A 140,904-nucleotide genomic window follows, 5' to 3' on the forward strand; every position below is an offset into this window, starting at 1 on the left:
GCAAGGATCAGCCAGGGAAGAGGGCATCTTGGGGAAGAAATAACCCCACGCAGGGAAAGGGCTCACTGCACTTGCTGGACTGTGCAAGAGGGAGGAGTGGCAGAAGGTCACAAGCACTGGGTCTCTGCTCTGCCAGCCATGTTCAGCTTTGCCCCTGTTCCTTCTGGGCTGGAAGGAGCAGGAGTCACAGTAGCTTGAACCCTTTGGAGCTCCCTGAGTGCTGGGCCAGCCATGCTCCCTGCAGTGGGACCACTGAGGACCATCTTCTTGGCTGGAGGGAGCCCGTTGTCCAGAACAGTCCCCAAGCTGAGCACCATAGTCACCTCCCTGGCAAGCTGCCCCAGCAGAGCACGCAGGGGCAGGGATGGAGGAAGGAAGTTCAGTGCTACTTGCTATTCAAAGGAAAAATCTGGCTTCCTCATGCCCCAGGATCTGTGTTTCTATAAGCCACCGTGCTCCCCGGGAAACCAACCCCCTGCTACACGGTGGAGCCGGACAGGCACTCCAGGTCACGGGGAGGTGACCAGGACCAGGGCTGCATCAAGGACAGCCATGGCCAGGCTGAGTCACAGCCGGCCGGGTCCCAGACAGCCGCTCCTGTGGGCTGGGGTGTGACTCAGCTCATGGAGCAGCTGCCCCTGCCCACAGCCCGGCCCAGTGACGCGTGAGGTTAGTGAGGGTGAGGAGTTCAGGTCTTTTTTGTGAGCTGGGAGACACCTCCTCATCCTGCAGACGCACCGCGACATGACTCTACAGAGGTTCAAGGCTTGATGTGCTCCTGGGGACAGAGTGACGAGCGGTTGTGGTGAAGACATGCACGGGAAGGGAACCAGCCCCAGGTGTGCCCTGGCCAGGGCTCAGAGAAGAGCAACCATCCTGCAGCAGAGACCCAATGCTCCCAACATTCCCACTACTCCTCACCAGCTGCCACTGACACACCAAGTACTGGGTGATGAGCACAGCCAAGAGCTGAAGTTGCACCAGACCAGGGCATGACCTAGGGACTGCTGCCAGCTGGTGGAGAGGAGAACTTGGGAGTCATCTCAAGGAGCCCAGGGCAGCCCCTCAGCCCCACTGTTCCCAGCACAAGATGTCCAACAGCCTCTGGCAGATCACATGAAGGAGGGATGGCTGGACTCACTCACAGGTGGCTCAGCCAGCGGGTGCCTCCCGTGGCGCAAACCAAGGTCTCCCTACATGTTGGAGGCCATTCCTGGGTCTGGCACAGCTGCGACACGCATCAGAACTTGGGATCAAGCTTGGGAACCCACAGGATGAAGGTAGCTCTGCGTGGCTGGAAAACAGCATCCCTGTCGGATGTTTCTCCACAGCCACACTGAGAGAGGGCTTCACTCCCATGACAGGTGATTACGGATCGCACAGATGAAAGGCAGGGTGACAGTCGGTTTTAGGGACCCAAGTGCAGACTACTCACACAGCCAGAGTTGCCCTGCCAGCGTCCTGGAATCACTTCACTAGCTCAGCAAGACTCAGGAGAAAGCAAATTAATCTGCCATGCTCCCATTCCTCTCCTCTGCAAACTGGTGTTGGTATGGAGGCAGTGCTGATGGCAACCCTCCTCTCATCCAAGAAAAGGTACTACTGGTACCTACAAACGCTGTCCTGCCTATACCTTGCAATGACGATACCGCCCCTGATTTCTCTACGCCAGCCCAACGCTCCGTCCCAGGGCATTTACCAACAAAGCCAGTTCGACCCAAGCAGCGTGGATCAGATGGTTTTTGCAGTCCATTACAGACTGCACTTACCAGGAAGGGCTGAGTCCACCTGGGAGGCAGGACGGGATGGGTTCATCATGGGGCACTGGACAACAAGAGGCTGCCAGCTGGTGCAAAACCGGGGAACAAAACTCCCTGGGTGCAAAACTTCCCACAGACCCAGGAGCTCCACTGGGCTCACTGCCTGCCCCCAGGAACCTCAAGCCTTCCCTGGCAGCCTCGGAGCCAGCCAGCTCCACCCTGCCGGTACCTGCAGCAGAGGCATGTGCCTTGGTGCCGGAGCTGGCAGGGGTATGCTGGAAAAAGCCATCACACATGCTTAGCTCTAGGAAAAAAAGAAAGCTATGGGGCAACACGGCTCATAGCTCCAACCAGAGTGTTAGCAAAAGTACTCTCTACCCAGCATAAGTCATATTTTCCATACGTGACAGCGATGGGGGGACCCACTTGCACAAGGTCTGTAAGGAAAACGTCCCAGGACAGACGAGCCAGAAAGCAGAAGGAAGGAGGAGGGAGTCTCCATACTCGTGCTAGGGCCTTCCTCGAGTTAGGTGAAGGGTCGGGTCCAGGCCTGTGTGACTCACCGCGCTTTTCTGAGATGTGCTGTGGACTGACGCAACCCTTGCTCCAGTGGAAACAAAGCACAATGGGCCATCACCGGTACCGGGGAGAAACACGGGAGTTCCAAGAACTGCTATAAAAAAACATCCCTTTGCAACCTGCGAACCCAAGGCACCACCCATGAACTGCTGGTAAAGGAGAACCCCCTTCCACCCACTGCTTTGGGTGCTTTGTGTGTAGCAGAAAATATCTGCTGGTACCACCAGATGGACAGGATACCCAAGCTTCTGCTTTCAGACACGGTTCTGTGAACAGCCTTCAAGGGCAAAATCACCAACAAGAAAGAAAACAGCTGCAAAAAGTAGCCCCAGATTTTTCCAGCTCTGAGTTTGCAGTGCATTTGCCACTTACTCACTTCTTGCAAAGTCTGGAGCTGCTGGGTTGGGCCCCTGCCCTCCCCTCCGGCACAACTACTCCTTACAGCGTGGAAGCTATTTTTTCCCACCATGCTATCTAAAAAAAAAAAATTAAAAAATTGGCGTGAAAGCTTTTATCATCCTGAAAACATGCCAACTGCGAAGGCGACTCTGTGTCTCAGACGTCTGTTTCCTGGCAGATTTTAAGTCCTTTGCTCAACTGCTAGGATGGCGGGGGCAGAGATGCCTGCAACAGCAGGCTGTGAACTGTAGTTTCAAACACTCACATGTTTAACTGCTGCTAAACACCCAGAAGACCAACATTTTCAAACAGCGGGCTAAGAGCTAGACACAGCCAAGTGACGGCATCGGCCCATCTGAGGTAAAGAAAAGGTGTGAACGTGCCGCACGGTGATGCTATGTGTGGGGATGGAGGGCCATCAGCATGGGTACAGCCACCAGGCAGCACTCAGTGGGGTCACCTGGCTCAACACCTCCGCCTGGTCAGTCACCCCTTCGCTTCCCGGGTGATGAGGCTTCAGCTCTGTTGGCTCCCAGTAGTTTGAAGGGGAAGGATGGGACCCAGCAACCGGGCTGAGCAGGGTAGAAGTGCTGGATGACTGTGCTGTTGGTGTCAAGCTTCCAGTGACCAGCTCTGGCCATAGTCCAGTCTGGAGCAGGACTTTTTACAAGCGCTTGTAGTGACAGGACGAGAGGGAACGGTTTTAAACTGAAAGAGAGGAGGTTTAGATTAGATATTAGGAAGAAATTCTTTACTATGAGGGTGGTGAGACACTGGCCCAGGTTGCCTAGAGAAGCTGTGGATGCCCCCTCCCTGGTAGTGTTCAAGGGCAGGTTGGATGGGGCTGTGAGCAACCTGGTCTAGTGGGAGATGTCCCTGCCCGTGGCAGGGGAGTTGGAACTAGATGATCTTTAAGGTCCCTTCCAACCCAAACCATTCTGTGATTCTATGATTCTATGATAACCACCGCAGCTGGCAACCTAAAGGCACTGGGAAGTCCACACGCAGGCTGAGACACAGCAACAGCCCCTGCCTTGATGCCACCCTGGAAGTGCTACACAAACCACAGATCCCTTCACCCTGGTGATGCTTTTTGGGGCTCCAAAGTGCTCAGAGCTGGTTTTGCATGCAGAAATCCCTTTTGCACTCCAGCCCCAAACTGCAGGGCCTCTTAGATAAAATCGCACAGGATGAGAAAAGGACACAGTCCAGCCAGGCTTTACTCTTTTAGAGATAGAAAGTGGCGATCTCTTGTCACATGACCCACAGCAACATCTACCCGGGTACCTACCCATAACTAGCCCTTCTGCCAGCTGAGGATTTCCCCTATCATTGCAATTGAAGCCATTCAAGCATTGATTCAACTCGAAGTTACTTGGAACCACCGGTGAAAAGAAAACTAAGTAGTCTGAGAAGACAGGGGTTGATAGCCTTTCAGATTTATTTTCACCCCAAGGAAAAGCTACTGAGAAGAAAGTGGTCTGGAACGGAGGTACCTGGGACAATCCAACTAACTCTCCAGAGGCTTTAAAGGATGGTTTCGCTCCATGCAACATAGATGGTGCCCAGGAAATTGGTGCTTGTCAAATGAAATCACTACTCCTGCTGGATCTCTGCAAAGCACAGTCATGATGCACCGCATCCATCTCCAAGGGGAGGGCTATGACTCCACCCAGGACGGCATTTTATAAACTTGCCTGTGGCTCCTCTCCACCTACGGCACCGAGTTGTGATGGTGTGGAGCAATGCATCACCACTGCTGCAAAGGGACACACGAGGGCACAGCTCAGCTACTGCATGACCCAGCCGTACAAGGAGGCCAGGGCTCTCCTCACGTGTCATGTATTATCTAAAAACCACAAGACAAAAGGGAAGCCACAAATCTCCTGCAAAGTACAAGACAATAGAAGTCCTCCAACATGCCATGCAAGCTGCCTTCTGTCCCTCCCGCCCTCCAGATACACTTTTCCTTCCCCCTGAGCATCCTGTTCACTAACAAGAGAAGCAACCTTCATCCTCCTTTGTACTTGGATGTCTTCACCTTCTTCATCTCTTGCCTTCCCTCCATTTAAGCACAAGGATGGTGCCCTTCTCAGGAGGCAGCTAGCTACGAGACAGAGTAAAGGGGTAAACAGTAGGCTTACGGAGAAAACCACCCCAAAAACCTTAGCTTGGCCCAAGTCTTAGTCACATCTTCAGCTGTTGGGAGCCATGAGCAGCAAGAGCAGGTACCTTAGGTGCACAGCCTCCACGTCCAAGGCCCAGCTCTCCAATGCAGTGCCCAGCCTGGATAACAAGAGCAATGGAAGCACGGCTGCAGCCAGGGCTGGCATTCAGAGCTCAAAATCCAACGTGGCCTAAAAGAAACACAATCAGATACCAGTAAGAGAGCCAGCAGGAACCAACCAGGAGGTAGGGAGATATTTCGAGCTGTTTGACCCCACTAGAGCTCCCTGCTTTCCAGAGCCTGGGTCCCACAGGGCATTCCAGCACGCCGATGAACAGCCCAGCAGCATTCACCTCCCAGCACTGGTGCAGGAGCCATGAGGGGAGAGGAGAGCCCTGCCAGTCCTCTGCCAGCCTGAGAGCAATGGGATGGAAGATGGGACATAGCCAGCATCTCTCTGTGGCCTCTGCCACCAGGACGCTCCTGCCAGGCCTTGGGGGAGGAGGGGTGGCACGGTGACATTCCTCTAACAACAAGCAGCATCGGCAACAGTGTCTGCACTGCCAGGGCTAAGAGCTAAGAGGCAGGCATTAGAAAAAACGACTTTGTTCAACAGCACCAGCCCAGAGGGAGAAAAAAAGCAGCATTGCTAGCGACGCAAGAGACAGGTATGATCAAGGTCCCTGCCACTCCCATCGCAGCTGGTTTTAGGCACTCACTTGGGTAAGAGTCAGCTGCAGCTTCCATGCGCTGTCCGGGCATCAGAGTGAATTTCTTTCTTAGAGGTTTCAGACTCTCCTCAGAATTGATCTGACATAGGCTGCTTTTCCAAGGTTAAGAAGCATCAGAAAACTTTTTGCACGGTTCAAAAGACAGCTCTGACATTTTGCGGTGTCAAATCGGGATTGTCTCAAACAGGGAACGGCCCTGCCTTCAGTTGTCACCAGGAAAATTCACTGGAGCTCTGTGAAAATTGGTGTTTGGTAAAGGAAAGGCCTCCCCCCGCTGCAGCGGTTCCCAAACCTAAACATGTAAATGACCAGCTGAAGTTCACAGCCTGCAGCCAGGACATGTCTTGGGATGCTTCCTATCGGGCAGGCCAAGCAGGGAACACACCATAGGCCAAAAGGGATCAGCATTGCCCACGGAAAGCGCACACTTCCAGGGTAGGAGGAAAGCAAGTCTATGAGTTAGACATGATCTGGCAATGATTTCCCGTGGCTTCTGTCACACCGCAGCAGCAGTCTAGTGGTTCACTGTACACTTCGAAAAAAACACATTCTTTTAAGTCATTTTTCCAGTGACGGGAATAAAGCCATATTCCAATTAGTATTTACCAAAACAAGAGCCAGACAAACTCAGCACTGTGTGAAAGTATGTTTATTCCAAAGCTAAATTTCTCACATAAAACAATGTCTCTGAGCAGCAGCATCGGTCCTTACACAGATCTACAACAGCCTTCTGGGCTCCAGGGCTTGGGGTCCTGAACCATCTCAAAAGAGCAGTGGGGATTCTCTTTTCAGAGTTGTCAGAAAGGGGAGGGAAACGACAAAAACCAGATACGTTGCCACTGGCACAATTTAAGAACTTGTGCCTGCTCACAAGAAGAGAAAAGGTGTCAAGACACTTTGCAGGGAGCTTAATGTCCAAGCAAAGATCTCACAGAACACCCTGCTCTCTGCAGGCTGCTTGCCAAGGAGCAGCCGCCACTGTCAGGAGAGAACTGCATTATTCCTGCAGACAGAAAACAGGACTGTTGGGTTGAAAAATCTGCTGAACTGCTTCCAAGGACTGAAGTGGCTGAGAGGTCACATTAGTGATGTGCTCCTTTACAGCCTGGAGCCCTCACACCAGCTCCAGGGTGCACGTTTGGTCCCAGCTGACACCCTAGAGGGGTTTACCTTCTTCCTCCTGCCTCAGCCTCTTGGCAAGATGCTCGCTGATGGCCATGAGGGGGTTGGCTCTGTACCTGGGATCGGCGATGACCTCATGAAACCGAGCCACTTCCTCCTCTCTGAGGAAAGAAAAATAACATGCAAATGCTAAGTGCCTCATGTAAAAGGAACTGAGCAGGTAAGAACAGAACTCATAAAGCAGTGGGTTTCTGTACAGACAGAATAATCCTAAAGTGGAAACCTCAGAAAGAAACAGTGCAAGAAATAAACCTAATTTAGCCAAGGGCAAAGCTCAAATTGCTGCCAGCTTCATGGGAGCCAGAGACTTGGTTTCATGCCACAGAGACAGAAACAATCACGTTAGTGTCCAGCATCACTTGAAAATGGATTTTTTTTTACAGCTTTGCCCTAGTAAATCAGGAACAAGAGACTGTGGGTATCTGGTAAATCACTAAGAATGAAAGCTACTTCAGATTGCACTAGCACAAAAGCAGATTCTGCTTTCAAGAGCTCATTTACTGACTCTCTTTAGCGCTCAATGTAGAGGCTTGGTAATCCTATGTGCAACACTAGTTAGACACCATGGGAGGAGCATGACAGAATTACCTCTGCATGCTTGGTCACAGCCGGTTGCTGTGGAAATGGTCTTAAAAAGCAAGCAAGGAGGGAGGAACAAGAACAGAGCAGGAGTGTAAAAAAAAAACAGTGAGTTTCCACATCAGTCACATCCATTGTGGCCTCCCCATCTCTCTCAGACTGTCAGGCTTTCCACAGCCCAGTCAGACACATCTCCATGTTCTCTGTAGTTGCTGTGGATCAGCAGAGCGCTCTTCAGCTTGCAGCGTGCAGCTCGTTCCCTCCCTAGTATGGCCCTTCCCTTCAATGCCAGCCCTGCCCCTGCCAGAGGAACAGAGAGAGAAGCCAAACCTGAAGCTTGGGTTGTGGCAGTTGGGGCAATAAGGTGAGGCTTAGGAAACCTCCAGTTCTAACAAACCTCCTGGAAAATAAACCTCAAGACCTTCCTCTAAACTTTTTCCCTCACAAGAAGCACAGACTTCCCAGACCACTACGGCAGGATACGTGCCGCTACTTGGTGCATCTGTCTGGTTTTGTGCAGAGAAGAGGGGAGCACTCAGGGGATTGCTGATACAGAAGATTGTGGTGGAGTTGCCTGTTCGGATTTAGATCTGTATTCAAGTCCCTCCTCAAGCAGTGTTCCTCACCCATGAGTTCCAGCACAATGAGACACTCACTGGTGGCACTCAAAGCCATGACCCTTGGGCTTCTGCACTGAGCCAAGGAGGGACTCATCCAGAAAGGCAGAACTGAGCAAGAAAGGCATCCCGGCACCAACACCGGCCAGTTTAAGCCAGAGAAGGGTATTGACAGAGTGTGCTGGAGAGCAGTGCTGGGACCTGTAGCCTGACTGTTCTCCTCAGCCTCAGTTTGAAGTCGAATGGCTCAGAACTGACAGAAATCCTGGGAACAGGGATCACAGACAGCAAACGCTGCCAGATCACAATGCCTAGCCCCAGGAGAGCTGTGCTGAGGGGAAATGAAGTTCTTGATGCCTGGTGGTGGTATAAAATATCCAACAGATTATACAGAGGAATAAGGAGCTGCCAGACCCTTAACCAAGTCCAGGAATTATTCAAAAGCATTTAGTGCTTCATTTTACAAGAAAAGGTTTGGCAGATGCCAAGGGACAGCTGTCCTCGTAAGGGACGTACAGCATGTAAGTTAGCACCCCAGAGGTGTTCCAACAGAGCAGCTGTAGCTCCTGACGCTACACAGAGTTCCAGGAGCTGCTCACCTACACAGCCACAGGAGGCTTTCCTGAAGGGTATCAGCTAGAGCTACGTGGGCCTGGTGTCATAAGAGACTGAGCTACAGCTGGATGTTGCAGCTCCAACTCAGCAAAGCCAAGACAAGGGACACACCACCTGGTTGATAACCACGTCGTCCATGCCACACAGAGGGACACAGTACAGACATACTCACTTGGTACAGCCAGAAATGACAACTGTGGCCAGGAGGAACAAGATGACAGTGTGGGTTTGTCCTGAAACCCCACAGACCATACACAGGAGGACTAAGCCATCCCTTTCTTTTCAATGAGACAGGGAAAGTGAACTCTTAAAGGAGCAGTCTCCTGTGCTCTCTTGGCTTACATTTTACATGAGACAGAAGCGGAAGCAGACTGAATCCATTTAGAATTGATCTAGTCTGATAGGGACTAAGACAGAAGGACACCCACGAACATCCTGCACTATGTAAAGGGGAAAATCAAAGCTGCCACCTCTTCTAGGGCCTTCAGGTATGCAAGACTGAAACACTGGAACTGGTTGCCTAGAGAGGTTGTGCGATCTGAATCCTTGGAGATATTCAGAAGCTGTGTGGATGTGGTTCTGGGCAACCAGTTCTAGGTGACCCTGCCTGAGCAGGGGCGTTGGACCAGCTGGCCTCCAGAGGTCCCTTCCAGTCTGAACCATTCTGTAATGCTCAGCAGGGACTGGACACCGATAACTGGGTACTTACAAGAGCTGGCGTTTCTGAGCTTGTTTCATCAGACAGAAGTCTGCTGGTTCTGCCTTTGCTTTTACATGGCTGTGGAGAGAAGAAACAAAACAAGGGAGTGAGTGTTACAGAGGAGCGGTAATTTAGCAATTGCTGTGGAGATGGAAAGAGTCCAGGGATTCTGCATCTGCCTTCCCAGAAAGTTCAGGTAGTTGTCCTGTATGGAAATTGTCCTGAAAGGCAATTATTTCCATAGCCAGACAGTAATGGAGATGCAAACTCCTTCTGTCACACACTGACAACAGCTCAGGAGTCACGACTAAATGGGCAGGAGGTAAATGCACTAAAGAAAAATTGGACCACTTAGTTCTAGACCTGGTCACGAGCTGTCCATGCCCAGATCACTTTCTGCTTATCACTGACCTCCAGGTCAAATGGATACTGTTGCTTAGAGAAAAGATCCCATTGAACTTCCCCTCACCACCAGGCACACATCACCTCTGCACATCTCGTGTCCCTTGCTAATGCTGCAGAGCTCCAGCATCAGCAGACATCAGTTATAGACAATGCCATGGTTGCTCAGCAAGAAGAGGGAACTGCCAGCCCTGCTTTGGATCCTGCAGTGGGACCACTGGGGTATAAGGTGTCACTTATGTTTCAAGATAAAGAATGGCAATATTCCTTTCTCCCTGTGAACACATATCCTCCTTGCCAAAGGCTTGCCAGTTTAAGTCAGCTGCAAACAGATTAGCTAAAGAGAAACCACAACAACAGAGCTTCAGCTTTTGCTGCCAAACAGGTTTTGAGAACCCCATGAAGCTGCAAGAATATGGACTCATGGGAACGCAGGATGGTGCACCATGTGCAGCTGAGGCACAGGGGCAAGAATAGATCTGCACTCTCTGCACCCATTTCTTATTTCTGGGCAAAGTCCAAGGAGACCAGAGGCGTAATCCCATCCTGCACAGGATGCTGGAAGCACATGGTGCCCAATGCCAAGCGGCAGCAGAGATTTACCACAAAGCCAAAGCGCTGAGCCCAAGCAAGGGACATGCAGGAAGGGCAGCGACTGCTTTTGGGACTTGAAGCGCACAAGGGGAGTTGCTGGTAGAACTGGACATTAAGGAAAGGAGAAGAAACTTCCATTCTTCAGGATTACATCGACACAGAAGTAAAGAGAAGCATGTGGGGAAGAGGGTCTGCCTCTGCAGAGCAGCTCCCCTCTGATCCGTCCCAGGGCTGAGCCCCAGCACACAGCCCAGGGCGGGAAGAGGGTCTGCCTCCCAACCCCTCTGCTGGGGCAGGGCTCAAGGAGGAATCTTCCCTTACTGGTTTGTGCTGGGGGACAGGGCGTCCCTGACCTGATCTGTCCCAGAGCCTTTTAGCTTTCTCAAGGTTAGGAAACATGACAGTCCCTCACCTTCTCTTCAAGACAGCAGGATCTGGTCTCTTGTGGGCAGTGTTACAGTGACCTCCTCTTCCCATTTCCCTCTCTGACCTGCTACCCTCTATCCTTTTATTCTGCATTTTTCCCCCATTCTTCCTTTCTTCTTCCTCCTTTGCCCCATATTCCTTCACCCCACTCACTTTTATCACCCCTCTCTACCTGATCAGCTCCTGCTCCTTTCCCTCATCTCTCCCTCTCTGCAACCTGGCCCATTTTATTTCCCCTCAAGGGGGATCCTGGTGGACCCAAGCTGCTGGGGGCTACTCTCACCACTGCCCTGATGACATGTGAATTACCCTCAGCCCAGCACAGTGTGCTCCAGCATCAAAGCTCCCTGCCAACCCAGACAAACGCAAACAGGGTGGTGTATGTCAGCCAACCTCTGCAGCACAGAGCCTGTGCAGCAAGCGGCAGACAGGCGGATCAACACCCGCACGCTGCTCCTGTGCCCTTCAGTCCCTCTCGAGGTCACGCCGGCACTGCCGGCATTACACAACAGGCCTGAGAGCTCCCGAGGAACAGCCAGCAGCAAGAGCAGACAAACAGCTACAGGGATTTGAGCAGCTCCTGTCACACTGCTGTGTCCACTGGTACTGCAAGACACAGAAAGAGCAGGAAGCATCTCTGCTCTCCTCATGTCCATTAACTGCTCAGCACAGGAACAATTTCATGTCACGGTTTGCCTGGATTGCTCCCAGAAGCACAGAGAAACCCCTTCTCAAGTTGGATGGCAACCCACAGTCACCAGAGCAGGGGCTTGCCAAATCCGTGTGTGCCACCAGGTCACCATGGCAGTCCCTTTAAAGAGGAGCAGCTCTGCAGAGGGTGACGACGCTTAAAGGAAAGCCTTTCTAGAGTACATCCCGGGCCGTATGAGACCACGTGCCCCAGAGGCTGTGCCTCTCGGGACAGCTTCCTCTGCAACGCAACACGAGGGCGCAGCGCTGCTTCAGGCTGTGCAAGCCCACTACTGCCTTCAGCCACCCCACTATTTTACAGGGCTCAGTGCTTCTGAGGGCTTCTCCGTTCCACTCACCAGCTCTGCCCCGCTGCTCTGGCAGGTTCGAAAGGCTGCTGCCTGAATCTCCCCCACCAAACCACCAGCACGCTGCCTGCTCACTTGGACCGCTTTAGTAGCCCTGTTTCATTACACTTCATTGCCTTCATTCATTATAAAACAGAATAAAAACCTCACTGTAATGCTCTCTTACCCAGCAGGAGATCAAATTCCTGGAGAATCTAATCTTTTATTAATAACGCTGACAAATCACCAGAGTATTACCCCTTCATTTATGTAATGATTCAAATCCTATAAAAGTCTCCTCTGATTATCTCAAACACTTACGCACACACATCCTCATGCAGTCCAGGAAGCCACAAGCCAGCAAGGGGAAGAAGAGCACTGTAGCTCCTCCATGCCAGTGCCAAAGGGGACTGCTTTTTGGTTGGCATGTCACAGGCAATCTGGGTGACATCAGTCACTGCCAAGCTCCCACCTCCGCTGTGCTCACTGCAGATGGTGCTGGCCAATCCCGAAATTCTCAGCCAGGGCTGGGCTTCTCCACCCTGCTGTGCCACAGCCCCACTGGGCTTTCTAGACACCAGAGCCTTGCAGCCGAAGTGAAAACAGAGCCAAGACTATGAGCTCAGGCTTCCAGAAGGAGAGAAGGGCTGCCACACTCTCACAGGAGGTCTGGGTTTGGAGAGAGAAGCAGCTGACAGTGCTTCTCTGTTGATGTCAGGCTAGAGATTCGTGCAAGGCCACTGAACGCTTCCACATGTGCCACACATCCTCTGCCATGAAGTGTACTACACAAGAGAAGAGCGAGTGCAGTAGCTGGAAGGACCATTTTGGCCAGTGTTCTGCCTTGAAGCAGCCTGCAGCAGATGGCCAGAGAAGGATAAGACCAAGGCAAGTGTATAGCCATGTCCTCTCCAGTATTTGCAGCTCAGAGACCTCGTGCCAGCTGCAGTTTATGTACATGCAGTAACCCTCCAAGGAGCTCTCCTCATTGGATTTGTCAGGTCCCACCTAAACGCACCCGCTTCCCTCAGCCCTGACATCCTGCAGCAAGGAGCTGTGCAGAGCAGTCAGCCTCCTGCTTGCACTGAACCGGCCACTCGCTAGCTACATTTGATGCCCTTTATTTCTCATACTGGAAAAGAAGATGAACTACTTCCTAACCACATCACGCTTGATTTTACAGACTATTACATTCCCAAGCCTCTTTGCCTCTATCTCCTGTCCCGGCTGAGGACTCCCCAGCTCACTTAGTCACCCCTTGGCGCAGAAGCTGTGCCAGACCCTTCACCATCACCTTTGTCTGCTATCTCTGAGCCTTTTCCAGTTGTACTCAGTCTTCTGAGCTGGTCCAGAACTGCAGGCTGTAGTGACACCATGTATTTGTACTAGATTATGCAGCCACCCGGGAAAGCAACCCCCAAAGGAAGCACCCTACCTGTCCCCCCTCCCCTATACGTACTTTCTGCAAGCCACTCTCCTGGATAGCAGGGGCTCAGCCACCAAGGGGGCTGGGGGAAAACGATGAGGGGGGGTTGACTCCTGAATGCAACCTGGAGTCAGATGCCACACGTGGTTGTGGCACATCATCACAGAAACAGGGCAATGCCATCTATTCAGGCTCAAGCTAAGCCTTGGTCCAGAACTACATCCAAGCAACCCTCAGTGCTCTGCAAGACTTGAAACTCTGCATGTACTTTTGCTGTTCATTCCCGCTGAAGGAGAGGGCAGGCTGACTGAATGGCTGTACAAATAAAAAAAAAGAAAAAAAATGCTATTCAATGAATTAGAAGCCAAATTAAGAAAGGCAATATTTTCCCATGCTTAGATGCAAGATTCATAGCTGTTGTTGGTCTGAGGAGCAGCTTCCCAGAAGCACAGGGAACTGTCAACTCAAGCATGCTCTGTAGGTGGGTGTCCCACCTGGGTCAGAGTTTATTTTTGGGGCATCCAGCAAATCACAAGAGGGTTCATGGTATCTCCATCCTTGATCTGCAACCAAAGAAGAGGGTGCTTTGCCAGACAGCCGCCTTCTTGTCTGTTTTCTAATCCAAATGCTTTCTTAGAATGGTCAAAACAAGTTTCTAGTTCCAGCCCCTAGTGAGCCACTGGAGAGGAGAGACAAGTGTTTGTGCAGCACGCAGAGCACTTTTATTCTACACTGGGGGATGCAAAAGCAGGTGCAACACTGACTGGATGATGAGGCAGAGCACTGCATTAAAAAGGAGAAAAAATGAGGGCAACCAGAACCCACCTTACGGCTGGCTGGGATGGCTGACATGTGGGTGTCAGAGGATCAGAAATAGCCCTTCTCTTTCAGTACAATAAAGGGAATGGAAACACCATCTTTCTGCTCTTGTCCAAAGTCACATTCCAAGCCAACAGAGCGAACAGAAAGTCTGGCCAGAGCGTAAAGCTCTGCTCAAAGGGCTTGAACTGCCTCAGGAGAAAGCCTGGAGGTCTGGAAGGACAGAACAGCAGGCTGCAACATGGCCAGAGGCCCATGTGGGAAGGGAGTCAAAAATCCTAGCAGGCAGTACTGTACTCTGGAGCCTGGCTCTCCAGATCCACTCCTCTCTGTCACACCAGAGCTGTGTGAATTTGGGCAAGCCACCATCCTGATCTTCACCACTTGCAATACAAGAATTTGAATGCTGCAGATATAACCTGCTAGAACAGAATGGATTTCTCTTACTGAGTCAAACATCATTTCCTGATCGTTATGTTGAGGACAATTTTCATCATAAAAAAACACCTCAAGCCCAGATTCTTAGGTGAGCTCAGCAGCTCAGCACTCTGGACACTTGTGTCACTCCTGCAACTGCCAGGGCATCTGGTTGCTCCCAGCCTGTCTCATGCCAAGCCTCATCTGAGCAATACAGTTCCTCTCTTAGCTGTGGATTCAGAAGACACATTTAAGCTTTTTTCTTGTGGCGAGTGAAACATGGAAAGGGATGAAATGGAGTTGAGAATGAGGCCCTGTTCTCCTGACTACTGGCACCAAGCTTGCACTGCCTGTAGCTACAAGCTGAGTTGAAGGGCACTTCAACCTGCAGCAAGAAGGGAAATACACAGCCCATCCCTAAATGGCACATACCTCTTGGGTGGCTTCCTGCCCCTGTCACCTGTGGTCAGGTCAGAGAGCTCAGGTAGGGCTTCCATCAACGGCTGCATGTCTCCCACCACAGGTGTTGCTTTCCGCTTCGCTTCAGCTTTTTGCTTCTGCTTCGCTAGCTTCACGCTTTCTATTTCTGAATCAGAAACAAGACATTACTGAAGGAAGGGAAAGGGTTTGCAAGAGATAACCCATGAGCTAAGAAATTCATAGGCTGCTTCACCATCTACAGGAACAACAGGCCAGAAGTGATTTAAACCAGGGACAGACTGAAAATAATGCAGCTGGGTAGATCCCTCCATTGCTGGGTTTGCTTATAACTATATACATCTCTACTGACATTTGCAGTGGGAAGTGAAATCCTCAGACTGCTTCCATCCCTTGCACCGTGGCGCGTGAGACCATTCATTGCTCACAGCAACACGGCACAGGAGTCCCAGGGTGGAAAAAAACACGCTGACCTTGCAGGGAATTGGGAGAGAGAAACAAGAGGGGAAGGGACAAACCAAATACAGTCAACTCCACATGTGGCATTAAACAGCCACAGCCCCATCTCTGCTTTGCCACTGGGACAAAACAATGGTCTCCTAGCACAGGCAAAAAAGATGGACTTAATTTCAGTTGTTTACTTAGTTTGGAGCAAGTCAAGGTCTCACCTTCACGACTCATGGCAGAGCTCAAGTAGTCAGATGCTGGATAAACTGGGCCCTTAGAAAAGCACCGCACCATCTGGCAGACACGAAGGCAGCTGGCTTTTCCTTGAGAACATGGTTACCAGTCTCCCTGCAGCAGCTTTGAGCAAGGCTGTGGGCACACAAGGCTCTACAAATGTTACGGCGGTCTCTCTTCTCTGCCATGGGAGGTGGGCATTGAAAGCTGCAGGCTTCTGCCTCAGTCCTCAAGGGTCCCTGGTGTAGAAAGTAGATCCCACAGCAGCTCAAGCCTTACTGAGCCAGCAGCCCCCAGGGCAAGCCCCAGCAAACATGTTCTCCTCCAGGACAGCCCACAAAAGCCCAGCACTGCTACAAGCCTTCAGCTGAGCTCCAAGATGCCCTGACCTGTGCCAGAAGTCCCTTGATGATGCCTCCAGAAACAGCTAGAGCTCAGTGGGATCCAGGAGCAAATTTTCCTTCTGCCAGGTGATCACTGGGCCTGGAAACCCACTGCATTGCCTTGACACCCACGAGGGGTACCAGTGCTGCGGGGTACACAATGGAGGACTCCACCTCCTCCACATGCATCCAGCGGAGGCCGCAGCAGAAGAGCAGGCTTCTGCCTATCGCCTTGGACAATAAGTGTATTGCAAGGACAAGCCTCAGCACTGAACTAGAAACCTGCGAACCGCATGAAGTTCAACAAGGACAAGTGCAAGGTCCTGCACGTGGGTCAGGGCAATCCCAAGCACAAATACAGGCTGGGCAGAGAATGGATTGAGAGCAGTCCTGAGGAGAAGGACTTGGGGGTGATGGTTGACAAGAAGCTCACCATGAGCCGGCAATGTGCGCTTGCAGCCCAGAAGGCCAACCGTATCCTGGGCTGCATCACAAGCAGCGTGGCCAGCAGCTCGAGGGAGAGGATTCTGCCCCTCTACTCCGCTCTGCTGCATCCAGCTCTGGTGGCCCCAACATAAGAAGGACATGGAGTTGTTGGAGCGGGTCCAGAGGAGGCCACAAAGATGCTGAGAGGGCTGGAGCACCTCTCCTATGAGAACAGGCTGAGAGAGGTGGGGCTGTTCAGCCTGAAGAAGAGAAGGCTCCAGAGAGACCTTCTAGCAGCCTTCCAGAACCTGAAGGGACTACAGGAAAGCTGGAGAGGGACTTTTGACAAGGGCATGTAGGGATAGGACAAGGGGGTAACAGTTTTAAACTGAAAGAGGGGAGATTTAGATGAGACATTAGGAAGAAATTTTTTCCTATGAGGGTGGTGAGATACTGGCGCAGGCTGCCCAGAGAAGCTGTGGATGCCCCCTCCCTGGCAGTGTTCAAGGGCAGGTTGGATGGGGCTCTGAGCAACCTGGTCTAGTGGAAGGTGTCCCTCCCTGTGGCAGGAGGGTTGGAACTAGATGATCTTTACGGTCCCTTCCAACCCAAACCATTCTGTGATTCTATGATTCTAAACTCCTTGTCTGGATATGATGGAACACAGAGCCAGCAGCCATGGGGCCAAGCTGGCGACACAGGGAGGCCAACAGCTTCCAATGCAGCATGGCCACAAAGAATCTAAACTAAATCAGCACAAGTATTTTTGGTGGGAACGCGAAAGCAGCCATTCCCACTCTACAGACCGCAGGCAAGACGCCACCTGCAATTCTGTGTCTAATCCTGCTGCCCACACTCAAGAAAGCAGAACTCAAATTCACTGGTTAGCCGCTGGCTCCTTTAATTTCTTTGTCTCGTTCGCTCCCCAACTCAGCTGAGTCGAAGAGCAATAGTTTTTCATGAACTGCAATTTTGCTGTACATGGATGTTTGTGACAAATCTGGATTGTAAATGCTTCTCCTCACAGCAGTCCCTGCCAAGAACACAGCTTTCTGTTCTGCATCACTTCTTTTTTTGGTCTGGCTTTATGAAGCTGACTACTTCAGTGCTTTCATAAACAGTATGTGCTCAAAATTTTCAGACACCTGATTCTGCGCAAACATCCCAAATTCTTTTCCTATGAAGTCTTGTTCGTCTGAGGAGCCATGCGATATATGTATTTTTAAATGTGCATACTTCTAATGTCTGAAGCATTGCATAATTTTTTTTCCCTCTCTAGTCTCTCCTGAGATGATTTATTGGAATGGAAGAAATCTCCAAGTTTTGTATTTGCACTACTGGGCTGATCTTTATTTCCCAGGGTCTTGGCATCCAGTGTCACAAAAGCAGCCCTGGGACAAGAAGAAACAACAAACTCTCGGGAAGACTTAGGAAAACAGAGATGTGCTGATAACAACTCCAGCAGTCCAAGTTGGGTTCTTTTTGGGGGTGAGGGGAGCAGGAAAAGACTGCAAAACCCACAAAGAACTGGCAGAGTTATCTGCATCAGATAAAAATCAATGTGTTTCAGTTGACTGCAGCTCTTTAAGGTCACAATGTCAGAATGCCAAGTTTCATTTAAAAATCACCATCTCTGGAAATACCAGTTCATTTCACTCCATCAGATAATAATAATAATAATAATAATAATAATAATAATAATAATAATAATATCAGTTTCTTCATTGATGTTTATAAAGGCAGGATTAAGAGAGTGCAGGCATCTTGCTCCTGGGCTTTTCCAAAGTGGCTGACCTTGACTATGGGAACAGTGCTGTCACCTAACCACTGTCACCTAACCTTCTTTTCCTTGCAGAAGACACGAGTCCCAGGTACCCCTTTTACCGTGAATTCTGTCATAAAATGCTGCTGAGGACATGCCTTCCTCCATGGCACCCAGTACCAGTCCTGGTATCAGGGGAGGGAAAGCTCAGCTTTGCTCCAGCCGTCCCCTCCTCTGTTCCCACAACAGTATCAGACAAGGAGACCTTTAGGAGCACCAAAATTGAGGCCAGATGTTAGGACGAGCACAGTCGTCTATGCTTTGTGCCTAACAGGGACACTGAGGGTTGCAGATGTCAAAGGCACTTGAAAGTTGTGGGTTGGTGATGGGGAGGAGGTTTCCTTCACACTTACGAATTTAAATTATCAGGATACAGAGACACCTGCACTGCGACTGGTGAAATCAGAGGTTGGTGGACTTGAGCTCAGAGCTCAGGAGCAGAGAGCGTATGGTGCGGCAGAAAGCCACATCCCTCAGCCCCAAACACAGTCTGCCAACAATCCCATTGGGCAAGGAAGGTGTTAAGGGAAAAGCCTGTCCCAAGAACAGGCTCCAGGTGGCAAGAAGAATCCCTCTGCTACACTGGGTAGCACAGCATCATCTCTTACTGTGCTGAGATACTCAAAGCAAAAATACAGACACTTCCCACAGGAAACAGAAGCGTTTCTGCCACGGGCTGGTTTTGTTTAGCTCGTATTTCACAGCCTCAAGAAAGGCCAGACTGTCTGGTAAGTGGGTTCACTGACCTGTGGCACATGGGAAAGAGCAGTAACACAACCAGCAGTGTCCAGAGACCTCCCTTACTGAAAGGCAGGAGGGCCCAGTGCAGGCTTCACCATAGGGGCTTGGGATTAGCTGGTGGCTGCGTGGGGCTCAGCTCCAGGCTGTCCTACCGTCCCCACAGCCCCTCAGGAAGGAGGAGCTCCGCTACACAACTAGTCATATCTGTACCAGAGCTTTAAAAGATAGAGAAACTTGCTAAACCTACATGGGCACAGTGTCCTATTTGGATAAATAAAGGTTTTATGTAGTCACTTATATTACATCTGGAGGAAGATCAAAGGTAGGTTTGGGGCAATGACTCAATCTCTGTGCAAAACACTGAGAAACAATACCTGGAGCTTTTGCCCCGTGTGCTGGGGAGCAGGTGTGAAGGTTTCTGAGAAGCATTCAGCCTCCTGCGACACTACCCAACCTCCCACTCACACCCCATGTACAGACAGATCCAACAGAGCCACGCTCTGTGATGCCCGCGGTACCACCATGCTTCAGAGGAGTACTTACTCTGTAGCCATCTCTGTTTCCTCAGCTTCATTTTCTCTTTTTTGGACAGAACCGTTTTTTCTTCTAAACCTAGAGGAGAAGAGAGATGTGAGATGGAGCCTGGCTCCTGCACACAGATTCAGTGCTGGACACTTCCCAAAGATAGCAAAGTCCCTAATACCCTTGATGCTTTTGAACTTGCTGGCAGGTCGGGCAGGCTGCAGGCAGACCAGGGGGCTACACCGCACCTCAACTTTTAAGAAGTAAGAAATGGGCAAGTAGATCAGATCACCAGCACCACAGGTCCTATTTTCTCAGGCCAGGTAGCTGTTTGAGAAAAGCTTTTTGAGAGACCCTTGCCCCGTGTCCTGCATTCCTGCAGGAACCTGGCCTGGGAGCTGGCATCTTCTTCTGAAGACTAGCCTCAAGCGATGGGAGGACCTAGAGGTTCCAGAACTGGGAGCAAAAAGCAAGGTTTAATCTGAAAACACACAGGCTAATAGAGCTAAGAAGAAGGAAAACATGGGCTGCAGACATGTGTGAGGGTAGGAGGGGGAATGGCAACCTGCCATGGCTATTGGCATCCACCTGCCCAACAGCCTCAACGCCTGCCCGGACAGCATGTGGCAGGCAGGGGAAGGACTGAAAAGGATCTGAAATACCCAGATCCTGGGCAGCCCTAAGGAGCAGCCAATTACTAACAGCTTGTAAAAAAAGCCAGTACCTACTATATACCAAATTCAGTATTTGATCACTGATATCCAACACCAAGTAAAATAACGTCACAAATATTTTTTACTGGAGATCCGTTGCAGACACTATAAAATTTTATCTTATCCGGTGTTTAAAACAAAATTGACTTTAGTCAACTTTTCTCCTGATATGTGCTGGGAATACTGCTACAGGAATGCCAATGGAGGCACAAGCTCCACAGCCTCTCACCTTAGGTTATTCTTAAGCCTGGAAAATTAAAAATACCCTTTTTCTCCCCAGAAGAAACAGGAGAAAGGAATTCAACGCAACTCTAAAAACAACTCCCTGAGGACGACTTCTCTGAATCTCCAAATCTTTCAGGATGATTTAAACAAAAGCAGGACCATAATTTGGTCATTTCAATGCCTTAAGAGCAGAACAAGCCTGCTGGGGCTGGGGGGCTTTTCTATAAAGCCAACCACCACCATCATGATTTGAGTTTCTAGAGGACATGGAGAATGAAGCTGCAGCTTTCACTGTTTCACGTCCCAGAAAAATACATTACTGCGGTCAATGCACCCAAGAAGCAAGAAATAAAACCACGCCTAGAAGCCATCACTTATGTACAAAGCTCGGGGATGTCTTGAAGGGTTTGTACATGACTGATGCTGCTATCCGTTTTTCCGTCTCCTGCATAAAGCACCAACGCACAGGCCAGGCAATAACAGAGACAAACATCTAACCATGTTAAGGGCAAATTTCCTCAAGCTGTTTGCTGGGGTATCAAAGCAGATGCCAAAACAACTCATCACATGTTCCACTAACCAACTCCCAGCTCCCCCCAGCCCCGATCACCCCATGTTTCTGCAGTTTCGATGGCAAGCTGAATATAAGCCAGCAGTGTGCCCAGGCCACCTGCATCCTGGCTTGTATCAGCAATAGTGTGGCCAGCAGGACTAGGGCAGGGATCGCCCCCCTGTACTCGGCACTGGTGAGGCTGCACCTTGAATCCTGTGTTCAGTTTTGGGCCCCTCACTACAAAAAAAGACATCGAGGTGCTGGAGAGAGTCCAGAGAAGGGCAACGAAGCTGGTGAAGGGTCTGGAGCACAAGTGTGATGAGGAGCGGCTGAGGGAACTGGGGGTGTTTAGTCTGGAGAAAAGGAGGCTGAGGGGAGACCTTATCGCTGTCTACAACTACCTGAAACGAGGTTGTAGTGAGGTGGGGGTTGGTCTCTTCTCCCAGGTAACAAGTGATAGGACAAGAGGAAACGGCCTCAAGTTGTGCCAGTGGAGGTTTAGATTGGATATCAGGAACAATTTCTTCACCGAAAGGGTTGTCAGGCGTTGGAACAGGCTGCCCAGGGAAGTGGTGGAGTCACCATCCCTGGAGGGATTTAAAAGACGAGCAGATGTGGTGCTTAGGGACATGGTTTAGTGGTGGGCTTGGCAGTGCTGGGTTAATGGTTGGACTCAATGATCTTAAAGGTCCTTTCCAAGCAAAACGATTCTGTGATTCTACGATTCAGGGAAAAAAAGATGAATCATGAGAGGCCAAAACACACACCACCCCGATGATCTTGGGAGGGCTGCCTGCACCACACACCTTTGCCCTGCCCTTGTGGCTCTCCGACCTGCCCAGATTTCAGTGGTGGCATTACCGGGGAGATGTGTCCCCTCATCCGAAAACACACTCATTACTTCATTGGGAAAACAGCGCCCGGCAGGATTTGTTAATGAAAATAAAAATTAAAAAAAAAAAATTTCAGCCAGCTGGCCAATTCTAGTAATAACATCAATTCAGATTTTTATTTTTTTTCCCCAAACGGCAGCAGCATATTTAAGGAAACACAAAAGCTGTTTTCTTGGCAGGAGCCCAACCTCGCTGCAGGCTGGGGACGAGGGCCGGCACCCGGGGCCGGCAGCCACAGGTCACTGGAGGGGTGCAGGGAGGGGAGCCCGATCCCTCCTCCGCCCGCCACCAGCAGCCGGTTTCTGCCCTTCTTTCACCGCCTGCTCCCCGGACACCTCCATTTTCCGTATGCCTCCCCACCCCTCGGCAGGTTGTTTCACCACTGGAAGGTGCCAAGTTGCGTTTGGCAACTTGCAGTTGCGACGCCGAGTGCCAAAGCTGCTGGAAACCCACTGGAGAACAGCGGAGGCAGAATTTAGCTCGTTAATTAATGGCACAGACCGGCCCCAAGGCAGTCTTTTTATTTTTATTTAGCTTGCAAGCATCTCTGAGATCAAAGCCAGATCGCAGCTCCAGTTTAATTATTTTTCTGTGAAATCAGAAGGGTTTGGGTCCCGCCCCTCCAGCCCATTCCACATGTAATTTAACAACACTTGCCTTTGAAACCTTGTGCACAGAAGAAAGGTGAGCAAAACTCACTTAAATTAGCCGAGGGTAATTTACATACTGTAAACTTGACAATTATTCCTTTTAGTGAGGATGTGTTTTTCTTCTTCCCTCTGATCTGCGCAGTACAAAACATCTCAAATATAAACAGATTAAAAAAAAAACAGTAGCTCTTTGCCTCCTACATCAGGCGTTTCATACTACTCCTGGCAATTCTCAGGATCCTGCTTTCACAGCAGAAAAGCAGATTTTTTTGGAATATGGCTTCCTTCATTTCAAAAAGGTTAAGTTTTTTGGTAAAGGAGTCCTTGGACTAAAAAAATATATACATACATATGACTCTTTTTCATAAAGGACTCCTTAGACTAAAAATATATATATATCCTACCTTAGAGGTCCCCATTTTATCCTTTCTAGGCATTCAGGAAGAAGCTGGACTGGGTAACAGCCCACTACGGGCTTCCCCAAGCCCCGAGATCCCACTATTTAACTTTGACTCCACAATCGAGAAGGTGAAAACAATGCAGGCTTCACAGTTCTGGGAAACTACATTACTTCAAGGACTTGGCCATGAGCAGAAATATAAAATACGAGCAGAAATATCAAATATGAGCAGAAATATCAAATAAACCTGTGCCTGTGCAATGCCACACGAACAGAGGAGGGTCCTTCAGCACCGGGCATCTGCTCCCACCCGTGCAAAGCTGCCGTGAAGCACCACGTCCCCCCACTTTGGTATGAGCTATTAAGAAATAGCACGTAGTATTAAGTATTATTCCCAGAACTCTGATGATACATAACAGTAAAGTTGTTGCTGCTTGAAACATAATATTTTGGCAAAACAGGGTACCGTATAAATTAAAGTTAAATAACAACAGATGGGTTAATTTTAGCCTCAGTTGTATAACAGCAGCAAAAATGAGCATATGCCTACAGCTGCGGGATGAGTTCACCAAAGAAATTCAAAGAGTACATCCAAGAGCAGAAGATACGGTGCGGTTTGGGGTGTTTTTAATTACATAGTGTCACTTGTAAATTGCCTGATACCCTTTTCCACTGAAAGGGCTTGCGAAATGGTAACCACAGTCCCCTGGGGCAAACGCACCAGTGGCGTGATCTGACCAATGGCAGCACAGAACCACCGAAGGTATTCTTTTCTCTCTAGGAAGAAAGTTGAGGGACAACACAAGCCAGGCAGAAAGTCAACCAAGACGTCCTCCAGCAGAGACGGTGCTCCACGGGAGCCAGCCTGGCAGCTTGCTGCCCTCACCCCACCCAACAGCTCAGCTCCCAACCAGGCCACCTCTAGCTCTGCTTCTCCTCCAGAAAGCACTGACGCAGAAGCGTCCAGGGAGCCTCGGTCACTCGTGGGACCAAGGCTTGGAGGTGGCAAGGACAGAAGCAGGGGGCTGATATCCAGGTTCTTTGCCCCCTTGCTCTTAGAGGAGCCCCCAGAAACAGCTTGGTAACCTGCACATGGTGCAGAGAGACCATAGCGGGGGAGTGTTTGGGTTTTACCCAGTCCAAGCCCTGCCACCCTGAGCAGGCTTGGGAACCAGGGTTGGACGAGAAGATGACAGCCCCTGCTGGGACAGGGCAGGTTTCACCATGGATACAGCATTTGCTTTCTATGTTTCAAAACAAGCTACATTATTTTTGTTCACACTTAATCGTTATACCAGCATGCAAGCCTTCCTCCTGCCCCCGATGAGGGAGGCATCCTATTTGAAGTGGGATCTGCATTCTTAACCCTTCCAGATCCCCTGGTTATTTAAAGCTGAGCCTACTTCCAAGCCCAGCTTGCCATCCGAGACCCGCAGCAGCAGTGCGACTCGTGTCCTCACACCAAGGTCATGCCTCCGTCAGGCCTGGTAAACATCCCCGGGCTCTGACCAGCTACAGCAAGGGCACAAAACCTCCCTCTGCAGAAGAGCCGAGACTCATCTCTAGTTAGCCACGTAAGTGCACAAGTGACATGACATCTCAAGCGGGAGCAGTTCCCCTTAGGAGGTGACAGAAAAGTCACACAATCTGCATAGTAGTCTGCAAAAGGCAACTCCGGAGACAAAGTTTGTCCTCCCAAGCAATGTCTTAAGGGCTGCAGGCACGCTCAGCCCCTACCACAAGGCAGAAGTACCTCCTCCTCCTCCTCCCGAGGTATTTTTCACTCTTCAGAGTCCTCCGTCTTCCCACCTGCAGTCTCTCAGCAGCCCTCCCCAGCACAGAGGTTGACATTTCAGGGGTCCGTCTCACCCAGAGGATGCTCAAGGTGGCCCAGGGTGTCACTGTCCTTAAAGCCACTTTTGCAGCTGGAAGGTTATTTTCATAACCAAGGCAAAAAGAGGTAACATGTCTTGGGGAACCTAGATTTCTGAAGCAAGTGTGCCATGAGGACTGCAAAGCGCCTTGTTCTGAGCCAGGTGTTTGGCATTGCCAGTTCATGGCACAGAGAGATCCCAGAAACCACCGTGAGCCTCCCAGTGCAGAAGCTATGGCTGCCCCAAGGAGCTCATCTCATCTGCCAGGTTGCAGGCTTCTCCCTGGGAAAAGTTATCTTTTGCTCTTGGAAAAATTTCAGGAGTTATCCTCCCTGTAAAGGGAGTTATCCAGCTTATTTCAGGAGTTATCCGCCCCGTAAAACACGTACAGGGTACAAACACGGTGGGGTCAGAGGGAGAAATAGTCTGCCATGATTTCTGTAGCATGCAGCCTTCTTAGGGTAGAAACATCCACGGAAGTAGCACTTGGGGACAGCAGGACAACCATGGGGCCTCTGCTTTCTTTTGTTCATGAATTTCCATTAGTGCCTTTCCTGTATTACCTCCATCCTGCTGTGAACACCCTGGAGGGCAGCAAATTAGGTCAGACCCATCACTAGGTCCAGGGCACCGAAATGCTTTTTTTTTCCACATACACTTTGCTGGTTTTGGACAGTTTCTCATAAAAAATTGAAAGAAACATTCTATTTACTATCAGCACGTCCTGCTGAGTCACTGGGTAGGCGGTGAGACTGAAGAGGGAGAGTGAAACACAGGATACCAGACAGACAGTGCCACTGTCAGCTATCAGACGGGCCATGCTGCTTCTCCCCTTCCTGACCAGGAAAGCACGATGAGATGCAGCCAGGACCCACTGAAGATAAAGCAGCTGTAGAAGTGTTTGCTGGCACCTCCAGGAAGAGGAGGACTTGCCTACAGCAGGCAAAGTGAACCAAGTATTGAACTCATCTTTCAGAAAGCCTGGCTTTAAGCAAACCCAAGGGGATGAATCGTAACCATTTGACATCCACTAGAGCTCTTGAAACTCTACAGGCAGAACGTACCCCTTTTTAAATAGTTTTTTCTTTAAACTAATTTGCCCTTATTACATTGCAGACGCACAGTTTTGCCTGAAGAACGTGGGTTCTACCACTCAGCATCCTTTTTTCCTGCTGCTTACACATTTGGCTGTCCTTTCTCTGGGAGTCTTGGATGACTTCAGTGAGGAACAGCCAAACCATCCTCTGTGCTCAGCAGCCTTGGAGGTACCCTCTTGCTGTTCTTCCACGGAGCCTGGAAGCAGTGAATGAGACAGCTCCTCACCTCTTTCTCAAATGCTTCCCTGGTCAGAGACAAACAGCAGTGCAGGAGCTCCACATCATTTGCTAGAAAAAGCATCCCCAGTTGTGTATCCTCCCCAACCAGACAGGTCAGCTTGCTGCCTGGATTCAACACCTCTTTGCGAGAAAAGAGGCTGGATTACCTTCTACTTATTTCCCTTCATGTCTCTTCTGTACCCCCCCAAAAAACCCCAACAGTTCTCAGTACTCCCTGAGCTGTAATACTTCAAAAACCACAAAACAAATGCAGAAGGGCTCACCCACAGACAGGTGCCCTGGGAAACACACGCCATGTCAGAGACATTGCAAGATCAGGTGTGATTTCATTCAAGAAACAAAGTTTTCCAGCTTTGGGAGAATGAGTTTTCTTTCAAGAAAAGACATTTGAATCCCCTGCTGCCCTTTTTCACGTCCACAGAAAAAAAAAAAAGGGGGTGATGTACGTGCAACAAGCATTTGTACATTTCTTCCAATAAAAAAGCGAGAAGTTCTCCAAAAGTATCCCGAAATTCCACAGCACAAATAAGATATTCTTATTTGTCAAGGAATGGCATGTCTGAAAAAAATGACTTTTTTTTTGCTTCCTCTGGCATGTACTTGCTTTATGTGCAGTGCCATAAACAGCTTAAATACCTGTGATCACAGCGAATTTTATGCCCAGCAGCTCTCAGCAAGTGCTGCTGCAGCATCTAGCCTTACAAAAGGTCACCCAGCCCAAGGTGAAGCGAAGCAAGGGGCTAGGGCATCAGTGCATGTTTGAGACACTTCCAGCAGCTCAGTTCATGAGATTTCTTTCAGGTTTCATGACAAGCCATCTTGTCCTTCCTGTACCCCCTTCTCTGATCACAGCAAATTACATAGGGAACAGCCACAGAAGATCAGAATTTGCTATGTCTGCATGTGAGGCAGAAGGAATGGCAAAGCCTTCTTGCAATCAGGCTGATCCAAGGAGTTGTAGGTCTGCAGCAGAGCCTCGGTTTTTCCACACTCAGCCAAGAAACCTGACCATCTCCAACCTCCTGCCTCTCTACTGCTAGCAGAGAAACTTCACAAGCCACCTTGTGAGGGTGACTTCATGGCTCCAGCCACCTCAGAGAGGAGAACCAACCAGGCTTTCTTTGCTTTCATCATCCATGTAGAAGCCTAAGAGTCAAGTCTCCAAGAAGCGCAAGACAATGGAGCTGAAGCCAAATGCTGCTTCAGGCGGTGCCAGGGGAGCCTGGACCCACAGTGCCACAGTGCATTTCCCTCCCTCACCTAAGGGAAACAAGTCTAATCTGCTCAAGATATTCCTTCAGAAACGTGAACAAGTGCATCTCTGCCAGTTCTCAGGCTAGAAAGCTGGTGAGCTTGTACATTGGCATTAAGCACTACCATACAGGTAAGGCAGCTTCCTCTGTTGTAATTCAGATACAGGGGACAACGGTGCTATGCAAAGCCCTCAAGGCATGAGCCCTCAAGACCTCAAGCAAAGCCCTCAAGACCTCAGGCCCTCAAGGCATGAGGAAGGCTCCCCTGGGAGCATGGGCAGCCCTCACTTCCCAAAGGCGTCAGCCTTCCCCAAGTTGTGGCACCCAGCCCTAGCAAGAGTTTTACAAATAACCCCCTTGGGAGTACACCCACTATACCTGCTTCCCTGCTCCTGCCGCAAACCAGACCTGGTCTGACAGGATCTGGGTTTGTACGTGGCTGATGCAGCTATCCAATTTTCCGTCTCCTGCATAACGCACGGGCCAGGCAATAACAGAGACAAACATCTAACCACGTTAAGGGCAAATTTCCTCAAGCTGTTTGCTGGGGTATCAAAGCAGATGCCAAAACAACTCATCACAGGTTCCACTAACCAACTCCCAGCTCCCCCCAGCCCCGATCACCCCACGTTCCTTTGTGAGAAAAGACCTGCCCTTGCAAAATCAGTATTTGAAAAGTCACCTTGGCAACAGAGTCCCTTCCAGCCCGCATCTGTAAGGCAGTGACTCATAGGTTTGCCATCGCAACCTGAAAACAAGGTACCGAGGGCACGCGGAGGTGTAGTTCTGAGCTGTCTGTACCTCCTGCAGCAAGCATTTTTAAGGTTCGTACAAAACCATGGACATCACCAAGGTGGATCACTGAAGCAGACTCCAGGGAGTCCACAGCACAATCCGGACAGTAAGCAAGTCCCCTTCCACAGAGGATAAAAATTTATATTTTAATAACAAAGATAGATACATGCAGAAGAGAGATTTGCAAGGGTATTGCAGTTCTGGTAGGCAGCAGTGGGAAGAATAGAATACAATTTCTAGAAAAGCTTAAACAGCAACAAATATGTGGAATGAGATTTATTCTGAGACCTAAAGTAATTCATGTTTACCAATGTGTAAATTCTCTCCTTAGGGCTTACTAAGGGAGACAGAATACTGCAACATCCCTATGCTTTCTGACAATGCCTTGCAGGCTTGTATTTTAAAGAGATTTTCCCCAAAATGTCCTTTTCATTCCTGCCTATAAGATTACCTTTGACTACACTGTCCTCTGAAAAGTTTGAAAAATCAGTAGTTCAGTACCTTCTGCGGTATTACATATTGAAATATCTAGATCTGAAAATGTTACACTATTTCATTTTACCTGATGCTTCCAATTTACACAAAACGCAAGAAAACATTAATTTACCTTAATTTCCTTGTCTTTTAACTGTGTGTTAGCTAGCAGACAATGAAGTGGGCATTCTCGAGGGAAGTTTTCCATCTCCAGCCACTGGTTCCTATAACCCCTCTTGCACTTGTTTTGGTACGTGGCATTTCTTTTACAAGTGTTTCTTACCTATCACTTCAGATACGCTCTTTCAGCTCCTTAGAGGAGCTAGCTCCGCTCAGCTGTACTTGTTCTTACATTCTCCATGCATGGATTTAGCAGTGACCCTGCAAACCAGTCTTCAATCTTCTTCCCTAGGTTTGACAACAGGCAGATTTCTTCCCACCTGAATTTCTCCACTTCAGTCCTTAGTTGCTGAAGAGCTCCTTTAATGGGACTGTAGACAAACGACTTCTGTTTTATCCAAAGTACTGATTTTACTGTTTAAGTTTTATACAGTTGAAGCCACCCTACACCTCAGACTATTTTGTAGCTCCTGCAAGTCATGCACAAGAGAGGTTTAGACATAACCAATGTTTATTCATATTCATGAACACACTCATATGTTCACCATAGCTGTGTTTTAACCACAGGTATTTTTCCTCAAAATACCCAGCAGAAAACCTCATTTTATGCTGCATTTCCCTCAATGCCAAAGCAGTGGCCTGATAGGGTGCTGGGGGAAGGAGAGGGCAGACAACAACAGGGAAGAGAGGGGAAAAATAAGAATTTAAAGATGCTCAGAGGAACTGCAAAAGCACAGAGCGCGGGACTTCCGAGGCAGACAGGCAAATATGTCACTGTCAGGTGTCACTGCAACACTGGCAGCAGAACAGCCGTGCACAGAAGGATGTGCGAGATCATACCTAGAACGAGCTGTGGAGTTGTTTTCTGTTCCTCAGGGATTACAGTAGACACTACAATGTGTTACGTGCGTAGCCTCACCTTCCCCTCTACTTCTCCAAATAATACAGTTCATGGATTCATTGGTTTGTTGTTAGAAGCACTGAGTTTTCCTCATTCCCTTAATCCAGGTTTAGCATCTAGAGCCATTTTCCCTCCCTCCACTGGGGAAAACAGGACATGGAAGAGATGCAGACAGACAGTATCATCTGAAGTTATTTTGCTCAGCTGAAATGGGGAAGGACGGGCAACCGGACCGCATACACCGTGCAACTCAGTGAAACAAGCGCCTGCAGGAACCTCTGCCTTAACCAGCTGACAAGGCAGGGGTGCAGCCAGCAGGAAGAGCTACAGCTGGACCTTTCCTCAGATGGAGATGGAAGAAAAGAAGCAGGAAGAATCCCAGGGTTCAGCCCTTGTGGTACTGCTGAGTGAAGGCGGTGTACGCTTTACACAGAATCACAGACTGGTTAGGGTTGGAAGGGACCGCTGGAGATCATCCAGTCCAACCCCCTGCCAAAGCAGGTTCCCCTAGAGCACGTCGCACAGGGTCGTGTCCAGGCGGGTTTTGAATATCTCCAGAGAAGGAGACTCCCACCCTCCATGGGCAGCCTATCACCCACAAAGGAAAGAAGTTTTTCCTCACATTCAGAAGAAACTTCCCACGTTTCAGTTTGTGCCCATTGCCCCTTGTCCTGTCACTGGGCACCACTGAGAAGAGTCTGGCCCCATCCTCTTGACACCCACCCCTAAGGTATTTGTAAGCATTGATAAGATCCCCCCTCAGTCTTCTCTTCTCCAGGCTGAACAGACCCAGCTCCCTCAGCCTCTCCTTGTAAGAGAGATGCTCCAGTCTTCTGATCATCTTTGTAGCCCTGCGCTCGACTCTCCCCGGTAGTTCTTTGTCTTTCTTGAACTGGGGGGCCCAGAACTGCACACAGTTACTCCAGGTGTGGCCTCACTAGGGCAGCGTAGAGGGGGAGAACAACTTCCCTCAACCTGCTGGCCACACTCTTCCTAATGCACCCCAGGACACCATTGGCCTTCTTGGCCCCAAGGGCACACTGCTGGCTCATGGGGAACTTTTCCACAGAACTCCCAGGTCCTTCTCCGCAGAGCTGCTTTCCAGCAGGTCAACCCCCAACCTGGACTGCTGCATAGGGTCATTCCTCCCTAGGTGCAGGGCCCTACGCTTGCCTTTGTTGAACTTCATGAGGTTCCCACCTGACAGTAAGAGCTGGGGAAAGAAGAGACGCTAATACAACAGTTGCGCAGCTAAATATTATCTTGAACCTCAAGACAAGGCTGCACTTTCAACCCTCCCTTTGCATCTCTTTCAATACAAATACACATGAACGTGCAGAAAGAGATGTTGTTTCTCTAGTAACATGCACCTTAAGATCCTCGTGCAGGTCAAAAGCGCTGCTCTGTCCCTTCTCTACTGTCCCTTCTCCTTTTTGGAGGAGTGCACAGTAAACCCAGGCTGTTAGGACAAGCTTTGCAGGGAAACGCGGCACAAAGTAACCTGTGCTGGCATCCCTGGGCTGCGTGGATTTGCAGCTGGTCTGTAGAGTTTTCCGTAAAGCTGGCTGCCCTTTGGCTGGCCTCTGAGCGCCGTCCTCCCGAAACACACCACACCTCACTGTGAGTTTTGCTACAACACTAATGATCGGTGGCAAATGCTTCCTCCATCCTGGGAAAGCCTGTGGACTCCAAGTTCAGAGTACTTCAGAATTTAAGGATATGTTAACAGAGATTACGAAACCACCTCCACCAAAATCCTTTTATTTTAATTTTTTTACTTTTTTCTGAAAAAACACAGCATTGCAAAATGAAACATATTTCAAAGGGTTTTTTCCCAATTTTCTTTGGCTCTTCCTCACAAACAATTCAGGGATACAAATGGATTTTCAGGTAGTTTTCATTAGACAATGCAAATTAGGAACCACTCTATAAAGAATGAACAGCCCTATGACTGTCCCACAGTAACCAGACGTCCTGCAAGACCGCTCCATCAGATGCCTTAAAACATGGAGAGGGGTTGTTATATCTACACTACCAGGGTAAAAAAATTCATACAAAGCCGCGTGCTTTCGCAAGAGTGCAGGCTGTAACTAGAACACATGCACAGAGCCAGCATTATGCAGGCAAAACTCTGACATCCCCTAAGTCAGCAACAGCAAGCCTTTTTCTCAAAAAAAAGCCCTTTTTCTCCAAACGGGGAAAATTACACAGCAAACCAATTTATAAATGATATTTCTAATGACAGACCCTCTCACCCTTCTCCAGGCAGCATACAAGCGTGGTTTTCATTCATGGCTATTTCCAAGCTTTGAATCTAAATGCCCTCCCAACACTCAAGTCCCACAAGTCAAGTCACAGCTCCGGCCACTCCATACGGAGCCGGGTGCACCACAAGTACCACGGTCTTCAACTCTACAGTCCATCCACTCTATTTTAGGACAAACTGGCTTGAGTATTTGGAAATACTTCTTGCAGGTTTCCTCAGACCCTCTAGTCTGGCTGAGGCTGGGTACTGAGTATCCAAATCAAGATCAGTATGAGTGGCATCCCTCAGGGTTTCCTTTTGGGACTTCAAGCAACCTGGTCTAGTGGAAGGTGTCCCTGCCCGTGGCAGGAGGGTTGGAACTAGATGATCTTTAAGGTCGCTTCCAACCCAAACCATTCTATGACTCTATGACACAGTTCCAGGTTAAACACACAGCTTGTATTAAAGGCCGCCTCTGACCAGAGGTTTTCAAAGATTTTTGATGGACAGAATCCAATGTGAACTGGTAGCAAAACTTCACAGCAGAGAAACATTTTTTCCTCATCTGTGCTTCTTAAGCCACATCCACAATGTCTCTCTGTAGGTCTAAGGGAGGCATGGGAGCCAGAGCAGTGGAGACTACCAGGGAGCAAAGAGGACAAGTTGCATTTATTTGCAGGCTCTGTGATGTGGAGACCTGGCAGAGGAAGGCACCTTCCAACAAGCAGCTACTCAGCTCCTGAATCAGGTCAAACGCTGACAGATACTCTGAGTGAGGGAGATGCTGGCATTTTCCAGGAAGCCCCCAGAAGGCGAGATGTTAACTGGAAGTACTCCAGCCTGGCTTCCAACAGACAAGAGGATTTAGCAGTAACCACTGATGTGGCGTAGGGCTTCTCCTGGAAATTTATGACCAGCAGAGAATAACAAGCAGGAACAGGCAAGAAACAACAGTACCAGCAAACTAGCAATGCCCAGACCCCCACTGGCCAAGGGACTCGCAACTATTAAAAGGCAAAAATGAAAGCAAACACAGCATGCTGCTCCAAGGTCCCTCTATGCCCTTCCTCTCAACACACGCACACAACACTACTTAAGCTGGTAGGTAACATTACTGGAATGAAATACTGTTACACATAATTAATATATTAACTAATTTGACTGCTGAGTGCATTGTGATCAATACTTAATTACATTTTCAGGCAATACAGCAATGTCAGCCAGGAATTGAATTGAGTAGACAATGCAGATACATAACTTCAGGGTAAAAACAGAACCATCGCAAGAACAGCAATAAGTTGAACTTGTACAGGAGTTTCAGCAGCGTGCACAGAGTGGAGAGAACAGATCCCATCACAGATGTCTTCACAGTGAAGGAGGAAGAAGAACTGAGCTGTGAAGGTCAAGAGAATAATGTCAAAACTAGTTGAAATGTTAGGTTCAAATGACGAGAAGATAAGGATGAAGCACTTGCACAGAGAGAAACGGGAGAAAAGCAGGAACAGCTAGGGAAGGGGCACAAACAAGAGCATTAAGGGAAGCTGGACATCCATAGGCCACCATCAATTGTACAGTGAGGTTTGTCTTCCAGCAGACAGGTGCAGGGCTGCTACGCAACTGATGCCACGGTGAAAATGAAGCACAAAGAAAGCCCACCTGGGCTGATGTGGAGAAGAGGTGCTTTCAGGAAGGCAGGAGGACCATGTCTGTTCCCAGCCTGGTGACCTGAAGAGGCTACTCACTCAGACTTCTCTTCCCCATGGGACACAAGGCACAGATTAGGCAAGCTTTACCCTCTCCTTTCATCAGCGGAGAAGGAATAAGAATTCAGAGGCACAGAAGAAGGCAGAGAAGAGCTGGCAGAGGAGAGGTTTCCCCCCACCATTACTTCCTCGGTCTCTAGTTTGCTACAGGGGCATCAAGTACTTCACCCCAGCATCTTCCCCTTCAGAAATAACTGTGCTCATGCCAATCAATGCTTTGCAAGAAAAACCTGAACCTCTTGCTTTTTAAACAGGACAGCTGACCCAAAAGTAATATCCAAGCCTGATCTCTGCATCCTACCATCCCCCATGGCAGCCACTATTCTAATGGTAACAGGGACTTGAACTTGCCTAAACTAGAAGACTGCCTAAAATTTATTCCTGAAGGCCTCCCTGCTTCACAAGTGCCTGGAAATACAAGGACACAAAGGAAGCAAATATGTGAAACTGGGAGAAATTCAACGAAAACTCTTGAAGATCTGCACAAGTATTCTACCCAGCTAACAGCTTCCCTGACTCTCCTTGGGAGATTTTCTAAATTAGCATCTGAAGTGTGCGTTGTCTTCCAGTTGTGCAGAACCCTGAGCCCAAGAGCCAATTCAGCCTGAGGAAAAGGATTTGCGGGATGGCCCTCACTGAATGCATTCCTTTAACACTGGCATGGCAAGTAGCTATCTCAGGACACCTTTTCAGCAAGGCAGCGTGCTCAGAAAGCAGAGGGGATGCTCCATCAGTAGGAAGGACCATCTTGACACTGTGGTCCAGGGAGCTGTATGGCCTCAGGCTCAGTCTGCCTTTAAGTTCAGAGCACAGCAGCAGAGGTGTGACAAGGAAACTGGAACATCACTCCTCTGCTTTCCCACCCTAAAAGACCTTCCATTAAACAGAACTAGTGCTTCGGCACCTATAATCAAGCTGGGATTCCACCAAAATACATATTCCAGAAAAACATCTCAGGCAATAGACAAAAAGCCTGACGTGTAGCCAGCCACACCTAAGGTATGCAGTCCTCAGCCTCTGCTAGGCTCAGCATCAGAGAAGGAGCCTTGACTTAATTTAATAAACTCTCAGTTCAGTAAATCTGCTTTCTTGGCACACTAGCAGCCTCTTCCACTACATGCCTGTACAGGCAATCTTTCCAGCAAGCCACTCCAAGGGCTTTGTGTGCCAACACCCCACCTACTGTTAAAGGGATTGCTCCCATCCATCAGCAAATATCCATCAGCACAGCAAGAGTAGTCACTTCTGCACAAGCGCCTCACATTCACAGTAAAAATCAGAATAACTTCCTTCTAATACAAATAGAAGAGAGCTAATTTAAGTCTCCAGCATGACTTCCCACCCCAGTCCCGGTCTATGAAGAAGAGGGGACTCCCTGTGCAGACAGAGAGGTGATTCTGCCCCTCTACTCCGCTCTCGTGAAACCCCACCTGCAGTGCTGCATCCAGCTCTGGGGCCTCCAACAGAAGAAGGACATGGAGCTGTTGGAGCGAGTTCAGAGGAGGCCACAAAGATGATCAGAGGGCTGGAGCACCTCTCCTATGGAGACAGGCTGAGAGAGTTGGGGCTGTTCAGTCTGGAGAAGAGAAGGCTCCAGGGAGACATTCTAGCAGCCTTCCAGTACATGAAGGGGCTACAGGAAAGCTGGAGAGGGGCTTTTTACAAGGGCATGGAGTGACAGGACGAGGGGTGACGGTTTTAAACTGAAAGATTTAGATTAGATACTAGGAAGAAATTCTTTGCTGTGAGGGTGGTGAGACACTGGGACAGGCTGCCCAGAGAAGCTGTGGATGCCCCCTCCCTGGCAGTGTTCAAGGCCAGGTTGGGTGGGGCTTTGAGCAACCTGGTCTAGTGGAAGGTGTTCCTGCCCGTGGCAGGGGGGTTGGAACTAGATGATCTTTAAGGTCCCTTCCAACCCAAACCTTTCTATGATTCTATGACACATTCCACAGACTCTGCTCTGATGCTGGCAGGATGCTCAGGGGTAGTTTGGGGAGCAGGAAAAAGGTGCTGACCTGGTGCTCCAGGGAATGCTGAATGCAATATTGGATTGCTCGTCTCTAATGGAACTAGAGAAAAAAAAAAAATCAATTGTAATCGACTTCTCTGTTAATGACACAGAGACAGGGCTGTTTCCTCTGGAAAGATCGACATGCAATGTGCAGCAGTATCGATACCAGTGCCATTATCAACACATGACATTTGGAAACTTGGCAGGGAGACAACAGCAGGCAGACTCCAGAAGAGAGCAGCTCAGGGTGCAGGCAAACAAGAGCTTAGATTAAGCTTAGCTTACCCAAGAGCTTGTTGCAGCAACAGTAGCAGCCTTCTGCCATGCCTCCCCACACCTTCCTACCCCAGCTCTGGTGTGTACCCCCAACAGAAAAACCTAACTCACTTCCACCCACCTAGTTTCCTGCTAGTTTAGCAAGCTGAACCAAATCAAGTCAGCATCAGGCCAGAAAGACACGTGGTCAGGAACAGGGGGAGGAGGAAGCAGACCTCCTCATCTTCAGCAGCGGCAAGTTGAGACAGCTGGACTGATCTCTCGGACTTCAGCCCCAAGGTCTAAAGCACCCATAATCTATTTTAGACAGAAGTTTAAATTTATCAGTAGCAACATATCTCTAGGCCAGCTGTTGTCTTTATTGCAGCCTGACACGAATGAGCACACGAGTACTCCAGGTCCCCCAGACAGGCTCACAAGCAAGGGCAGAGGAACAAGGGGGCTCAAAGGATTTGGCACTGGTGGTACCTACAAGCCTTTTACTTCTTCAGCTCGCAAGTTTGCTTTTCATAATAGTTATTAGGCACTGGAATTTTTAAAGTGTCCAGCTAAGCATTTTGAGGAAAGTACTGCTATATTCCCCAGGTTCTCCCTGCTGGTTGCTGTCAAAAGATGGGATTGCCCAACTTGGCTATCGTTTTGTTCTGACCCAGCACACCGGCTCACATGCCAAGCTACGTGGGAAGGTGGGGAAGATCTTGTCACAGTAAGAGGTTCAGCAGTGACAGCACTGACCAAGCCCTAAGAAACAAGAGAAACCTGAAAATCATTGCTTCATGCCTCTGGCCTAGAGATCTAAGTTGGCAATTCCAGCAGCGGGCAGGACGCTGGAAATTAAGTAAATTTCAGAGTTTGATTAGCAGAGATTTTTTTATTTTAAAGTTCTCTTCACAGAGCCCAGACCAGAAAACCCTCAATGATCTCCTAAACTCATGGTAAAAAAAACATAACAAAGGGATGAAGGACCACAATCTGGGAATACTGCTGCCTTGTGCTTAAATTACTCTAAGTAGATAAGCTGAACTGTCACGACATGAGATAAATCTGTTCTAAGGCAGAGTGCAGTCCTCTCCTCTGCTCTCTGCATGCTGCCAGGAGCCCAGGTGTGAAAGTCCTGTTGATGCTTTGGGACAGAAGAAGCAGCGAGGCTGAGCTGGATCCTGAAATACATCCTGATTTCAACATTCTCCTAGATTTGTTCAAACCAAGAGCCAAGAGCCCTGTGTCTAGCTCCTGCACCACCGAGGGGCAGGTGACCCAGCTCACTGTCCACAGGCTGGGCTGACCCACCCCATCCCTCACCTTGCAGGCACAGCTCCTCCACCCAACAGGAACCACAAAAATGCTTACATCTCCTCATCAGACAAGGAGGAGAAGAAACAAATCTCCTGATCAAACATCCCAGCACCAATTCCCACCCTGATAGCAGCCTGGAAATACAAAACAAAAGTGGCTTCAGAAACAGCTCAGGGGTCAACATCCAACCAGCAGTTTTTGACCTGCTTTAACATCAGCTCATCACCAGCCTGAAAAATCTTCCTTCCTCTCCAATTTCACCTTCTCCTTTAATGTTTCTAGCTACAGATTTCTCAGCTGGGTTCTGCCTCTTCCCGAGGACCTATTCAGAAGAACAAACAGCCAAAAGGCAGCCGCCCACAGCTCCACCAGGAAGTAAGGCAACATGTGGCATGGGAGAAGGAAGGCGACCAGAGGCAGGACCTGGCATGACACCACGGCTTGACTTCCCAGCCAGACTCAAACACTACCTTAGGTTTGACTCCAGAAGAGCCATGATGTTAGGAGGAGGTAAGGCAGGGGGAGCAGCTGGCAGAGGACTCCTAACAGGGAAACCTGGAGCTTTTGGGGTGGACCCTGACTACATCACCCACATCTGTCTGTTGAACAGTTATGATGAACACTGCTACAGGATCTCCTCCCTCTCTTCTTCCCCACTGATTACTCAAGTAACAGCTGAATAGTTTAGTCTCTCATGGCACAAGTGCCTCTCCTCTCCTATGGTCCCGTAACTGTTCCATGAATGAGCTTTCCACCATCTCCACAGTACTCTCTTGCTTTCCTATTCACGCTCTAGGGGTACTGGGATGTCAGCACCTCCATCTCAATTCCCAGAAGGAAAATCCTAGTAAGACATCAGGCCACCAAGACTACAAAACACAAGACCATGAGCTCATGGCTGTGCAAGTAAGCTGGCGGTAAGAGGCTGTGCAAGCACACCAAGGATGCAGTAGCTTTCAGATACAGATGATAAGGAAGAAACTGCCCACACGGGCTCTTGGAGAGCAGCTGATGTGAAGAAAGCAGGCAGCCAGAGAGACGCTCTCCTGCGTGAGCCAAAGCACGCTCAATGCAGCCCCGTTGCACTCTAGCTGAGCATCTCGTGTGCAAAGGTTTCAAAGTTACATGAGATTCCAGCACCCACTGCTATAGCGACAGGCTCCTTCCTTCCGGCACGTCCACACCTCCGCACTCTAACAGGAGGTCCAACCTCCTCGTCTCTTGCTGACCTTCCCTGGACACTCAACTTTCCCCCACAAGGACGTCAGGAAAGAGAAAAGCAGGAAATAAAACGTCGAACGTGCAAGAATACAGGAGATATTTGTAACATTTGGTGACACACACAGGTGACACCTACCTCTGCAGCCTGACTGACATGGTCTCACAAGTTAAACATTGTGTGTTTGCAAATAGCAAATTCATAACTGGTCCCAGGCACTCACAGAGCGTAGGATACACATAAAATCAGTGGTACTGCACGAGCCACCCCACTGCCCAGTTTGGCCCAGAGCACACACCCAGAGAGAAGTACGTTGCTACTAAATTAAAGATGCAAGCATGAAAGAAACTTCCCTTTGGATGTGCACGTGGGAATTTTACAAGGAATAGACAGACACAGCTTGGCTTGTGGAATAAGCCAACGAACAGAAGAAAGCAGAACTGGAAGAGAAACACAGGAGAGGACTAACCAGATCTAGTCTGGTTTAGGAACAGGTGTCAGGTGAGGAGGTGGGTTTGGTCAGAGGACCACACGATCCAAGACTTTACAGCGTGCAGAGTCCGAGTATCAGAGGTGCATTTAACGGATTCACCATGGGGACCACTGCTTTGTTAGCTCGCTTGGGCAGCCTCCTACTCCTTCCAATCCTCTGTGGAATGGGCTGAAATCCAGTCCTACGTAACCCCATGTAACACCTGGAGTTTGTGATTAAGCTAGCCAAGAGCAGGAGCACAGACACAGGGAAACTGAAGGGCATTCCCTGCCTGCAGCTTGGTGGTGGAGAGAGTGAGCAAGACACCACATTATACGCTATCCTCCCAACAAACTGGCTGTAGCGTTTAACCAAACCTGAGCTGCTGCAAAAAATCCTGCCACACGCTGCAGGGTGGAAATCTATCATCGCAGCAGCTCGCACAACTGGTATGGCACATGGGGAAGCAGGGGGGATGCGGCAGGAGGCTTCTCTTCCCTATGTCAAGGCTTGCTATGGGACAACTCACCCCTCTAAGCTCGGCTCTCCCCGAAGCACTTAACCAGTTGCTCTGGCTTCCCCTGATCACATGCCCAAGCCCAGGAGAGCAAAGCTCCATGCTCCAGGAAGGGCCACGCTGGGAGGTTAACCAGACACATCCTTTGCTGGGACAAAGGGGCAGGAAGAAGGTTCAAGCCTCTTCTACGGAACCCCCAGTGCCTGATCCTGGTTGAGACTAAACAACCAAGAGGAACTAAAAAAAGGCTTGCCCTACCTTATTTTCTTTCAGGTAGTGCATGATGAGTTTTGCCTTTCAATGCCTTTCAACGCTAGTTAATCCAATCAGTCCCTGCCCTTTCCAACTGATCGCTGCCTCTGCTTTCCACCCAGCCTCCAAACAGTTCCCAAACTTGGGCTCAGGTTACCCTTTTTCCAGGCCAGCAGAGTCAGCATTTCTATTGTCTGCTATATTCTTGCCCCATTTGCTTGTTTAACTGTAATTTCTCCTCTCCTCCCCAGTGCTACAGCAGCCAACATTTCCAGTCCTGGCCATAGGCCTTATTTTCCAGACAAAACCTGCACACCCTATCTCTAAGACAGAAACATGGAGCAGATGCCTCCTGTCTTACCGAAAGGCTACATGTTACATTTCTGTACTTCACCTGTGATAGCACTGCCAGCAAACTCCTGACACATGCAGTGGACAAATTTCCTTCCCTCTTCTTTTTTCCTCACCAATTAATTCCATGACAGATCTGAAGGCCAGCAGGAAGCACAGGAGAGAAGAAAGTAAGTACAGACTAACGGCTGTAAAACAGACAGGGAAGATTTAGCAATTTTCAGCCAGTTACAAGAACGCTACAGACAGAAGGGATGAAAAAGCCCAAAGCCTAACTTGTACCCCTGAAGTATTTTAATCAGCTCCTCTTGATTCCAGCAGGTCTGCCACAGAATTGTATTAAAGGCAACTGTGCAAGGTCAGATTCTTCATGCTTTCATTTCAGTTTTTAAACTGCACTAGAAATACAGTGACAACTTTATGCTAAAATAGACAAATGGCAGAATTAGTGCATGAATGTATTTGGGACTGGGATCAGGATAGAAACAAAAAAAGTCCACTTTGGCACTGCGTAGCTGTGCCCCTGCCATGCCCTCGGCCCCGTCCCCAACTGTAGGAGTCCGTAGCTTTGGGAGACAAAGAAGAGCCACTGAAACCGTGGGTTGGAGGGACGACCCAGCGTCCTCGCAGGCTCTTCACAGCACACAGAGGATGACAAGAACATCGCTGCTGTGAAGCGCGTGGCTACTACCTCTTACCGCTGCAAGGACAGACGTTACTGCCATGTGCAAAGCCCAACTAGCAGAACAGATGGTTACAGGAAGAGTCTCCAACGTCCCTCTCGCACATTTCCAGGAAGCCTGCTGCCTCTATCCTTTTGGTGGTTTTCATTTGAATACCTCCCCCTTTGCAGGGCTCCCCAGAGACTGACAGGCACTACCGGTTGGGATTCAAATAATTCAAGATCAGCAGCCCATGTGTTTCAATAAAAAAAATTCCCCTCCACAGCATTACAAATCCAGGTGCCCAGGTATGCAGTAGACGTGATTAAAGCATCTGCACAAATTAGGAGATATGATTAATTATTAGGATACTTGCAATTGCAAGCCATGGTTGCAAACGCAATGGAAACCCCAAGACGTGACATGCACAAGAGACGCAGCATAATGCACACTGCACATAATGCACACTGGGAACAGCCATGGCCATCCACCCCCTTGCCTTTCGCCCTATCCCGTGAGCCAGCACTGCTCCTGCCAAGCATCAGCAGAAGCTGCACACAAAAACCTTGTAGAGCTTTAACAGAAGGCACTTTGAGGACTTGAGTTTGAGCCTTGGTGTCCAGCTTTACCACTAGTAAATAGTACCACTGGGCTAAGAACATACCAGGCCTGGCCAAAGCTTCATGCAAGCCAATACCACATGTCCAGAAGGGCCAGGGATGAATGCCCCAGTATGGAATCACAGAATCATAGAATGGTTTGGGTTGGAAGGGACCTTAAAGATCATCTAATTCCACCCCCCCTGCCATGGGCAGGGACACCTTCCACTAGACCAGGTTGCTCAAAGCCTCATCCAACCTGGCCTTGAACACTGCCAGGGAGGGGGCATCCACAGCTTCTCTGGGCAGCCTGTCCCAGTGTCTCACCACCCTCACAGGAAACAATTTCTTCCTAACATGTAATCTAAATCTCCCCTCTTGCAGTTTAAAACCATTACCCCTCGTTCTATCCCTACATGCCCTTGTAAAAAGCCCCTCTCCAGCTTTCCTGTTGCCCCTTCAGCAGAAGGCTTTGTATGAATTTTTTTACCCTGGTAGTGTAGATATAACAACCCCTCTCCATGTTTTAAGGCATCTGATGGAGCGGTCTTGCAGGACGTCTGGTTACTGTGGGACAGTCATAGGGCTGTTCATTCTTTATAGAGTGGTTCCTAATTTGCATTGTCTAATGAAAACTACCTGAAAATCCATTTGTATCCCTGAATTGTTTGTGAGGAAGAGCCAAAGAAAATTGGGAAAAAACCCTTTGAAATATGTTTCATTTTGCAATGCTGTGTTTTTTCAGAAAAAAGTAAAAAAATTAAAATAAAAGGATTTTGGTGGAGGTGGTTTCGTAATCTCTGTTAACATATCCTTAAATTCTGAAGTACTCTGAACTTGGAGTCCACAGGCTTTCCCAGGATGGAGGAAGCATTTGCCACCGATCATTAGTGTTGTAGCAAAACTCACAGTGAGGTGTGGTGTGTTTCGGGAGGACGGCGCTCAGAGGCCAGCCAAAGGGCAGCCAGCTTTACGGAAAACTCTACAGACCAGCTGCAAATCCACGCAGCCCAGGGATGCCAGCACAGGTTACTTTGTGCCGCGTTTCCCTGCAAAGCTTGTCCTAACAGCCTGGGTTTACTGTGCACTCCTCCAAAAAGGAGAAGGGACAGTAGAGAAGGGACAGAGCAGCGCTTTTGACCTGCACGAGGATCTTAAGGTGCATGTTACTAGAGAAACAACATCTCTTTCTGCACGTTCATGTGTATTTGTATTGAAAGAGATGCAAAGGGAGGGTTGAAAGTGCAGCCTTGTCTTGAGGTTCAAGATAATATTTAGCTGCGCAACTGTTGTATTAGCGTCTCTTCTTTCCCCAGCTCTTACTGTCAGGTGGGAACCTCATGAAGTTCAACAAAGGCAAGCGTAGGGCCCTGCACCTAGGGAGGAATGACCCTATGCAGCAGTCCAGGTTGGGGGTTGACCTGCTGGAAAGCAGCTCTGCGGAGAAGGACCTGGGAGTTCTGTGGAAAAGTTCCCCATGAGCCAGCAGTGTGCCCTTGGGGCCAAGAAGGCCAATGGTGTCCTGGGGTGCATTAGGAAGAGTGTGGCCAGCAGGTTGAGGGAAGTTGTTCTCCCCCTCTACGCTGCCCTAGTGAGGCCACACCTGGAGTAACTGTGTGCAGTTCTGGCCACAGGGAGGGACACCTTCCACTAGACCAGGTTGCTCAGAGCCCCATCCAACCTGCCCTTGAACACTGCCAGGGAGGGGGCATCCACAGCTTCTCTGGGCAGCCTGCGCCAGTATCTCACCACCCTCATAGGAAAAAATTTCTTCCTAATGTCTCATCTAAATCTCCCCTCTTTCAGTTTAAAACTGTTACCCCCTTGTCCTATCCCTACATGCCCTTGTCAAAAGTCCCTCTCCAGCTTTCCTGTAGTCCCTTCAGGTTCTGGAAGGCTGCTAGAAGGTCTCCCCGGAGCCTTCTCTTCTCCAGACTGAACAGCCCCAACTCTCTCAGCCTGTCTCCATAGGAGAGGTGCTCCAGCCCTCTGATCATCTTCATGGCCTCCTCTGAACTCGCTCCAACAGCTCCATGTCCTTCTTCTGTTGGGGGCCCCAGAGCTGGACACAGCACTGCAGGTGGGGTCTCATGAGAGCAGAGTAGAGGGGCAGAATCCCCTCCCTCGACCTGCTGGCCCTGCATTTAGTACCCTCAATGTCTTTTTATTTTGGGGGATCTGACCAGTTGCTTTGAAGCCCACGCGGGTACCAGAAATTCAGAACACCTATGTAAAAGAACAACTTAACTGCCATTTTCCTGAAGGATCTTTGCCCATCCTGAACCCAGTATCTTCTATTTTAATTTGATTTCTTCCACTTATCTCACTGGAAGAGACTGGGAACAAGTCTAATCTCTCTTCACCTCAGTAGCAACCATATTTTACTAAACTTCATCAGCTCCTCTCTTCTCAGTCATATTTTCCAGGCAAAAGAGCTCTGATCCATTTCATCATTGCTCATATTCCACGCCTTTAGCATCAATGCTGAAAAACTGCAATGCTGAAAAACTGATCTACTGATAAACACGAATGCTCTGAAAGGACTGCATCTGACTGCAGACACTGTTACGAGCTCATATATCCAGGTCAGCTAATGGCTTTTTCCTTTGAGGTGAGGCATGTGTGCCCTTCCTGCCCCTGTGCTAAAGAAGCTCAGTGAACCCTGGCATCACCTTCTACACATTCACAGCCACAGGTACTCAGGCAATGCAGAAAGCAAAGCAGGAGCAGAGCTTCTAGAGACGCTTCCTTACTGCTCCGATCAGAGTTTTCATGAAGTAATTACTCTGAACCTTACTCCGAGCTCATTAGGACCACAGCAAAATTTCCACTAGGTTATTTTAACCGTTGATTAATTCTCCTTTCCTGGCATATTTCCTTGGATTCTTCAACATGTCTGGTCTCAGGCTCCCCGTGGCGTGGGTTCGTTTCCCCACTCCCAACACTCCACGCATTGACAGGGAAATGAAAAAAGTAATCACATGTCAGAGCTTGCCCTCGATTTCTAGGTCTTTCTGGCAGATTAGTGTAGTGCGCTCCCCCTCCCCATGTTGTCCTATCCATTGCACAACTGTACGTCAAGGAGTTAATCCCACCATCTGCAGCTGTCAAAGCTCCTGCACACCAGGAAACCCAAACACCTAACAGTTTGGGAGCACCAAGGGAGCAGAAAGCCCAACCGTGCCTTCTATCACTGAACAGCCATATCCTAAATGTAATCACATTAATTTCTTTTACCAGCTAGCCTGCTTAGTCAACATATACAAGATAATTTTAGATTTAGACAGGGAAAAGAGCTCAACAACTCAGCCTGTAAAACGCCAGCAGCCTCTCATTATTTACATAACCTAAGAATTATTAGCTCGATCCCAGTCACATTTTGATCAGTCACTTCCAACACCACTTGCATTATAAGTGGCTTTATAAACTGCTACACACACAGAGGACTGCAACACTGACATAAATATAAAGAAGGAAGGAGGGTGAGAATACCCGGGAAAGCTTCCCAAATTATTCGTGACAGGCACGTGAGCTCCAGCCCCCAACTCACCGTTCAGCTTTGCCTACATGCAGTTAGGCAACAACCAACACGCAGGATCAGCAATGCGTTAACACTTGCTGGAGCCTCATTCTTCCCCTCTCCTTTTTTTGGAGCACATATAGCAGATTTCAAAACGGGAAAGCATTTGAAGAATGGAGCTAGACAAATAATCACCTGGAGAAGTACAAGTCATGAAAGCCATGCTGCTCTGCTCTGCGATTGGGGTGGAGAGATAAGTCGATCCCAATCTGAAGCGCCTATCGCAGGTTAGCATCTGCTGCACCCAGGTACTCCCTCCTGCCCGACAGAAGTACCCAGCCCTCCAAGCTCAAAAGGCTGGCAAGTTACATCCAGACCAGAAACAAGCTGACTTTTTTCTTTGCAGCACTATAAAACTGACTACCATTGATAAGTAAACACTTCACCACAAGATCAAGACTGGAGATGCCAAGCAGAAGCCCCTGAAGCACAGACAACAGTGATCCAGTGTCTGCATGAAGACTGTATGATCATAAAGGCCTTTAACCTTGAAAAGGTCTTACTAATTCTAGCATTCAAATGGGACACAGTGGACTACCTTTTTTTTTTAGTGGTGGTGTTGATGACACAGTCCAACGCGCCTAACCCATGAAAACGCTCATTCCAGGAGATGCCCAAGCACCTCAATTCTCCTTCCCTCCTCACGGGTGCACAGACTGCCCCATAAGTGGAACTGGTCCAAACACTGCTTCACCGCCTCTTCCAGCCTCCCACATTTCTGGTGGCTGCTGCTTTTGTGCTGTCTCAACTGCTCTTCTGCTTCAGCAAACAATTTAGAGCTCCCAAAAGCCCTGAGGCACTAATACAATCACTGGCTCTGCCATCTTATGCAACACACAACACTCCCACAGCATCACCCCCCCTGGACAGTCCTACATCCTCCTCCCTGCTCTGTTTCTGCCTGGCTGCAGGGGACACAAGGGCACAGTCCTGCAGCTTTACCAAGCCCCTTGACAGACCGCCGTGATCATTACCTCACTACAGACCTCCTATGGTATTCTTCATGTCCTGCCAAAGCTGGGCATGGCCACCCTGCTGAGGACCCTTCGTCTTTCCCGCAATGATTCTCACACAAGACAATTTCCTTTTTCCAAACAAGTCTTAAATTAGAGCAAGACACTCTACTGCAATATGCCCATTTGGCTCACTTAATGAAGATGAAATCTTCAAAAAAGACAAATCAAGTTCTGGGCGCCTCTAGGAGAGGCAGAAGTTATTTTTTTCTCCATCCCATCACCTCTTCCCCTTTTCTTTATTTGAAACTTGCAGGACACGGTCAGTCACCCATCCTGGAATGATGTTCTCCTGGTAGAATCTATTTTAAAGCAAGCAAAATTAAAAAGACAAGACGTGGCTCCACCACTTTATACTTGATGCTCTCCACAACCCTGCCAGCAGCCCATGCAGACAATAGCAAGCCTCAGCAAACGGCATGCACCGCTGCACAGCATTTACACCGCGCCTGCATTAGCACAAAACGGGTGCTCTCACCACGGCCTCATCAACCCCGTGCAGCAATGAGATCAGCAGCTGCCAGAAGAGAGCTGTTACAAGAACATCCGTGTCATAAAAAGAAATAACAGGGGGTGGGGAAGGACCAAACCATACTAGGTGCTTCTCTGACACTCCCTGCTGTCAGTTTTCAGAGCTGCCAGACATTTGGCATTGATCTTCTCAGGTCTGGGATGAGAGCCCTGAGAACTACCTGTCCCCTCACCTCTGCACTTCAGTATCCCCACACTCAGAGGGGAACGCGGTCTGGCGTCGTTCCTGTAAAGGAAGCATGCCTCGAACAGGAAAATCTACAGGCCCCTTCCCAAGCAGTAGTCCTGCAATACTTAGGCTCACCGTGCCCAAAATACACCCACTGAGAACACCCGCATCCCCAACAAAATATCGTGTTAGTTCTCAGAAGAGAGTGAGAACTTCATTGTAAAAGAAGGGCCAGCAGAAGATCTTTCCACATTGCACGGAAGATGCTGGCAGGAGGAGTATTTCTGTGCGGTGAGGAGGACTGCTGGCACGAGCACTGTGCCTGCTCATTTCCTAATATGGACCAAACAGTCAAACGGGTTTAGATCCACAAGTCGTGCGCCTACAGACTCATCACCGGTGTCTCACTTGGTGCAAGGCTGAGTTTAATCTTTTCACCCTATTGACAGGATATTAATTTTTACCTAATGGACCAAGAGCTGCCAAGCGCTATGAGACATTTTTCACATTTTTCTGGCTTTGTTCAGTTTTCCTTTCCTGATGAGGACCTTCCCATTAGTCCTGCCTTCCCTGAGGTGTCGCAACAAAGACATGAAGAAATGCCAGCTTCCCAGTGGATCCCAAACAGAGAGTGCAAAGCACAATCTGGACTTCTCCAGGAGGTGAGACTGATCCAAGCTGCTGTGCCAGGAACAACGTTTGCCAGAATCAAGAAGGCTGTTCCACTTCAGAGGTTTCCAGGCTTGGATATTGCCACCCTAAAAAATAACGTAGGCCAGAAAGTTGCAGTTGAGTACACCCTGCTGTGCTAGAGCCCCCACCCATGTGAGGAACACACAGCACCTACCAAGTCCTGAGGAACCTGAAGCTATGTGCCCCTTTGGGTGGACACGTGTCCCTTCGGGTAGGGAAGAGGGAGATACGGAAATCTGCAGGATGTAATGTGAAAACACCCAGCACATTCTGGGAAAGAGAAAAAGGTGTTGTGCCTCCCCCTGCCAATCCTCACACAAGCCCCACCACCCTAGGCCAAGGAGCTCCAGGAAGAGGAAGATTCAGCAAAGGTTCTCAAGACAAAACCTATTTGCACATCTTGAAATATTAATTTTCTTCTAGTTAATGAAGTTTTGCTTCCACTGAGAACCTTGCAAAATCAGAGCCATCTGTTGGAAACCAATAGCTGATGCTGCTAAAACTGAAAAATGCATTTTTCCTGCTATTCCAGCTGCCTTGAACCAGCTCATGTCCCCCAGAGAGGTCAACAGTGTGCAAAATATTGCTAATAAGATGTGCACTGGAGACATTTGCTCCTAGCCAGGATTTCTACACAGATCTTTCTGAAGCCAGAAATACACTAGCTGCAAAGTCAAAGAGCGTTACAGCCTTCTTCTGTGAATGTTACATAATAAATAATGCATTTAAGTATTGTGATGCTGGGCTCCAAATCCCAGCCTCACTTAGCCTTTAAAGACGGTGCCACAATTATTTATAGTATTTATATTACAGAGGATGGGGGGGCGTACTATCAGATCTCATTTAAAGATTACTTTCAGATAAAGCAAGTCTGGTTCTCTAACATTTTCTTCAAGCAGAAAAAGGTGGCAGCAGCAGCTGGGGTACAGCAAACAAATCAATAGATGCATATGGACATATAGGTCAAATAAGAATTAGGTTGAGCAAAAAACCAAGTTAGCTGTGAAACATTCCGTTGGCTGCTTTTCCACATACGGTGCTGGCTGTCTGCAGTTTAATCTTAGAGGAGCTCCACCTTGTTTGAGCCTGCAACACGTACAAGCTTCCAAGGAGCAAGTTTTTACTATAATTGATCTACGTTTCTTTACACTGGGGAATGTTTTCATACGAGCATTGCTGTTTTATACACTCATTGCACTAGGAAAAACTGAAGGAGGAACTGGAAAATTTTCTTCTGTGTCCTTCAGAGCAGAAAAATATCATTCAGAAGCATAGAACTGACCTAGAAAAAGGAAGAGTTATTCTGCTGCCCTCTAATGAGCACATCTAACATCTGAAAAAGAGTACACTCAGAGAGACATATTCTGTTTGGCCACAGGCATGTCCTCTCCTGCTACAGAGCTGGCAGCAATGCAGTCACACCTGGAGCAAGGCAGCACCTCCTACACAGCAAAAACATGCAGAAGAAAAATCTGCATGGACATGAGACCTATTTTGTACTTTCCTAAGCTTAGACTAGAGTATATAGCTATGTCCCATTCTGTTCCAGTTCCTTCCCCAAATAAAGTGAGAAGGGGAGAGGTTCCTAATTCTGACCTTCAAGACACAAGCAAGTGTATCTATCAGCTCACCTCTACAGCCTCCATGAGCACCATCCTACCTCCAAAGTACCTTTGCTGCATTCACCTTCTGTGTCCCTTCCTTGGGTCTCTCTAGGTGATATTCATACGTTAGATCTCTTCATTCAACCTAGCACAGAAAATACTGTAACCTCATGATATGGAGTTAGACCATATGCTTCACTGCCACAGAGGGCCATGACATTGTACAGGTATACAGGTACAACAGAAACATGGAGGAATTACTTGCTTAAACATCCATGACTGTCAATGAAAAGCAAAGGAGTTCAGTTTTCATGCAAGGGTGTCTCTGGATCTGCACAATGCTCAGAAGACATTCAGTTGAAAAAGGCAGTAAGGAAGGCAGAGGAACAGCCACAGAGCAACAGTTCTGGTTGGTACTGAATTTAATCTCAACTTTTACCAAGCTATGGTAATGTGGTGGGTTGACCTTAGCCAACTGCCAGATGCCCACCCAGCCGCTCCCTCACTCCCCCTCCTCAGCAGGACAGGAGGAGAAAATAAGACGAAAAGTTCATGGGCCAAGGTAAACAACGGAGAGATCACTCACCAATTACCATCACTGGCAAAAATTAATTTAATGTACTGTCAATTGAAATAGAATCAGGCGGTGAGAAACAAAGACAGACACTAAAACACCTTCCCCCATCCACCACCCTTCTCCTCAGGCTCAGCTTCACTCCTTCATTCCCAACTCCTCTACCTCCTCCCCTGAGCAGCACAGGAGGACAAGCAAGGGGATTACAATCACAGTCACATCACAGCTCCTGTCTGCTGCTCCTTCCTCCTCACACTTAATCCACTGTGGTCCTCTCCATTGACTGGAGCACCTCTCTCCAGGGCTGTTTCTCACTTATTTTTCCTACTCCTCTGCCTGCCCAGTATTTTTACTCCTTCTTAATTATATGTTTTCCCAGAGGCACCACCATCATGGTCGACAGGCTCAGCTGTGGCTGCAGTGCATGCATTGGAGCTGTCTGGACCTGGCTGTGTCGAGCACAGGGCAGCCCCTGCCTCTCCCCCTGCTACCAAAACCTTGCCACCTACACCCAATACAGGTGAACAGGCCAACGCCCTCTATTTTGGAGGAAGAAAAGACATGGAGAAGTTCTAACAATCCCATATAAACAGTATCTACACATTTGTATGCTATTCTGTAAATAAAAACCGCTCAGGTACAGGCACTAAAGCACCAAGCGCACCTGCAGCTGCAGAGGAGTATGCATAAGCCCAGCCCTGGGGTCACAAATCGCTGGCGTGCATCAAAAGCAACAGCCAGAAGCTCCACCGAGAAAAAGGTGAAAGTGCCACTGAAGGAAGCAACTTAAACTCCAAATCGTGATTTCTGTCAGCAGAATTCCTGCAGCCTGGAACAGCCTTCCCCTACCTCCCTGTGGACAGGCACACCAGGTTATTTCAAGTCAAAGTGCGTTGCAAAGTAACTACTGGATGTATAGACACAGCCTGTAGTTGTCGCAGCTGGGAACATCCTACCCATGCTAAAGCAGTCCATTCCCAGTTACATAAGAACAATCAGTGACCCGAATTTACAAATAATCTTTATTTTGAAAGGAAGGAGAGGAACAGAGACATAAGTAAAAACAAATTTAAAAAGCCATGCAGCTAGGAAATGCAACAGAAGCAAATCAGCCCAGAGCATACACATACACAGCCACATTAGGCATGAACGTCCATGATAACTGCAGAAGCCAAAACTCTTTAAGTAGATCTATTCATTTTCTGTGTGTCCTCCACGCACAGTCGATCACACAGCACCAGTGGGCCAGGAAACAAGTTTGTGTCCCCCATTTTCCTTCAGATATCCTGCCAGGGACCTTCTGAAACACCATGTTTCTTTGCAGTTCGTTAACAATGTCACTAAATACAATGCTTCCAAGAGTACCTTCCAACTGACAGTCACTCCTTGCTTGAACATCTGCTTGATAGTCTATTCTTCTGCAGGATCCATTTTCTGTGGTTAGCTTCACAGCATATTTGTAACACTGCTAGTTCAATCTAAACCTGTCCAAATTACCATTTCAAACAACCCAGAATATTTCAGTACCCACTGCATTTAATCCTTCCACAGTCTTGTTTCCCACATTTAGCTTAGACAGTGTCCATTGAGATTTACAGTGTTAAATAATCTGTTAAAAAAACAACAAAAAAACCCACAAAAACTTACTTCCTTTCTATAAGCCACTTGACTAAAAAGCTAAACCTAAATTATGTGCCGTCACCAGTTATGCCACATCTGAGCATCAATAATGACACTTTTGAAGCACTGAAGTGCGCAAACACCTTCAGCTGGTGCACACATTTTTACCCAAGCATAAAGAAAATCTGCGTCCATAAATCGCTCACAAAGACCCTTTGAATACCTCTGTATCCCAAGAATCCCCTGAGCAGAATGGCTCTCAGCACAGGAGCCAGCACTACATGCTGTTTCCTAAGTGTGCATTGCAATCAGTGGTGGCCTGAGAGAAGGAGTCGGCTCTGGGAGAGTATCATGTTTTCCTGTAATTATAATGTATGGGCCATTAGTACTGGAACTGAAGGATTACAGATTATCTGGGAGTGAGTGCCCCTATTAACAGGCTGTATAATTTAAAAAACAAAAAACAAAACCTCAGGCAAGCTAGACCTGCTACTGTTCCAATAACTTACTATAGATCCCACTTAGTCTGAATTATAGACATCAGCTCTTGAGAGATCTTCATTAAACACACAGCCTGTAATTCAGGTAAGACCCACATCAGCAGGGCAGAGATTTATCTCTCGGTAAATCAGAAACCTGATTTATGTAGATGACAGCCTTGTCACAGAAGTCCTTGGAAAAAAATACCCACACAAAACAACCTTCCTCACATGGGCATTTCCCAGGGGTATTAGTAGAGAAAAGAGAAGGCTGACTTATTCCTGCACCCCAAAAGCATGTCAAGGCAAGTCAGAAGGGGCAACCCAGAAGAAGGAGACCTCTCACCTCATCCACCCTTCACCAGCCCCTATGAATTTTCTAAATAGAGAGTCTATTAAATATTAAACTCCCAGGACGCACATTTCAGAAATCCATTTGACAGCTTGACACAACTCTGTACCGATGCTGGTGACGAGGGAAGGGCTCTGCCTTCCAGAGCTGTCAATCTGCCCTCTCCACAAGCGCTTCTTCATCCCTCTTGGGATTCAGTTTCTCAATTCACGCAGTGCTAAACTGTTCCTCTCGTGCCCCACGAGAGGGTTTCATTACCGGGACTTGTGCTGGGTGGGACCTTTGCCAGTGCTGCAGAACTATGCCTCCTCTCTCTCTGTAGCATTTATAATTTTATAACTTGATGATGCCAAAGCTGTAACATTAGAACAGCAAAGGCATGGCTTTTGGTTCATAACCCTCTTTTGTAACACTGCAGCTTCAGTTCTCTCCTAAGCAGGGCTGATCTATTTTTGTGTAAGGATGTCTGATCATTTTAAACTGATTTAGCACAAGAATACCAGGCTAGATTGGTATCCTTTTAAAGCTTTGGGAATCATAATCACACGGAGCAAGACATGGCATGACACGCAAGCTGCCATGCCCCATCACGCCTGACCAGGAAGGCAAGGAGCTACACTGGCCCCAAATTCAGCAAGACCTTCAGTGGCACAAGGGACTGACGCATTTGACGAAAAAAGCACATGCTTGAGCACCCAGCTTTTACAAAGGCTGAAGGAAAGCTTCGCAAAAAGCACAGAGCAGCACCCCAGAAGCCTCACCAAATGAGTCCCCAATCCCTCACTGAGCCCTACCCTCCTCTTCAGCCACTCAGCTCCAACGCAGCCCAGAGAGCAGCACGTAAAGGCTGCCCCAGGGCAGGCGTGCACCTTCGACCGTCACTAGTGGTAAATGTTACGCAGCAGGGACAGCCATGGGAACCAACCATAATAAGAAATTACAGGGATCTGACACATCATTCAAACTCCTAAGAGTCATTTCAGGCTCTTCCCTCTACCAACAGCCTCCTCTCCCTGGAGCAGCCTGCGAACATCTTGGCAGCTTCAGGCACTCTGGAAAATGTTACTGTGTTTGTGTAGCGTTCAGTATCCATAACCACTAGCTAATTGGAGGATTTTTTTTAAAAAAAAAAAACCTCTAATTTTTAAAACAAGGACTTAACCACAGCTAGATGGAGCGGAAGAAAAAAAAAAAGTTAATTACTTCCATAAATATTAACACAACTGATTCCCATGATCCGGCAGAAGGCACTCACAACATGGAAATGGTCTGTCTCCAGACGGGAAGTCAAAGCATTCAAAGCAGTGCAAGCTTCAGACGCTCATTTAGCTCTTTTCATTTAATTGCACTGACTCTAATTAAAGTGGAGTTTCACACAGCTATTCTCACAGCTGGCACCACACTGCACAGACAATAAATTGTTAAACTAATTTTAAGCAGTGTGGATTTTTTACTTTTTTAAAATTATTATTATTTTTACTTAAGGCACCAGTGCCTTTAGCTTTCAGCAGGATTCCCACTCCGAATTCTCCTAGAAGCTACCCACAGCAGGTCGCTATCCTCCATTTCAAGCAGTCTCCACTGCTGTTCACCTCTGCTTGCGAACACGGTCAGCTTGATTCTTGAAGCAAGGTCCCACTGATTTTCATCCTTTAGACCAAAGCAACAGAAGAGCCCTCTGGCTTCGAGGCGAGCTGTTGCAACCTACAGTGTTCTGTTTGAGGCATCGTGTAGACTGAGGTCATCCAACCTCACTGGAGAGGCTTCCCATACCACCAACCCCTATCAGAGCTCCTCTCAAACACCGTGCAGATTTATAACGGCCTGTTATAAAACAGTTGAACACCAAAACTGCCCTTACAAGGTGATCTGGCATTGTCAAGGTAAAAGCAGTCTGTAAACCTATTAGTAAGTGGTATACTGGGTTACCAAAAGCCAACAGCATCCCTCCTCCAGGAGGTTCAAGTTTTCTGCTTGCAAGAAGGGAAGTGGGCTCCCTCCTGCCCCATGCCAGTCGGTGCTCAGCAGGGACCGAGGGCCTCCTGGCAGGGTCAGAGTCTCCTCCCACCCAGTGACACCAGTTCAGGCTCTCACTGCAGCACATCACATCAGTCAGGGTGCAGTGACAGGGTTAGTTACAGCTCAGCTCAAGGCATGGAGGCAAGCAATGCTTTTTGGACTGAGCTTCTGCAAACTGGCAGAGGAACCACTCACTCAGTTCATGTAATAAAGACACCTACAGTGTCCTTCACAGCCACTTCTGCATGCCAAGTCATTCACGTTGGGGCTGGGGGAGAGGTAAAGAGTATCACTTTGCCTGTTTAAACCCTGGTCAGCATTTCCCCTTTCCTGGGAATTTTTCCTTTCTTGCAGACTCTTTTATTGGAGGTTTCAAGCACTTTCACACACAACATCTGAGAAAACACCAGGTCATGAAGGGATGTTTGCAGTTTGACCCGAGACCTGCTGGGACACACCCTTGACCTGTGCAGGTTACACGAAGAACACGGATACCTTGCAGAAGGTACGCGGCTGGGGAGGAGAGAGGCACGCAAAGGAGAGGTGTGCAGCCCACGCCTGACCCCGGAGAGAGTGCTCGGGGGCTGAAGGTGGCTGCCCTTCGACTACTCTTGGCTGCTGGGTGGCTGAAGATACAGTAGAGATAAGAATACGAAAGAGAAACAAGGAACTGCCAAAATGGTTGCTGGCTTTGCTGAGCCCTTCTTCTCCCTATGTCCCTCAAGCCTGCGCAAGGAAGGGGAGCTGGTCCCTACCCAAGGCTGAATGCCCACGGGCACGTATCATTCTCAGTCTGTTGGGGTAAGGGATACTGCAGAGCTACTCTGCCCTCCCCGAGACCACAAAAAGCAGCCACCGCCGCCCCCCGCATCAGGGGCAGCAGTGCGCCGGACAGGCAGCGGCACAACTTCAAGTGATCAAGGCCGAGCTTTATCCAAGCTGCAATAGCTGAAGGCTCCTTTAATGGAGCTTAGGTGCCTCATTTTAAAGCCATGTTGATATCCAGTCCCCACCCATGAAAGCGAGAAATCCCAACTCAAACACGATTCAAACAGCCGCTCCTCCCAGGGCAGCGTCCACACGCCAAGTAGAGAGTTTCAAAGATGTTAAAATCATTTCAGCTCAACGCCACCAAGGGCATCGCCAATAGGCCACCTCTGACACCAGCTTCAGGGAGAGCATTTCAACGCTCCCAAAATTCACACAGACCAAAGCCTGTGCAGCTAACAACAAAGACAGATGGAGCAGGATCATCTTGTCATTGGGGACCAGCACAGCACATCGCATTTTACACGCACATTGGAGATGCTACAGCTGCTCCTCACAGGCCTCTCACTGTCATCCTCAGTTTGTGGAGCAAACCATTTTCACCCCTTTCCATCTGAAGAGTGTTACAGTAGAAAACAGCTTGGGAAAGGCACTCTGCATAAAACAAACACAAGACAGGTGTGACAGCTGCCAGCACAGAATTAAATGCTGAAGAAAAGTTAAAGTGTCTTCGTTTAGCCCACACCCGGGGCTAAACAATAACAGTTTTCCTCTCACCCAATGTCCCTTCCCCAACCAAGGAAGGAAACTGGGAAAAAAGAGGGAGACTCGTGGGTTAAAATGAAACAGATTTAATAAAATAAAGAAACCAATATAAATGCTAACACAAAACACACAAAAGTATACTTAGCTACAGGTTGCAGCAGGTTGTCCAGGAATAGCAATCGTCAGCCATGAGGAAAAAAGGGAAGCCAGCAGAGACAAGAGCAAAACCAGCCCCACTTCTCCCCAGCAAACCCTCCCTTTCATAGTGAACTTGATTGTTAATGATACAGAATACACCTGTGGGCCAGCCTGGGTCAGCTGCCCTGGCTTTAGCTGCTAATGGCCCTGATCACCATGGCTGGCCACAAACTGAAACAAAATACCAATGAAACCAGGACAGAAAGCAGCAGAATCGTGAAGATCCAGCAGCCTTCCACACCAGGGATGTGGCGAATGACCAACACAAGCAGATTTAAAACTACCCCAAACTCACATTAAGAAAAAGCAGCAAAGGCTTAAAAATGACATTCAGAAGGGATGTATTCATTAAAACAAGCAGGATTATTTTTTTTTTAAATCCTTCAATTGCTAAACACTCCAACATGTCAGGAAAAAAAAAAAAAAAAAAGTCCAAACCAAATGGGAAACCTTCAGCTTCATGAGGCCAGGCACTGCACAATACCCAGGAAAGCACAGCTGAAGGGTACTACACGGCACGGCAGGCAGCACGCTGTATAGGAGGTGAAGGAAGGGCCCAAAAGGTAGGCAATGGGAAGGCTGCTGATGTCTCTGGCCTGTTCGTACCGACTCACATCACCAAACATCTGCCTGAAGAAGGTGCACAGTGCTAGGATTAGCCATGGCAGGAGGGCAGACTCACACCATGCTCTGCAGAGTAACACAACAAACATCTTCCCAGCAGAAGTAACCTGCTCCTACCAACAGCACAACTCTGGGATTTGCACAGATGCATTTCATGAAGAAATGTGATCAGCAGTGAGGATGGAAGATGAAGAACCATAATATTTAAAGACCACAAACAAACAGAAATCCAACGAACAGACAGGAATAAATTACAGGACACACAGATTTGCATCCTGTCAGAGCTCCTGAAGAGTAACAGGGGACTGGCCACAGCTGCAATTCTGCAAGAGACACAACAGCAGATCCACTGCAGTGGTAACCAGAGTCCAGACACTGCAGGAACAGCGAAGCTGGGAGAGGAGAAGTCTTATATGGATTCTGGCACATCATCCATTAAAAAAAACAAAAAAACAAAAAAAAACCAACAAAACAGGAAAGCAAATCATGTCACATGAAGGTAGTGCATGGTCCCACGGCAGGACCATGATGCCAACCAACCACAGCTTTTCTGCTTCTCATCTGAGGCCACAAAAGGAGAACAGAATGGGACAAGTGGCTGCACAGCCCAAGGAGAAGGAAGCAGATACGCGACACACACAGCAAATCTGGAACACCAGAGCAGAAGCTGAGGTGCAAACCAGAAGGGCATAGTCAGTGACTTTGCAGAGGGAGGCTTGGTAACAAAAGGAACTCACAGAGTATCTAAGGAAGGGGAAAAGCAAGGCTGTACACAGCCTGCAGACTTCAAGCCAAGCAGAAGCCTGACAGCTTGGAATTGCTGATTTTATTCTCTCCCATCTCCACATTTCTTCAGGAGGAAAAGGGACTTCCTTCTTTGTCGGATGCTCAGTAATTTCACTCCTCTGCTCCCCTCTGTGCCACTGACAGAGGAACCCATGCTGCAAGACAGTCCTGGTCATCAGAGGATGAAAGCTCTCAAGATACAAAGGGAAAGTCAGAGAGACTACAGCATGCATGCCTGAAACTCCCCTATAGCTTTGCATCACGTTGTGCAGATCCAGGCTTCTATAACAGCAAGGCCCAGCACAACCTCTGTTCAGGCTAATGCCCTACATTACTCTGTACCCCCCCCCTCAGTATAGAATCATAGACTCACAGAGTGGCTTGGGTTGGAAGAGACCTTCAGAGATCATCTAATCCAACCTCCCTCCCATCTTTCAGTAGACGAGGTTGCTCGAAGACCTGTCCAACACTTGAACACTTCCAGTGATGGGGCACCCATAGCTTCTCTGGGCAACCTGGTCCAGTGCCTCACCACTCTCACCATAAAAAAATGTTGTCTTTATGTCCAATCTAAATCTACCCTCTGGTTGACCTTATGGTCTCCTTAAGGACACTTAACTGGCCCAGGACTAGAGGCAGCAAATGGTTTTAATCCATGTTTCACATTTTCCTGGCTCACCAGTGGCACAGGAGGAGATAGAGCAATCTGCAGGAAAAGCTACTCTTGCCACAACCTCAGAAACCAAGGTGACAAGCTAAGGTTTTGCAAACAATTCTGAAGCAGTAGCACTTGCTGCTGTTGCACTTTGGTTTTCTCAACACCACATCTTGTCACAGTTCCCTTCTGGAGAAGCTGAAAATAAAGCAGGAAGCTGCCTATCCAGTTGTTCATATCATTCCACAACTGGTTCATCATCCACTCCAAAAAAAGAGACATTCCCAGGCAACTGGTTTGCCAGAGCTGTGCTTGAACAGGCCCTTGCTTCAAGGAGCAAATACTGAAGAAGGAAAGCTAAAGCAAAAAAAAAAAAAAAGGCAACCCCCCCCATATGACAGGCCATTATTTCTGACTTAGTTGGAAACATTTAATTCCCACGCTACAGAGGCTCAGCCAGATGAGATTTATTCACTCACACTACTAACAGAGGTCCTTGCATGGATTAGATTATGGCAAAGCATTTGATTTACATTACGTCAGTGGCTAAGTAAACTACACTGATAGGAAGCAATCATTCAGCGAGCAACTTGTGGACTTAACTCCAGTGTTCAACAACAGTGATGTTGCTGGCTTTTGTTACCTACCAGCATGTGGAAATCATCTGGAATCTGGTGTTAAGATGAGCTAATAATTAAAGACAAGAAGCAGAGCAAGAGAAAGTAGCTGCAGCAGTCTGCTTCACAGTACGGCATGGCTCAGAGCTCCCTGTATTAAAATACTTTCCATTTTAGACCACTGGCTTTCTACCGTCACACACGCAAGATTCACCTGAAACAAATTCCACTGTGGTGGCGTTTTTTATTACAGTTCCACCCTTTCCTTCTCCTGCCACAAGAATTACTTCCAGAATGCCAGAACAGCCTAAGCTGATACATCGCACCGATCACAAGCAGCACGCTGAATCAGCCTTTATCTAAGGGAAGCAACGAGACCATTACCATGAGAGCAGCACACACCTGCGCGGGCACACACAACCACTCGTGCTCACCGAGGTGCTAACCCTGCTATAAATGCTGAACTTCCCAACTTACGTATTGTGCTCATCCCTGTTCCCTCACAGTAAACGCAGCAAAAAGCTGGTCACTTAACAAACTGAGGAAAACTAACGGGGAAAAAAAGGTAGAGAGAGGTCTCCTCTCTCATTGGTAGCTACAGGCCACAGCCCCTGAGCCCCAGCACGATGGTGGCTTGGTTTCCTACAGGACTGCATCCCTCTGGCTGCAGCACGTCAAAGCAGATCTTCCAGATGAAGCTTTTCATCACGTGGAAGTAACCATGCTCTGCTGTTGTTTAGTTAGCCCCCAACACATCACACAGCCCCACGGCCACGGTCCGGGCCCTCCTCTTGCCCCAGCTGTCCCACACTGCCTTGGTGGCAGCCCACATCCCCGCCCTGCACATCCCGGTGGCCCAAGCTGCTGCACAGCCCCCCAGCTACCTCTCTTGTGCTGCACACAGGGACCTCATTGGACACAGGACCATCACTCGGGGGCTGGGGAAGACTGTCTCCAGTCCTGTTTCAACACTACAAGCCATTTCCAGGCCTCAATATCCATCCCTGTTTCTGCCTAAGACCCAGCAAGAGCAGAACCACCATGCTCCACCTGCGCTTCCCATTAAGAAACCCTGACAGCCCCCTCCATCAATCTGTGCAGCCTCTTTCTGAACCCACAGAAGCGTCCAGCGCTCACATCACACACAGACGCAGAGCCCAGAGCTGAATTCACCACATGAGACACCAAATGTCTTGTTTGGGTGCGTGTCTACCATCTGCTATTGCCGTTGCTTCTTCCAGATTTGTAGTGCAAGAGACAGCAGACAGCCACACCCACCCCCCTCACCCTGCAGCTTCCAGGCTTCCATCACACCCTGACTCACTGCCTTCCCCCACCTGAAGAACACGGGGCTTTTCCTTTAGAAACAACTCAAGAGGCATCCCAGGCCTCTGAGCAACCTTGCTGCCCTTCTCTGAACCTTTGCTGGTCTGCTGCATCTTTTTTGAGACAAGAGGATATTTGTGGAATGAAGCACAATGTAAAAATTCAGTACACAAGGGGTATTTTTTCATTTGCCACTATCAGCTGATTTTACAGGTCATCCAAATAATTCACTGAATTCAAAATGTCACCTCTCTGCCTCCTGCCCAAGCTGCCCTGACCATCTTTATTAGAGCCGCACAGTTCAGGCAGCCTTTCCCCTCACTGCACCCAAGGCCCACGCTTACACATCTCCCCACCCTCCCATCCTTCTGCAGGCTGCTTTGAATGAAGACAGGGCAACCTGAAACCTGCCTTAGGAACTAGGCACACGAGGAGAAGGCAGTCATCCTCTTTTGACAACAAAGCTGAACACAAACCCTGAGAAAAAAGTCTGTCCAGGCCACGCTGGGAGAGATGATCCTTACTACAGATGGTAGCCTCAACCACTAACAGCATCTGAGGCTTTCAAAGAAGCACCCTTCTCTGCAGCTTGCTTCTTCAGCTCTCCATCACCTCCCAAACCTAAGGCATTCAGAAGAATTGGGATGTGGTAGGGCACAGTCAGCTCATGGCAGACACAGGAATGTAACAGTGGAGTGAAATACATCTCCTCCAGCTGCTGGACTAACAGTCCTCATTTACCTCTCTAAACTCCTGGTGCCCAGGCCACGTGAAAGAAAGGAAGGAACCACACAAGCATGTCAAACAGGCAGAGGATGGACAGAGAGAAAGTGGGGAGCCAGAAAGTACATCCTAGGCATAGAAGGCAGAGAGGGAGGCCAAGGAACCCAAGAGAAGTAACCAGCTAAAGATGCACCATCATAGTTACCTACTCATCCCAGTTTGTCTTGTCTCTTTGTCCTTCTCTGAGAGAAAAGGGAGCTCCACAACCCTCCAGGCACCCCCACAGGAGCAGGCCTGGCTGGCTCTTCCCCCTACACCACCACCTCAAACTGGTCCAGAAGCAACCGCTGTCCCTGCACCATGCTCTGAGGAAACCAGGCTTTCCGTGTCTCTCCTGCTGATCCAGCCAGCCACGATCCTCTTTTAAACAGGGAGTGGCTGTGCTGACAGGTGAAGCCGCAAGCCAACATCACCACCTCTTCTTCCTTACTTTCCCAGCAACAAGCAATCTCTCAATCCTGCATATCCTTTTGGGCCAGCTCCACATCTGACAGCTTCAGAATTAGCAGAGGGCACTCCAGCTCACATAGCTTTGGTGCTCGGGCTCTGTCAAGACAAAAGTTGGGTCCTACAGTTCAAGCACAAAGGCAAAACGTGAAAGCCCAAGTGGAGAAAGGAACAGAGGCAGAATAGCAGTAGGAAGGTCAAATGTTTTACTCGGAAACATCTTATGCAGATACCTTCGACCAAGCTGTAACGCCACAGAAGCACAGCCACGGAGTGAGATGTTGGCTTTCTGGGAACTACACCTCCAAAAGCAGAGGGATGCAGGGTCTAAGGAAGAGAGATAACAGAGCCAAAGCCCGTAGCTGCCAGCTGGGCTTGGTAACCCAGAAGTTTCCTGCCAGGTCTGAGCCCTGTAACCACACCCTTGTTTCACTCATGCCCTGCAAGACCTCTTTTAAGCCCACACTAAAGTCTTCCTGGCTGTCCCTGAAATGTCACAGCACAAGGCCACATCATAACACAAAACACAGACATGCCAGCAATCTTGGATAATGTGACGCAGTCTTAGGCAATGTGAGGCACGCATGGAGGACAAATAAACCAGCTTACTCAACTGCCACATAGCATCCTTGACAGAGAAAAGTCTTCTTCAGCTGTGAAAAGCACAGGAGATAGAGGGAGTAAGCCCACCTACAGTCTGCCAACCTGACCTTCTCAGAGCCTGAAAAGCAAGTGGGAGAGAAACAATTTTTTGTCTTGATATTAAATCTTAAAATAACAATGTGTAGGAGAATCCTACCTTCCTGCCCTGTACACTGAGCTAAGGGGGGGGATAGGAGGAGGAGGGGGGGAGGGTTGGAGTCAAGTTGAGTCTCCTGCTGAACAGGCTCTCAGCTGACCAGAGAGCCCTGAAGACAAAGCACATCTGCCTAGAATCTCTTTTCTAACTCCAGGGTGTCTGCCATTGTATGCACAGCCTAGTCACAGTTCACTGAATTAACACAAAAAAATGAATTGATTTCCATAATGAAAAAGCCTCCACATGGCACCAGAGTGATACAAGAAGAAAGGGCCCAGCAGCTTGCGAAGATTCTTAAAAAAAAAAAAAAAAATAAGATCACTTTGTGCCTCATTGAATTGCAGTTTTGAGCCCCCAAAAAACAGCTATTTTTAGCTGATCATCTGGAAAGTCAGAGGAGGGAGCACAAAGCGTCGGGGTCACCATCACTGTCTGCAGGAAGCCAGCACACAGCCTAGAGAGAGGGTTAAGCATTGTCAGGCACCGCACATCTGCACCATCAGCACTGCACAGGGACCAGCAGGGCAGGGCTATTTATAAACTAGACAAGTACAGCTGTAGCCTGCAATGAAAGACTAGGGTTGCAGGCTGTCAGCCTTCAACAACACGCTGTCTAATGTAATTAAAGAGATGGCTATGTTCACAGGCACACACATAGGCACACACATCCTTTTCCCAGGAGAGTTACAAACAAGGAGCTCAGCGTTTTGAAAACAATCCATTTCACAAAGGTTTCTGTGCAGAGGGCAAGCACATCTCAGCAAATGTGTCCTCACACCCTTCCCATTCCCTCACTCTGTGACCAAACGTGACCAACGGGCTACTCCTGCTACAGCTCACCACTGCTCAGGCAGCCACTAGCCCTTGGGTGGTTACTGGGTTTGTTTGCAGCCCTGGACATGAAAACACAGTCACTGTAGCAATATTAATCTACATGGAGAGAATAAATTAATTTAGTTTGCAAACAAGGTATTTGGGAGTCTGTGCACCTTCTGCACCAGGACAGATTGCTGTGCCATCAGTTTCCATTTAGAGGTGAAACAGTTTCAGATACAAAGCTCTGCCTGCCAGTAAGCAGCTAGAGGGAGCATTGCCTTGTTGTGGGACTAGGAAACAAAAGCCTCTGTCGTCTCCTCCCTGTTCCCACTCTCACTCCCGATACTCCCTGGTGAGCTGGATTCTCCTGCCCAGGAGTCCTTAAGCAAGGGACCTAGCAACAGCGAGGAAGAAGAGGAGAGAACTGGCTGCAATCAGGCTGCTGTGGGTAAAGTGCTGTTAACACACAACAAGCAACTTGCTGACAAAATACTGGGGGGTGAATGGCAGCTGCTGGTGAGGCAAAAGCAGCCACAGAGGAAGGCCCGAGATCAGGTCACAGCCTGGGCTCTGCTGTCCCCTCAGCCCCTGGGGGCCAGGAGCCTTTGGCTGCATGAGGACATCCCAGAGGTGGGGGCTCCAGCTGCATGGCACAGCCCAGCAGCTAGTTCCCCACCTAGGGAGCAGCAAGCACATAAATGCATTTCTGCCTCCTCCAACCCCAAAGAGAAACCACTTTTAAAAGCCCCTGCAGGGACACGGGAAGCTGTGTTGGGGTTCGATTCTCCTGAGAACCCAGTGTCTTTGCTCACAACCTAACGTGGCACTCAATCAAAACACAACAAACCTGTTCTGGAGGAAATGATGCTTCTGGAGTCCAAGTCAAGCTTCTGCACTAGAGTATCAGGGTCAATCTTCAGCCCGGAAAAGACACCAGAAGATGAGAAGTCCCAGTCCTTATCCAAAATAAACATTAAGCAGGAGTCAGTACAAACACCACCAGGCAACATTAATTAAAAACCAAACCAAACCCAGCACCATCCAGATGAGAGCAGGGTGAGGGCTCCAGCAGCAGCGTGCAGGTGCCTCTCCTGAGCAGGCAGGGGTTGGTAAGTCACCCCACCAGCCTGCCCCCTCCAGGCTCTTCCACCCAGCAGGAAGTTTCACAAAGTCACATTTTGGACTGTTCTATTCCTAACAGATTTCTACCTGAACTCAACCTCGCCTCACTCAGGATGAATTCAGGTATTACTCCTAGAACTGTGAACAGCATCCTTAGGAAAAGTGAGATTTATTACAGGTACGTAAGTACGTAACAATACAGATAAGCAACAAATGAGCAGATTAGGGTCCTAAATCCTAAATCGATGGACATTAAGCCGATTCAGTGACCAAATCTTCAGCATCTAGTTCCTTTAAGCATGCAATACCTCTCTAAGTCCTAAGCTTTGCAGTAGCTTCTCTGGTTGGCTGAGAATTTATTATTTTAGCCAGCAGTTATCTCCCAGCACCGACACATAACTTTATAGTGGTATAAAACCAGCTGTATTTGGCACAGCCTGTTTCTCCCTCCTCACAAGGAAAGCTGTAGGTGCATAAAACCCCTTTACTGCTGTTCTGTGTCCTCGCTGCGAGGGGGCTCGGGGAGGCAACCAGCTTTAACCTGAACTGCGTATCAATAACACAGTTGGTGAAACCAGACATGGTCTAAATCTTCTAAATGACTGTGTGTGAACTGACGGCTCAGCTCCACCTGCCCTAACCTGAAATCGAAGAGAACCACTGCAAACCCAGCCAGGACAGGCTCTTACCCCTCCACTCCCAACTCCTGCTGGTCATGATCCCCACTACCGCATCTGAGTTACCCCATCGAGACGCAGCCCAGGCACCCTCTCCCCCAGCAGCAGGAGCAGCACTGGCACGTGTCTGTCCCCCCCACCTCCCTCACCAGGCTCTCCTCTCTGCACGCTGAAGGCCTGGGGACGCTCTGGTGGCTGCCACAGTGTAGCTGCCATAGCTATGGTGGCTGCAGTATGGTGGCTGCCATAGCTGCCACTACGGGGCCGTTCCACCACCATGGCTGGTGGTGCACAGCAGTGACAGCTGCCACTGGAGCAGGACCTTGTCCTGGAGTCCTGAAGCTCCTGAAGCTCCCTTGTTTCACCTCCCGGCCTGCTCTGACGAGCCATGCCCTCCTCGGCACAGCCCCACTGATGACAAGCGGCCTGAGAGACGAGCAGCTGCCCAGCACCACCACAGCCGCCCCAAGGCCGCAGGGACGGCGGCAGGGGCACAGCGTGGCTGTCCTGAGCAGGAAAAGGAGACCGGCCTCCAGGAAACAACCTCGATCCGTCCCCCGCCCCTCTGCGATCCTGTCAGCTGCCGCCACCGCTTCACCGCGTCCACGACCAAGGCGGGGGTGGGCTCCTCAGACACCCCGCGGAGACGCACCTGGCAGCGCGCTGACACCCCGCCAGGCTCCCGCGCCCCGCGGCGTGGGGCTCCACGGCCCCCCGAAGCTCCAGAGCCCGAGCAGGGCTGGGAGGGCGCGGGGACCGAGCACCCACCCTCCCCGCTGCCGGGGATCACCGCCTCCGCCACCGCCACCCCGCCCGCGGCCGGGCCGGCCCCTCGCAGGCCGCTCCCCCCTCACGCACCCCGTGACGGCCGCTCCCGCCCGCCCCACGTCAGGCCGCCCCCCTCCGCGCCGCTCCCCGCCCGCCCCCGCTACCTTGCCGGCCGCCGCGCTCCAGCCGCCCGCGCTGGGGCCCAGCCCAGACTCGGGGAGCGGCGGCGGGTCCCGGGCGGGCCAGGGCCGGGGGGCGGCGCGGTGGAGGCGCGGGCGCTTGGCCTTCCCCACCATGGCGGGCGGTGCGGCGCGGCGGAAGGGGCCGGGCTGGGCCGCGCCTCTCCCGCCCCGGGGCCGCCCCTGCCCGGGCGGGCCTTGCCGGCTGCCGCAGCCGGCTCCCGGGGAGGCCCGAGGCGGCGTTGGGGTCCCCGGGGAGCCCCCAGCGACGGGCAGAGCCCAGGAAGCGCCTCCGCGGCAGCCTCAGCCAGCCCCTTCCGCTGCTGTTAACTCTCGAGCATAATGGTGGCGTCTTAGACGCCGGCGTTCTGCCGCCGGTCGCGTTGATGGGCAGCCCGGGGGTTAATGGCCTTCGGGCTGGCAGTGGGCCAGGCAGCCTGCGGGAGGTGTCTCCTGGAGGCAGGCGGAGGGTGTTCCGTGTGCTTAGGTTAAACCCAGGGACTCTGAGGCACAGTTGAAGTCTGGTGTAAGCCCCTGGAAGAGCTGAGGCCTCTCGGTAGCACTAGCCAGAGCGCAGGATGCCATTGTAAGACAGAAAACTGAACTCTGAAATTCCCTGCCAGAAATTATTCCCATAGTTACTACAGCAGAAAATACTTGACGAGCCCCCGTGGAGCCCGGGCACGTGTTTGACCATGCAGTCATGGACCAGGGGGAGGCCCCCAACAAAACAGCCTCAGCCCTAGCTGCACCTTTCCATGCACATGAGGGGGTGAAATGCAGGATCACAGAATCAATCAGGTTGGAAGAGTCCCTTGGGATTATTAAGTCCAACCATTGCCCTGACACCACCATGTCAACTAGACCATGGCACTAAGTGCCATGTCCAGTCTTTTCTTAAACACATCCAGAGATGGTGACTCCCCACCTCCCTGGGCAGCCCGTTCCAATGTCTAATAACGCTTTCTGAGAAGAAATTCTTCCTGATGTCCAACCTGAACCTCCCCTGGCAAAGCTTGAGGCTACGTCCTCTTGTCCTATCGCTAGTTGCCTGGGAGAAGAGGCCGACTCCCACCTCACTACAACCTCCCTTCAGGTAGTTCTAGACTGCAATAAGGTCACCTCTGAGCCTCCTCTTCTCCAGGCTAAACAACCCCAGCTCCCTCAGCCGTTCCTTATAGGTCAGACCCTCCAGACCCTTCACCAGCTTGGTCGCCCTCCTCTGGACTCGCTCCAACACCTCAACATCTTTCTTGAAGTGCAGGGCCCAGAACTGGACACTGTATTCAAGGTGCGGCCTCACCAGTGCCAAGTACAGAGGGACGATCACTTGCCTAGACCAGCTGGCTACACTATTCCTAATGGAGGCCAGGATGCCATTGGCCTTCTTGGCCACCTGGGCACACTGCTGGCTCATGTTTAGCTGGCTGTCGATCAGCACCCTGCAGATCCAAATGCAAAGCTGCTTCTTCCCCGCAGGTGAATAAAAAGCTCCAGCCTAGGGAACCAGGGTGGTTTTGCTCTTAAAAAGTCCCGATGGGTGCTCCGTGGTTAATAGGTCTTCATTTTCCAGCTGGCCCTTCTCTGCCTTCCAACAACCCCCTCTGAGCTCCCCAGGACCTGACGTTGGGGAGCAGACCCAGGGACCCATCTCCCCACTTCGGGGCTACCCTGGGTAGCGTTTGTCCACTGGTCTTTTGAAACCTCAAAAAATACATAAAAAAAAAAATACAAAAAATACACTGACAAATGTCATGTTCACTGGCAACTGTTTTTTTAAAGCAAGAAAAATGTCTTGCCGTGTACTTCTCTACGCCTACTGAAGTTCCTTTTCCCCAGGTCCCTTGTTCAGCCCTGGCTTGCAGACGGATAAGCGAGGATGTGCCAGAGGATGAGAAGAGTGAGGCTGGGGAAGCCAAGCTGGAAGGCCAGCATCGCTGAGTCCATCTCTAGGGCGTCAGACACTCCCACCTGGCCGAGGGGTTGATGCATGTGGATCGGCATGGGCAGCGTGGGAGCACAAGGCAAGCTGTGCCACGCAAGTGCACGGATGGTGACCCTCCTCGTGGGTACCAAGGACACGGGGGAATGCAAGGAGAGGTCCCTGGGGAGGTGATGCTGCTTGGAAAGATGCCACGTCCAGTTTAGGCATCTGCTCACAACCAAGCGTACCCCTGTGCAAATACTAGAAGGCTGAAAATAAAAAATATCTCTGAGGATGGAGATCCCACAGCTGCCCCGATTCCCTGCTCCCGTTGTGCCACTCGTTCAGCCGGAGTACGGCAGTGGCTGGGACACACCAGGGAAGATTTATCGTTCTTCAGGGATAGAAAATAACACCAGGAAAACTTCCATTACCCTGCTGCAGGCTGGGTGAGCATCGTTCAGGAGCAAAGCGTCAAAATGACATCTCTGATCACCAAAATCTACTACTCCAGGGAGAAACCGCTCCAAGAGTGCCCAGATGGATGCACAGCTGGATGCCCTGCTCACCACCCCGGCTGCACAGAGCATCCTGTAAAAACCACAACGGTCCCACAGTCGGTGGCGGGGGGAAACACAATCCACTCAAGTAAAAATAAAATTAAAAAGGGGAACTAATAAAAATAAAGGTGGTTAAAGAAAATAGAAAAAGGAATATTTAACAGCTTAAAATGCTCACAGTCCGGCTGGGGAGCGTACGCGCTATGACTAAGCACGTACATGTCTCCAAAGGATTCCCACGTACATGTCTCCAAAGGATCCCCACCCCCTTCAGCTGCAGCAGGCTTAAACAGCAGCAAGGAGAAATAAGATGTAGAAAGAAAAAGACATCTTCTAAAAAATAGTTGTTCCCAAACCAGGAAGTATCAAAGATTAAAACCTCAAGCAGCTGAAACCCATACCACAGGAGCATGGGTTTTGCCAGCAGCAGGGGGTAGTGAGCAGGAGAGCTTGGACACTAGCATCCTAATGCTGCTGCTCCAGTCCTGGCTTGGACACCTTGTCCCGTGTGCAGTTGTGAAAGCATGAACACAGCGTAAGAGTAACTACTCATTGGCTAATACATGTAGTAAATAGCCAGGACTAACAAGCTACCAGGCTAAGCGCTGATATGCTGGAGGTGACGAGGGGAGACACACATGTTAAGGGTCCCCTGGGAATTGTTAGGGACAGTGCTTTGCTGTGGATGTCCAAAGCTGCAAGAAAGCATGAGGAACAGCTCAGGAGGAACTGGGAGTACGCCAGCAAGCTCCAGCTTTGGGCTACAAGGACCCATGGTACACCTGCTCTGCTCCCACTGCTCCAGCTCGGGAGGCTGCCAGCTCTCCCACCCCCTCCCCTCAACATTTGTCCGTGGGAGCGGAGCAGTTTGACAAACCCAATGAAATAATTGAAGAGAAAAGAGCAGCCCGATAAGGGCCTTGTGCAATACAAAAGGACAAATTACGACAGCTCGTCTCACTCGAACACACTTCCTTCCCCCAGATCTGCAACCCACAATGCTGGCAGGAAGCCCCGCAGCTTTCCCAGCTTCATCTGCCCCGGCCCACCCGCTCCAGGGCTGGGGGCTGCTCTGCTCTTTTCGAGCAAGCTGGGGTGGGCACCCCAGCTCCCAGCAGGCTCGTCCTCAGGCTCCATCCCCACCGTATCCCGCACCAGCCAGGTGATAGCTGCTCCCATCCCGCTGCAAGCATTGCTACAACGCTCTCTAGCTACACCCAGCAGCCGGCTGCGATGAAACCAGCCCAGAGCTCAGTTGTCTTCTTTAAAAAAAACACTAACCCATGGAGCATTCCTCCGGGCTCAGAAATTTGCTGCTAGCACTGCAATTCTCTTTGCTTGCTGCAAAAATAAGCCCAGCTCCATAATAAACCCAGCTCCATAACTGTAAGTCAGCGGCGGGTGAACTGCATCCATGTCTTATAATGCATCGTGGTCACGCAAAGTTAGCTTGCTGGAAGGGGAACCCACAAAGCAATTATCAAAAGCTTCACATTCATTATCTTTATTTTAAAAATCTACAATCTGTACATTTTCTAAATGACTTTTTTTTTTACCTTAGTGCCCTAAAGAGGTTAAGAGATAGTTGCCAGGAGCCAGTGCCCCTATGCTCAGGGAAATGCTGTTGCGGGTGCGTTGGGAGGAGTTATTGCAGCCTCCACAACAAAATTTGAAGGCTGCTTAAAAAAAAAAAAAAATGCATAGCCCTGACCTGTGCCACAGTGAGAATGGTGCTGGCATCGTCTGCCAAGCGAGGAGGCCTCGCTACACTGGAAGCAAACCCCGACGCAAAAATTTCAGAGCCCAATCCAGAGTCTGAAGGGAGCCAGCTCGCCATCTTCTCAGCTACCGATAGCTCCCAAAGGAAAGAGTTTCCCCCACTACCAGCTTTATTTGCCCTCTGGGGGAATGGGCTGGCCCCCGGTGGTGCTGTGAGAGGTTAAAAGTGGGGAAAAAAGGGCGGGTTTTGGGTAGGGTCCCTTTCGCGGGTGCAGCGGGAGGGCTGCAGACCACCTTGGTGTAGCCCAGAGAGGTGATCAGCCCCAGCCCCACAGGGCAGGATGCTTTGGCCAGCGCGAGTGGGGCTGGTTGGGGTTTGGGGGGGTGAAACACGCCCTCCCACAGCCACCGCTCTGACTTCCTCCTTTCTGCCCCGGCTGACTGTAAGACAGAAATAGGAAGGAAGGATTGGGGTGCTTTGCAAAGCTCCCAATGCCCGGCTGCTTTTCCCAGCCCAGCTTGAGAAGTTGAGACTATCTTCATCCCAGCCCAAGCAGGAGAAGTTGACACCATCCTCATCCCAGCCCAAGCCCAGGACAGAGGAGAGGTCTTAATGCGAGGCGAGTACAGCATCTCTTGTTTTCTTTGCTTCTGTTCCTTCCATTCTGGGGGCAGGGGGAGACAGCCAGGCGACAAGGCGGTTTCATAGCTCTGGTGTTTCCAGTGAATTTGGTTTATAATTCCTGATCTAACCTCCCACCACTCGAGTCCTTAGATGGGCTTCAGGGAGCTCGGCACGGTGTCCCTTCAGCGTGCAGCACGGCACAGCAGTCAGGCTACGCAGCCTTTGCGAAGGCAGCTTGCCTTGTCTGTAGTGTTTTCGCTTTTGGAGGTACGATTAAGCCTGGAACTGCAGGTTGTTATTGTGGGGAGGGTGTCAGACCCCACACAACCCCTTCCTCGCTGCCCTGCAGGCCTGGAAAGCAGAGCAGAGAGGGTGCAGCGTGATGCCCCTGCACCCTCACGCATGGCGCTGAGGAGGGCGGCACCGCCTGCCTGCCTGGCCGGCAGCACCCGGCAAGCGCCAGGGCTGGGGGTGTGCCAGCTCCCCTCCCGGGACCCCCCTCTTCCTTGTGGGATCCTGCACAAGGACCCACCGCCGGCCGCAGGATGTGGTGGCTCAGAGGGGAAGAGGGAACCAGCGCGGCGACATGGCGGGAGGGCGGCGGGGATGGCTGCCGGGGGCGGCTCAGCGCGGTGCCACCACCAGCACGCTGCCACAGGGACTTTCCTGGGGGTCCCTGCACCCCTGTGGGCTTGGGATAGGAGGTGGGAGAGGGGGGTGAGACCCTCACTCTTCTCCTCCGTCTCTCTGTGTGCCCTATACACCAGGTACTCTGCTGATGACAATGCCTGGTGGTGGCAGGGAAGGCAGCAGGGGCTCCGGGCAAGCTAACCCCGGGGAGAGCAGGTCCTTCCCAAAATCCCTGTGGCTCTTGGCTGCAGACAAAATGCGAGGCACACCGCAGGTGTCAGGGAAAGCAGCCTGGCATCTATTTTTGATGCTTTTTCCACCGCCTCGTCCCCAGCTCCCAGCCTCCCAGGCAGGTGAAGAGCGAACGTGTGAACCCTTGCAGAGGCGTCGCACCCCACAGCCGGCACAGACACCGGTACTTGGCTTCTGCACGGTGTGGGAAGGCTCTAAATGGTGCGTTTCACTGACACGGCTGTCACATCCTGCTTCACACGGTGGCTTTGCACTTTTTCTCTTCTCATCCTGCTGCTGTTTCAATCGCAAGCGATCTCAGCGTGTTGGGGAGCACAGCGCAGGGTAATCTATTTTCTCAGAGAAAGACATGCTCAAGTCACCACAGGGCTGGTGGTGATGGGGATCCCTCCTTTGCTCCCACGAAGCCTGAGCTCTGCCAGCTCCAGGAGATGGGCTGTGCCCTCAGGCAGGTCCCTGGGTCCGTCCTCAACCCCAGGGACTCTGTCCTGCATCTCTGCAAACCCAGCAGCCATCACAGCGTCCCTGCTGGGATCGGCCAAGGGGTGATGCCCACTGGAGATCAGACACAAGAAATGGCTTCTCTGCTCTTAAAAATCCCAGACTACCCAAGGCACGACAGCCGGTGGGGCAGCCCCTTCCCACTCAAGCAGGGCTCTGTCCCAACAGCACCAACCCCCGGTCTCCCAGGGCAGGGCGAGGGTCCCACGGGCACCGGGGGACCTCGGCACCCAGAGCGAAGGGACAGCACGGGCCAGGCGCTTGGTGCACATGGGAGGGTGCTCATCCCACATGCCCATGCCGGAAGGAAATACGTATGAAATGCATACATATTTCCTGTAATAGGATGTAGTAATAAATACATATTCCTTTTTATATATATATGTATAAAAATACTTTTCTATATTTTTATATATTTAATATTTTTTCTGTATTTTTTTATATATATATATAAAAAAATATATAAAAATACATATACACACACGCTGAGTGTGATACTCTGCCTGGAAGGGGTCTTAGCAAGCGGGCTGCCCTGCGTATGGCCCTCTGCCTTGATGGGAACTATCCGCTCACACAACCAAGTGATGGAAGAGCTGGCCAAAAGCCAAGTGATATCCACTCTCTCATCCTTGCTGTACCCCGCTCTGCTCATTTACCACACATGCATGGGGTGTGGGGCCACCCAGAGTAGGTGGGGAAAGGAGAAGCGCTGCTGGGTGCAAGACCCGAGGTCCCTGTCACAGCATGATGGTGACGCGGCACCAGGGATGCTCGGGAGCACGGAGGAAGCACCCAGGGGCACCAAGGCACAAGCACTGACACTAGTGGCACCTAACCTTTCAGGCGCATGGTGCAAACACCCCAGGAGTCCTCCTGGGATACTGGGCACGAGAGCACGTCCTCCTGTTTTGCAAGAAAACAGATGTTTAGCAAAGCACTGAAGGGGAGCTGTGGCTAACAGGCTGCAAGACCCGTCTCTGCTGTTGAACACCCGTCTTATTTATAGCAATGAGGTCACTGTTAGCATCAACACTTCCCCTTCAGTCTCATTTCTAAATCCCAGCTTTCTCCTCCATGCTGCACAGCAGCTTCCTCCATCTCACTGATGCTCTCCAGCGTGCCCAGCACCCTGAGAGGCCGGCGTGCCCCAGCTCTGCTCCCTGCCCGCGTGCAGGACAGCACCCAGCTCTTTCCTCATGCACCTTTCCCAAGGCCACCTTCACATTTTCTGTCTTGCAGACCCTTCAGGAGCATCTTGCCCTGCCTGAGCCATGCCAGGTGTATAACACACAGCAAGCCAGAGAAGCTCCATAGATGGAATACCCTGGTGGCTTCTGCAAAGGGCTCATGGTGAAGCAGAGCCCCAGTCCTCAGCCACCTAAGGCATGTGGTGAGAAGGTCAGAGCTCAGGGCGAAGGAGGACCCTGGTGCTGGGGTTCAGCCTTCTCCCTCCTGATGCCACCATGCAGCCCTGGCCAGGGAGCAGAGCCTGGTGGCAATGTGCCCTGACCCCAGCCAGGGCGCTTGGTCTCAGCACCCCGCTCCCCACCTTGGGATGAAGGTGGTTGCCAAGCTCTGCGGTTCTGCTCCTTCACACCAGGGCAGGAGGATGGGCTGTGTGTATCCCTCTGCTTGCCTTAATTTATGAAAAAGAGGGAAAAAACAATGTCCCAGGCAGAGCACACCCAGGAGAAGAGTACCCAGGAGTGGTGGTGGCAGTGGAAGTCTGGGACCAAGCCAAAGGGATTACCAAGGGGGTTGGAGAAAATGCTGCTTGAGGCCCATGTCTGGGCCCTGCTAACACAGAAAGTCAGACTGAAAACCTGCTTTCCCCTCCCCTGAACTCTGTAAGGAGGCAGACAAAAGCAGAAGCCCCATTTGTTCTCTTTCAAAGTCACCCTACGTCACGTATGCACTCATCCACCCACATACCAGTGAATAATTTCCCTCCACAGCAGAAGAAAATAAGTGGTGAGCTTTCTTCTGCTGCTCTCTCCTAGCATCAGGGTGTGCTTTACATTCTTGTGACAGGGGAAAAAAATGACTTTGAGGATTAGAAAGGCATCCAAATCCAGCCCACAAAATGAACCCTACATTACAAAACTCAACAGCAGCCAGAGCTGAGTATGTGTTGAGGTTCCTACTTTATTTCTGGGGTTTGGGAGCTTTTTTTAATGCAATTTTGGTTGGAAACTTGCTCTATTTTATGAGACAAGCCTGTAAGCAGGAACCTTTAACCTCCAGCAAGGATGAGGAGCTCGCAGAGCCTCAGTCCACCCCATCGCTGCCCCACACCTTGGCATGGCAGCAGGAATTAAACCGTTGGAAATATTGGGCTGGTGAGATGGCAGGAGCTCATAGAGCCTGTGGGTTTTGTCCCCACAGCCTGTGTAGGAAGTTCTAACTTGTAGAAGAGCCGGAGCCTAATCAGGCACATTTGGGGTGTCGATCAGCTGAGTGCTACAGGAAACGAGGGTGGAAGCGGCTCTTCCCACCTGCCAGCAGCAGCAGCTCTTGCTGGGCAAGAGCCTGTTTCCCCAGCCCCATTTTTTTGGGGGAGGTCGCAGAAATATGAGCTCACACTGTTTTCAGCATCCCCAGGGCACTACTGATTAGACACGGACGGCAAAGCAGGTGCAAGCAGTGATCAATAACAAATGGAGAGCGTGAATACAGCTAAGAGTACAGCAAAGGTGGTCATGAAGGAGGCAGCTGTGCCTCTTGGAGGACCCCTCAGGTTGGGCTGGCACAGGTCACCAGGTGCATCCTGGGCACAGGACAACACAGCCCAAATGAGTGATGAAAGTCATTTCCCAGCAAGGTGCACCCAGGAGGGTCCAACAAGGAGCTGGTGTCCACCCCGCCTTGTTAAGAGCCTTTACTGTGAAGACCTTTTTTTTTTACACTTCAAGGGTTTTTACCTGTTGTCTGCAAGTTCAAACAGTGCTGGCAGAGTTTGGAGGTGACAGAAATGTGTTGGGCCAGCTAAGCACAGCAAGTGCGGATCATGCAAGCTGGGATGTTGCAGCTGTGACGATAAACGACGCCCTTAAAAACTTACCAAGGTCGACTGTGGTGGTGGAGAGGGACTTGTGGAAGACATCTTTGTGAAGGACTCTGTGCACCCACCACAGTGTGGTCTTGGGCCAGACATGGCAGAGTGAGCTCCTGGGCCATGTCACTGTGAGGATTTGACTGGATGACCACAGAGGCACCTCTTGTGGCCTGTGCAGCTGTGCGGTGGCAAGGCTGCTGGAGCTCTTCTGGGGAGGCTGGCTCCAGGGCAGGGTGGGGTTCCCAAGGCTGCAAACCTTCACATCCAGATGACCCTTGCCATAAGCAATGGTGGCAACCAGCCTTAGCTGTCCTGCCGCATCTCCGAGTCCATACTACAGCTGGGCTCCAAACCTCACCATGCAAATGTCACGGAAATGACACCCATTGACCTTCTTTCTGCCCTCAGAAGGAGACCAGACCTTCTTTCAAGGCTGACCAGTGTCACCCCTTGCTTGTCTGATATCTTACAGAGTCTGATGAGCTAAGGAAGGACATCCTGACGTCCCAGAAGGGGATCTGAGGAGCCCCACGTACTAACCTGGCCTCAGTGCCTTGTGAAGGTTTCCCTTGTTTTCCCATTTCCGTTTGACTCTGAGCTGTCAGTTTGGCAGGTTCTCAGGAGGCGGTGATGGCACTTTGTGCCAAGTTGCAGGAGCCAGGGAGTGGCTGTTTTCTCGCTCAGGGCAGCATCAGAGCTATTTCAAAACCTTTTTTTTGGATGCTGTGTCTAATATTGCTAAAAAGGGCAATGTTTGTTGTTCCTTCATGCTTTCTTATTCCTTTTTCTTCTTTCAACAAGTTCCTCTTTTCTCACTTCCCCGTGTGTGTCTGTGTTGCAAGGCGTGACTCTTTTGGGTCTTGCTCCAGGGCCATGCTGGGCGGAAGTAATTATGAGAAATGGTGGTGTTAATGAACACGATCTCATTGACACCACGTGAAGAACACTGAAAAATTGCTCCCTGAGAGCGATTTAGCCAACTTTATGGATGGCATAAATTTCTGGGATCAGGAGATGTGCTTTGGGGCAAGAATTGAGTAGTGTGAGCAGCTAAAACAAGCACTGCGAGAATGTGCTAGTGAAGAACAGGGTCTCTATCATGCTCTGAAGCACTGGTGTAACTGAAGATAGCAAGTTCTTGTGGGATTTGGACGATGTGCTAGGAGTCCTTCCCTGCACGCCCGTCAGAAATGTGCAGCCACCTTCCCAGCCCCAGGGTCAGAGCCCCTACCCACACCACCACGTCCTGGCCCCCCTCCCCGTGCGGGTCCGACTCCAACACTCCGTCCTTCTTCCTTGCCCTGCACATTGTGCAAGAGCCAGCCAGACGGTTACCACACTGCCAGGCTGGACCTTCACCACGCAGTGTGAGCCAGCCTCTCCGCTTCCCTCGGAGACGGGACTGCGGCTCTCCTAGGATGTCAGTCACCAATGCCATGATGTTGGAAATCCTCACTTGTTGGAAACTCTCGGCAGGAAAACTTATATTAATTCGCTAGCTGAAATTCTTCATTTCCTTGATGAATCAGTTAAATGTAAAGCAAGTAGTAACAGCCTCTTTTTCCCATGGATCTACACGCCTTGCTAGCTAATTAATAGAAAAGGTCCTTTTGTTAATTTTGATTCCAATTTCCATACAAATATAGCTCAACACAGCAGCTGAAAAAACTCACACCTAGTAAAAAACTAAATGCAGTGCTTGAGATTTCTGCAATGTTACATAGATATAATCATATAGGTCAAAGAGTCTGGATAAACCCTACATCAAGCTTTGCAGCGGTTCGGCTGGTCGCATCGCGATACAGTACAAGTTCCTGCCTTGCTGACTTCCACACTTAGTCCAAAAGCTATATTTATTGGAAACCAGCTTATTTTTGTTAAAGCACTCCAGCACCCATCCTGAGTCAACCCACACACCCGGGGTGGCTGCCCTGGCCCCGGCTGCCTGACTCCGGGGGCTGCGGTGGGATGGCTGTGGGAAGGGCACGTCCCCCTGGGGCCACCGTCCTCTGCAGCCACTTTCTATAGGGATCGAGGGCTCCTTCCCTGCTGCTGCCATGCACCAGGCAGTCACAGGGACGCTTTTTGTCTTGCAGAAAATGTCGCGTGACTGCTGCCCCCAGCTGCTGGCGATGACCTGGGTGCTGCTGCTGGTGACAATGGGTGAGCCCAGCCTGCCTTTCCTTGCTGCCTTCCCCCGACACCTTATGTGGGCAGTGAAATGGGGGACACACCCAAATGCTACCCAGCGGCAAGTACATGGCATTGAGAGGCGTACAAGGGCCAGATCCTGCATTTCCCAGGATCTGGAGTTAACTCAAGCCGGCCCAGCTGAGGGACAGTGAGGCAGATGAGGACCCTGCCCGGGCCCCCAGCATGGGTTTTATAGGCAGGGCAGGCTCAGGACAGCATGGGTGCCCAGTGCTGGGTGTCAGAGCATGCCATGGCTGCCACCGCTGCACATCAGCCTCCCCCAAGTCCCCCCCATGCCAGCTCTGTCTTCTCTCCATTTCAGCCCTTGCCATGGAGTGCCCCAAGATCAAGGTGGGGACATGCAGGGACTGCATCCAGTCGGGTCCCGGCTGCGCCTGGTGCAAGAAGCCGGTAGGTCCACGTATCCTGTCGGGCTGTCAGCCCCCAGCTGTCAGCTAACAGGCAGTGGGATGGTCACCCTGCCCAGCCCGCTCTGCCTGCACTGGAGGGGGCAGACTGCCTCGTGGGAGTGTTTCATGTCGTACATGGTGAATAGGGCCAGGAGGGATTCCTTTCTCCATCAGTACCCTGGAGACCTGGTTTGGGAGCTGGGTCATCTTGTAACGAGCCTGTTCACCTCCTGCTCCTCTGATTTTTTTCCTGATGATGTTGCAACACGCAGAGTTTCACCAAAGCCGGCGAGCCAGACTCCATCCGCTGCGACACTATCGAGGAGCTGCAGCAGAGGGGATGCCCACATGACAAGATTGAGTTTCCAGTCAACAACATTACAAGGACACAGAACAGTCCCTTAAGTAACGACGTACAGCTGACTCCCCAGGAGGTCCACCTGAAGCTGAGGATAGGTACGATCTGCCTGGTGTTCCTAATGCCCTTTCACTCTCCTCCAGGCTCAGCTGGGATGTGGCGGCATGTCACAGCCCGCATTTCCTCCCGTTTTGTTCTGAAAGAGAGGAGGATCCCAGTGGAGGTTGGGCGATGGGGTGAGATGTGAGCCACAGCATGGCAGCTGATCCTGGTGTCCCTGTCCCGCAGGCCAGCCTGCTGTATTTGAGGTGAAGTTTCGCCGCGCCATGGGGTACCCCATTGACCTCTACTACCTCATGGACCTCTCCTACTCCATGCTGGATGACCTGGAGAAGGTGAAGAAACTGGGAGGGGAGCTGCTCAGGGCGCTGGAGAGCACCACCCCTTCTCGCCGCATAGGTGAGCCTGTCTCCAGCACAGGACCCCAACACATTGGGGCTGGAGTGGGATGCAGGCAGCAGGCAGCGTGACCTGTCCTCTGCCAGGCTGGAGACTGTACCGGGGCAAGGGATGCAGACACGTACATGGGGGCCAGCAGATTGTCCATGCCCTGTGCCGCAGGGAAGTCTGCCGGTCCCTGCCCGCTCCTGCTGCTGACGCTGCGCTCCTGGATGCTCTAGGGTTTGGCTCCTTCGTGGACAAGACAGTGCTGCCCTTCGTGAACACGCACCCCGAGAAGCTGCAGAACCCCTGCCCCAACAAGGACAATCAATGCCAGCCTCCCTTCGCCTTCAAGCACATCCTCTCGCTGACTGACAACGCCGAGAAGTTTGAGAGCGAAGTGGGGAAGCAGTTTATCTCCGGGAACCTGGATGCCCCAGAGGGGGGGCTGGATGCCATGATGCAGGCAGCGGTGTGTGGGGTGAGTCCGCCCTGTCTGCCCCACTGCCGGCAGCTGTGCACAGGCATGAGGGCTGTGACCCGTGCCCACACACCGTCCCTCAGGAGGTGGCTCTGCCCCTCTCTAGGTGGGCTTTGGAAGCCCATCGGGTATAAGTCCTGATTTGGCAGCAGGGCATGTTTCTGGGGGGGGGTACAAGACAACATCTTACCCCAGCCTCCTCACCCTGATCTCCTATAACCCACCTCCTCTGTGCCCCCTGTCCCACACCGTGGCCAACACGAGACTTGCCGTGCTTTGGCAAGGGCCGTACCATACCTGCTGGCACCGTTCTCCCAGCCCTGCTCAGGGACAGGTCTCCATTCCACTTGCAGGACTTGATCGGCTGGCGCAATGTGACCCGCTTGCTGGTGTATGCTACTGATGACGGCTTCCACTTCGCTGGTGATGGCAAGCTCGGGGCCATCCTGACCCCCAATGATGGCCAGTGCCACTTGGAGGACAACATGTACAAAAAGAGCAACGAGTTTGTAAGTACTCAGGGGCTGCTCGGTGGCTCTGCACCCTCAGCCTCACTCCCTCAGGCAGAAAAAAATGTCACATAAAAGCCTGTTGCTGAGATCACAAGGTCACCATAATCACCATAACTTGGGCCATGAAACCCAAACTGTCCACCCTTCTGCTGGTGGGGGAGATCACACTGAGCACGGCATCCCTCTCCCCACCTAGGACTACCCATCTGTCGGCCAGCTGGTCCAGAAACTTGCCGAAAACAACATTCAGCCCATTTTTGCTGTCACCAGTAAGGTGGTGGATGTTTACAAGGTAAGGAGACTTCAGATGGTGCAGGTGCCTCCCGTCCCTCCCCAGGGGAACAGAAACAGCTGTGTGTGTCCTTCTGCTGCTGCCCCCTGCTCTGCCATCACATGATGGAGGGGACTACTCACCTTTTTGCTCTCCATTGGCAGAAACTCAGTGAGATGATCCCAAAGTCGGCAGTGGGAGAGCTGAACGAGGACTCCAGCAACATCATTGAACTCATCCAGGTGGCCTACAATGTAAGTGCTGGAGGAGGCTGTGTTTCACCTGTCTCGCAGGGCTCGGAACAGGGAAAGGTTCCCATTGTGTGTCCTTACCATCAGAGAGCAGTTGGGAGCAGGGCTTTGAGGATAGGACATGCTGAGTCCCTCTGCCCACAGGAAGCAAGAGGTTCTCACCTCTCCAATGCTACCACTTGCCTTTCCAGAACCACCCCAGGCAGCTGAGACCCCAGCCTGGGGTGCTCCCAGCCCCTATTCCCTATGCTGGGAGGAAGCCCTAACCTGCAACCCCACACCCCCTTGCTTTGGCCTCCTCTTGGACCGATGGCACTTTCTCTACCATTTCTCCACAGAACCTCTCCTCACGGATCATCCTGGACCACTCCACCCTACCAGACGTCCTGGATGTCAAATATGACTCCATGTGTGGTAAGGACAAGGTCATCATGGACGAAGCGAGAGGGCAGTGTGACAACGTCAAGATCAACGATGAGGTACGTTCCCCCATACCAGGAATGCTCTACATCTCGCAAGGTTCCTGATGTCCATCCTGTTTAACAGCAGGAGCCCAGCCTGTTGTTCCAGGCTTTCTGTTTACATGAATTTAATGCTAAGTGTGTCCAAAATGCTGCATGATGGGGGAATCCTCCGTTGTGCTGGATGTGCGTGTGCTCAGCCTGGGGCTGATACCACCCTCCAATTGCTGAAGCTACCTGATGGCCTCTGGCCCTTCCCTTTCTCACTCTGCACTTTCTAGGTCATCTTCAAAGTGAAGGTCACGGCCAAGGAGTGCATCAAAAGCCAGTCCTTCACCATCCGGCCGCTGGGCTTCACAGACACCCTCACTGTCCACCTGGACAGCAATTGTGATTGCAACTGCAACGAGAAGCCCGATCCAACTGCCTGCAGTGGGAAAGGCAGCGTCATCTGTGGGATCTGCAGGTACGTGCTGTCCCCCCAAAACACTATTTCAAACGCTGCCAGAGCTGGGCAGCTGCTGGGAGAGGGCTGTTGGGCCAAGCCAAGGGCGGCTGCATGGTGTGCTTGGTTCCTTGAAGCACCTGTGTGCCTGGAGAACGTGGGGCCAGGTGAGGGCTCAGCAGAGGGGTGTACACATGGCGATCAGTCACGGCCAGGCTCTGCAGCTTTGCACCACTTTTCTTGTTCAGAGAGGCGGTTTACATTGATGGAGGCAGGGAACACAGTGAGCTCGCTCTCTTCTGCTGTTGGAGTTTCTGCTGCTTTCCTAAGAGCATCCACCCACCCACCCACCTGTCCATCCAACTATCCACCTGTCCATCCAACTGTCCACCCATCCATCCAACTCTCCACCCATCCATCCAACTCTCCACCCATCCATCCAACTATCCAGCTATCCACCAACGCACCCATTGAGAAGACACAGATTTCTGTAGAAATCTCTCAAAATCCCACTTCGCGGGTGTAGTTCACACACGTCTTTATGTGCAATTATTGCTTCATGGCCCCTCGGTGACAGGGAGAGGAAAAGACTGGTTTTCCTCAGGAAACACTCAGAGCTCCTTGGCAAGGGTTTGGAAATTATAAATATAACAGTAATTTCCGGGCAATCACTTGGTGTTGTAAATATGACCAGCAGGGAGAGCAGCGTTTCTGAGGTTTCCTCCTGATCAGCCACCCTGTTCCAGCACGGAGTTAGCACCAACACGCCGTGGTTGGGTTTCGGTGAGGCTGTCCCAGATTTGCTCCACTTTGGCTGAGATCTGGGCCCCACACGTGCCCCACAGTGTTTCTTGTGGCCACTGACCCAGGCTCGCTTCTCTCCTTTGACGGCAGCTGCAATCCAGGCTACATAGGGAAGAACTGCGAGTGCGAAACGAAAGGCAAGACCAGCAAGGAGCTGGAGGGCAGCTGCCGGAAGGACAACAGCTCGGTCATCTGCTCAGGGCTCGGGGACTGTGTGTGCGGGCAGTGCGTCTGCCACGCCAGCAACGTGCCCAACAAGCAGATCTACGGCACCTTCTGCGAGTGCGACAACATGAACTGCGAGTTTCACAACGGCTTCCTCTGCGGCGGCAAAGGTGATGCGTCTGCGTGACGGGTTCTCCATCAGGGCACAGTTCAGAAAGATTGAATCCAGGGAGATGCTGCCAAAAGCCAAGTGGGTGGGTTTCAGGTCCCGAGTCCCACTGCAGCAGCCTGCAGGACTTCCTCGACCATCCCATGGAGGGTGGCATGGAGAGCACAGGGTGGGTGATGCTCTCCAAGCACGGGCAGAGGGAGGGCAACCTGGCTCTCTGTAGGATCTTGGTCTGAAAGGTCTTCTCCCGCAGAGCGCGGGGAATGCGACTGTGGGGAGTGCAAGTGCATGCCCGGGTACGAGGGCAGCGCCTGCCAGTGCAAGAAGACGACGGAGGGCTGCTTGAACATCCGCGGCAACGAGTGCAGCCACCGCGGGACCTGCCACTGCAACCGCTGCCAGTGCTGGGGGGAATACCAGCCCCCCTTATGTGAGGAGTGCCCGGGCTGCCCCTCGCCCTGCGGCAGATACGTGTGAGTGGCGCACGCGGGGACGGCACGGGGGGTGGCGGGATCCCCTCCACCTCCCGGGCAGGTGCAGGCAAGACCAGCCATGGCCAGAGCCAGGTGAGAGCGTCTCTGCCCCTGCAGAGGTGAGCTGTGGCCACCTGTTTTGCAGCTCCTGCGCAGAGTGCAAGGCCTTCCTGAGTGGCCCCTTCGAGAAGAACTGCTCCCAGGCCTGCCCCACCATCCGGGTGGCCGAGGAGCTGACAGGGGAGAGCAGGCATTGCAGGGAGAAGGACTCCCAGAACTGCTGGATCTCCTTCCGCATGGTCCAGGAGGACGGCCAGGAGATATACACCATCTCCGTTGATCCTAAAAAAGGTACCCCAGCCCTGCTTCCCCTGCCCCTCTGCAGCCAGGCTGCCACCTCTGCCACGCTGGCCCCACCACCTCGCTGGGGGCTGCAGCCAGACGCTGTCTGTCTGCCCCGCAGAGTGCCCAGAGCCTCCCAACATCGCGCTGATCGTGGGTGGCACCATTGCCGGCGTGGCCCTCATCGGTCTGGTGCTTCTGCTGATCTGGCGGCTTTTGATGGAGCTGTTTGACCGCCGGGAATACCGCCGGTTCGAGAAGGAGAAGTCCAAGGCCAAGTGGAATGACGTAAGAGAGCCTGTCCACAGCGGTGGGGTGTGCTGGGACGCTCACATACATGTGGTGGGACACCTGGAATGGACATCCTCTCCAGAGGCAGCCATGGCAGACCTGAGCCCTCTCCACTGGGTGGTTTTGCAGCCCGGCTGGATTTTGCAGGGGGCTAAAGCAGCCTGTGAGCTCTTCTGCCAACGCTGTCTGCACCGTCGACATTGAGAGGGGGTGGGCTGGGTAACACTCTGCTGAAAATCTGATACAGCACAACAATGCGGACCTCTCACCTCTCTCCCTGCAGGCTGATAACCCCCTCTTCAAGAGTGCCACCACCACAGTCGTGAACCCCAGGTTCAATGGGCAATGAAGCGGAGCAACACCCAGCAGCGCTAGGACCCACCGTTAAATAAGGAAACGCCAAGCTATGGAAATCTCAAACTAAGGCTCCCACCTCCTCTTCTTTGTCCTGTTGGTTTGTTCCCTTCTTCCAAGAGGCCACCAGCACATCAGATGTGTCCTGGCGTAGCACTTGACATTTGGGTTAGTGGAGCTGGGAGAAAGGAACAGACACAGCTTTGCCCTGGATGGGACTGCGGAGCAGGTCCCACCAGCGGGCACATGCAATGGCTCCTGTACTGGTTACTGACTGTCCCAGCTCTTGATGCTAACTTTGCCTTCTAGCACGAGTCTCGGACACCAAGACCCAAAACTAGCTGAGTGCTTCCAGCTTTGATTTTGGAGCTGGGATTTCAAAACTGCCATTTCCCTTCTGCTCCAGCAGATTCTGCTCCTGGGCTGCTCCCTGCCTTCCCCTTCTGCACTGGTCTCCACCACTATGTTTGCACTAGGTTCTAAAGCACTCGCTGCTGAGTTGGACATGGAGGGTCCTCCAGGCTGGTGGTCAGCTCTGGGGGTTGCAGTGAGGTGATGGGCCTTAAGGGCTAGTGAGTGCCTGTGCCTGGAGATGAAGAGCAGCTGGGCAACATGTACTGAATCTTTTTTTCCAAATCATCAGTGGCTCCCCGGTGTCACTCCCCTCTCAGACCTACCTCAGGCAAGGTTCTACTTGGGCTCCTGCAAGCTTGGCTTACCTCCACCAGGCCTTGAGCCCTCTGTATGACAAGGAGGCAAAGGAGCAACTGTTTGAACTATGAAACATCAGCACTGAGCACGTGAAATGTTGCCTGTGTCTCTGAGTTCAACCACAGCTTCTTCCATCACCCCCAGGGCGAGATCTTTTCCCTGTTCTGCAAGCGCATCAGACATGCCAAGGGCCAGGCATGCAAAAGACCTGGCCGTACCTGGAGCATCTCCAGCTCAACACTTTTCCAAACTATGCACAGCAGCTAATTGCTCTTACACTGTGGGGTCATTCCTGTGAAATAGTGGTACAATTCCATATTTGATTTAAGTGTGGGAATAATTTGCGTATAGCTGTATTATGTCACATCTTCATTTGCTCTGTGAAGAGGTTTAACATTAATAAAAATTAATATATAAAGTAAATACATCTGTCCTGCTAAGAATCGGGAGTAAGGGCAGCAGCTGAAGCATTCATCGGAGAAACTACAGCAAAATCCTGTCATTGCTGCCAGCATCTCCCATAGATACAGCGCCTGGGAAAGATGCTGGCCAGAGAAACAAACTGTCTTCTACACTAATTTGCCCTCTACGTCCTGAAAGATGCTCCCCTGCAAGCCAAAACCGACTCACTACATGATGCAAACCAGCTCTTGTCCCTGCCCATCTGCTGGCAGCTGTATGGAAACCACCTTGAGCAAGAGTGGCTGTACCACGTCAGATCAGGGGTTCATTTGGGCTATTTTGCTATTCTTCAACAGTGACTGTGAGGGTCTAGGGCAAAGTAAGAAGAAGGAAAGTATCTGATATTTCCCCCAATACTACCCTAGCCTGCAGCTATTTTTGGCTCAAGGACCCTCAACCCAGTGTAGATCCCGTGCACCCCGTGCCCAGCTGCACAGAGACACCAGAAGCACCTGTTAGGGCTCTGGGTCTTGGATGCAACACCCGTTGCTGGGGACCCAGGCAGAGGCTGCTGTTACTTGAACATGAAGAGACTATCTATCTCTCCTGTCAGCAGCTGCAGGTCTTACTGCTTGTGTAGGGTGGGCAGTGTGAGTACAACCACATACCTGCTTTGGAGGCCAATTAGAGAAAATTGATGAGGGATCCAGACCTTTTTAAAAAGAAATATGATCAGTGATTGCATTAGACAGAAGTATATGCTAGGGCATGTGCAAAAGCCCAGAGGAAAACAGTGAGCTAGGAGGGTCCTTCAGGCCCCGGTCTTGCTTTAGCCCAAAGGCTTGGTGGTCCCTCTGTGGAGAACTGCTTGCAAAAGTCAGAAGTATTTCTCAGCCAGGTGTGGAACAGCCCTTTCTCCAAGCTTCAAGCACTGCCCCAGGACATCCTTTCTTAAAGTTGTTTAATCTCCATCAAGAATAACTGAACCATATTTTCATTGCCTTGGGGTGGGGAGGAAGCCAGCTGATTTTCAAGTCAAGATGTTGACTTGATTTTGTCAAGAGCAGAGTTCATCAGTACAGGCTGGGACACACCAACGGGTTCAAGTTCCTGCCAGCTGGGAGGGCGTACACCCCCCCATTACTGCACACAAAACCCGCACCCAGCCCATGACACACTGCATCACTCGAGACAAGGCTGCTGAGATGCGGCAGAGATACGCCTGAGCCCCTGCAGAGGCTCTCTGGGCACTTTGTGCCCTCATGGGCTCCTCTTGCTCGAGGAGAGGGACCACCACCACCGCTACCGAGGGCGGAGGAGGCAGAGGGGCCGCAGGAGCTGCCAGGCCACATCCCAAGAGAAACAACATCATCCAGCTGAGCTGACAGCCCGTGCCTTCACTTTTATTACAACCAGGAGCTCCTCTTGAGTTTAAGCCACTTGTGTGCCAAAGGGAAAATTTCCAATATTCTTCAGATAATGGGACCAGCCCCACAAGTTTTCCATGCAGAAGTCCAAGTCCCGTGCCAGCCGCTTTATGAGCAGGTAGGTGCCACCCAGTCCTGCTGCCCCCATGACAAAGAGCCCTCTATTAATTACCTGCAAATGCAAAGAGAAACCTCAGCATCATCAGAGGTTTGCTCCTACCCTGCAACACCAACCAAGGTCTTCACGCTTGCAATATCCCACCACCAAAGCTCCCCCCCTGCAGCTGAGCAGTGCTGGCATTCAGGATGCTCACAAGGCTTATGGCATGGGGAGGATGGGCACCACCACTGACCAACCTTTTTCTGCCATTTCCAGCGCTGAAGTGCCTCATGGTAGCGAATTCTGGTGAAGGTCACCTGGGAGGTTGCGGGAGCATGTCACCACCTCAAAGCCAGCCAGAAGGAGCTTGTGGCAGCTCAGGCAGTGGGGACCGAGGTGCTAGCCTTACCATGGTGTACAGTGGCACAATGGTGGACGGCATGAGGGTGTGGAGGAAGTTGTCTACTTGCTTCCGGAAAATGAACCACGTTGAGTTCACGTGCTCACGCATCTGCGATAGAGCAACCATCACCCCTTTGCAGGGCATCTTGGCAGAGCTCCCATGCATTTTGCTAGCTCTTTCACTGCCTGTCCTGGGGGTCACCGCAGGGAGCAGAGCCTCCCCAGCCCCAGTGGCATTCCCAAGGACTGCTTAGGCTAAAGCCTGCCAGGGTGAGACCCAACCAGAGTCTTGCCAGACACCCTGCCTGCTGTGTGCATCCTAACAGAGTGCCACTGTTTCCCTGGTCCATGGGACTGTAAGTCTGTGAGTGGCTCGCCTACCTCTACGTAGTTGTACATGGCTAAATCCGAGATCGCGTGGTCATCTGGCACCCTCAGCCTGGAGAACTCAGGGAGGCAGGCACCTGGGAGAAGAAGGTGGCAGCTCACATGCAGCTCCCCAGCTGCAGTATCCAGCTGCCTTCAGCTGCAGAGGGGTCCTCCTCTGCTCTTGCTCCTCCTCGGCCACCTCACTCACCAAGGTCATTGTGGAACTGGTCCATTAATTCATCGAAGACCAGACAATCCTCAAAGCCCTGGGAGGAAAATTAGAGGGTAAATAAGCAGAAGGAGCCACGCATTCACGAGAAGTGCTCTCACAGATGCTTAGTGTAACTGTTTGCATGTGCAGGGTCCCACTGACCACAGCTTCAGAGCAGGAGTCTTACTCCAGGCCACTCTGCCAGGGGTCTTGCAGAGAAACACAGGGGATTGCCTTTCCTGGCATCCTGAAGCTGCCCTGCTGTCCCCCTCCCACGCAGCCCTCTGCCCCATGGGAAGGTGGCACCACTGCCCTGTCCCCTCTCCTGCACAGAGGACAGCCGGGTCCTTGTGAGCAGCCAAGTGCCTGAGGGGAGTTCAACACCTGCCAATGCAGAGGACATCAGACTGTGGGACTGGCCAGCCCGTGAACTCTATGGAGCTACACTTTAAAACCAGGCATTTCTGGGTGAAAAGAGTGGGGACACGACTCACACGGCCCAGGGTTAGCCACGGACTTACAGCATTCATGCCCTGTCCATAGAAGGGCACAATGGCATGTGCGGCATCTCCCATCAGCACGCACCGGGAAGCAAGGTGGTAGGAGGAGCACTTCACAGATATCATGGCCTGGGCTGGCAGCAAAAAGTAATCGTGCTTCAGCTCTCGCCTTCAGGCAAAACAACAGATACTTCACTTGTGGGACCACAAGAGACAAGAAGAGCAAGTCATGCCGCATCCAAGCTCAGGAAGCCACGGCCATGGGCACTGTCAGCGTTGGGATGCAAAAACCAAGCCTGTTCACTCGGCTATTTGTGCTGGGAAAAATGTGGAGGCAATAAAACATCTTTCATTAACTTCCCTGCTATGGACCAAATATTTTGTCTTCAGGTTTGAAGCTCTGCACACAACCTGACTGTGAGTAAGTGTCATCGACATCTCAGTCCTCTTACTGTGAGCAGCGGTGGATGGCGGTCACTGTAGGAAGGATATACTAGAGGATAGCTGAGTTTCTAAGTTTATGTGAAGTCCTGTGATACAGGCTCCTTAAGAGGAAAGGAAACTGCCTAACCCAGCCGAGACCCTTCCTATCAGCCAAGAAAAGCCCGTAAGAGAGAACCATGTTGCGAAGCAGAAGCATTAGTAGCGTGGGCTGGAGCTCCCACCAGCTGGGGGCTTCCCTCTTTGCAGGAAAGTGAGGACATGCCAAACAGAGCCACGGCCATCAGGACATGTGCTGGAAAGGCTGGTCCCGGTCCCCATTGCCACCAGGGCCCTCTGGCAGAGCGGAATGCTCTGGCCCTGTGCTGCTGCCCTTGTGCCGTTTGACTTTGTTTAGTCAGCACAGTGGGTTTTTTTAGCCAAGCGCAGCTTTTCTCTGTTAGCTAAAATCTCAACGTTTGTGCAACTCAGCTATCCCAACAGCGGGACTACCTTCACGCTGCTGGTTTTGGCGTGCAGCCCTTACCTTCGGCCTACCAGAGTCACTTTGCTCACCCACCTCTAATGTCAAAACCCCCACGGCTTATGATCAGCGAATCCATCTCCTGAGTTCAAAACCTTTAGCAGCAGTATGGAAGCAGCGGGAGGTGATGGGCTTTTTGCTCCTGCAGTGGCAGGGCCTGGGCTGTGCCTCCAAGGGACAGAGCGGTGCTTCAGCGCGACTCCATCAGAGCCTACCGCGGGACGGGGCTGCGTCCCGCTGCTGAGCCCGCTGTTCCAGCGCGGACGCAATGTGGACCTCAGTCTGTTCACTCCCCCTCCTTCAGATCTACAGGCCATGGGGATCCACCCCAACAGTGTTCGCAACCCCTTGGCCCGCCAGCTTCAGCAGAGTCTCTGTCACCAGGACCCCGAGGCTGGGTGGGGATGCATCCCCTGGCCTCGCGGCACTGCGTTGGCGAGGGAGAAGGGGAGATGGGGACACTTACTCTCCGATAAGGGGGATGGCGTCTGGGAAGTGGGTCTGGAAGAAACCCAGCACTTGCTCGCCCGTCGTGAGCTTCTCAAATTCCTCAAAGGGCATGAAGAGCGTGCAGGTGAAGGACTTGTCCTGCCAGCCAGGAAGGAAGGTCAGAAAGAAGCCCAGAGGCCATAGAGAGCTCAAAGTACCTGGAGAAGCAGCTCAGTGCCCAGCCTGTCACCCAGCAGTCTCAGCGACCCACCTGTGGTGGCAGCAGGGATGAGCACCCTGCCACCCTGTTTCCCATGGTGGGCTTGTACACGCTGGGGGCAGGCAGGGGGGAGGCAGAAACGGGCAGCGTGTCATCTGCCAGCGTGGACCTGGCACGCTGCCCTGGGAATCCTGTGTCTGGTTTATAACCAGAGAGCTGGTTTTCGGGGGGTCGGGTGGGCTCGGATGTGTGGGCAGAGAGAAGTGAAGTGGCACAGGTAGCTGCTGCTGGACCTGCACCCCCCCGGGCTGTGGGATGCCTGGCACAGGCTGGGGGTCCCTCCTGGCACCTTGTTGTCCCTCACAGCCCCTGCCACATGCCTGCCACCACAGCCAATTCATCCCCACAAGCTCTATCCCATGCCCCAAGGGAGCGTGGCCATGGGTTATCACCATGTTGGGCAGTGCAATCATCATGAAGGTGTTTCTCGGCCAGATATGGAGGTAGTTCGGTTCCATGGCAAACTGAAAGAGAAGAAAAATCACTTTGTGTCCCTGACCTGCCCTGCTCAGCCTCCCCAGCCCGAGCCTCTGGTTCCCCTCCCCACCAGCACACCAGTTCCCATCCTTTGTACCATGAGAAGACACAATGACACAGGGCCCCTTTCTGGTGCCTGATGCTTCAGGGAGTCACAGAACAAGGGCAAGAAGAAAGGGCAGCAGAGATGGGCAAAAACCTGCTGGTTTGCAATCACTGTTGTCCTCATAGACATGTTCCTGTATCCCCAGGTGTAGGGGCCTGGACCGTGGGAAAGTTATAGAGAGAACATACCAGTACACTGTTATGTAACAGCATGAGATAGCAAGAAAGCATAAGGATGTGGCTTGCTTAAGTTTATAGTAAGTATCCAATTAGAACAGTAGAAGTGGCACGCAGCCAGATTGTGTACAATACTTGTAGCCAATAGTTTAGTGTGTAACCGTTACATAAGAGAGTATGTAGGTTATAAGAGAGTGTGTTAACCAAAATAAAGAAGCTACTAGAGCACCATATTGGTGTGCTGTAGTTCCTTCCTTGCGTGTACCACAACACCCAGGACCTCTCAGAGCTACAGTTAACCCCACTGCTCCGGGGCAGGCTCTCTAGGATTTCTGCCGCCAGGTACCAAGACATTGGCCCCACCACTGCAAGAGGAAGAGATGCCTGCCTTCTTCTAGGAAAGTTTTAATCCCTTGGCTGAGTCTCAAGCAAGAAATTCGTTTCTCTAGAGCTGCTGTAGCAGAACCACCATGAGAGGGGAGCAGGGTGTCCGTTCTGCAAAGGTGGTAGCAGCCCCCAGGACAAGCACACTCACATCTCCATCCTTGGGAGGGATGGTCAGCTCCATATAGCCATGAGGAATGTACTCGTGACTGTAGTTAAAGCGCGTTTGCCTCATGAACTGCTTTCTGACTGTTGAGAAGGCTCCATCACATCCCATGATGAGATCGTAGGTGACTTCCAACGGCTGCTGGTCAGATCTGAAAGCAAGAGAGTCCCTTGGATCAATCCTGCTGTAACTCCAGGCCAGCTCAGCACTGCTGGGCACAGTGGATCTGCCTTTTGCAAAATGCCGGTGTCACCTCTATCATTATTAAACTTCTGGGGTGAGGGAAGACCGGCTTTCACTGACTGGGAAGCTCAATATTAGGATAAATAATCATCTTGTAGGTTATCAAAAGCATAACTCTGCCAGATCTACCCAAGAATGCGACAAGCACTGTTGGGGTAATGCTGCTATTTCTTAGAGCCTGAATCCCCAGGTGGACGGGGGTATGACCAGAACTTAACACAACTATGAAACAAGGTCATTAGCTGCCCTCCCTGATGAGCAATCTGTCCCTGGAAACCAGCACTATGGAGCCTGGCACGTTTATTCCCTGCACAGGTCAACAAGCGTGTGTCTAGCCTCCTGCCAGGCTGTTAGGGACTTACTTAAACTGCTTTCATACTCCCCATGAACTGTGCTCTTGTGCCTCTCCTTTCCAAAGCTGACACCGAGTTTTGCCCGCTCAGGAATAACACGCTGTTTTCAAACTGAGATTGCTCAATTGTTTGAGGCTTTATGAATGATTAAGCAGAAACTAACTGCGCACAGCACTTGATCCCAGGCTTGGGCAGGGATTACCTTTTTATGGTTAATGTCCCCAACTCTGCGTTGCACCCCAGGAGCTTGTGTCCAAAGTACAGTTTAGTGTTGGAGTACTTCTCAGCAGCTGTGAAAAGAAAAGACAACTAAATGTTGTACTGTGACCCCAAAAATATTTCCAAGGGATCCCTAAATTATAGGGACTTTTGCCATTACAGCAGATAAGATGGCTGTGCTAAGTGATGGCCGGAAGGCAGGGCACTAGGACTGTGTTTGGTCAACTCTGGTGAAAACTAAAAAGTACAAGGAATCCTGCAACGATTTTTTCCCCGCAATGACATGAGTCATTGACCTGTTTCCACCATCACTGCATTGTATTTCAGGATGGGATGTGGTGCCTGTATTCAGTGGGAAATTTGGCCTGGCCTGATTACACGCTTTGCCCCAGTGCTCCAATTTCTATTTGTCTGTGTACAGTCGGGGGTTACGGAAAATGCCACTAACTGTGGCAAGGCTGAGGAGGTGTCTCCTGCTTTGGCTGGTGAAGTTCTGGGAGCAGATGCCAGTGCCAGGAGCAGGGCAGCTGAGACAGCTCCCACTCGAGGGTGAATGCAGAAGAGTTGCTCCTCGGGGATTTCTGCACATGCAGAAAGGCCTCGGGGAACTTGTTTGAATATCCTTTCGTGTCAGACAAGCAGCAGGGAAACAGCACAGATTTCCTTCTTAAAAACACAGCTAGTTCACGTTTGCACTTTCTGAGAGCCAGGTTATGCCGAACTCACGGGCAAAGAGAGCCTGGGGCCCAAAGTCTCCTATTCATGGGGCAAACCCTAAATCCTCCCTGAATAAGGTGTGAAAGTGTTTGCAAACAGACCTGGCAACCTACCTGTTAGCAGCTCTCTGTTTAAGTTTGCTCTGTCCACAGAGAGAATGTACTGCAAGGCAAACAGGAGGCATTGCTGAAGGATGCTCGGCATGGCCAGATGAGAAACACCACCCTCTCCAAACAGCCCCACCAAAACCCAGGGGTCATGAAATCCCCTTCCTGCTCACAGCATCCCTTCTAAGAGCATGAGCCCCAGGCTGTCGGTCACACAGAGCTACAAACGCCATCAAAGACCCCTCGAGCTCTGCGAAGCATCTCTAAGTGGCAGCACGAGACCAGTACCTGGTTCTTCTTCCCATAGGGGATAGAGTACTTCTTCCCCGAAGGTGTATGTATCCTCCTTGCCCGCATGGGAATGCCTTTGGACACAATCTGAAATGGAAGGAACATAACCCAGGCTTCTGGCCAAAACTGAGTTGCCAAGGGACAGGGCACAAACTACCAAGCGCCATTCCCCCCGTGCACCCCACCCCAGGCAGAATGGGATGTTCTCTGCTCTCATTTTCCTGTGAATATCCAAGTTACTGAGGAAAATTTTACCAGGCTGTCAACACCAAGTCACTACTTTTTACTGAGATTACTTACAAGCTCATTCTCATAAAAATCAGTGCAAAAATGTTTTTTGATAGAAGGGACATGAAAAGTCCCAGGGTGCTGGACAGGGCAGGGGATGACAGCCAAATTACATCCTAGGGCTGTGATACAACCTGTTGAAGCCCGGGTTCCTTCTCTGTAGGGAGAAGGGGTTCAGGAGACCCCACCACTGCCAATGGCTGGATGTTAAATGGTTGTGAGCACCCTGCAGAGGTGTGCTGGGCTCTGAGCCAAGTGTGCTGTGCAGAAGTCAGTGTGCATGGTTTTCAGGGGTCAGCCCAAAGCTCAAGGTTTTGTGGGAAAAGACAAATCTGGACATGTCAGTAGGGAAACCAGCCCCCTTTATCACATCCTGCTGGTACTTCAGCTTTTCTGGGAGTCTACCTATTCCTGCCCTGTTTGCCCTCACCCTCCATGAGGGAGGAGAACATGGCAGGGAGGTAAACACTGGAAGGTGTTGTCTGAGTGTTGGTCTCCTGGGGAAGTACCCTCTGCCATGAGCAGAGCCCAGCTGCCCAGAGTTGGGTGCTGCCCCCAGGCTGGGGGAGATCTCCATTGGTGGCTGTGCCACGAAGCAGTGGAGAACCAGGCTGCAGGCACGCAGTGGGAGAGGTCTACGTCCACCCTCATGAAAGCAGAGCTACTGCTGCGGTGGCCCCTGTATGCTTGGGGAGCAGAAAAGAGACTGTCCATCACCAGCTGAAGTCAACAACATTTTAACCACAGAGATCCCATCACCGACAGAAGCTTCCAGGGTACCTGCTCCTCCATCCCCACGGCTTGGAGGGCTTGGCGTCCTCTGTGGGACAGGGCCAAGTTAATGCTTCTGCCACGGGCAAAGCTGGCCACCCGGATATCTGCGTGGAAAGAGCAGTTGGTTATGTAGACACTGATACCACAGCCTGGTGCAGGTGGCATCTCCCGAAATCCCTGCAGCGACAGCAGGTGGGGTAGTGGGGAGTCCCCGTCCCCCTGCTCTGCGTGCAGGGAGGGCAGGTATCCGAGGGCACGTTCAGCTGTCAGAAAGGCAGCTGAGCAGCTTCGAGGGCCGCTTCCTCAGTGCCGCCTCTGGCCTGGAAGAAGCAGCTGCAGCCAAGTGCTGCAAAGGGAACTCTGGATCCTGACAGCTCCCCACAGTGCCAGAGGGCACATTGTCACTAAGAGCCATTTGCCCTCTAAGTGGAGAGAGTCGAGCGATGAATGCCTGGCAGCTTCTGCTGAGACCCACAGACTGGCACTTTTCGGGACACTGGCAGGTCACCTTCTCCATCACTGTTCAGATGGAAATGTCTTGGTGCTGGCCTGTTCCTCCTCCAAATGGCCTCACTCAGGCTTCCTGGGTTGTCCGGCCAGCATGTGTGGCAGATCCTCACCCCAATAGCTTTGAGGGTTGCATATCAGCACAAGAAATGGGCCAAAAACTGGAGCAAACTGGTAAAATCTGGCTCAGAAAGCAGGTAAGAGCACCCAGAAGCTTTATGAACCTGTGAAACTTCTAGCATATACAACATCCAGCAAAGAGTTGAACGGTTAAACCACAGTGAAAAGCTGTTTGCTCTTGCTGTGAGCCTGCAGCCTGCTGGCATCACTTGGGGCTGGCTGCTGTGATCCCCTTTTTCTGCAGAGCTGTATGCAGGACTCGGGGCAGGAGCAGCTGGGAACCATGCAGCAGAACTGGCCATGCCGACCTCTGCCCAAGCAGGGAAGAGTTATCACAGAGACCACTTGTCACCAGGGACTTCTCCTTCCCTTTGCCACACGTTCGAGTTGAGTTTCACCTTCCATGGTGTCATTCTCATCTGCCACTTGGTTTGCCATCTCTGCCCAAGTTTTATTTGTCTGTCAGCTGATAGACACTGAAGACAAGTGATTTCTTTCCCTTTCAGTCAGCACCTGGGCTCTGAATCACCATTTCTCTGTTGCTGTGCCCTGCAGAGCTGGAGGCTTCCTAAAAGCAGTCCATCTCTCCTTCTGCCCCTCTTGCCACCAGCCCTCCTCACCATCAATGGCAGTGGTTACCAGTTAAGTCGATGCTTTTAACCCTAACAGAGATGCTGCAGCATTAACAAAAGCTGTTGCTTCCAAACTTCTGACCCAGCTTGGTTCAACAGCACTGTGCTATAATTCTTCTTGCAGAAACCAGTTTTCAAAGGTGAGGATTTGAATCAATATTTAAGCCAAGAACATAAAAAAGGGGCATCATTTCAGTAGCTGAACAGTGTGTTCCCTCCACACAAGACAACATATTTCAAATAAATGCTCCCCCTCCCCACAGGACCTAAAGGGAAGAGTGAAAAGAATATCCCCAAAATGCCACGCTTTCAGATTTCATTTTCTTTCTGCAGTTTCAGTGAGCTCACACAGTTCCTCTTTTGCTTCTTCAAGAACTGTTATGAGTAAAGGGACAGAAACATAATGATAAAACAGTAATGATCAGGCTGCACTTACCTTCTCTGGCTTCATAAACGTCAACATTGAAACCTCGTCTAGCAAAGAAACAGGCATTCAATGCACCCACCTACAAGAGAAGGATCAGGAATGGTGGATGAAGGGTTTCCCTAGTAGCTATATCACAGATCACTGCCGAGATGCATCAAGGGAAAGCAGCGGTCAGGGGACGCAGCTTAACATATACAGGAAGACCCTTTGATCAAGAACCTTAGAGGACTTCTTCCTGGAGAGAAGTCCCCTGGCACATCTGATGTGCCTGCAGAGCCTCCAAGACAAAAGTCACCCATCAAAACTCATCATATAAAGTCATACCAAGTTCAGGGCTTTTTTACACGCAGTGATTAACAGCAATGGGGTAACCCCTTCTGCCAGAGACAGCAGGAGCTGGTACAGGCAAGCTCTCTGCTCCTCTCTGGACTATATTTATTGTTTTTGATAGAATTCAGGGTGCTGCAGCATTCCCTTGGGAACACAGAAGGGGAAGCTAGACCTGTGCAAAAGCACAGTATTACCTTAAAAAGAACGGCACACACATGTCCTGCTTGTTATTTAAATGGATGGCTGTCTTTTTCTCTTTTAATTTCCATCATTAATCGTTGTCAGAACTACAGACACTTATGTCATCACTCTTTTCCAGCAACATGGGGACCAAGAAGCTAATGGCCACAAACTCAGAAGAGAGATTTAGGTGCTGCAATGCTCCATGCTGTCCTTTAGAGTCAGACCACTCTGCAAGTAGCAACAGGGGAAAACCATTCCCAAACAAAAGTGGGCGGAGGAAGGCATTTCCCCTTAGCCTAGCGTTCACCAAGTCTCAGTCCTTGCAAAGCATTTCACGTTAGCGACTTGGTTAAAGCCAGAAACAGCCAAGGGGCAGGAGGATCTGGCAGCTCAAACGAGGACTGTTATTTAGTGTACCTTGGCATCACTGATCCACCTCCCAAACCCCTTCCTCCGAGAAAAGGACTCTTGGCAGCGGGATTTATTTGCACACACCATTCAGGGCAAGTGCCCACCAAAGACATGCATTGTGTCTCTGGGATATCTCAGCAGCAAAGCTTTCCCTCCAGGGAAAGAGCTGTTCTCCTCCTACAAAGTCCTAGATGCTCAAATGAGCCTCGCTGTCTCGCATGGAGGGAACTCAACCAACTCCTCCGTAACCCCCCATCGTCTGCAGGAGGAATGATTTTAACAAGAACATTCACCCCACATCCAAGCAATGCTTTCACAGCCCCGGCTCCCTGCCAAATGCAATCACACAGCAGCCAAATTGCGTTTCCTACCAGACCACCACCGACAATGGCGACTCTTTTCCCCCGTGGGTCACCAGGCTCCATCGCTGGGGCAGCCCCCAGGTCGCACGTTCTTACTGCTGCGTCCCCACTCCCTGTCCTGCTGCTCTGTCCTCGCCGGCGGGGAGGGGAAGGATGTGGGTGGCTGAGTCACGCCTGGGTTCTTCTCCCCTGCTTCATATTAAAGTTTAACTCCCAGCCCAGAGACTGTTGGTGAATCAGCCTGGCCATGTGGCCAGCCACACTGAGCCTTAGGTGAAGAGATGTGAATGTGGCGTTTTTCAGCCAGGCCTTATTAAAAGGCCTCTTTTGAAAGGTGTAAAGCAATTCTGCAGCCTTCAAGGACCTCCTAATGAAAGGTGCACAGAGCAGGAGGAGAACTTGCATCTGCTGAGTTTTTGCTGGTGCTTTGCTGGGTTGCAGCTGCAGAGGCACAGTGGGGCGATGCGGAGTAACTCCTGGAGCACTCTCCTGAGGGTGGGATGTGAACCACACTGCTTGCCCAGGGGCCTGATCTCATCTGCGAGGACATCTTTCGCCCAAGGAAGCTGTGTGTGGCTCGAGTGTTTTGGGGTGTGATGCTGAGCAGAGGGTCCACGCCTAATCTGCAGAAGCTTTCCAGGACTTGGATGAGGCTGTGAGGAGACATCTCTGCATGCACCATTTCACATGCCCGTCCTCAGGAGGAAGTGCTCTCCCTGCCGAGCCAACGCTGCACACAGTGAGCTTTTAAAAGGGAGGAGCCAATTACAGCCTACACACAATAATTAAACAGCAGACAGTGAAAATGCATACACTAACAGACACTAACTACCATTTATTGTTAAACTTGCCGTGCACAGAATCAGAGACTGGTTGGGGTTGGAAGGGACCTTCAGAGATCATCTAGTCCAACCCCCTGCCAAAGCAGGGTCACTCAGAGCACGTTGCACAAGGTTGTGTCCAGGTGGGTTTTGAAAATCTCCAGAGAAGGAGACTCCACACCCTCCCTGGACAGCCTGTTCCAGTGCTCTGGCACCCTCAAAGGAAGGAAGTTTTTCCTCATATTCAGATGGAACTTCACATGTTTCAGTTTGTACCCATTGTCCCTTGTCCTGTCACCAGGCACCACTGAGAAGAGTCTGGCCCCATCCTCTTGACACCCCCCCGCCTAAGGTATTTGTAAGCATTGATAAGATCCCCCCTCAGTCTTCTCTTCTGCAGGCTAAACAGACCCAGCTCCCTCAGCCTCTCCTCGTAAGAGAGATGCCCCAGTCCTCTGATCATCCTTGTAGCCTTGCACTGGACGTCTCTCCAGCAGACAGCCCAACACAGCAGATTTGTCTCAAAGGAGCAAGACCAAACCCCCGCACAAGCACAGCGCCGTTCTCCATTGCACATCCTGGTTTCTGGTGCATCAAGGGCCAGCTGCTCCCTAGGGGATGGGGAGCAAGCGCCGCGCCACGCCACACCATGGTCCCAACCTGAAGTACTATGCAAGGAGAGGACACACAGGACAGGGTCAACTAGATCCACAGGCAGCCCCAGGCCCAAGCTTAAATGGGACTGCTGGCCTTGGGGAGGGGAGGGGTCCCAGGTGGGGCTGGTTGGGGTTGTTAAAGGCTATTAGTGCCCACCGGCCCTGGCACTGTGTCCGAATGAGTCGCCACTGAAGACCTGCCATTGGGTTTCTCTGATCTACACAGCAGTGAATTGATCCAAGCTATCTGATGGGCTCACACACACTGAGCAAACAAAACAGAGCAGAGAGGGCAAAGAGCAAGGTAAGTTTTACATAGTAAATAAATCATTCATTGATTGTTTTCAGAGCACAGACAGCACACCATCAGCTTCCAGCACTGACAGTCATCATTTGGAAATACCACTCACGGCACCCTTTGCATGCTTGTGCGGTAGGCTTTACAGATTACTCCACCAGCCTTGCTTACCAATGTGATTACAGCACTTTAAGGTATGCCAATTAATTCACGGGCTCCTGTGGATAACCCAGCATACAATCGTGTAACTAAAGCTGGTCTTGTAATCCTGCTTTCTGCACAAGCAGCCTCAGCCACAGTCCGTGTCCCTGCTCCAGAGACAGGAGGCACGGACACACGGGGAAGCACTTGACCCGTCGGTGAGCAGCACTTTGTGGTACAGTAAATGGGCTAGAGTTTGAAAGTTTTTTCTTCCGAGATGATACACATCAGCTTCTCGCTGCCAAACCTGTCTCCTTAGCTACTGACAATAGTCCTTGGCGAACCAGACTAAACTTTGCCTATCAGGGACTATCTATGCCCAGCGCAATACCTTTTCTGCTGGGTAACCATTCCAAACACAATTCAGGTCCCTGGGTTATCTTCATCAGATTCGCTCACAAACTGCGCCAGGCAAAAACAAGTAAAGGTGTTCTCCACTTTAAAAACAGGAGAAGGTGGGAAGACATTGAGAAAATGCTCCTAATTCATTGTTTGTCTTTCTGTATTAAGCACAACCAGGCTGCTGAGAGCATGAAAAACTATTGCTTGATTAAAACTCTGAGTGAGCCTTCCAAAGAGTCCTAAATGAAAACAAAAATAACAGGATAACATGGGCTCAGATTAAAGCCTGCCCTCTGAAAATTACTGGGAAAAGTGAAGAAGGGAAAAGTGTTTGATTTATGTTGCTGAAGAAAAAGACATGCCAATATCCAAGGAAGAACCTCAGGATTTTATTATCTTTTAAAAATCAAGTCTAAAACCTGATTATACAAGGGAAAGGTTGAGAAATAACGAAACAAATATACACAATTCCAGGCTGCTTAAATCACCCTCCAATAGGTCTTCGAGAAGAAAACCAGGGATAGCTTTGTAAATGTGAGATTTGGGAGAGACTGAGAGTCAGAGCCCTCCTGGGGCAGAAACCGTGGACTGCAGTTAGCTGGGCGGAGGCATTGCACGGCAATGTTCAAACCCGATGACTGCAGGAGCAGATTTCTTTCCGTTCTTCTCCACTGAGAATTATTTATCCAAATAGTGCGTAAAGGCAACTCGCACAGGTAGGGCAGAGTGCTGGTCTTCAGGAAAATCCAGATTTTGCTCTGCTATGCAGGTAACTTGCATTTGGATCGTTCCTGCTCACCTTTACTTCCCTGGATAGGTAATTACTGTAGGACAAGTATATCTGTGAGGGAGTAAAACCAAAAATGCTGAGGGAGGAACACTTCAGGCTGATGAGGTTTGGTGACTAAACCCTCACCCAGGCATTATTGCATTGCATTATCCTCCCCAGAAGGGCAGCAGCCCCCTTTTTGAGGGGCATTCCCTCAATTTGCACATGAAAGCGACTCTCAGCCCTGGAGCTGGGTCATTCTCTTTTGCAAGGGCTCAGATAATACTGTTGTTAAGATTATTTCAGGCTCAGGGGCTGCTGTGGGCTGCTAAGCCTGCAAGACACTTTGGGATGGGTTTTTTTGGTTCTATGAAGAGACAGCAAAAAAAGTGGTGGTTGCTTGTGGCTGGTCTGGGCTTCAAAGATGAGAGGAACCAACTGAACTAGCAGAAACGGGTGAGCAGACCACAGGTGCATGGTACGTTTGTTCTGAACATCTGCAGTCTTTCTCCCGCTCACTTCTTGTACCAACAATGTGCAGTCATACAGACATTAGGCTGTCAGTCACTGAGATTATTTAGGAACTGTTCAAATATAGCTTGACCTCAGCAATGCTATCATCCACTCGCAGAGGAACGTGTACTGTCAGTATGTGGGCCACCTGCAACAAGAAAAATGGCTTTATTGTGTTTGGTAATAGCCAACAGTGCATGCTTGCTGCAGCTGCAGAAGGACACTGTAGATGATTTATGGTGGTAGGTAGCCTAAGAGGAGGAAAAAAAACAGCTTAAAAGCCATGACAAGATCTTCCTTTGTTGATTTCTGCAAACAGCTAATTGCACCGATTCTGGAAGGAGCCAAGAGGTCTTTACTGGTACAGATTACAAACCCATGTAAAAGTGAAAGGGGTAGAAATGTTTATCCCTTATAATACCGTTAGGTAAATAATACGTTCAGGAATTCAAATCCCATGCTAAAGAGGGCCATGCAGATAGCCCTGCCAGCAGGTTGCCCATGCCTGAGGGCACAGCTGTCTCCATCCTGTCCTTCTGTTCAAAGATAAGGCTTTGAAAAAGCCATAGCACAGAAATAAAAGCTGTGTTCTGACCAATGCAACAGTGAGTCCCCATGCAAAAGTCCCCAGCCACCCCACCACACTCTAGCAATGTGCATTTCTTTACCAGCCTCAGCATGTAAGAACTTTCTAGCACCACTGCTTCCACGCCTGCTTTCTTGCTACCCCCTCCTGACGTACTCAGCAAGACCACTGCTCTCTCTTGGCTCAGATCCTTGCCCAAGGCCCCTCCTGCCACTGGCATTCGCCTGAGCAGACTAGTTCAAACACTAGTCCCAGGTGTGATCTGCTCACACCTAGAAAGCCAACCAAGACAAGCTCAGAGGTAGCAGGGAAGGCACAGGCAAATGAGCCCCTGGAGGAGCTGGCTGCTGACCTCTGCTAAGGTCTTGAGGGCTCTAGAGACCTGGGGACAGCCTGGGGAGAAGTCCATCCATTTCTGCACTTGAAAAAACAACCCAGCTGCAAGCGCAGGCTTATCACAAAGGCTCAGCTTTCTTTCTGAGTACTCCCCTCCCTTTGTACCATTTTTCTTAGGGAGTGGTGGTGGGTTTTTTTTCCCAGGAATTTCTGATTAGCAAATGTCTCAGCACTGTTTGAAGAATATAAATCCTACTGGGAACCTCAGCCTGAATGTAAAACACACTCAGTCCTTATTTAGCAGGTGTCTGCTGGGTTCACAGGGAGACCCAAAACCCAGGGTACCAGCCACTGCAGAGCGGAGCCATGCACCATTTCTGGGTGGTGGCTCTGTGTGGCAGGGACACAACCTGGTATCATCTGTAGACCTTGACTGATCCTCATGTTTATTCCACAGTAAGCAAGGGTTAATTACTCAAGTTATAAGATTGAGTGTATCAAATCATTACTTAACCCACCTTGATCCCATTGTTGTGTTAAAGGCAATATTCAGGACTGGCCTCAATGAAGAACCACGAAGGCGTGGGATTGTCTGGTCTACCTTGCTACCCCACCTGTGCGGGAAGGAAGGGCTAAAAGTTTACCTCATGGCTGCCTGTTTACTTACGTAGGCAGGGCAGGGAGCGTGCTGCTGGTCCAGTGATGTGCTGTGGACGTGGACGGGAAGCCCCCGTGGGGCACAGGGAGCACCCCTGTGGGGGGATAGTGGTGGTGGTGGTGCACTGCAGATGGCCTGGGCCTGTCTGCTTTCACAGCCAGGGGAGCAGCAAACTGCAGGTCCTTGTTGGAGAGAGACAATGGGCAGTTTGTGAGATCTGTGCCCCCATGGGAAGGGTCCCTGGCTGTGGGGCTGTGTTCCCACTTGGCCACCCCTTGCTAAAGCAAGTCTTTCAGTGTGTGTCTGGAGATGGGTTTTTCAGGCTCCAACATAGACAGTCCAGCAAAGACTTGGTGATTTCAGATTTCACCTGATATTCAGAGGCACTCAGATCCCACTGCCCCCAATTTATCCCACCAGTCTACGTCGGGGGAATGCACGGTGACAGGATGGCCTGGGGAGGAAGGTGGGGACTAGGGGGACGCACACTCTTCCTCTGCCATCTTCCCTTAGATGTGGGGTCCTCCACAGAAAGCTGCAGGTGAGTCTACTGGCTCTCCCAGCACCACCATCTGCCCCAGACATCTCCCTCATGGCAAGGGGGAAAGAGTATTCAAAACCAGAAACCGCAAAGTTTAAGGAAAACAGAAAAGGACTTCTGTCAGAGGCAACGCCCGGCGCAGCTCTGCCACGAGGAAGAGCCAGCACTGCCTACCAGTTCCACAGCAAGTCCACCCTGGGACCATGGCTGACAAAGCCAGCGTGCCCTTCTGCGCCGCGGGTGGCCTGCTGGGACGTCAGTGCCCTGAAACATGAGATTTAGCAGCTGCCGTCGAAGGCTTTCTGTTCGGGGCAGACATTTGAGCCCAACAGGTGCAAAAACCCATCAGCTCCCTGCAGGCCACGGGATGGGCTATGGAGGAGGATTGCATTTCCTACCCCTCCGTTAAAGCCGGGGCTCGGAGGCTTTTAAACCATTAGTTGCTTTTGCAAAGAGCATGTAGGAAAGGTGCGAGTGAGCTGGGCAAGGACTGCAGAAGTGTGGGAGTTACTTTCTCAGCACCCGACAATCTTAACATCCGAGAAAAAGAAAACAAATCTTTCTTACAGCACGGGGAAAAGACATAGCCTGAAAATGGAGGGGTAGGAAAAGTAACAGGGGAAGTTTTTGCAACATTGGGACATCCCCTCCTCCCCAAAGATCAACTGTCCTTGCTTCTTAGGTAATAAATGCTACAGAGTAGACACTAGAAATACATTTTTCCAAAGCACTTAAGAACGCTAAGAAGTTATATCACCTTGTTAAAAATAGCTTAGGAATTGGGCATCTAAGGATATGTTCAAAATTACCTACCTCTCATCAGGCACTGGACACATTTTAGAAAAATCCCTATAGGGATCTACACAACAAAGTACCTTTGAGATCTGCCCTTTCAGAGCTCAGTAGCCATTGATTTTCAGTGAGACAGGAACTAGAGCAGTGGGGCTCCAAGTATGATCACAAAACCTGTGCTTCAGCTCTAGCCCCTTTGATACTGACAGGTCAAATTTTACCAATTACAGGATTTGTAACACAAATATTGCCGTGCTTTTTGCAGCAAGTGGACCTGCAGCAGCAGATGCCCAGATGTCTTCCATGCATAGTCTGTTAGTGATTCAACTGTACAGGCCAGATAATTTTCAGAGCTGGACTGAATCCAGTTTGCACTTGTGGAGAAGACCTTCTTCCATTGGGTCCTGTCACAATGCTCATCATGGTAAAGAAGGAGGCTGTGCTCTGCTCAGTAACAGTCTCCTGGTGCAGTGGGTTTGAAGATGCACCCAGGCTTTCTGTGTGTTTTATCCAGGCCCTACACCCTCCCCAGGAGATCAGCCATCACCTCATGTGAGCAAGGATGCCCTTCAGACTCCAGTGTTGTTACCTGCTGTGCGTGCTGAAGCAGGGGAGAGCTGGCTCCAGCAGGCTGTGTGAAAGCCATCGGTGGCAGAGCCTTCAATATCATGTTCTGCATGATGATCTGGTGCATCTGAGCGTTCTGCATCAGCATCATCTCTACCATATCTGGGAAGAGGTCACCCCAGGGAAGAAAGTAAGAGCTTTATCAGCAACTGACAAGCAGCAAAGGCATCTCGGTAAGAAGTGCCCTGCAGCATACAGACTAGTCACTGCAACCAAGACAAAGCAGCTGAAAGGGACACGTGAAGAATATTAGCTTTATTCGCCCAGATAGGACTGTTCAGAGCAGCTCTCCTCTGTTTCCCCTCCCTTCTACAAGAAAGTGGCTGTTGAGCGTCTTCTGTCTGTTAGTTTCCCTACAAGCCCACCCCTCTGGCCATGCTGACTGGCAGGCTGGAAAAGGGCTAGAGCTCTCTCGCTTACTCCAGCACGGACCGGCTCCTTACAGCACTCGCTTTCGGCTCAAGATAATCACTTTCCATGTGAGGTTTCCTCAACTTTATGTGATATTGCAGTGCCACCTTGAGAGTCCACTGCATGTGCATCAAATCCGCTCAGTATAATCTCTGGGTCCTAATCACAAAGGACCTGTGCAGTGGAACTAATTTGCAGGGGGAGGGGGAAGGAAGGAGAGAGAAGGGGTGAAAAAAAGAAGAAAAAAAAAATCAAGGCAACACTTTTTTTTTTATCTGGTCATACCAAAAGCAATTTACATGTATCAGCTTCAGAAAAGTCATGCATGAATTGGGACTATTTTGTTTATGAAAATAAACTCTGATTCAAAAATCCAGACACTTAGATGAAGAAAGCAGTGAGAAATATTGCAATTTCATGACCAAGGATTTCTCTGTGGGATGAAGAAACTTTTGATTGAAGGTTGAGCCAGGGAAGTCATCCCAGGTTTTTGTTCATGTATTATTTCACAGTAGCATCCCCCTATGTTTACAAACAAACTCTTTTTATTGGCATTGCACTATATTTGGAACAGCACTTTCAGCTGTTCTTACTTCCAAACACAAGGCATAATAAAAGCCTGTATTGTTCTGAGGAGATTGAACTGCAGGTTAAGAGGGAACAGAAGAATAAAACCAGGTTTTAGAAACCTGTTTGTTAATTTTGGAATCACCTGTGCACATGAATTTGACCTTGTTAATATTACTCAGTGCCTCGGGTTGAGCTGTTTTGCTTTCCCAAGCTTCCCTGGCAACTTAACTTGGCTTTGCTGAGTTTGTACTCTCCTTTTCTTTAGTTTTAGCAAAAAGAGTTTGTCTGAAAGCCTCTCAGAAATGGTATGAAGTCCATTTACAGAGTGCAGTTCCCACAGCTCCAGCAGCAGCCCAGTCATGAAATAGCATGTCACTAACTAGCTTGGATGCCGTCCCACGCCCCCTTCCACTTGCTGTGGCACCTCGCCTGCCCTCTCTGAGCTGGCTGCAGGACGGAGGGTACGTTACCTTCTTTAATGCTTCCAGAGCGGGGGGCTGCAAAAGGCTGGGCAGGGGGGATCTGCGTGATCAGAGGGGGCGGCTGAGGTAGCTGCTGAATGATGGTGGCAGGCTGAGGCGGCATCTGAAAAAGAAAGGAAAATGGAGAAGTCGGGGTTGGTTTCAGCCAGTTCCCTCATCTTTGGGAGAGGAGAGCAGTGGCTATCGTCTGCCTGGACTTCAGTAAGGCTTTGGACATTGTCTTCCATGAGATCCTTGTGGAGAAGCTGTTGAGGTTGTGGGCTGTACAAGCAGACAGTGGTGTGCATTGGAAACTGTCTGAATGGCTGGGCCAGAGCGTGGGCAATCCTCCCGCTCCTCTTGCTACCTCGTTCCTATGGTAAACCATTCACACTGTTAATTCTGTGCCTTATTTGTAAGATGACTTCCCTTAGATTTTGCCTAGGACAGTAAGGGTCCCATACAACAGCAAGAGGTGTATCTTCCCTTTCGGTGGGATGGCTGTTTCCATAGAGCCCCCAAGTCCCTCCACCTGCGGTTGTTGTCTCTGACCGGCACAGTGCTAGTCGTGTTTCCTAGGAGAGTGGATCCTTACCGTCTGCTGGATAATCCTTGGTGGCTCTGCTTGGTGAGCTGGAAAAGGTATCTGGTAGACATGCGGGGGTGAAGCTCTGTGGTTATGACAGTGTCCTCCAGCTGGCGCAGGGGGCTGTGAAAGCTCTTCCAGAAGGTGCTGCTCCTGCAAAATCAAGTATCTTCTTAAAGAAAACCTGATCACAGAAAGGCAGACAATATTGTTACGCTCTCTGGACTAAATGGCATTAGCGCTTGGGAGCCTGCAGCAGGGTGCAGCCTTGCTCGCCAAAACACTGCTACAGCAATATCCAGCACTGCTGCGCCTGACAAGCAGGCCACAAGTGACCTCTGCATGAAGGGAAGCACTCAACCTGTGCCTGCATAGTATAAAGAAAGTTTTTCTTCCTATATATCTCGAAACCATACAGCTTTGAGGACAAGCAAAAAGGAATCTAAAAAAAAAAAGCGAAGAACAAACTGCCAAAAGTTTGGGAAAATGTTTCACTAATGGTTGGGACCCTCCATGAACTAGGAATAAGTAACAGTTACTATTGGCCCCGTTTTGGTGGCATTAAAAATCCTTTATTTGCATTTTGACACTGCCGCAGAGAGCTTATGATATGGCAGTTCAGGACGAACAGAATCAACCCACCAGCTAACTGAAGTGGGTGCAAGTTTCGTTAGCTGTAGTGAGGGAAGACGTACTGCTCTTCAGCCCCTCTCCCTGATTAGCTGGCCCAGCCTCTATACTCTGAACCAGCAGAGGACTGAATACTGCTCAGCCAAAGAACTAAAGGGCAGGAAATAACTGAACACACAACAGCAGTGGATGTGCAGATAACCTGTCCCTTTCTGTTGTTTCTGTCCACAGAGACGACGTGGAGGGCTCTCACCTTAAGCTCCTGCAGAAGATCTTTCCTTCGCCTCAGGGCACTTTGGAGCATATCCTCACCTCTGTTCCCTGAAGGAGAAAAGGTCCATTATCTTCTCAAAGGATCACAAAGATAGAGCTATTATAGCACCTATGAGATTAATTTTGGAAAACATGTTATAACATAGCTTGACTTCTTCCACAAAAGGCTTTAGGCTACTTTTCTTGTCAAATCCACGGATGGATGATGACTTTACGCCACACGCAGACACAGCTGTTCAGCAGCTCTACAAAGGCAATGCACCTTCTTGGAAAAGAAAATTTTCAGATTGCTCTCTAAAGCCTCCTTTTAACCTCCTGGCTTAGAAACTCATTTCAGCCTGAAATTTTCTAGATATACTCTGTACATGCAGACGATGGTTGTGCAAAGTGTAAAAAAAAGTTTGTTGTGACATACCAAATCAAACTCAGTTTTGTACGCCAAATTTTCTGTTTCCTTTTTGTTCTGCATCAACTTCCTTTTCAGTTCTTCCCACATACAGCTGATTTTGAACTCAATTGAAACGAAAATAAGAAAGACCGTTTTCAGACACATTGGAGGCATGCCTGGCATCTGCTTTGAAAAGCATCACGTCGTATTTTGAAACTGTAAGTTGTTAAAGGGATTTTTAATTTTTGGCCACAGCATTGAAAGTTTCCAACTATATGTGCATCAGCTAAATGAATATGGGCCCAGGGTACAATCTAGAAATATTACTGATCTTCTACTGGTAGCCTTTAATCCATAGATAATATAATTATAAACACTGCATGTGCCACATAAAGAAATTAATGCACTGCACATAGCATGTGTAGCTTCCATGGGAGTATTGCTGAAGGGAACACACTACTTGGACATGAAATGTCATAGCAGTCTTTGAAAGCGGTTGGTAAAGACACAAGTTATTTTAAGCTCCCTTGTTTATCAACTTTTAGCTGGTTCACTAGCTTTTATAGAGAATTGTCTAAACTTTGGAAGTTTCGCAAACATGCTGGGATTCCTCACCTCTCCGCCCAAACCAGTCAGGATGTAATTGCACACACATGGTTTCCTGGTAAAATGGTTTCCCAGCTCTTATCAAAGTAGTCCTCAAGACCAACTCTTTCAGTATAATGATTTGTTTCAGAAGCTGAGTCACATTTTTTTACACCGAAACCATGTTTTTGTCTGCACAAGGCTGCGTTCGTCCCCTTCAAAGGTGCAAGGCAGCATTAGTAGTGGAGTGTTGCTCCTGCCTGGATTCCCCAGAGAAACACAGCTGTCCTAATGACTCCTTTTCAGGATCACCAAAGCCAAGCATATAGCTGGACTGCAACAGGGGTTCACTCCTAGGTCTAGGAGCGAGGACAAATAGGATCACCAGCAGTTTGCTCCAGCTGAATCAGCATCTGCAGCTGAGAGACTGCAGAGAACACCTCTGCAGGAGGTCATGCTTATGTCAGTGCTCAGCTGGCTCATCATTTCCCTTTGTCAAAAAAAAAAAAAAGTTGAAGAAATTCCAAAGATAAAATGTAGATAGCTGCACAGTGTAGCCAGCTCATTCTCCTTACATCAAGGCCTCTAAGATTCACCGTCTTCGTTAGGACCAAGACTAGTATACAGACTGACATTACTGCACAAGCTTCTGAAGTACTCATGCCTGAGAACATCACTAAGCCCTTTCCATATCATGTCCATAATTAAAACAAATGCTTCTCTTTTACTTGCAGCTGGGAGGGGTGACTCCATCTTCTCCAGGTTCTCCTGTTCATTTTCTAGTCTCTGTTGATAGAACCACAGCAAGAACTGGTTATGAGTCAGGCAGGAAAGCTAACAACGATTTTCAACCTTGCCTTATAGGCATTGGTTTGGGATGGAGGGAATAAAGCAGAAGAGGAGACAACTGGTACTTCTTAACTGCTAAATCACAGCTAGTGAGGGCTACAAGAAGTATTCATAGAAGTATGAAATGTCTCACTACAAATCCAGTTACAGTAAAAGAATAGTCGTGCTTCCAACTGGCCAGGCTACCCCAGACCTGGAAATTAATAGCATGGTCAATCAGGAGATTTATACGTCATTTATTTTGTAGGGCAGAGAGCTGGATCATATGAAGAACTTGATGCCAGACAGTTTTGGGTATTTGGTGCACTGATAGGCCTAAATGGCCCTAACAAGCCTCACCTGAGGCTTCCATTCATACCTGCTGCTTATGTGCCCAGAAGCCCCTTTCATCTCTGCTTGAGGTCTTCAGTTCCTACCTGAGCTATATTGGGTGAGTATTGGTCTGCAGTTCAACTGCAGCCATGCCTGTGACTGGCCATGGATCCTTTTAACCCTGATCCCAACCTGCAGTCACTTCCCAGGTTGACCTTGGACCTGCCTCATCACCATGAGCTTGCCTGATAGATCTGGACTTTTGGTTGAACCTGGCCACCACCTCTGGCTCTGCCCTGCTTGCCTTGCTTGGGGGCTGGCAGGCCAGGCCCCTGCTCTGCTGGCTGTGTTACTGCGCTCAACTCCTTGCTCTTAGGGAGCAGCTGGCCCTTGTTGCTCCTCGATGCTCGGAAATCAGAGACCTTTCGCTCACGCACAGGCTCTTTTCTTCATTCTGCACAGGTCCACACTGGTGAAAGCTTTGCCCTCAAATGGCTGCTATATCTAAGAGAAAAGACTCCACTGTGAAGACAGGTTAGATGCCACTTCCAGCATTCACGTCTCCAGGCAAATTGTTTTTCCTTCCAGACAACCCTTTAAGTGGCTTCTGTCAGACACTGAAGCAGAAGATCCACACTATTGGATGTCAGATGTGCTGAGGGTGGAGGAACAGGGCTGAGTGGGTGCATTAGTGTGCAGAGTCACAACAAAGAGCTACTGGGATTCTGTGCAGCACCTCATGTGCTTCCAGTGAAGGTCTGCCCATGTTTCACCAGGCAACATATCTTATGTGAAAGTAGACAAAAAAAGGGCATGAAATTGCCTTAAAACAATTCGAGGTCCTCTTTACCCAAAATTTACTCCTAAACTTTGCCTGTCACAACTCAAACTGGTTTTGAGCTAACTGGTGACATCTCCCATCAGATCAAAGTAACTTTAACTCTATTTTTAATTTAGTGTAGGTCCATGTAAACTTGTCCAATGTTATTTAAGAAAGTGACAGTGACCATAGCACCACAGCATATTGGTCTGCCTTGCTTGCATGAAGAAAGAGGTTCTCAATTGGCTGCAGATCCTCTTTGTATCTCAGTAGAAATATAATTATTTAAAATACAATATTAATGCTTAAACATGCAAGAGCAAAAAGCAGAGCGAAAGTGACCACTGCAGAGTTACTCCCTTACCTTTTCTAGGAGTTTGAGTTTCAGTCGTGTCAGGTGATCCACCACTGAAGGATCTGTCATTTTAATAGTCTCCCAGAAGAGCAGGCAGGCATAAACAGGTTAAAAAGCTAAGCAAAGGCAGATAGGTTTTCATTTTTCCCCTCCATAATCTTCATAGAAGAATAATTTCATTAGAAAAAAAACCCACAAGATTGTGAGCAATTGAGGAATGAACATAAAAGCTTCGGTTTCACTCCCAGGTAAAAATGAGTACAGATGTTCACCACGATGTCATAGACACAACTTTTTCTGCCATTTCTCTCAATGCATTTTCGTGCTGCAGGTTGTGATGGTCACAGGAGGGTAACTCAGGGTGAATATTTGTCTGTTCTTAATGGTTGCTAGCCTTTTCCCAGCAGTGGCACTAAGCCTGGCCCTCTGTGTTGTTAGTGTCCTCTAGCCCAGAGTTTTGTGCATGTAACCTTGTTGCTAGGTTTGTAGTGTCAACCCACAATATAAACAATTTAATCTCTGGGTGTAGAAACGTATGTACCTTTTGTAAAGCAAATGCCCAGCACAGCAGTGGACAACAAAAAAAGAAATAAAAGCCAACGGTTCTTTAACACAAGCCCCATGATAGGGGTCAGATTATGATCTTGCTGATCGATACCTGATAGCAATATTTAGCCCACTGTAAGGTGCCCATACACTTTTGACATAGCCCTTCATATGCGTTTTCACCACCAGATAGTAACTAAAAACTCAAAAAACTAAAAAGCATAGCTGGAACTCATCCCCAGATGAGTAAAAAAGAGGCTATGATGTATCATCCTTTTGCTTGCCATCTCCCAAGCAACCTGTAGGGTGTCTCCCCCTCCTAGCAAAGCCCTACCAGCATAAAAAACAGGGCAACATTTACCAGTGACATCCATAAAATCAGCACCAAGGCATGAGAAAGAAGCCAGGTAATAGATACTCATTCTCAGTATCATATTTTAAGCCCAGTTCTGCTCCTTGGAGAGCAAAGTTACGACTCCTTCCTTACTTGAAGGCCATAGCAAAGTCGCAGCTGAGCCACTGCGGTCAGCTGGAGCAGCTGATAGATGCTTGTAGGAAGCTGTATGGGAGCAGCACAGATCACCTCCTCCAGCTGTGGCCCACACAGCATGTGTGCACAATCTGTCCTTAAAAATACACAGGCTGGTAGTCACTGGAGAGGTTATAGAAATCGAGACGTGGGGATCCCAAAAATAGCTGTGCCGTGTCAGAGCTGGGGTTCAGCTTTCTTTGGCAGGGCTCATTTGTGCATGCTACGAGTGCCACGGCAGAACAGAAAACCCTCTCACCTGCCAGCAGTTTTCCTGAGAAACAGCTCTGTGTACATTTTTGTACTTTAAAACCCCAGTAGATTTTTCTCCTGTTATCTCTAACATCTTTGATCCCTTCATCTTTTGGGCTGTAACAACCTTTGACAAGGAGTTTCCTAGTTGTCTTAAACTTAAGCATAAGCCTATTTAAGCAAGTAAACTGCGTAAGTATAGTTTACTTAAGTGTTAGGCAAAAAAAGGATTACATTTAGACTGTGTTAAATCTAGGTTCCTGAAGAGTTTATTGGAAACCTCCTCATTTGTTATGTGAAATATATACGACTGTTCTCCATGCATTTTTTCCATACCATTTGAAACTTATATTCCTGTATCCTACTCCCATTCAGGTGTCTCTTTTCTATGCAAGAGAATCTATTTAATTCATCCTCAAACAGCAGATTTTCCTTACTCATTGATCTCATAACTCAGCTGGGAAGGTATAATGCAAGAGCCCACATGGACTGCTCTCATACCCACCTCTTGGCCTCCGCTACTGGCCACTCTCAGAAGACGCTGCATCAGCTGCACCTTTGATCACACCGTGGCTGTATGTCTGTTTGTACAGCCCCATGTTTATCCTAGCTGCTTCTCTCTATACCTTTCTAGTTCATAAATCCTTTTGTGATGGGGTAAGCGGGGTCATGGGCAGCATTCGGGCAGTGACGTAGCAAAGCAAGCTGTGTTGGTGTCTCCAGACAACCACAACAGCAACAAGCCTGCTATTAGTCATTGCTGATGCTGTCATAGCCTTTTGGACTGCTGATGAATATAGAACTGATGTTTTACCATCAACTGGTTTAATAAAGTGCCCCCTTTTAGTCAAATTTCTAGAGCCTTCATTGAAATATGAATAGAGGGTTACAAGAAAGGCTGACAAAAGAACCGAGCATAAGTATTCCATTAAAAACACAGTGCCAGCGTTAAGCAACTGAGTTGACTATAGAGCAAGAGAGAGAAACTTCTGCTCGATGCGACAGATATCCCAGAGAAAATCCAACATTAGGTAAAAAATGCTTTCCAGCAAATCTGCTAAGGGATCTTTCCTTTCCCACACTTATGGATGCCCTGGTCACAGTGGGATCCCTATCCTAGGGACATCTTACAACCTGCTAATTAATGACTTGCCAGAAATTTGCCAGCCGGACACAAGAGGATCTTGCTGAAAGGCATCTATAGTTACATTGAATCACAAACTAGGTATCACATATGAACATGGTGATGCAAAAGAGTAAAACCAGACAAATTTAATTCTGCAAAAGATTAACAGGTGTGTTATGTGCACCTCACAGGAGATAATTATTCTGCTCTATTTAGCAGAGCTGAAGTCAGAGTTTGAATACTGTGCCTAATTTTAGATGTGGTGGTTTATGAGTGAAAGAAAGTCCAGAAAAAAAAGATAAAAATGGTACATTTACAAAATGTAAGTTCTGAGGAAGACTTGGACTGGCTTTCTTTAGTAAGTAAGTAGATGGTGAGAAGAGGACAGGCTAGAGATCTTTAAATGAAAGGAAACAATCAAAAGCGGGATGGTTTTTTTTCTGTCTGAAAAGACTGGGCAAGGAGCATTTGGCTTAGTGAGGGAGAGGAAAACCTGATAAAAACAAGAAAAAATTCTTAATTATACAGTAAGATAAATGATGGAGCAGCTAAGAAAAAACTTTAACAGAAGTTGTTTAAAAACAATATAGAAAAACAACTGTGATGAATGTTGTAGGACTGTTAGACTGTTCCTCAGATACAAGAATGGATTAGATGACCTGGTGAGGTCCATACCAATACTACATTTCTATGATACCTTTTATGGATTTTGATACTTTATGCCTTTAATTTTAATTACTGTGATTTCTAAAACACAATGTAAAAAGAAATAAACAAACTGACACACCTGGAAATATGTGGAGACAATAAACTTTCATGCTCTGGTTCCACAGGGAGGAGTCTTTATCATTTCAGTCTTAGAAGTGTGTTTTAATTTATTAGGAGAGAATTAAAACAATAAAAAAAAGAAACACACACAACTCACCAACAGAGAAGTACATATAATTTCCTTCCAATCAACTGTCTGCTTCTGCCAATTGTAATGTTGCAAATTAAGAGCCGAGAGCTCTTGTTAGGCTGCTTGGTGCTTACAGGTATTGTAAAAATGTCCTATCTGCATTTGGAGCTAAACATACGAACAAAACATATTTCACAATTAAGAGTTATTTCATGCCACTGTCATGTAACAATGTGCAATGTTGGTTTTTACTGTTATTTCTGAAAACAGTGATCCCAGTTTGAACCAAATTATATTTACAATTAAGTCTTCTTACTTATGATCAAGTACACTATACTAATCATATCCTATACTTATGATTATTGGCAAACCACTAGTCTCTGCAAACGCTGCCCGTTTATTTGCAGATACGTTGCGGCAGCACCCAGAGTTCTCGGTAAGGTTTCGTTACCAGCCTGATCTTAATGCGGCATTATCAGTGCTACTGCTCATTTAGTCGAGGTGTAAATGACCTCTACTGCTTTTATGGTTATGTCAGGTAGGATTGGCCCCAGCAGAAACAGAGGTGGTGGCCCCGCCACCCAGCCTTCACCTTCCCCACTGCAAAGCTGCACTAACAGTGCAGAAACGGAACCCAGCTGCTGGCAAGACAATTTGGGCAGTACCCAAACGGTGTTGCTGGCGCTGGCTGATTGCCAGATAGGTGACGTGCCGCCGGAGACAGGTCCCTTTTCAACAACTTTCACTTGAGTCATTTAATTAGATTAGCACTAGAAATCCTGACGTTTTATCAAACAGACGGGATATAAGAAAATATAATGCGTGAGTTTTTTATTTTAAAAAAAAAAAGAATTACCAATAAACCAAAATCCATTAAACTCAAACAAACATGACTTACTCATTTTACGTTTTTAGCTGGAGCAAGAGGTCAAAGCAGTAATTTATTTTAAAACTAATTTTTTTAAGTAAGCGACATATCTAACAAAATTGCCATTATAAAAGCCATGATACGTTATTGTTTTACTTTTAAGAAACTTTTTTGTTCTGAGGTTACCAGTTTCCTTTTGCTTCTCTGGTGGTGCCAATTACACAAGCTTTTGCACTAAGAAATTTCATAATTCAGACTTTATCTCTTAGCATTGACTGGGGACAAACTCAGAATCCTGGCTATGGCGTCAGAGGACATGGCAGTACTACCAGGAAAAACAAATAAACAAAAAAATCCTCAAAGGCTGACAAAGCAGGAGGTGACTGGAATTAGTCTCAAGGGTCTGTCCTTACTGTCAGATCTAATGTCCCTACATGGTTTGCTCACTGAAACTTCCACTCCTCCTTAACAGAGTGAATTGGTCTTGAAGAAAAGGAAAACCATACTGTCCCCCAGCAACCTCTGCAGTGGTTTAAAACTTAACCTCTACCTCGGCTCTAGACACAGACAGGCTTTCTGATGTGTAGAGAGAGCCTTGCCAACCCTGCCTTGCTCCTAGCATCCTCAGCTTTCTCTTTGGAGCATTGAGCACACACTGCTCCAGTCTTTTTGGTGTCTGTACTGAAATATTGACATAGACATAACGCGGAAGACCAGGAGATTAGTACAAAATTGTTTATTCTGAGAATGCAAACATATCCATGCTTCTTCCCATATACTTTTTGGATGGTGGTTGACATCAGCATGGGAATCTCAGATAGCATAGATGCAGGCCACAGGAGCAGCTAGGTCCAGCTCACAACCTGGACAATGCAATGTCTGAATTTGGGGCAAAAGCCCATACAGAGAAAAGCCCAACGTAAGGACCAAATGCATGGAAAAGTCCAGGGATAGAAAAAGGTTTGTTAGGTCATGAAGATGCTGGCATTTCCATGTTTCTTATGAAGAACAAGCCAGTGTATTGCAAGAGATTACCTCTGAGCTGAGTAACAAATTCGATTAAAAGCATGTGTTTTGCAGTATGATTTAATGACTTGAAGAGACAAAGAAGCCGTGGTTTTGTAGATGACTGTAAGGTTAGTTTTTCTCAATGTTAGGAAAAGAGCACCTTATTTCTCCCTTGTTATCTGACAGTGATTTCCAGACGTCAGCTCTCGCTGTGCCTGTCCTCCCTGGGGGAAGGCCTTCTGCGGCCGAACTCCTCACAGCTCGCTTGCCGCCATGGAAACAAAGCGGTGAGACGCTGTAAACCCGAGAAGCAAAATATACACAAAAGGCGGCCTAGGTGCGCTGTAAAGGGTCACAGTTCTACACAGACGTTTATAATCAAACTGGATGGTCACCGCCCCCCCGCCCAGCGCCAACACCTCCCTCTGTCTTCAACGGGGCGCTAGGGACCAGGCCGCCAGCGCCGGGACCGCTCACGAAGGGGCAGAAACGGCAGAGGGAAAGGCACGGCTCCCTGTTCGCGGAGGGCCGGCCCCCGCCCGAGGCACCAGCAGCGGCCCCAGGGCGGGCAGGGGGAGCCGAGGCAGCCGCGGCCCCGCGCCGGAGCCCGCCCAAACCAGCCTCTCGGCGCTCCTCGGCAACGGCCGCGGCAGCCTCCTCCCATTGGCTGTCTCCCGCCCCTGGGCGGGGCCGTGGCTGGCGGCCCGTTTGAAACTGGCCATCCAGGCAGCCCGGGCTGTGCGCGGCTGCCTCTGCCATTGGTGGCTGCTGGGGGGAGGCGGGCACTGGCGGCAGCGGGGGCGGAGGCAGAGGGCGCGCTCCAGCTTGCGCTTGTCTATCCCAGGAGTCGGTTAGCGAGAGTGGGCGGGGCTAGGCGGACGGCTGCTCTCGGCATTGGCTGGCGAGCCTGCTGTGTACGGTGATTTCCGCCAATTCCCGGAGAGCTTCCTCCCTTCCCCGGGAGGGTGGGCCAGCCCCTGCCTTCTCATTGGCCAGCACTGGCGGCTGCCGCCTCGCGGTTGGCGGGGCAGCCGAGGCGGGCGGGGAGAAGGCGATGGGGCGGCCATGACCGAAACTCCTGTGCCCGTTGCGGTGTGACAGTTGGGGCAGCGAGGCGCGCGGGCCAGGCCCAGCTGCCACCTCCGGGCCCGGCTGCCGTCTTCGGGCCGCCGCCTTGCCCGCCGCATGGACGCCGAGGAGGAGGCGCGGAGGCGGAAGCTGGAGGCCGGCAGAGCCAAGGTGAGGGGGGTGGGGGATCCCGGCTTGGAGGGGGCTGCGCCCGCCCCGGCCTCGCCCCGGCGCCTCGCGGTGCCCCCGGGCGGCGACCGAGCTGGGGTAGGGGCGCTGACTGGCTCCCGGAGCCGCCCGCGGCATCGCCTCTACCCGCCCCGGGTCTCTCCCCCGCGGCGGGGCGCCGGCGGGTTTCCCCTTGTTGCGTGGCGGGGTTGGAGCGGCGCTGGGGTCCGGGCGTGCGGGCGGCGGCTGGGCTGAAGCGTTGCTGCCCGTTCGGAGCTGTGGCAGGGGCTGAGAGGGGTTCAGCTGGGCAGCGGGGCTCTGCCAGAGAGAAACGTGCCCCGCGGTGCTCCCGGAATGCAGGGTGCCTGGGAGGCGTCCCGAATTACTACGGAGGTACGTAAACATTGTCTTCAGTGAGCAAGGAGCAGCTTAAAGTAGCGCCTGTGTCTTCCCCCAGGTTCTGGTTTTGTTTTGGTGGTGGGTTTGTTTGTTTTTTTTTTTTCCAATTCTCCCATTTTTACCTGGGTTTCCACTCAGTTATTTGTGGAAATACCGTATTTCCATCTGAGAATCCCCAAGAACAGATGTTGCTTGTTTTATTGCTTCGGTAACTACTCTGCTTGCCCTTGCATCTGCAGGTGGGTTATTGGAGAACTGGGTTGGCTTGGTTTGTTTCCAGTCAGGTTGTTAGTGACCACTTCACATGCACTGAGCGGTTACATGCCTTCAGTTAGGTGTAGTTTGGTGGGATGCCACTGATTCATAAAGGTGACATCGTCTTAGTAGTTATTGTCTGCAACTGTGTGATTACCACTTGATATATATTAACCCTCTTAGGTAAAAAACATTGCTTTGTTTTGGTAATGATGTTTAAGAAGCTGCTTGGAAATACCTGATTACTTTTCTTTTAATTCAGCATTTCTGCTGGTTTTTGAGCTGTTATTTTCGTATTTCCCTTTTGGGAATCTATTGCTGAAGAAGTCTTGCCAGTCTGCAACTACAGCTTTTCCTTATTCTTACCATCCCAGTAGGACCGGAATGGGGGATTGTAGCTAGAAGGGGATAGCTGAGGCTGCACAGGGTGTTGGGGGCTTTGGACAGATCAGATCTTTCCATGATGTGCTACAGCCTTTTCACCCTTGATATCAGTCCTAGCGATTTGGGGGAAAGTAGCTGGAAAGCTGCCTGGCGGAAAAGGACCTGGGGATGTTGGTCGATGGCCAGCTGAATATGAGCCAGCAGTGTGCCCAGGTGGCCAAGAAGGCCACCTGCATCATGGCTTGTATCAGCAATAGTGTGGCCAGCAGGACTAGGGAAGGGATCGTCCCCCTGTACTTGGCACTGGTGAGGCCGCACCTGGAATCCTGTGTTCAGTTTTGGGCCCCTCACTACAAGAAAGACATTGAGGTGCTGGAGAGAGTTCAGAGAAGGGCAACGAAGCTGGTGAAGGGTCTGGAGCACAAGTCTGATGAGGAGCGGCTGAGGGAAGTGGGGGTGTTTAGCCTGGAGAAAAGGAGGCTGAGGGGAGACATTATCGCTGTCTACAACTACCTGAAAGGAGGTTGTAGTGAGGTGGGGGTTAGTCTCTTCTCCCAAGTAACAAGTGATAGGACAAGAGGAAATGGCCTGAAGTTGTGCCCGGGAAGGTTTAGATTGGATATCAGGAATAGTTTTTTCACCGAAAGGGTTGTCAAGCATTGGCACAGGCTGCCCAGGGAAGTGGTGGAGTCACCATCCCTGGAGGGATTTAAAAGACGAGTAGATGTGGTGCTTAGGGACATGGTTTAGTGGTGGGCTTGGCAGTGCTGGGTTAACAGTTGGACTCAATGATCTTAAAGGTCCTTTCCAACCAAAACGATTCTGTGATTCTTTCACGGGCATAGGGGCATGGCCCTTTCTGCAGGGGACCTGTCTGGAAATCTCGCTAGTGGTGTCAGAGGTGGCTTGTAGCTGTGCTGGCTGCCTCGGATCTTTTCAGCAGTCCTCTGTGTTTCTATTTCAGCTCCCTCCTCACAGTGCTGTGCAGAAGGCAATTAAAGAGAGCATTACTGGGAGGGGAGTGGGGTCATGGCTGGAGCTATGCTGAAGCAGCTTGATGGTGGGCAGTACAGCTCCTCCGCCCCTGGCATGTCCCACCCAGATGCTCTCACAGTTGCCACACTCCCGCTCAGCAGCTCCTCATCCGCTTGCCCTCGCAGCCTTGATAACATGCTGTGTGGACACAATCCCCTTTTGGAGAACAATTTTGTGATTAGTTTCTGGATTAGTACTGAGAGAGGAAACTCTGAGAACAGCAGTTCCTCATGTTGAAAAGTTACGTTAGCTGTGGCAAGACTTGCGTTAACGTTTCTTTTGTAGCCCTTCTCTAAGTGCAGTATCTGTTTATAGTTAGAAAACGTGATAGACTTGCCTTGAATAAGTTATTAGTTCCCACCTGTTGTACAGCTGCTGTTTGCCATTGGAAAAAAAAAAAAGTCGGGACTTGCATTACATTTCAAGCTATGTGTGCAGAGCCAATGTCACATTTATTATTTTTTTTAAACTATGTGCTAAATATTTCTCGTCTTAACATTTAAAAAATATTGTTATCAGGCCATCGATGCTGCTATTGCATAGTATCGTATACCTGGTATACTGAGAGGAAAGGAAGGGGTTTAGAAAGGCAGAGATGGATGTAGTGCTTGCTCTGCTTATTAAAATGTCACAGAGATCCATTACTTAGCTAAGAGATCATGGGCACCAGGCAATTTTCAAAAAACACCTGGGCAGATGAATGGAAGCAATATCCATTGGGGCTTATTAAACACAAAGATGGTATGGTTGGCTTTGAAAGGCAAACACGTGAGCTGCAGATTCCTTAGTCTGCTCACACCCCATTTCTAGCACGCATGCCTGTATGCTTGCCCTGGTTTTGTATCTTTACATATATACCTGCAGTTGTAGAGCTGACTTATGGAACAGATGCATATTGGGCTAGTTACTGGAATAAATGCACCTTTGGTCTTAGTGTAGCCTTTTGCGTGTTCTTAAGCCCCTAGTTAGGGTATGGTCGTGCTGCTGACTGTGACTTGCTGTAGCTGCCACTTGTATGGGCTGCAGGACTGTAACTTGCTTCAGAAACTTCCTCTGGATAGCTCATGTTTTTGAAGGCTCTTTTATAATAGACCAGTGAGGAAATGTCCCTTCTTTTTATTATTTTCCTTTGCTTTTTGTTTTATTTGCGCTGCTCTCCTCGTGAATACAAATGCAATTTTGAAAGGCAGAACTGAGCGTGAGCAGGTACGGTGTTTGCTTCCTGTGGTGCGGGCCTACAGCAGCCTAAGGGGATCCCATCGCCAGACCGACACAGAGGTGTTCAGTGTTCATCCAGATCAGCTTGCTGAATCATCTCGCCGCATCACTGCGAGGGTGCTCGCGACAGCAGGGGACGGGAGTGCGAGGCTCATTGGGTGTTGCAGGGCTGTGTTGTAGCAATCCCTGCAGTCATGCTAACTGCAGTCTGATACTGCTTGAATCTGGAGGTGTGAACTGCTGGGGTTTTTTTTGTCCCCTCACCCCCCAAAAAAAAATTTATTTTTTTTTGTCTTTGGCATCCTTAGATTTTAGTCTGCTGAATAATGACTTGGAAAAGGAATACAATGTGACTGTTTTCCTCTTTAAACCAATACTTGCATTATTCTTTTATAAAAACTCCATTACTGAAATACATTTACGTTATCACCAAATAATTCCATCAGTTATATTAACTGGAAATTGTCATGATTTGGCAGCCAAGTACTGACTGTGTCAGGTACTTCAGATTTCCATTTTTAATAAATACTGATAGCCAAGGTAGTAACTGAGAAACAGAACAAAAACCCAAGTATTCAGTGCTGCTTTCTTCTCCTTGTTTTTTTTCCACCTCAAGTTAGCTAGCACGCATGTTGGCCAACTGTGCCTCTAGTTACAGACCTGTATGTGCCGTACCTCACGCGTGAGAAGTTTTTGCTGTTCCTGCGTTTTACACGGTAGGAGCTCAAAAAGGAGTGTGTGATTTCCAGGAAGTTTTCCGACTTCATCAGTTTGAGGAAGCTCTAAAAATATTTCTGGGTTTTGGCTAAGCGCACTCGTGCTTGTGTTTACCGTATCTAAGAGGTGGACTAAGGTTTGTTTGAACAACCGGTTTCTCTGTGGTGCTGATGTGGTTTTCTGCTCTGTTTCATTTTCTATGGCTATTCTTTCGGTAGTAAATTTCTGAAGCATGTAAAACAGTAAGTCAAGGAGTAAATTATGTGAGAGGTTGGCCAGGGAGAGCTGGAGAGTGCTGCATGTGCTGTAGTTTTCCTGGTTGCTGGTACATGCTGCTGGCACCAGTCAGCTTGCAGTAATGTGGAAGGATGTCACCGTAGCAGTTAATTGGGACAGGGATGTCACGGGGACCACGGGGGACACAACCTGGCAGGCTTGTTCTTCTAGTTCTGGGCTGCTCGTGCAGTGCTGGCCGAACCAATTCAGACGTGCTTGTGGTTACCACTTTGGCTGGTCCTGGTGAAATGAAGTTGCAGTATATCAGTACCTGCAGAAGGGCTGGGTGTTCCTCTCTATGGAGAGCTGCTTTCAATGCTACGGTGCTGTTGGTGCTCCTGCGGCATGCTACAGCTTGGCTAAAAGTGAAGCTTTCACCTTTGCACGTGCTGCTAGAAAGCAAACTGAGAATTGGGTCCTTCAAAAGGGACATGATGGGAGAGGATCAGTGTTCTATGCTTCCTTCATATTCACACACATTACTTCATGTTGGATGACTGTCTGTGTATCTAATGATACTCTTACAATGACACCTAAATTTATGTAGCTGATTAAAGGCTTTGAAAGCTTGATATTGCCCTAAACAGAGCTTTTTCCGCATCTGGTGATTCCATAAATCTGGAGGGTGTTTGACTCCAGACACTTTGATGGACCAACAAGTCCAGTAGTTCCATAAAATTTTGGAGTAGTTGGATATTTTTGCATGATACATGTTATGATTTCATATGTTTAATGCATATGAATGGGACAAAATAAGTTTTGTTTTCTTTGAGCTGTGCATTTAAAAATTCATGCTCATTTACATGTTCAGTCATGGCAAGTCTTTGTATTTTAATGTAAAATATGTGGTCTCCCTTCATGAAATCGTTAACTACTCTCCATGATGGCCACTCTCTCTACCTTTCCTTTCTCATCTTTTCTGATTATTTTACTCCTGTTTTCCCTTTTTTCCTGCTTCAGCAGTTTCTTCTACTCCCCATTTTTCTGCAGGTTTCCTCCTGCCCCTTTTCCCCGTGTTATCAGGTTAATTAGTGCAATAGCTATTTTTGACAGAAGTTGCCATCAGTAAGTGCTAGAGTTAACACCTGATTTCAGACAATAGTATTTGTGTCTCACTACACCTTTATTTTCTGGTCTGTTCATTTTGCTTATTTTGAAAGGCAACACGGCACCTGGCAATCTTTGTTTAATCTGCATTCAGTATTAATAACTATGGATACTATAGAACATAATCTTAAAAATAAGTTATTTGTACATAAACAACTGCTCGTTAGAAACTGAAGTCTTTCTGGAAATATGCCTTTCAAATAGGCTGCTCAGGATAGCAGGTGTGTAACCATGTTTCTGTTGAGTCGCTAAGATGTCAGGTAGAAGTTGCTATAATGGCATGGGTATAAGGAGAAAGGACTGAACTAAATCTGTTTCACAAGTTGAATGAAAAGAAATGGACGAGATTTTTCTGCAAGGTGGCTGTTTTACGGGAAAACCCAGCTGATAAGCAGTGGGTTTTCATATATATATTGCAGATAGTCAAATGATGATGGGATGTAAACATAATTGCCAAATTCTATCTATTTTGTCTCATCACAAGGATATATTAACAGTGCATCTGTTAACCTATGGTTGTAACCTTGGAGAAGGCTTTTTCCTTATGAGAAGTATGTCTGGATTTGTGCTGTGAGGGAGACATTACTTGAAAATGCTGCCAAAACACAACACTAGAGTTGAAAATACGATAATTCTTTTTAAGCTGTTTAAGGAAACTTGGGTAAGAAATTCTGTCAGTGACATTCTTTACAAGTCCCTGGTGTTTCACAGAGCCTGTGATAGTCTGATAAAGTAGAGCATCTGATTCTTCAACAGAAGAAATTAAAATGACCTGGCTTAATTGATTTTCTATTTATGTACTGTAGGCTGCTTTCTGGCTAGGAAGTTTTGCTGTATTCTCTTAAGGGGGTGGCAGGGAAGGAGCATGAGGATTCACTTCCGTTAATTTTAATCTTAAATCTTACGCTGACAAAGATCTGTTTAGATACATTTCTGGGGGGTTATTGTTTTTGCTGGTATTGCAGAAAGACTGCTTGATTATTGCTTTTTCCTAATGATTCTAGTCTATTAACAACTCATTCCTTTACTAATCTGTCTTCTTGTAATTTTGGATTGTCATTGACACACACAGTTTCACTGAGTAAAATTTGATTCTTGTATTGAAATGAGTCGCTAGTACTGGTGTGAGATTTCTTGCTTAATTGCACAGTTATCCTGTATGTTCTGAATGTGTAGAAAGTAGGAAGATAAAGCAGTTTTTCTGCAGATGTATATATTTTATCAAGGCAGGATCTTCGTTACCCATGAGTGTGTTAATCTTGTGGTCCTGCTACCTTTTTCTCACTTACCTCTCCCTTTACTTCTTCCAATCTTTTCTGCACAGTTTACTTACCTCAGACAACGAAAACCAAAAAGTGACATCACGCAGTCGCAGAAAAAGACGGCGAAGAGGAAGGGCTCGTCTGTCCACACGCATGACGTTCCGAAGGAAGAGTACGCAGTAGCAACCCAAGGTGTTGGTAAGGGTATAGAGAGTAAGCCTGAAGACACCAACCTGCTAGAGACAACAACAGAGACAGAGGTAAATCTTAGTGTTTCTTGTGTTTTACTTCATTCCATCTGCAGATAACAAGTATTCCAGGTGATTGTTTTACTTAATTGGGTATTAGGTCTCTGGCACTGTCAACCAGCTGCAATTGAGAAGTAAATGGATGTATTTTCACTTGTAATAATTAACTCTCTTACGAAGTGATGTAAATAACTGAAAAAAACTGATGGTTTTCCCCTAATTGCACTTCATTCAAACATCTCCATTACATGGACTGGACAGCTGGTATTGTCAAGTATCTGTCTGCTGTTTGCCTGCTAAATTGAGGTCTTTCGCTGCCATGATCTTCTCTTTGAACAGACTTCTGGGTTATGTGGCTGAGACTCCATGAAATGGCAAATCCAGACTGAGAGACGTAGTAGATGAGCAAAACTGTCAGGACCTTATAATGAACAGCATTAGTTTGGTTTTGTATCACTTTGCTGGCTCAAACGTGCTTATTGTTTTCTGAAAAAATATAATGTGTTCCAGCATGCTCTTGGTAACCATTGTAAAGCCAGCATAGGTGTTACGTTCTCTGACAAATTTGTTTAAAATGTGACTCAGCTTGTGGCTGATTTATTTCAGTATGTTTGTGCTGATGATCCTCTAGAGGTAGCCCTGTAGTCATGTCAATAAACATAGAAACGTAGCTTCTGATATAACTTGAGATTACCTGACATCTGCTAATAGATGTACTGGTCTACCTGAATTAAGTAGTTGCTCTCTTGCTTCAGCTTACAAGCAAGGTTTTTATTTTTATATCAGCTGTGGATTAGACAGTCATGTAACACTTTCTCTCTCTGTCTCGTAATAAAAATAAGCAAAATATAGTTTGGAACAATTTTTTTTCTTTAATAGGAATCCAGCTTGCTTCAGAAGTGGTTGGCTAATGCTTTCACAAGCCTCAGAAGCTATAAAGCAACTCTCTGGCTACAACAAAATAGATCCATCTCAGTCTGGAAGTTTGTTTAGAAAGTAGTTTCCCAGTGCATTTCAGCATGTTGTCTGTGCAAAGATGCGTGAGTTCTGGGGAGGTGGTGTCTTCTGCATAAAAAGCATCTCTCCAGCTGTTGATGTGTTTTCACAACATACAACAATAGCATCAAACGGATGTATTTGCAAACCTGAAATAATGGAGGATATAATTTGCAGGTATTATCCTGCTTTCTGTTGTGTGGGTATCCCTACAGCTTTCTGGATATCCTGCACATAGCGTTACCATTAAAAAGAAGGCTTTTATGAAGCTACATGCCAAGCTGTCTGCCCTAAGAAAAAAGCATGTGGTATTTTGTCACTCAGCCATAGCATCGTCAGCAGTGTCCTTATTACATTCATGTGAACTTAAATGAAAAAAACAAACAAAAATCACTTACTGCTTCTAAATGGCTTCTATCAAAATAGCTGGTTTGTAAAGCAAATGAAATTGCTTTCTAGGTTATGTGGAGAGGGTACCTGTAGTCACTGGAAACAACTTTGTGCAGATTCAAAATGGAGAGTTATGGGCTGCCTTTTCTAAATAGTGCTACAGTCCTCTTTGTCTTCTTGTGAATTTAGTGAGAAGTAAATATCTTTCAAGATATCAAGCTACATTAAGTATATGTGTCAGAAAATAGTACTGCTTTTGTAATTATCTGAATGATTCTAGCATGTTTGTTAAATAATCTCCTGTCAGTTAGTTTACTACAATTTAGTAGTATATTAAAGAGTTCTCAACTATATTTGCAAGCCACAAAAGCAGAAGATAAAACATTGAATCTCAATGGTGAGACTTAGCCCTAAATTTTTAAATAGACATACATAATAATCTTATTTTTTTTTGCATTTATTTGACCATGTATGACTAGCTGAGCTTAGCATTAAAGTCAGTCTCTCTCTCTCTCAATCTCTCTCACTGGTATGTTGTCTCACAGTGTGGACCTTTCTGGCTCATGTGCTTAGGGTGTTTCCAAAATAATTCTGCTTTTCCTTTTGTATCTTTAAAATGGCCGTGATTTAGTGTTTGTTTTATTTGTTTACTTACCAGGGGAGTGCTGACTTGTCCAACTGGGATGTGCTGGATGATCATGTGGCTGAAGTAAGTGTGAAAGAATGTATCTTTAGTAAAAGATGCTGATATATATATGAAAGAAGAGTATGATAATTGCCTACTCAAATGATTAGTTATTGAGCATTGTTATCACATGTGATTAAAGTTATGCGATTTCACTGTTTTACAGTCTAAAACAGGTACTTATCTGTATGCACATGTACTGGCTGCAAAATTGGTTGCTAAGAGAACTGTTTTTAGTGAAACCATGGACCTTGTCCAGTGAAATTTGAATGATGTTTTTGATTGATTGAAAAGTAGGTTCATTCTTTAACTGTTTCATACATTAAGAACAAAAAGTATTTAAAAATAAAATACAAGATACTGTCTCCTCTGTGAGAATTGTCACAATATTGCTTCTAAGAAACCACAGGATTGACTGGAGCAGCTTCTCTCTTTGTACTTGTTTGTTTTCCTGTTAAAGGCCATAGAAACTCAGAGTATGTTGAATATTTATTTGCAATAGCTGCTTACACTTGAATTTAATGTTAAGTCAAGAATTTTGCATTATTATTTTTCCTATGAATAGACTATTCTTCAGTCAGCACAGATGTATGTAAAAACTTTGTGTTTGCCCACTTGTAAGCTGGAATGTATTTTAAATCCCAACGCATGTCACAATGGCACTTTGCCACAATTTGGTGCTATAGAAGTACAAGGCTCTTCTCGCTAATTTATTTTTGCACCTTAAAGTATTATATGAAAATATATTATCTATGAAAATTTTTTATTTGAAATTTTTAAGAATTAAGGACTTTATCTATATTTTTTCTGTTAAATACAAAGTCCCAATGTTGAATTACTTTTAAGCTACAATTCGCCCAGAATTTAAGCTTGAATTTATATTCGGAGTAATCACACAACAGAAATGGTATATTGTTTTGGTGAATAAATACATTTTTGTTTCTTTCATGAAGAAAGTTATGATAAATTCTGCTGCAGAAGACAGTGAGCTTGATACTAAGATGTGTCAGGCGAGAATAGCTGAGTTAGAGAACAGACTTCTGAAGAAACAGGAAGCAGTCGAAAGATTCTCTGCACAGATGGACGAGCTACAGGAACAGCTTACCCAGCACAGCGACTCCATGCAACTTCAGGTGTGTTTCATAGAATTGGATAATGGGGATAGCACTACTTTATTTTAATCCTAAAAATATATAGGAGGCAAAACTCCAGATAAATATTGGGGGTTTTTTGTTGAAAAGTACTTCACCTTGCTAACATGTGCTGCAAAAAGCAGTACTGAGGTTTTCCGTTCACCAGTGTCCAGGACTTGATATTGCTTGAATCAAGTCAGAGTAAAATTAAATTTGAAATGCTTCTATTTTTAGAGGGTTTTAATGAAATGCATAGTTAAATTCTTCTGCTGAGAAATGGTTAGACACTTGCTACTAGTTTTTATTGATAAATTTTCTTAATATATTGCGGAGTGGGCCTTTATAGAAAGAAAGTGCAAGAACCACTAAGGTAAGTATAGTTAATCATACATTGAGGTAGGGGCTTGGTGTAAAAACATGGGGCTTATATTTTTATAAATACTGAATTTTAAAATATATATTATATATTGAGGTCATGCTGGAAAATGGTGAAAAAAAAAAAAAAAAACCAACCCTGAAGCATTGTTCCAACTATTGAAAAGGAAGTACTCATTGAAATGTCAGTGTTTTTGTGGATATGCCTGAAAACCACCTCATGGATGCAGCTAGGCTCCTTTTCAAATGTTCGCACGGGATGGCAGACACCACTACCACCACCCCTGCTGACTTTTTTCCCCCCAGAGGTCATTCATGTTTTTTGAATATTTGTAAATACTTGTGGCTTTTTGGTTTTGGGGTGTTTTGGGTTGTTTTTTGTATGGGCAAATGACTAAGTAGGATAAGTTAAACTTTATGGAACTGACATGTACCTTCCCCTCTCCCAAAACATTAAAAAAAGATATTTTGAATTCCCTTTCTCTAGCATTTCTGTGTAAAGGTAAATTATCAGGTGCTTCTGAAGAATAGTTACTTCCCCCTTTACATGTTTTTTTTCTCCTTCTGGGACTGGGGAAACAAAGACGTTTCCTGTTGGTGAGAAATAAATTGAAAAGATTAATGTGATAAACATAAAATAGGATTAATGTATCCCATCTCATTAGGTTTCTCTCACATGGCTGAAAAGAAGAGCCAACAGATAGGAAACAATTTAGGGGCTACTAAATATTCATTATATCCTGTAGAAAACTCGATTGCTTTTACATTAATAAGAGCTACAAAATTTTTAAGTAAAAGTATTTGTTTCCTTACTGGTATCCTATAATTTGTTTAAAAAGTCACTTTGGATTAGGTTTGTCATCTCTGAGATCAGTGTAAGATTCGTCTTTCATCATACCTGCTGTCATGTTTGAACACAAACATTTCTGGTCCTTTGGTGCAAATTTGTTAAAACTTAAGTGTAACTATAACAGCTTTGCTTTAAGAAAACTTACTGGTTTCCAAATATGTTAAGAATATTTTAATTTTAAAAGTGCATTTCTTCTGATCCATGTAGGAAACTACTGTTCAAGAGCAGAATGAAGTCACCAGGAAACTAACGAGCTGCCTTCAACAGGCGAAGAAGGATCCGGATGACCTACAGGAGGAGGCTTCACATGTAGTTGGTCAGGTCCATGATTTACAACTTCAGTTACGTAAGGTGTGCTTCTCCTCCAATTTTTGTTTCCTTACAAAGAGAATAAGAACAGGTGTGGAATGTGAATGTAAAAACATATTGAGCTTATCACATAGCTCCTCATAGTTCAGTTTGCAATGCAGCAGTGAAAATGATTTCAGGACGAGGCAGAGTTTTCTCCAGTTGCTAGGGAGAAGTCCTGGAGATGTCCTTATATTTTCCACTTATTTGCTTGTGTAATGTTTGGGACGTCATTACACTTCTTTATCCATCAGTTTAGCCCTTGTTAGGGAATTTTACCCAATATTATTAATGGTTTGGGATCTATACACAACAATTACTGTTATGATATGGGCTTACATGGGATCAGTTTTCCTTGCCTTTGCCAAAGAAAGCTCCGAGTAGATGCATGGGCAACTGTAACAGCTCAGCTGTTACACAGAAACTTGCTATGCTGAGGTAATGTGACTTGGCTCAAACAACGAGATTTAAAATAACCTGAAGACAGTTGATGCAGCCCGTATGACACATAGGAACCTGCTTCAGTGCAACTAGTTGATCATGGATCTAATCCCTGCACAATGAAATATACTGCAGCCTTTCATCTACTTTTAAAAAACATTTAAAAAATACTTGATTCTTTTTTGCTGATGCTCAGTGTTCTAGTGGCTATTCTTTCTGAATAACTGTATATTTGTTTTCTCGGGAGCCTTGGCATATATACCAAAGAGTAATATTTATGTTTACTTACCATTTCAGGTTTGCAAGATAAGAATTGTGCTAGGAGGGATTACATGTCTTAAATGTCTGGATAGGAAGGAGAGTTTAAAAAAATTAAAAATAAAAACTGGGACTTACTGGAGTCCAGGGATTATCTTGAAGGAGCTGCTTACACCCTGGAAAATAAAATCTGCTAAATGAAATTCTAACTTTGTAAAAGAAAAGTTACCCGGGTAACTATAGACCGGTCAGCCTCACCTCCATCCCCGGAAAGGTGATGGAACAACTTGTCCTTGGTGCTGTCTCTAGGCACATCAAGGATAGGGGGATCATTAGGGGCACTCAGCATGGCTTCACCAAGGGGAAGTCATGCTCAACCAACTTGATAGCCTTTTATGAGGACGTAACCCGGTGGATAGATGATGGTAAAGCTGTGGATGTGGTCTATCTCGACTTCAGTAAAGCGTTTGACACGGTCTCCCACAGCATCCTTGCAGCTAAACTGAGGAAGTGTGGTCTGGATGATCGGGTAGTGAGGTGGATTGTGAACTGGCTGAAGGAAAGAAGCCAGAGAGCGGTGGTCAATGGGACTGAGTCCAGTTGGAGGTCTGTGTCTAGCGGAGTCCCTCAAGGGTCGGTACTGGGACCAGTACTATTCAATATATTCATTAATGACTTGGATGAGGGAATAGAGTGCACTGTCAGCAAGTTCGCTAATGACACAAAACTGGGAGGAGTGGCTGACACAACGGAAGGCTGCGCAGCCATTCAGAGAGACCTGGACAGGCTGGAGAGTTGGGCAGTGAGTAATTTAATGAAATAGAACAAGGGCAAGTGTAGAGTCCTGCATCTGGGCAAGAACAACCCCATGTACCAGTACAAGTTGGGGGCAGACCTGTTGGAGACCAGTGTAGGGGAAAGGGACCTGGGGGTCCTAGTGGACAGCAGGATGACCATGAGCCAGCAGTGTGCCCTTGTGGCCAAGAAGGCCAATGGCATCCTGGGGTGTATTAGAAGGGGTGTGGTCAGCAGGTTGAGAGAGGTTCTCCTCCCCCTCTACTCTGCCCTGGTGAGGCCGCATCTGGAATATTGTGTCCAGTTCTTGGCCCCTCAGTTCAAGAAGGACAGGGAACTGCTAGAGAGAGTCCAGCGCAGAGCCACGAAGATGATTAAGGGAGTGGAACATCTCCCTTAGGAGGAGAGGCTGTGGGAGCTGGGTCTCTTTAGCTTAGAGAAGAGGAGACTGAGGGGTGACCTCATTAATGTTTATAAATATGTAAAGGGCAAGTGTCATGAGGATGGAGCCAGGCTCTTCTCAGTGACATCCCTTGACAGGACAAGGGGCAATGGGTGCAAGCTGGAACACAGGAGGTTCCACATAAATATGAGGAAAAACTTCTTTACGGTGAGGGTGACTGAACACTGGAACAGGCTGCCCAGAGAGGTTGTGGAGTCTCCTTCTCTGGAGACATTCAAAACCCGCCTGGACGCGTTCCTGTGTGATATGATCTAGGCAATCCTGCTCCGGCAGGGGGATTGGACTAGATGATCTTTCGAGGTCCCTTCCAATCCCTAACATTCTGTGATTCTGTGAAAACAAAATACTGTTTTCTATATACAATTCTGACGGCTATTGGCAAAATATGGAGTAATAGTGAAAATTACTCTACAGATGATTGTTAGAATTTGCTCCATAAGCCATTGAAAGACAACGATAAAGCATCTAAATAGCACTTCGGGCATATTCTAAACAAGGCTAGTAATATGATGCAAGCTGTTTGTGGAAGCATGTCAATTTTGATGAAAGTACTAATACTGTCTTAAATATTATCTTCTTGGTTTTAGTGAAGTCTTTAGAACAAGATTTTAAAAATGAATAAAACACATTTTATTTTGGTGAGAGAGAAAACAAACCTTTACTCTTGAGCTGTAAATCCTTTGCAGAGAAGGCTAGTTTTGTTCGTTGTCCTCTTACCAGTATGTCCAGTACATTAGGAGTCCTGCTTTGTTTTAGGGGCTTCACAGAGATGAATTATCTAACACTTACATCTTTACCGTAAGTAATAGTATCTAAAACATCACAAGTGTTGTCTGACTTTTTAGGGAGATTCTTATTCATCGAGAATGAAAGACGTAGGGTAAATCTGTAGTAAAGGACTACAGTATATTTTATGCATACAGTGAGACTTGTCTGAGTTATTCTGATATAAACTTTCTTCTGACTGAGTACCTTTATTTGTTCAGGTCAATGAGATGCTGAAGAGTAAAAGCCCTGGGAAAAAGGAAGTATTAGAAGCCCAGCAGCAGATGTACTTGTTTCAGAACAGTCTCAAAGAGCAAAATGCACATTTGGAGATGCTTCGTCAGAAAGCACATGACCTGGAAGTACAGCTTGAGTCTTCTGAAAATGTAAAAACTGCTTAAAGTACCTTTATAACTATGAGTTCTAGGTAGTTGTTTTTTTGTTGTGATTGTGCAAGCCAAGGTGGTACTTTTAGGAGGAAGAACCTGCAATGAACATTTAATTTGTGCATGAGGTAACATTGATGCTTCAGGACTGAAACTACACTTTAGTACAGAATTAAAGATCTGTTCTTCTGAAGGTAATGATATTCAGCTAAGGCAAAACAGCTGCTCACAATTTAAGGTGGGGGTTTTTTTTGTATGAAATAAGGATTCAGTTCTGGCTTGTTGAAATTTGCTTATCTATTGAAATTACTCCATCAATTTCTGTTGCAGAATTAAATTCTTTAATTCTGTTACTAAACTGTTGTAGAACATTAAGAAGTTTCCATCAGAAGCAGGTCCACCTGGTGTTTGTTGAACTGAGACATGTGGGAACACAACTGACAGAGGCTTGCAGTGGGGTGAAGGTTGCTGGATATGCTGTGTAAGCATATAACAATACAGTTGTGTGTGAACTTGAAACACCTAGAGGAGAGCAAAAGTTAACTGTGTTTGTAATCATGTTAGTTTCACATACAAAAAGTGAAAAGCTTATGTGCAAATATTTTGATGTAATCATTTCAGAAACAAGTGCTGTGAATGAAGAAACTCAGTTAAAGTTAAAAACATGTAACATATTTTTTTATAATATGTATTTCAAATTTGGTGCTAACTCTGACCTGCTGTAGTGGCACGGTCATGAAAAAAGTCATTTCTTTAGAAACAAATTTATAAGGATTTTGATTGCTAACATATATTAAAGGAACAGCTTAAAAGGTCTGATTTCCTTTAAGTACATAACCAGCAATGCCATAGGTAGAAGCCGTAAACTTTTAAGTGGGTCAGATGAATTAAAATTTCACATGGCTGTTCTGTTGGCCTACTCCTGCCTGCGGGAGGTGTTTTCTCTGTGCAAATGGGTGAGAGATGGAGAGGTGTCTGTAGCTTTTTTTTTTTTTAATTAAAGTACCCAAAGTTTGAGACAGCCACTATTTTCTTTCTCTCTGGAGTCAGTGGCATGCCATTTGTTATTGCTTGGACAATTTGATGTGTTAGCACATTTGAAGAGTCTTTCAGTAGTACTTTCCACTCTCAAGGATGTGCTTAAAAATTCTGTTGCCTAGGCCAATGATACACCCTGCACTTAACAGTAAATATTATTTGTGAAAGTATGTTAAAAACATGAGGCTTAAGGAAATTAAAACATGTCATATTTCATATGTAATATTTTATTTTTAAGAATACCAAAGATAAAGAAAATCTGCTTTGCCAAATGGAAGAGGATATGAAAGATCCAATGCAACAGCTGTACAAAAGCATAGGAGAAAAAGAACAACATATTAAAAGTCTTCAAGATCTACTGGCATCAGAAAGATTTAGGTTGTCTATACTGCAACGTACTGTTTCTCTCCAGGACTCAGAAATAACAGAATTAAAAAATGAAGCAGCTTTATCCAAAATGAAAGAACAGCAACGTATTGAAGAACTGAAAATCAGTCATGAAAAGGATATTTGCAGACAGCTGGAGAACTTGAGGGCTGAGCTGGAGAAGTGCCACAGAAGAGAGATTGCAGAAGCCAAGCAGGTATATGAAAAAGAAATTACTTTAAAATATAAGAATGAACTTGAACAGTTAAAAAGAGAACTCTGTGCTCTGAACTCTGAAGAACACATTCAGGATTTGAATGGCATAATAATTAACTTAAATAATAGTCTTCGTGAGTCTGAAATTAATAAAGAAAGTTTGAGAAGGAAACTTGAAAACCAACAGGAAGACTTCCAGAGAGAAAAATCTGAAATTGAAACTAAATACAAGGATTTAATTGATGGCCTTAAGTCTCAGCTTTCTAATGCAGAAGAGCAGGTCAAGGAAGCCCAGCGATATAAACAAGAAAAACAGTCCTTGAATGAAGAGATTCAGAAACTGAATTATTTCATCCAGGAATTAAATGAAAAGCGACTTTATGAGGCTGAAAAAAGTATAGATGTAAGGCAAAAGCATAATGAAGAGATTGTCTCCAATAAAAAGCTAATGAAATTGAGGGAAAACCAGATTTTACCAGAGGTGTCGCAGTTGCAGAGAGCAGAGCTTGAGGAGATGTGGAATAAACTGCACCAATTGAAAGGTGAAGATGAGCTAGTTCATGAAGAACTAGAGTTTCAGTGTGACTTGGGAGTAGACTCCTCAAGGGATCAGTTAGAAGAAATTAAGAATTCAAAGGTCACAGAGAATAATGAAAGTAGTGAAGGATATAACCTGTCTGAAGAGCACTTGTCAGGACTAGGGCTTTTCAGTGGTGATGAAGGCATATTGGCTAAATATCTCATCTCCACAGAACAACCAGAAGAGTCATATGCATCCAGTGCTTCCGAAGGTTATTCCATTGAAGAAGGTAGATGCAGTAGGTATGGGTTAGACAGTAGTGTGCTTCTAGAATCCAACAGAGATTTTATACCTCCTCCATTAAACTTTGGCCTTGATGAGGAAACATCTCGTAGTGGTTTGGCTCAAGAGACTTTTGAAGAGACTGAGGTGGGAGCAGAGGGCTTTGTTTCATTTTTGTCAGATAGCTCCCTGCAGCAAAACAAAATAAGTGACCACAGTGACGTAAAGGATGATGAGACAACTTGTTTAATAGAGCGATGTGTGAAGCTAACTGAGCAGCTGCATGAGAAGGAGTCAGCCTTGAAGAAATCTTGTCAGGAGACCCAAGAAGCTGTTGGAAAATGTGAAAAAGTAATGGCTGAGCTCTCTCATATACGTGTGGAACTGGGTGAGGAGCGTGAAGCACGGATCCGTTGTGAGAAAGAACTGCTTCAAAAAACGGAGAAGGAGAAAGAACGTGAAAACAAAATGATGTTTCTAGTAAAGCAGCAGGCTGAGGACGGAGGCCAACCTTACTGTGCTGTAGAGCCTTTAACACAAGTGTCAAAATCCTCTGCCTGGCAAGAAATGGTAAAAGACCTCCAGGAGGAAAGAGAAATGTTGATGGTGCAGCTGCGAACTCAGGAGCAATTAGTGAAAGACGTTCAAGAGCAGAAAACAGCTTCTGATTCCGTAACGAGTGAAGTACAGTCTCTTTTTGGACGTCAGTTAGCTGCTTTGCAAAGTCAAAGGGATCAAATGCAAAACCAACTTGATGCTCAGAAGGCTAAAAACCAGACAATAGCAGAGCTGCTTGGTCAGAAAACCCTATCTGAAGAGACATTGCTACAAGAACAGAAGTTGCTTAAAGCTGAAATCAATAATAAAGAACAAAATTTAGTACTCTTATTGAAGGAAAAAACAGCCTTAGGAGAAAGACTATCTGATGTGGAGGAGGATCTAATAAAAGCAGAAAAAGCACTAGCAGAAAATGCTAGCATCATTGAGGATCTTGAGAAAAACATACATGAACTTAATGCTGAAATAAAAAACCTCAAAGAAATACAAGAGTGTGAAAGACAAGGATATGAGGACAGATTAAACCTCAGCAACCTAGAAATTCATAAACTTATCGCTGAAATAAAGGCGAAAAGTACTGAATACAGTGAGGAAAAAAGCCAGCTGGCTGAAGAAATCGCCCATTTGAAGAAGGTTCATTTGGAGCTTGAGACTCGCTTGCAGGAGTCCTTTCAGGCTGCACAAGCTGCACAGGAGGCACAATCTGAGATGGTGAAACATTACAAGAAGGAAATGGAGACTCAACACCTTGCTGAATTAACTAAAGTGAGTTTGGCACACAAGAAAGAGGTAGGAAACCCTGGTAATGTCAGGAGTCTTGGGATTTCGGAATGCTTAAGGTAGTAATTGCAAATGTTTGTATGCGTGTTTTCAGATAGAAGAATTAAATGCTGAAATAAAAGACAAAGTGGAAAAACAGCAGAAGCTGGAAGAAGAAAGGAAGGAACAGATTGCTTTAATAAAAAAGGTAAATGCTGTAATTGGGTTTATTTCAGAAAAATAAACTCATTTTGTGTTGTTTGTCATTTAAGCAGTGTAAACGTTTTAGACATGCAAAAATATATTGTTTTTTCCATGGTGTCTTTGATTTGAGGTCAGGAGGAGGGGAGAATTAATCATATTTTGAAGTAAGCTCTTTTTCTGCAGGTACATGAACGAGAGCATGATCGTGAAATCTCTGAACTGATTACTAAACACGAAGAGGAAATGGAGAAGCTCCGTGCTGAGCTAAATAAAGAACAGCAGCAAATGGCAGCCACGCACAAAGCAGAGATGGAGCAAGCTCAGCTCCAATCACAGGTAAAATAAACACAGACAGTAATTACTGTAGTGGTTACCTGGCTGTTGCAAAGAGAAGGCTCCTCGATTTTTGTGCGTACTACGTGTGCTCTTTTATGTAGTGCTGCAATTGAAGAACTAGGAGTGTTCCCTTGGTGGGTGGTAGTAGATATTTTCTACAGGAGTTCTCCAGGATCCTCACTGCAATTATATTTTAACATAAATTCTAAAGAAAACTGGATGCTTAACTTTGATGCATTTAAAAAAAAAACAAAACAAGCAACTTTGTCATTTTTCAGTGATATTAATAATTTTTAAATTAATTTTATGAATTTATACTAAACCCCTCCCACTTTTTAATTTTTCCACTAAGGTAATTAGGAATGCTTTCATGCTAAACTTAAGTATGTAAACCTGACTATTTTTCTCTAAATATTTACTGGGTTTTTGAACACTTCCACTAAATGTAAAGTGGAAATGGAAAGAATACGTCTAGTATTAGGTCTAATTACAACATATTGGTGTACTGTTCAGTTTATTTAAGAATTGAAAGGTTTGGTTCGTCTATTCTAGCTGCCATTTCTAACTGTTGGATATTCTTCACTTTTTTTTCATGAGGGATGGTGAATTTTATTTCCCCTTTTCCAATACCACTTCAGAATTTTGCTTTTTAACAAATTGTAACCAATAGCAAATATAAAGAATTTTTTTAATAGAGAGTGAAAGGTTGGGGTGAGCTTGTGTTCTGCTCTGGTTACATTGTGAGGAAGTGGACAGATGCAATGTATTTGGTAGGAGGTGAAGTTAAGAGACAGGTAAGGAAAGCCTTTTACTTAGCACTGAAAATGCTATGCAAATCTCATTGTAACAAAAGTCAGCTTATTTTTCAGGTTTTGTCCCTGCCATGAAGAAACACTCTCCAAGTACAGAAAGGCAAAACTTAGATGTGTTTAACATTTGAAAGCGATTGAAAGTGAAACTGGTCGTGAAAAGAGTGAACACATTTCATTGGAGGGCAGGGAAAAAACCTTTTTCTTCTCCATTACAGACACTGCACAGCCTTGAGTTGGAAACTTTACGCCTAAGCTTAAATAATATGCGCACCTCCCAGCTTGAGCTTACGCAGTCTAACTTGAGAAAAGAAAAGGAAACTGCCCTCATGGAACTACGGGAGATGCTCAATGATAAGCATGCTCAAGACGTAGCAATTCTGCAAAGCCGCCATCAGATGGAGTGGGAGAAGATTAAAGAACAGTGTCTGAAGGAAAAAGAAGACCTTAAGTCAAAATATCGGCAAGAACTAGGTATTAAAATTTGGGAATAATGGACCAGAAATTGAAACCCCATCAGTATTGTTCTTCCTTCATGGGTTCTTGTCTTGGTGTAGAGCTGGCCTTTTGAGTGATGGCTGGTGTTGCCTTGAATAGGGACAGCAGATAGACTAGCATGTTCAAGAGTGCATGTCTTTATATGGGAAGTTGTCCAGACCTAAGTTTAATTTTTCTTCAACTATATCAGTGTTTTGCTGCTACTTCTGTAAAATAGCACTATGCTGAACTAGTTGTTTTCTGGAGGCATTAGACAGACCTCTCAAAGAATTTTATCAGTGCAAAGAGTAGAGCTCTTACCCCTTATGTTTCTTAAGGGGTTTTATTGCCCTAATCAGCACTGACTACTGTTGTGTTTCTGACAAGATATGGAAATGCTTCCTGGCTTGCCTTCTCACTGATTTTAAAAGGAGGATAAAGGAATTGGAAAGGAGCTGAAAGGCTCAGTGAGAACCTGCAGCTGGGTATCCTTTGAGATGTGTTTGATACAAGATTGTATTTTGACGTCGGTAAGAGGAAAGCTACACTTGGTAGTACTGAAGGTCTGCTGATGGTGCTTTTGGCATTGTTTGGTATATTTGCGTCTTCCCAGATCAGGAGACCATTTCTGACCTGTGTGGCAGAGCTTGAGGAATTTTTGGAGGAAGGTGAGGCCTGCAGGAACTCACTAAAGTTTAGGAACTGTTCTTTAGCTGTCCTTTCCTGAGAGGAAGAGAATGTTTTAGGGCTGTGTCTTTTTGACCCAAGAGTAGGAAACCATTTGTTACCACCAGTAGTATAGTGAACGGATGGCATGGTGGGATTTGGGAGCAGGAGGGAGGTCTGGATGCAGTTCTTAAGACCAATGCTGTTTATGTGCATTTTGGCAATGTAACTTAATATGAACGTAACCACTTACGAGTGCTTGAATGTAGGCGCTGAGAAGGAGAACCTGGAATCATGATACAGGAGACCTGGTGGGTAGTTGTGGATACTGTTACCTGAGGGGCTAGAGGAAAGACATTTCTCATTAGGGAGGCAATGATTGGGCATGACCCAAGTCGCTTGAGTGCTGGCACACTGTCTTATAACTTAGATTATATTTCTTCCTCTACTGGACTATTAACTGGGTAGCTGGCACCATCTTAGTCTGAGACACCTAATTTCCAACTGAAAGACGTGAAATAAGGCTGTAAGCTAAGGCAACGGTACTTCGAAGCTGTGAAAAGAGGACTGACAGGCCTTTACAGGGTTCTTGCAGATCAAGAAGGGTGCTGAACAAGAAGTTGGAATGAATCTGGGAAGGAGCTGGAAAGGAAGAAGCCGTTGGTGTCAGTGGTAATTGGGCAGATGATAGCATCTGTCTTGCTGTCTGTTTCCTAGGCATTTTTAGAAGAAATTTGAAGAGTTTCCTGCTTGCTGCTGTTGCCTGCTACTCTTTTGCTGGGTCTCTGGAGATGACTCAAACACTTAATAGTGACATGCAATGAAATGCTAACATCTACAATGACATTGATAGGCATTTGAATTTATATTTTTAGGAATAAAGGTGTGGGGGTTTTGGGGGAGGGTGTGGGTTTTTTTTTCTTTTTTAAGTGTCATGCTCTCTGTAGATTTAAGCAGACTTTCCTTTGCTAGTTAAGGTGAAGTTAACCTTCAGGGTTGCATTTGCAGTTGTAATTGCTAGATGCTTATTTTCTAAAATGTAAGTGAATTACTGGGATATAGCATAACAGCAGGTTTGGACAGAACCCGGTACCTTGCACTGCTGCATGCCTGCCTATTCAAGCCCTGAGTTTGATACTGAAAATGGTAATCTCATCCATATTTTTACTTATTTAATCATAATATTTAATGTAAATTTATTAATAAGTAGTATTTCTTTTCACAGTTGATCAGAGAAAGAAAATAGAATTGGAAATGGAAGAGACGCATATCCAGGCATTAGAGGTACAAATTCTGTTCTTCATACAAGAAAAAATAAAACTCTTTTCAGTAAACTAGAGCTGGTAGAAGTCCCATGTATACTACACATTTATTGTAGAGGACAAATAGATGGAGGAAAAAAAAAAGTACTGATTTACTAAATGTGTTTGCTTTAATAATTCATGTCTTGCTCTCTTAGACTCTCAAAAGAGACTGGGAATTGGAGTCTGAGATGCGTTTAAAAAGCACGTGTGAAGAGCTGTCTGAAAAACATCAGACTGAAATGGTGGAACTGCAGAAAACTCTGAAAATGGATTTAGAAAAAGTCAAAACAGAGCTGGGGCTTCTTTCTCTTGAGAATGAACAGTCTAAAAGTAAGTGCCATGGTCTGGGAAGCAGTTGTCTTTTTTGAACAATGGGAAAGCTAACTAAGTGTTTTTTAGAACCTGTATAAAAGGCAAGTAGAAGCTATACCCATGTACTCTTAAAAGCTGACTCAATGGCATGAGTCATTTAGAAACAGGACATAAATGAAAAATTGTTTAAAGCCTAGTTAGCTGTGTTGCATTTTGACTTCCGCAGAATATGAGATGGACTATGTTTTCCTCCAGACGTATTAAAGGGAGGTGCAGTTTTGCTGCCAGCTGAAAACTGGCTTGGGCAATCACTGAATTGATCAAAATTCCCCTTCATATCAATAGAAGCTTCTTCTACCAAAGAAATTAGGTTTGGGTGTGAATAATTAAAGCTTGATGGAATAGTGAGTTTTAAAAATACAGTTCTGGAAGTGACATTTTCGAGACTACTGTAATCGGAGTTTTCATTAATTTGAAAAAATGAAATTTGGATGAGTACCTAGCCAGGTACATGTTTGTCTTTTGCTGAGGTGCAGATAGGAGATAGGACTATGAAAAGTTTGTGTCGGTCCCAAAAATCTGACACATTTATCGATATAGTGGTTGACCAGCACAACAGCATTAGATTTGCTGTCAGTGATGGCATGAAAATGAGCCAAGAGATATGGTGTGCCATGAAGTGAGAAGAGATAGCTAGTCAGGTTGCCTAGCCTCTGAGGCACTATGCAGGTGAGAGACATGGGAAATAATACTCTTCAAATAAATGGAAATGCAATGTTAAGAGTACTGGATGATGCTGGCTGGGAGGCAGCAAGAGCAGGTTTGAGAAGTGAAGAGTAGCCTTTTCAACCTGCCAAGGGCTGGATGCTTTCAGAGTGTTTGGCTCGCCTTTGGCTCCTGCGCGGACATGTTTGTAGCAATGGCTGGTTCTTCCCAGCCTGCAGTGACTTTACTAGGTTTCCCTGAAGCTGTATCATTAAAGACTGCTCCATGAGGATAACATGCATCTCTTGCAGCTCACTGTGATTGAAATGTAGTCGCTTGATTGCAGATTCTTTCTGGGAAGGTCAAGATTTGTTGACCAAATGAGGTAGTGGCACATTTGGTTCAGAGGGTGCTCTGTGCCAAGGCAAAGTGTACTTGGCAGGAGGTTTCCTAATCCTTCGTGTTCATCTCTTCCACTGCCTGCTGCTGAGTGTGGTCGCAGAAGTAATTCTGTGTAGGCCATGAAGAAATGCTTGATTCCCTGTTCCAAGTATGTGTCCTTCTAGTTCTGGATGCTTGTTCATGTATGCAGAGAGCAAATGTTCATCCCTCTGGCACTACTGTTGGTTACCTCTTGGCTAACAGTGTGGGATGCAGAGAACTAGGAAGCACTGTGTGGAAATGTTTGACTTTCTACTATTTTACTATTCAAGTGTTTCTGTGATTCCCTGTAAGCTAGCGTTCTAGTCTGGAGGCATGCATTTCTATTTTAGTTGTACAAAAGTTGTACAGGTTATTCAGTAACCAGGATGGTGGTGTAACAGAACTCATTTTTAATTTCGGTAAAATGTATAGAATTGGAGAAGCAACACCAGTTAGCCATTACAAAATTACAAGTGCAGCTGCAGACCGAATATAACCAACTTCTAGAAGATATGAAGATGAAAAGCCAAGAAAAAGAACAGAATCTTCAGGAGGAGGTACATAAGATTTCTTTGTGTTTTGAGTGGTTGATTACATTATATATAATGTAACAAAAACTAGACCATATGCGTATAATTTGGGTGACTTGCTTGTATCTAGGGATTTTATTGAAAAACTGAAATGGATTTCATAAAGTAGGTAAATAGTCTGGAATTTTCTATAGCGGTTCAAAATCTTTTGAATGCAATTGCCTTTGTGCCATTTGGTGCTGTTTGTTCCTCTGTATTTATATGCTTAATTTTCTGGTTCCTGTGTTTCATTTTTATCTAGCTAATACTTAATTTTTGCCAGTGATGAGAAATATGGCATCAGGAACAAATTCCTCTCTCTTAAAGGAGTGGGTCTAACAGTTAAGTGCTACTCAGTGTCTCTGGTAGCCTGGGTCAGGAGCTGCGAGTCTGGTTGTTACTAAGTATTTCCACCTATTTGTTTGGTTTTTTAAACATGTCTTCCATAGCTGGAGAAACTTCAGGTTGTGCATGAAGAACTCAAGACTCGGTCACAAGAAGAAATCAGGCAGCTTTGGTCTCAGCTTGATAATACCCGAGCAAATCGGCAAGAGCTAAGTGGTATGTTCAAAACAGACACATTTTATTTTTTGCCTCCTCTTCATATAGAAATACGCATTATTGACACAAAATACTTCTAATTGTGTACCAGAAACACATGGGTAGGTCACAGAAGTGTCAGTGAGTTGTACCCTAGT

At 48.3% G+C, this 140,904-nt stretch overlaps 5 protein-coding genes and 1 long non-coding RNA gene across 19 annotated transcripts in view; 2 read left to right on the forward strand and 4 right to left on the reverse strand.

Moving 5' to 3' along the window:
- Nucleotides 1–6,270: 6,270 nt before the first annotated feature.
- On the reverse strand, nt 6,271–65,402 carry SLX9 (SLX9 ribosome biogenesis factor). 2 transcript variants are annotated; one of them, XM_068408174.1, is made up of 6 exons: nt 65,264–65,402; nt 63,380–63,488; nt 19,485–19,553; nt 14,883–15,036; nt 9,339–9,407; nt 6,271–6,919 (listed from the first exon to the last, which is right to left on the reverse strand). In XM_068408174.1, the coding sequence occupies exons 1-6, from the start codon at nt 65,393–65,395 to the stop codon at nt 6,793–6,795; spliced, it is 660 nt and encodes a 219-aa protein (XP_068264275.1). In that variant the 5' UTR covers nt 65,396–65,402; the 3' UTR covers nt 6,271–6,792. The 2 variants fall into 2 exon arrangements, with proteins under 2 accessions (XP_068264275.1, XP_068264276.1); XM_068408175.1 differs by lacking the exon at nt 65,264–65,402 and adding an exon at nt 64,984–65,123.
- LOC137667424 (uncharacterized) lies at nt 31,409–35,730 on the reverse strand. The gene is made up of 2 exons (XR_011048787.1): nt 35,675–35,730; nt 31,409–33,289 (listed from the first exon to the last, which is right to left on the reverse strand). It is a non-coding gene; the product is annotated as an uncharacterized lncRNA (long non-coding RNA).
- An 11,241-nt stretch (nt 65,403–76,643) lies between the features above and the next one.
- On the forward strand, nt 76,644–83,965 carry ITGB2 (integrin subunit beta 2). Its single transcript, XM_068407573.1, has 15 exons — nt 76,644–76,707; nt 77,060–77,148; nt 77,420–77,603; nt 77,794–77,964; nt 78,186–78,427; nt 78,781–78,936; nt 79,136–79,231; nt 79,375–79,464; nt 79,800–79,940; nt 80,204–80,388; nt 81,262–81,506; nt 81,759–81,978; nt 82,124–82,329; nt 82,442–82,608; nt 82,895–83,965. Exons 1-15 carry the CDS (start codon nt 76,644–76,646, stop codon nt 82,958–82,960), a joined length of 2,322 nt encoding a protein of 773 aa, XP_068263674.1. The 3' UTR covers nt 82,961–83,965.
- A 1,544-nt stretch (nt 83,966–85,509) lies between these two features.
- KMO (kynurenine 3-monooxygenase) lies at nt 85,510–96,118 on the reverse strand. Its single transcript, XM_068407950.1, has 15 exons — nt 96,043–96,118; nt 94,757–94,826; nt 93,068–93,165; nt 91,997–92,086; nt 91,715–91,763; nt 90,868–90,955; nt 90,055–90,250; nt 89,153–89,224; nt 88,518–88,639; nt 87,109–87,256; nt 86,585–86,642; nt 86,389–86,471; nt 86,015–86,152; nt 85,863–85,922; nt 85,510–85,677 (listed from the first exon to the last, which is right to left on the reverse strand). Exons 1-15 carry the CDS (start codon nt 96,094–96,096, stop codon nt 85,510–85,512), a joined length of 1,494 nt encoding a protein of 497 aa, XP_068264051.1. The 5' UTR covers nt 96,097–96,118.
- A 3,647-nt stretch (nt 96,119–99,765) lies between these two features.
- Nucleotides 99,766–110,374, reverse strand: C9H21orf58 (chromosome 9 C21orf58 homolog). The gene is made up of 9 exons (XM_068408104.1): nt 110,321–110,374; nt 109,423–109,491; nt 107,806–107,863; nt 106,085–106,152; nt 105,211–105,354; nt 104,625–104,739; nt 103,136–103,275; nt 101,223–101,395; nt 99,766–99,781 (listed from the first exon to the last, which is right to left on the reverse strand). Exons 1-9 carry the CDS (start codon nt 110,327–110,329, stop codon nt 99,766–99,768), a joined length of 792 nt encoding a protein of 263 aa, XP_068264205.1. The 5' UTR covers nt 110,330–110,374.
- Nucleotides 110,375–115,735: 5,361 nt separating this feature from the next.
- PCNT (pericentrin) overlaps nt 115,736–140,904 on the forward strand; it is a 101,231-nt gene continuing 76,062 nt past the window's right edge. For 12 of the 13 annotated variants that reach the window (XM_068408016.1, XM_068408019.1, XM_068408017.1 and 9 more), the window contains exons 1-14: nt 115,736–115,879; nt 122,592–122,789; nt 124,822–124,872; nt 125,802–125,981; nt 127,414–127,557; nt 130,498–130,662; nt 131,939–134,407; nt 134,517–134,609; nt 134,789–134,941; nt 135,969–136,224; nt 138,119–138,177; nt 138,353–138,527; nt 140,070–140,194; nt 140,656–140,767. In XM_068408016.1, the coding sequence (XP_068264117.1) occupies nt 115,826–115,879; nt 122,592–122,789; nt 124,822–124,872; nt 125,802–125,981; nt 127,414–127,557; nt 130,498–130,662; nt 131,939–134,407; nt 134,517–134,609; nt 134,789–134,941; nt 135,969–136,224; nt 138,119–138,177; nt 138,353–138,527; nt 140,070–140,194; nt 140,656–140,767 (4,234 nt within the window). In that variant the 5' untranslated portion in view covers nt 115,736–115,825. Of the gene's footprint in view, nt 115,880–122,591; nt 122,790–124,821; nt 124,873–125,801; nt 125,982–127,413; nt 127,558–130,497; nt 130,663–131,938; nt 134,408–134,516; nt 134,610–134,788; nt 134,942–135,968; nt 136,225–138,118; nt 138,178–138,352; nt 138,528–140,069; nt 140,195–140,655; nt 140,768–140,904 lie in introns of those variants that run through there. The other variant, XM_068408027.1, reaches the window with a different exon arrangement.

The sequence above is a fragment of the Nyctibius grandis genome, chromosome 9 (assembly GCF_013368605.1).
Source record: "Nyctibius grandis isolate bNycGra1 chromosome 9, bNycGra1.pri, whole genome shotgun sequence".
In the NCBI taxonomy this organism is placed as follows: Eukaryota; Metazoa; Chordata; class Aves; order Nyctibiiformes; family Nyctibiidae; genus Nyctibius; species Nyctibius grandis.

Bases quoted from the DNA above. Each gene is read 5' to 3' on its own strand.
- C9H21orf58 (XM_068408104.1), bottom strand. The intron at 106,153-107,805 runs GTAAAAGAGAAG...TTTCTCCTTCAG, and splicing joins GTCACCCCTCCCAGCTGCAA to GGAACAGAGGTGAGGATATG. The intron at 101,396-103,135 runs GTAACAACACTG...CTCTCCAACAAG, and splicing joins TGCTTCAGCACGCACAGCAG to GACCTGCAGTTTGCTGCTCC.
- KMO (XM_068407950.1), bottom strand. From the start codon at position 96,096: ATGGAGCCTGGTGACCCACGGGGGAAAAGAGTCGCCATTGTCGGTGGT. The intron at 90,251-90,867 runs GTAATCCCTGCC...GAGTTACAGCAG, and splicing joins GGGACATTAACCATAAAAAG to GATTGATCCAAGGGACTCTC. The intron at 88,640-89,152 runs GTGATAACCCAT...CCTGGCTGGCAG, and splicing joins TGATTGCACTGCCCAACATG to GACAAGTCCTTCACCTGCAC.
- ITGB2 (XM_068407573.1), top strand. From the start codon at position 76,644: ATGTCGCGTGACTGCTGCCCCCAGCTGCTGGCGATGACCTGGGTGCTG. The intron at 79,941-80,203 runs GTACGTTCCCCC...TGCACTTTCTAG, and splicing joins ACGTCAAGATCAACGATGAG to GTCATCTTCAAAGTGAAGGT. The intron at 82,609-82,894 runs GTAAGAGAGCCT...CTCTCCCTGCAG, and splicing joins CCAAGGCCAAGTGGAATGAC to GCTGATAACCCCCTCTTCAA.
- SLX9 (XM_068408174.1), bottom strand. From the start codon at position 65,395: ATGGTGGGGAAGGCCAAGCGCCCGCGCCTCCACCGCGCCGCCCCCCGG. The intron at 19,554-63,379 runs GTTTGTTGTGTT...CTTCTCCTCTAG, and splicing joins CATCATTTCCTCCAGAACAG to GTTTAGAAGAAAAAACGGTT. The intron at 15,037-19,484 runs GTAAGTACTCCT...TTTCTGATTCAG, and splicing joins GAAACAGAGATGGCTACAGA to AAATAGAAAGCGTGAAGCTA.